Here is a 144,179-nt window from a genome sequence, read left to right as displayed (position 1 = left end):
CGAAAAGCTGATTCACACAGGAGTGTAAGTGGAAATAACAAAACGTCCCCAGTTACAGGTACAGGGAAGTGAGTGCATTGCTGCAGCAGGCCGTGACAGAAGGACTGCGAGGGAGTGACATGGTAACAGAAGGCCAGGCATGTGGGTCTGAGAAAAGAGAGTGCTAAAAAGGTGGGATTCAGAGCAAGTGGTAGGGCTGCAGAAGGGCTGATGCATATACTGGACACCTCTAACCCTCCAAGTAGAGGGTGGAGTCAGTTTCAGGAGAAGGAGACAGAAACGGAGAGTGAGGAAGGAGTAGAGGAGGATAATGTACATCATAGAGTAGTGCGAAGCAGGAGGGCTATGAGGCCCCCCACCAGGTACACTCCAATGCTTCCGTTGATTGTGAAAGAACCACAGACACAGTATGTGCCGTGGGCAGGACAGGATCTGGGGGGCCTGCTTCTCAGACTCCCAGTTTTGGCAGAACGGGTCGGAAAGTAGATAAAAGCATTTGAGGAGGAAACTATGGGACGGCTCCTGGCGATAGGGGACATAAAGGCGGTTCAGGGTCGCGTTCAGGATGTAGATGGAATGTAAAGAGGAACTCCTGTAAATGATGCATGCCAGTTTGATAGTTACCGTGGTAACCTCCAGCACCAGCTGCGACTAATGTTTCCTCCACGGCTGAGTGTGGATGAAATGAAGGTGGAGCCCATAAAGGAGGGGGAGAGCCCAGCTGCCTATCTGCAAGCTCAAGAAAAGCGGTGGCGCACTGAGACAGAGCAGGACCTGCAGAATCCGGCATTCAGAGGTCTGTACCGGAGGGCACTGCAGGACGTGCTCCCTAAGCCAGTGAAAAGCAGGCTAAGGCAAGTTGTGGGACTTATTACTAATAATAATAATAGTACCGTGAGCAGCTGATTCACGCTATTGACTTGTACAGAGAGGAGGAGGACTCTGCTAAAGAGCGTGAGGAAGTAAGCTTATAAAGAAATTGAATCAGATGCAGCTGGAGGAGATGACCGCTAAAAAGAAAAAAGTCCAGGCACCAGTGGTCTCTCCGGACCCCAGCCCCCGGGGGCAGCCTGTGGACAGCCGACAAACTCCTGTCGCCGGGGCCCCCCAGGACAATAATTGGCCTGCGGTCCCTGATTGGAATAGAGAGAATAGATATTTGCATTTACATTTACAGCATTTGGCAGATGCCCTTAGCCAGAGCGACTTACATAAGTGCTTTGAGAAATATATATATATATTACGTTTTACATTTACATTTACAGTATTTGGTAGACGCCCTTAGCCAGAGCGACTTACATAAGTGCTTTAAGACTCTACAATGAATTCTTTGGATACTAGCAATATACAATAAAGACCCAGGCATAGATATGATAGGTGGGGGGTGACCAGAGGGAACCTGATTTCCCACAAATTAGGCGATCCCAGTCTATGGGAAGACTGGGGAACAGGCCACCGCAGCTGATGTGCTGGAACTGTAACCAGCCTGGACACACCTATAGAGTCTGCCCAAATCCACCCTTTCAGGGGGTGAGCCCGACACGCCCTATGGGCCCGGTTAATCCAGGAGGCTCTGTAGGTCCAATGCCAAATAGAGGCAGGGGTGGCAGTCCGCAGTTGCAGAATAACAGACCACGGAGTCCGATCAACCCGTGGGCCCAGGGACGTTTATTCTAGGGGTGCCCAGAGAATCCTAAAGGGGGACCTCAGATGCCAATGTTGAGTAAGGGGTCTGAGGCTGAGCCGATGCTGCAGGTTCAAATAAATGGTTCAAGTAATACCAATGATGATAGACACTGGAGCTACCTACATTTGTGTAGGACTAAAAGATGCCAGTCATATCCCCCGGTCCGTTGAGAAGGTCAGGACCATAGGATTCTTCATGCAAGGGCAGCATATTTCTAAATCTGTTCCAGTGAATATGTCCATACTAATATCAGAGCACACCCCAGTGAATTTGTTAGGCAGAGATGCTTTGTGTCAGCTGCATATAGTATGGGGCGCCGTTTGTAAAGGTACTAAACATTTTTGTACTTGCCACGTTTTCAACATTCAGTGCAGTTCTCTGACATTTAGCTGGAAGTCAATGGTGTTGTGGATAATCAGGTTTTTTTGCTGTGTAAATTATGTTCAAAATTGTTTATCATATGTAAATATAAATGGTATATCTATATATAAATATTAAATGAAAATATAAATGTTAAATATAAATGTTAAATATAAATGCTAAATGTTAAATATAAACGTTAACTGTTAAATATAAATGCTGAATGTTGAATATAAACGTTAAATGTTAAATATAAATATTAAATGTAGACTCTAAATGTTGAGAACGTATGCAAATTAGCCACGCCTATCTGACTAAAACATGGGCGGTACTAACAAGAGTGCGCTAAGTGGTTGCAGGTTAGGGCTGATGCAGGACAACATGGGCGAATTCCGCTCACTTAGAGGCCATGGACCGTGCAGTTCTGGCAGGTTTTCGTGCTGCGTTACATGATATTGCTACACAGCACTCAGAGGTTACTCAAGCCAATGTTGAGTAACCTCTCAGATAACAATGAGTGAAAGTGGAGAGATGTAGGTGGGAGCTATGGGAGTGAGGAGAGTGAGCAAACTGTAGAATATGCTCAGAATGAAGTAGACCTGAATAGGTTAGCATAACATAGGAGTGGAAATTGGTGGTATAGATGAGCTGAATATACCGTTACCTCATTAGGGAAGGAGGATTGTGTGGTGTATTCGAGTCCTGCCCCTCCAGCTCGGGTAGTCCTGTTCCCATACACTAATAACCAGTGTGCAGAATGGGAAATGAAGAGGGTTAGAAGAGTCTGGAAGGGTCTGTGTCAGGATGATTGGACCCCTGATAAAGGATGATTGGACCCCTGAGTGCGCATGCAGTACTGCCCATATCGGGGCCTGAGATACCAGGGAAATCCTACAAAGAAAGAATAGAGAGAATAACCACATTACTGTCATTCAGAACATACACATCAGAATGAAATTTCATTGCATTTGTTCACCATCGGCCCAGCAGAGTGTGTTAATACTAGAAAAACTTAAAATTCAAAAAATATTAAATCTAAATATAATATAGAATATAAGTGGAACTAACACAGAAATATATTAACCGCAGTATTGCAGCAAAAAAACCAGTGTACATCACTGTATCGGTTATAGTGCAAAAAGTTCTTGGAAAAGTAACTTGTGCATGGATGGAGAGAGGCGGAGTGTGGGGAAGGGGTTGGGGAGCGGCTGTCATGGGTTAAGAGTTCAGGAGTCTAATGGCTTGAGGAATGAAACTATTACAGAATCTGACTGTCCTGGTCCTGATGCTGCAAAGCCTCTTCCCAGAGGGCAGCAGGGCGAACAGTCCGTGGTGGGAGTGGGTGGAGTCCCTGATGATGTTACGGACTCTGCTCAGACAGTATTTGAGTGCCATGTCCTGGATGGATGGAAGAGAAGTCCCGATGATCCTCTCTGCAGTCCTCACCACTCTCTGCAGCGAATTTATGACGCTTTCGAGCTGCCAAACCAGGTGGAGATACAGCTGGTCAGCACGCTCTCTATGGTGCCTCGGTAGAAAGTAGTGAGGATGAGAGAGGAAAGGTGTGCTCTCTTCATCCTGCGCAGGAAATGCAACCATTGCTGAGCCCGTTTTAACAGTGAAGTTGTGTTTGGTGACCAGTCCAGATTTTCAGTTATCTGCACACCCAGGAATTTGATGCTGCTGTCAATGATGAGTGGTGAATGACTGGGCTGTTTTCTCATGAAGTCCATGATCATCTTCTTGGTCTTCTCGACATTCAGGATAAGGTTGTTGTCACTGTACCATCCCTCTGGTTGCTTCACTTCCTGTCTATAGGGCAGGTCGTTGTCATTCCTAATGAGACCCACCAGTGTTGTGTCATCCGCGTATTTTACAATGTGATTCGAGGCAGATGCAGCGCAGCAGTCATGAGTAAGCAACGTGAACAACAGAGGACACAGCCCTGAGGAGAACTGATGGAGAGAGAGATGTTGCTGGAGATGTTGTTACCCACTCTCACTGACTGTGGTCTGTCAGTGAGGAAGTCCAGCAGCCAGTTACACATGGGCGTGCTGATACCCAGGGGGCCCAGTATGATCACCAGCTGCTGGGGGATGATTGTATTGAACGCTGAACTAAAACCAACAAACAGCATTCGTACGTGAGTGTTCTTGTCCTCCAAATGCTAGGCTCAGGTGAAGAGCAGAGGAAATGGTGTCCTCTGTGGAGCGGTTTGGCCGGTAAGCACACTGAAATGGGTCAAATATTGGGGACAGTGTAGATGATATAGTATTTCACCAGCCTTCAGTGCAACAGGCCGATAGTCATTAAAACATGTGATGGTGGATTTTTTGGGCACTGGTATGGTAGTAGCAGACTTGAAACATGATGGAACAACAGCCTGCACCAGTGAGGTGTTGAATATGTCCATAAGGACGTGTCTCAGCTGGTTAGCACACTCCCTGAGCACTCGTCCTGGAATGTTGTTGGGGCCTGCTGCCTTCCATGTCTTTACCCTCCTCAGGTTTTTTGGACATCAGCCACGTTAAGGTTCAGTGCTTTTTCATCAGGGTGAGGATTAGCTTGTATTGCAGCGGCGCTGTCAGTTCTTGCAAATATACTGAAAAAACAGTTGTGTTACTATGGTGACAGAAGAAAATCTTCCCAACATGGGCACGCTTTGCTGTTCTTTTAGCACGGTTGAGGTTGGCTCTCGCTGCTCTGAGCCCAGTATCATCACCAGACTTGAAAGCAGTATTCCGCACTTTTAGCTTCTCACGTACCTCTTACCTCACCAGTGGCTTCTCATTGGCCCTGGTGGGGATGTTCTTCATGACGCTGATGTCCTCTGTGCATTTTTGGATGTAGGCAGATACAGAGTCAGCATACTCTTCCACATTAGTGTGCTGATTATCAGTGGCAGCAGCTCTGAACATGTCCCAGTCCGTGAACTCAAAACAATCCTGTAAGGCTTCTATTGCTCCCTCAAGCCAAACCCTCACCTGCCTTACAATGGGTTTTTCTCTGGTCAGCAGGGGCCGGTATGCAGGTATTAGCAAAACAGAGAGATGGTCTAAGGAGCCAAGGTGGGGGGTGGGGGACAGCTCTGAAAGCATTCTTTAAGTTTGTGTAGGCCAAGTCCAGTGCGTTGATTCCCCTAATTGCAAAGTCCACGTAATGCTGGAAATGGGGGAGAACTGTTCTCATGTTAGCCTGATTGAAATCTCCTGCTGCAAACACCCTCTGGGTGCATGCCTTGCAATTCAGTGATGGTCCGATAAAGAATATTCAGGGCCTCCTTTGTATTCACACTGGGGGGGTATGTACACAGTCATGAGGATAATAATGGTGAATTCCCTAGGCAAATAAAACGGTCTGCATTTTACAGTAAGCAGCTCTATGTCTGTGTCGTTGCAGCATCTGTTGTCAATATAAATGCATGACCCGCCTCCATGGGATTTACCGCTAAGAACTTGGTTCCTATCCAGCTGGAATGTTGTTAGCCCTTGCAAGCTAACTGCATCATTGGAAATGCCCGAGTTCAGCCATGTCTCCATCAGGATCATAGCATAGCAGTCTCTCACCTCTCATTCTGTTGTTTAATTTAGCCTTAGATAGTCCAATATGTTTTCCAGGGTGTGTGGGTCCAAGATATGAAAACTGCTTGATGTTCATAGTCCAAGTAGGAGCTGGCGATCGTACACAAGTTTACTGACATTATGCTGCGAGCTAATCACCGAAGTCTCAGTTTTAACTGAGTTTACACCGAAAAGTGGTCCGATATTATTGTGAGCTAATACAGCCGCAACCGAACAGGGCACCACCATCTTGAAATGGCATAACTAAATATACTAAATATGCTACATAACTAACTAAATATGCATACAGGGCCTGGGAAGAGAGACAGCGAGATATCAAAGGGCAGAAATTCAGTCTTTTCAAGGGACTTATGAGTGTTTTAAGAATAATGGGAAAGAGGAGGTAGGCATCTTCTCAGGAAACTTTGGAACTGTTTGGGATATGAAAGGCGACCAAGTGCTGAATGGAGAAGTATCGAGCACTGCGCTGGATGCACTAGAGAACCTGCCTCTGGCAGATACGTGGTGGCTGTGTGGTCAGGAGGGAGGATTGAGGCCTCCTCTCCCCAATAATTGGGGAGGCCTCTGCACTAGGGTGATGTTAGCTAGCCAGGTGGATATTTACTCTGGAAAACAGCGCTCTAGGTCCCGCAGGTCTATTGCAAAAGAGTTGGTAGTTGGTGAGCCATGCCAACCATGGACCCCAAATGGGGGTTGCGCCCTTGGTGGGCTGGAGGTGGAATTTTCCTAAGTTTTAGGGTTTTTGCCCTCCCTCCTAGGCTGGATGGACAGGATTGTGTGTGGGACTCCTTGGAGTCCCAAAGGGGGGAAATATCCATCCATCCATCCATTTTCCAAACCGCTTATCCTACTGGGTCGCGGGGGGATCCGGATCCTATCCTGGAAGCAATGGGCATGAGGCAGGGAACAACCCAGAATGGAGGGCCAGCCCATCGCAGGGCACACTCACACACCATTCACTCACACATGCACACCTATGGGCAATTTAGCAAATCCAATTAGCCTCAGCATGTTTTTTGGACTGTGGGAGGAAACCGGAGTACCCGGAGGAAACCCCACGACGACATGGGGAGAACATGCAAACTCCACACACATGTGACCCAGGCGGAGACTCAAACCCGGGTCCCAGAGGTGTGAGGCAACAGTGCTAACCACTGCACCACCATGCCACCCCGGGGGGAAATATATGGAATATTATTTAGCACTTGACAGCTTAGAACATAATCACACCTTCTGTTAGCCTAAAAGTTTCTGTTAGCTACTTTATGTTAGCATTGAATGTATGAAAATCCACCTTTATTAGTGTTATATCTTATTTCTATGTTGAAGGACAAATAAATTATCAACCCTCTAGTTACACAATGTGCAACAGGCTGAAGCTGCCTAGGTTTACTACGGAAGGGAAGAGATTCGCCTGAGTTCTCCAGAGGTTCATGGCTGAGCATTATTAAAAAACCTAGTAGAGATGGTCGCACCACCATTATGTTCAGCCGAGGCACCAACCAGTAAAAGAGATAACTGACATACTTATTGTCTTGGGGTGTGGATCAAGGGAGAACAAAAATGATGAATAGTTTAAGGAACTATGAAATGGTGTATAATTGAAGAAGTGATGATGCTTAAGTGACAAGATATTGTTAAACAATAAGAACTTGCATAAAATTGGTGTAAAACAGTATTGGACACACTAAGTGTCCGGCCTTGGTTGTAACCTCATTGTTGCAATAAAGAGTGAATCTGGATCTACACAAGCAGCTTCTGACTTCTGATTTGGCGGGGAAGGAAAAACCACCACAACAATTTCATGTTTCACCTGAAAGCACCTGATCTCAAACATGTTTCTAAACAGACGCAGAAATTAATTATCAGTAGATCTGCTCTCTTATACCTTTATACCTAATTGCTACTGTACAAAATCAAATAGAAGGATTATAGCGTGTTTGCAGAAAAACAATGTCAGCAACAGATATTCTTATAAAAGCTAAAATGCCTGTTGTGTGTATAGTTTGCATAATGTATTATTTTGTTTAGAAACTCCAGTGTTTGCCCAGTCTGCTCTTCTCAGTCTGGCCTCAGTCCAAAACCACACCTACTGCAGCCAGAGAAGCATGAAGTGAGAGAAAACAAAACTAAATCATATCAGTTTTTATCGTAAAATGGCAGAAGCCAGTGTTGCAGTGGATCTGAACCAATTCAGCTGTCCAATCTGTCTGGATTTACTAAAGGATCCAGTGGCTATTCCCTGTGGGCATAGTTACTGTATGAGCTGCATAAAGAGCTGCTGGGATCAGGGGGATCGTCTTGGAGTTTACAGCTGCCCCCAGTGCAGACAGACCTTCACACCGAGACCAGTTCTGGGCAGAAACACCATACTGGCTGAAGTACTAGAGAACCTGAAGAAGACTGGACTACAAGCAGCTACTCCTGCTGACCATTTTGCTGGACCTGGAGATGTGGAGTGTGACGTCTGTACTGGGAGAAAATACAAAGCTGTCAAGTCCTGCCTGGTGTGTCTGGTCTCCTACTGTGAATCTCACCTCCAGCCTCACTATGAGTCTCCAGCTTTTAAGAAGCACAAGCTGACTGATGCCACTGGACATCTGCAGGACAAGCTCTGTTCCCACCATGACAAACCCCTGGAGGTCTACTGCCGTACCGACCAGCAGTGTATCTGTTATCTCTGTACGATGGATGAACACAGAGGACATGATACAGTCTCAGCTGCTGCAGGAAGGGCGGAGATACAGGTCAGGCAAGAAATACTCTTATATAAAAGTCAATTTTAAATAAATGGATTTTGTCTTGGGGCGGCATGATGGTGCAGTGGTTAGCACTGTTGCGTCACACCTCTGGGACTGAGGTTCGAGTCTCCACCTGGGTTACATGTGTGTGGAGTTTGCATGTTCTCCCCATGTCGTTGCGGGGTTTCCTCCGAGTACTCCGGTTTCCCCCCATAGTCCAAAAACATGCTGAAGCTAATTGGACTTGCTAAATTGCCCATAGGTAAACATGTGTGAGTGTGCCTTGCGATGGGCTGGCCCCCCGTCCTGGGTTGTTCCCTGCCCCGTGCCCATTGCTTCCGGGATAGGCTCCGGACCCCCTGCGACCCAGTAGGATAAGCGGTTTGGAAAATGGATGGATGGATTTTGTCTTATCATATGTTAGTATAATTGCTATGAAATACTCAGTACGAGTTAGGTTTCCCAAACTGAAAGTGCAATTAAAAAAATTCTGATTGAATTCCTACTGAAACTCTTTCAAACAGTGAATCATGCAGCTCAATATATAGAGCAAGTAAACAGGTTCAAGAATGGCTAAGATGTGTGAGCTATGAGGTTGTGGTGTGATTTTTGGTACTAATGCTGCATTCCATCCGAACTTGTAACTTGGAAATTCCAAGTTCCTAGTTGGAAATTTCAACTGGAACGCCTTCTGAAATCAGAGGAATCTACACAACCCTGACCTCAGAATCCAAGACGGCTGCATCCTTTATCAAAAGAAGTTAAAGCTGTAGTTTTATACTGTTAGCATTATAATTTATTTTTGGCTCATTAAATCAGTCGTACACACAGTACTGTCTAGCCTCTATCTGTAGATGTATTGCTATGGTGGTTTTGTGTGCAAAGTACAATGTAACGTGTTTTTATCAACAGATATTGTTTTACCAGGCTAAAACTAGTGCCCGTTTCAGAAAGCAGGATTTCTTACTTAGACAGCTTGTCAGGTTTAAGGTAGTCCGGGCTAAGCCTGTGTTCCTGTAATCAGAAGGTTGCCAGTCCCAGTCTCAGCACATCTGTGGGTCCTTGAGGAAGACCCCTAACCCCTGGGTGCCCCAATGGGTGGCAACAGTAAGTTGGGGGAGGCATAAAGACAATTTCCCCACAGGGATCAATAAACACATGATCATCAATCAACAAATCATTACTATATAACTGAATGAAGAAAAAAGGCCATTTAAACTAGGGGCACATTAGATGCAAGAAGTTATCTAGCTAAGGAAGAAATCATGCTTTTTGAAATATAATTGTTAGATTGTATTTCTTAATAATGTTGCAATTTTCATTTGACAGTTATTATATAATTTCACATCATGCAGATATGATTACTTAAATAATTATATTTCTTGTGAAACTATATTTCACAATAAAGTTCAACTTCTAACATTATAGACGTGCATTTTTATACTGCATCAACACAGTTTTTTTGCAGGATTGGCGCTCCGGCCACCGGGAAAAAACTCATACTGGTCCATTCAGACTGGTGTGGTGCTGAGGTGTCACCCACTGCATTACGTTTGTTGCGATAAGATAATATTTTGGCTTTTAATATTTTGACATAATAACTAGTCAAGCTCAAAATTTGTGAAAATGTTAACAAAGAGGTTCATTGTTTTGTCTGAAATGCTGAATTATATGTCTGACTTGGAACAAGTGAAGTAAAAGGAGCAAAGTAGTCAGGGCCGCAGTGGGACTGAATATCTAACCGGGAATTCAAGCCCCCAGACAGCCCAATATAAAACTACATAAACAATGACACTGTTATTATATGTTTCTATTCACACATCCATTTTCTAGGCTACTGAACACACATTCTTACCTACACACTTTAATTTTACCTTCATGTCATTTTTACCAGCACATTTCAATAATATTCCTGGTTTTCTTCCCTTAGTTGCCCATAGTGATGGCAAAACAAAGCTTTCTGAAGCAAGTGTGTCAAAAAATTATTCAGTACTCAAAGCTTTTGTAAATGGTGAACATTAGTGACACTAGGTGGGCAGATAAGTAAATAGCAGCTCATTTTGACTGAGTGTCGTGCATCAGATTATATACAAACAGGCAAACATCCAAGTGGTCTGTTGTGCTTTATGAACATGAATGTACTGGTTAAGTTGGGCTATGAAAATTCTTGTGGATTGGGCAACCATTGAATTAACTTAGGAAGGGATGCTTGTGTAACTTGAGGGGGCATTAAACTGCAGATCTTTGTTGAGCAGTATTTGTTGAACAGTGTGTTGGTTGCATTTTTTTATTTACAACTTCTCCTACTTTAGAGAATACCCTCTAATATGGAATGGAGGATGCTGGAGTGTATAAAACTGTATTGCAAGTTTAAATGAGTGTGGAAAGACAGCCATCTGCATATCCCAGAACTGCAAACGGTCTTCAGAACATAGAATATTTGGGTCACTGTGCTAGTGCTGAACCTCCACAGTAGCATCTGCTGTCGAACCCTTGACCCATCTGCTCTCCCCTCATCAGTGTTCAGAAGATCCTACAGACCTGGAACTAAAATGACAAAGCCTGAGTCATTATATACACTATGCATTTTGTACTATGTATTAATAATTATTTATCCTAATTCAGTTTAATTGAACATTATCATTAAAATGTGAAAGGTTGTAGTACCGGTGTGCATCGCAGTAGCAGATGAGGTTCCTGCAGGCTCTGGTTCTGGTGGCTGGATGCATGTTGGTGTGGATGGGTTCTTCTTTCTCTAGCAGTTGTACTGATTCTGAAGTAGGTCACGCAAACTTATGCTGCAGTGTGTGTGTGTTTCATTTTCAGTTTCCAGTCACATGGTTGAGTGCAGAACTAAGCTTCAGGTGACCATGGTTACATGTTTAGGGAGGAACGGAGGAAACTGAAGCTGTGCTTCACAATGTAGTGAATTGTTTTTCTTGGCACATAACTTGGAGCTTCAGTGTCAAGCTTAACATCACTAGCTGCCCCATTCCCTCTGTTAGTCTACGTGTCATTTTCTTAGCTGCTTTTTCCCTTGAGAGTTTTGACCCCTTGTTGTTCCTTTATTGTGTGTCTATCCAGTTTGGTTCAGTTTCCATAAATCCCTTTGTCATTGTCATAACCTGCTCGCACGATCCTCATGTGTGCCACGCCCCCTCATTATCCACGTGTGCTACCCCAATTGTGATCAGCTTTTTCTGTCAGTTTGATTTATCCTCTGTATTTAAGTCCACGTCTGAGTCCGTATACCCAGATCTGTCATTAACACGTGTCCCCTCTGCTGCTCATCTGTCCCAGATAAACCCCGTTCTTTGGATTTCTGTCTGCTCGACTCGTCTTTCTCCCTGTCCTGCCTGCTAGCCGAATAGCGGTTATCAGTCATTGTGCTTTTAAGTGGATTGTCACCTTGTTTCCTTACTGCGCCCCAACAAGCACATGCACAAATGTATGATCTGTGCAAATTCTGAAACATCTTTAATAAATCCCATTTTACACATTTTCTTTTCTGAATTTGCATGGGACATCAGTGATGTACACTATGACATGATTTCCATATGAATGGGTCTCAACAGTCCAAAATTAAACCAACTTCCCAGCAAATTCAGAGTTTTTAGTGTCGCAGGAGAAAAGATGCATTATTGTTGTTCACAGTGCAGTTTACTACACAGTGGCCCATTCTCAACTGACATGCGATCTGACATCAATCAAAGAGGACGTCAGTTGAGTAACCAGTCCTGCAATGCAGCCCAGGACACATTCGCCTTCACATTGCTATAAGAATGTGGTCATATGCGGCCCAAACCACCTTCCAATGTGGTTTCAGTGATCGGATCTCAATGCATCTTCAATGTGTCCTGGGTGTCTTCACACCTGTAATTAGCGCTGTCCACTTCTGATTGGATCACCCAGGATGCATGTTAATACCAGGTGGAAACAGGATCAAAGGGTCTATGTCCAGTTTATCCTACTTACGGTCAATAAATCATTTACGAATATCCCTGCATCCATCCATCTCCTAACCAGTAATCCAGGTCAGGATCATGGGGAGCACCTGGATCCTTTCCCAGGCAGCATAGGGCCCTTGACTGGGATCCACCCTGGGCAGGTTAATTAATGAATCTGATCTCAGCTAATGAAACAAACTTGTTTTGTCATCTTGTTTCCTATCTGTAGAAACAAATGGGTGAAACACAGAGGGAATTTCAGCAGAGAATTCAGAAGAGAGAGAAGGAGCTGAAAGAGGTTGTGGACTCATTGACAGTGAGTATGAACCTGAAGAGAAGATAACAGCTGGCTTGTGATCATATTAAATCTTCTGTCAGATTCAACAGATTGCAGATTTATAGACTTATGGGTATTAATCAAGTTAATGCTGCTGTGGGTTATTCTGGGTCAATGATTCAATGGGGCAAAGTTGCTAGACAACAGAGTTTAAACAAGTGTTGCGGCAGTAGTTCTTTATTTATTTAGAAAAATACCACAAAGGCCCATTTGAGAAAAATGCAGCTTTTCACAACTCAGCATAATGCAAATAAACACTGCAAAAAGTCACCTATTAAACTGAGACCTAATGGTGACAAGCAACCTGCCCCATACAGCCACCAGTCTCTGCCAAATCCCTGCAGCTGACAGTGTATAAGCTTAATGAGTGATCATTTCCGATGAGTGCTGGGTGCGTTTCAGTAACTGTGGCATCCAGCATGGTGACGCTCCAAACCCCAGCCTTATGCTGTTTTTATATCTCCTGTCAGGTCACATCTCTATTGTACAATGAGGCTCTCTGGAGTCTCAAAAGGGGCCAATTGTAATTTACCATCCTCTGTTCTCTGTGTCACCAACAGAGCTTAGCACAGTCAGCAGTGGAGGACAGCGAGAGGATCTTCACTGAGATGATCTGCTCCATTGAGAGAAGACGCTCTGAGGTGACGAAGCTGATCAGAGATCAGGAGAAGACTGTAGTGAGCCAGACTGAAGGAGACATAAAGAGACTGAAGCAGGAGATTGGTGAACTGAAGAGGAGACACTCTGAGCTGGAGCAGCTTTCACACACAGAGGATCACATCCATTTCCTCCAGGTAACAGAACAGCTACTTTGGCAATAAGAAAACCAGAGCATTCAAATGGATGCATGTTCTCATTTGTATTTCAGCTAGTCTGTCATTGGTCAGATGTTAATGGTCCTGTTAATTAGATGCCATACGCATTTGTTTTGATGAAGCTGTTTAATCAGAATGTGTGTCTGTAGAGGTACCAGGGTCTTCCTGTCAGCCCTGAAGCTGGATTTGGACCCAGAATCTCCGTCAGTCCACGCTGCTCTTTTGAGAATATGAGGAAGGTGGTTTCTGAGCTGAAGGATCAACTGGAGAATGTTTGCGAAAAGAAAATGGCAGAGATCCATCATACAGGTTGATAAATAAAAACATTTTTCAGTCTGTTCTTGTTATTATACACCATGCAGAGAGAGTGTGCAGTACAGTCAGCCTCACGTTGGTGTGACCAAGTCAGTTTCTGTTTCCAATAAGACTAAATCTTTATGAAAACCTGTGAGCTCTAAATTCTACAGGCTGCAAAACCCAGATCACAGGAATTATGTTTATTCTACATTACAGAATCCAAAAAAATCTGTATTATGTGTAACTTACGTAAATTTACAGCTTGTTAAAATGCCTGTTATTTTCCCTCATAATGATAATATCCTACTGCTGGTGTCTCCACAGTGAGTGACGTCCGTCTCCCACTAGTAAATTCCTTTTACTCACATCCCTGTTTCTCTCTGTCTCCTTCTAGTTACCAAAGACACCGTCCTACCAGTATTAGTGTCCACGACCAGATCAGAATTCTTACAATGTGAGTATATTCACACACACGCTTCTCTCTCCCTGTATGAGGTGGAGTGTGTTTTATTGTGTTTTATTGTGTTTCATTGTGTTTCATTGTGTTTTATTGTGTTTTATTGCATTTCATTTCCTTCTGCTAGTGGAGCTTCTCTTTCTCTCTCCCGCTGCCTCCTGGTCTTTCACATTTACCTGACCTGTTTTTGTCAGTAACCTTTGAATCCAGTTGCAATGCAAAGCAAGGCAAGTTTATTTAGGGTGTTTTTCCACTGCACCAGGTACGGTACTTTTGATACTTTCCCTTTTCCATTGACTATGGGTCGAATACCAGTACCATAAGTCTTAGTACCCAAAGTACCCTTTCTTTTTTGGCACCTCGGAACTTTGGGGTGGGACTTGCAAATGCATTCGTTGTCGATTTAAACGAATTTTAAAAAACCTAAAAGCCCAAAAAACCCCCCAAAAAAATAGTTAACTAAAAAGGAGTTACATTGCAGAAGCGGTGTTGGGGATTCTACCCCCTGATGCTGGTGTGATATGATCGACCACTGGAGGGCTCCGGTCAGAGAGCACTGAGTTGTTAGGCAGAGTTAAGTACTTCACTACGGAGTGGGTTACAATCGCACATACAAGATGGAGCACTCAAGGGACAGGATCGCGACGTGGACTGAACTGAAGACAGAATTCTCTTTAATAAACATAAACAGAACAAAGAAAATTGAGGCATAAGGCACTATTACAATACATTCAGCACTGAAGCACAAATCACTATAATTAGAACTACTGAGTATCTACACGAACAGTCGATATCCATTAACTTAGGGTAGAGATGGCCTTACGCCGCCATCGGAGTGGGGCGACTTCTCCAAGAGCCGAGTGAGGTCTGCACTGATTTGCAGACATTAGGATAATAACTAGATCGTCCGCCGTTAAATTTCTGGCAGGTAAGTGGCAAGGGCAGCATCATAGAGGCGAAAAAAGGCAAAGGAACGGGCGGAAGAACAGAGCTAGGCAGCCATCGGCAACGAGCGTCACGTGACTCTCAATTGGCAGTTTTGAAAATACATTATAGGTAGATATTAGGAGGTTGTGGGTTGCTGGTTTTGGGCTGCTTTCATAATGTTCTGCAGCAGCGGACTGTACGGGGAAAAAGAAATGTATTATTATAAATGGTGGATCTTCATACTGAGTAATATTTAATCGCTCGGCAAAGGAAAGGAAAGTGAGTCCGTCTAACTGACCTCATTGTGTTTAACTGTGGCTTTAAAATGTTGAATATTTCAGTGTGATAAGGGTGCAAAATACTGGTTTATTTCTTTGAGATACAGTATCCTGGGATTTCAAATATTGGGTTAGTGTCAGCTTCCGTTGGGCGGATTTTAAGACGACATTGGGCTGGACCTTCGGGCACTGTACTGATGCCTCATTTCCACCAACATGGAGCCGATACTGGGCTGGTTCTCACTTCATGCCTTACCAGAATTTGCCTGTGTTTCCACCGGTTTCAAAAATGAACGTAGGCAGAAGTGAGAGTAAAGGATCATATGTATTCCATCATGTTGGATTTATTTTTATTTGTTAGGACAACAAATCCAGATGCCCTATTAATTTATATCGTATTGTTGAGAAAATCCAGAAGATTTTGAACTGTTGTTTACAAATAGATCTATCGGTCAAAGGCAGAATACTGCTCACCAAAGCTGAGGGCATCTCTCCCCTCACATACTGTATGTGGCCCAGTCACTTTCTATAGATGACCCTGTGTGTAGGATAGATTATGCTTTTAAACTTTGCATGGAAGAAGAAAACCCATTACTTAAAGAAATCTGTTATTCTTAATTTTTATTACAAAGAAGGATTTAACTGTTTAAACTTTTACTCTAAACAATACTTTGAAAAATAAGTTGGATTAAGCGATGCTTGGATGATCTAACTTCAATATAGAACCTAATTACTCATCATATCTTCTCAATGATGGTGGTCTTACTTTTTATTGCATTGTAATGTTAAGATTGCCAAACTTCCTATCAGATTATCAGATTTCAAACAACAAACCATTCTTTCATGGAAGTTCATCCATAAACACAATTTCTTGCCATATTGTTCGAATAATGGTTTTGTTTAAGAACAAATAGTTGTTTTATTAAAGGTGGTTCAGAAATGGTATTTTACTTGTAAGACAGTTATTTAATGAGCAAGTCCTACCATATAATTACTCAGAGTTTCTCCCAAATTCCAAACACCCATAAGTCCAAAACAATTTGCAACAGTTTTTCATGCAGTTCCACCTGGACTTTTTGTTAACCAATAAGATAAAAGAAATTTCATTCAAACTTATTAATAAGTACTATCCAGTTAAGTGGTTTCTACTGACAATTTGAAGAGAGTTTGATAACAAATGCTCATTTTGCAGTCAGTACCCAGAAACCATATCACATCTATTCTGGAAATGTAACTTTACAAATAACTTTTGGAAAGACTTAAACACATGCAGAGGGAATACTGTCCTGCCCAATTTTAAGCTTTTTTTTTAGATATATTATTTTAGGTTGCCACTGTTCCAACACTGCAAAGAAAATTTTATTTTTTCATTATTAATTTGATGCTATTTGTCAGCAAATTTTATATACATAAATGTAAACACATTCACACATAACAGTTTTAAAAAGGAATTTGAACTCTATTTTCCCTCTCAGTGTCTTTCCCTGTGCTATTCATTCTTTTCCTTTCCTTCGTTGTCATTCTTTCTTTTCTCATCTTCTCTTTTCTTCCGCTTTCAACTAGTAAAAAACTATATGAACAATTTCATGATGCATTGCCTATATTGTTGTATTTTATCGTGTTTTGACGTACAATATTCAATAAAGTACAATCGCAGCCTCCACAGTGAGTTGCTAATTTTGTAGCCCTGCTGCAGCATCTCTATACAGACACTCCTCACTTAACCACCGAGTTCCAATCCTACGACTAGGTCCTAAAGCTAATCCAGAGTCTTTTTTCATTATTGCTGGAGACTTCAATCAGGCAAATCTGAAGCCAGTTTTCCACAAATTCTTCCAACATGTGAACTTCCCAGCTAGAGGGAGAATCTGTCTGGACAATGTTCACACAAACGTTTGTGAGGCCTACAAGGCCCTTCCCCCCCCCCCCCCCCCCCCACCTCGGCTACTCAGACCATGTCACTGTGTTCATGGTTCCTGCGTATAAATCCCTGCTGAAGCACAACAAACCAGTCAGTAAGAGTGTGGCCAGCTGGTGCCGTCTCAGCTCTCCAAGGCTGCTTTGGATCTACTGACTGGGACATTTTTAAGGAGGCTGCTATAAATGGTGACGCCATCAACCTGGAGGAGTATATAAACTCTGTGATCGATGACCACGACAGCTGACCAAAAGCCCTCGGTGACGAGGGAAGTGCTCACACAGCTAAGAATCAGAAATGCAGCTTTCAGATATAAAGACAAGGCTGCCCTCAGGACGCCCACAGACAACCTGTCCCGAGCTATGAGGATAGCCAATCAGGTACATGTGCAGAGCATCAATGAACACTTTAAATGCACCAAAGACACACGCCGCATATGACAGGACATTCAGCCAATCACGATCTACAAGCCCAACCCACACATCAGTGGCGGTGATGTTTCCCTTCCAGAAGGAGCCGACACCTCCCCCCACTACCCAGGCACTCTGTCTGTCCACAGCTGATGTGAGGAGTCCTCTATCCAGAGTCAACCCACACAAGGCTGCAGGACCTGACAACATACCTGGCTGTGTGCTGAGAGAATGCACTGACCACCTGGCTGGTGTCCTCACAGACATTTTAAACACCTCTTTAAACCACTCGTCTGTCCCAGCATGCTTCATATCAACCACCATCATCCCAGTGCTGTAGAAGCCGTCAGTGACTAGCCTGAATGACTACTGCCCCATAGCACTCAGGTCAATCATCATGAAGGGCTTCGAAAGGCTGGTCATGGCAGTAATACATAAAGACCAATCTTCCTACCTCTCTAGATTTGCATACCAGTTCAATAGGTCTACTGGGGACATCACCTTTCCCTTACACATTTGCATAAGAGAATCACATATGTTAAAATGTTATTCATGGACTTCAATATGTCCCTCAAAGGCTGATTGTGGAACTGAGAGAATACGCTAGGAACACCACTCTCTGCAACTGGATCTTGGATTTCCTGACAGAGAAGCCTCAGTCAGTACGTATGGGCTGCAGCACCTCCTACACCATCACGATGAGCACCGGAGCTCCGCAAGGCTGTGTGCTTAGTCCTCTGCTCCTCACCTTGCTGATCCAGGTCTGCACAGCCACGCACAACACCAACCACATCATCAAGTTTGCGGATGATATGACTGTGGTGGGACTGATAAGCAGAGATGATGAATCAGCATACAGAGAAGAGGTGGAAAGGCTGTCCACAAGTTGCAGAGACAACGATCTATCTCTCAACGTTGAGATGGCAAAGGAGATAATTGTGGGCTTCAGAAGGACACATCCTGCCCACACCCCACTCAGCATCAACGGTACTGCTGTGGAGATTGTAAGGAGAACCAAGTTCCTCGGTGTGGACATATCTGTGGAACTTACATAGACAAAAAACACCACCTCCTTATTCAAGAAAGTCCAGCAAAGACTAAACTTCCTGAGGCGGCTGAAATAAGCAAACCTTCCCCTCCCATCCTCACCATGTTCTATAGAGGCACCATCGGCATTGTTCTGACTAACTGCATCACCATCTGGTGTGGCAGCTGCAACAAATCTGACCACAAGTGCCTGCAGAGAGTAGTGAAGACAGCAGAGAACATTATGGGATGCCTCTCCCTTCCCTACAAGCCGCTTTTTGTAAACGCAGTGTCCGCAAGGCCTGCAGCATTGTGCAGAACCCATCACATCCCTCACATGGTCATTCCACACTCCAGCCACCTGAGAGAAGATACTGCAGCATCAGAGCCGGGTCTGCCAGGCTGCGTGGCAGTTTTTACCCCCAGGCTGTCAGGCTCCTCAACACCATGCTGCCCCCCAGGATCCCTCACTCTGCCTCATCACTGCCTCAACCCCCCCTTACCTTACAACTAAAGGCCACAGACTGACCCTTAAGCGCTGCACTGCACTTAACACTTTGTCACTCTGACATGGGGGCAATAATAAGAATCCCCATTATTCTCTGTCTGCCCCATTATTCTGCTTCTACTCCTGTTTTCAGCTGTTAGAAATTTTAGACAAGTTACTGCTGTTACTACTATTACCATACATTGTTTTACACTGTTTTGAACTCATGCTGTTACAGTGTGCATGATGGTGAATTTCATCTCTCTGTATACTTATATATGGTGCAGATGACAATAAAGTTCACTTTGATTTAGAATTTGATCTCGGGGTCTTGATCACGTTGCAACAATTTGGACGAAGAGGGAACTGAGCTGGAAGGCAAAGCTTTGAATTTACCAGTTAATCTACGTTCCTACCCTCACCTATGGTCATGAGCTCTGGGTAATGACCGAAAAAATGAGACTGTGAATACAAGCAGCAGAATTGAGTTTCCTCAGCAGGGTGTCTGGGCTCAGCCTTAGAGAGGGTGAGGAGCTCAGACATCCGGGATCAAAGTAGAGCCGCTGCTACTCCGCATTGAAAGGAGTCAGCTGATGGTTCGGACATCTATGTAGGATGCCTTCTGGACGGCTCACTGAGGAGGTGTTTCAGGGCATGTCTAACCGGGAGGAGGCCCCGGAGCAGACCCTGAGATTATATATTATATATACCCTGAGAGATTATATATAATATATACTACATTATAGATTATATATATTATTAGATTAGATAGTGTTTGGAATATATTATTAGGCAAACAGGTCGGTATCAGGGCAAACTAGGGGTTTTAATTTGGGAACTGGGAGCAGGGAACATCAGATGCAGAAAGACCACAATGACGGACAAGGGGAACAGGTAAGATCAGGACTTAAATAGGACGTGACTAATCAAAATGTACCCAGCTGTGTCTGCTTAATCGGGGAAGCACACGTGGGTAAGCAGGGGGCGTGGCACACACGAGGAGCGGACGAGCCGGGCATGACAATACTTTTGCTAGGAAAGGTCTGACTATAAACTCCTTATTACAAATAAATTAATAACTACATATGTTTTAATAGAAAGCTAATAACTTGCACCGTAAAATATAAAACACTTTCGTCCACCTCACATTGCTGAATATATAGTTTTTATAGCCGTTAATGCAGAACAGAAAGTGATCAGAATGATAAGTTTAGCTCATATGCACTGTTCAGCACAAATACAGACACCAGAATTACAGTACACATACAGACATCAATATTAGACGGATTTACCAGTTTTGCTCCAGTTTCATTTTTGATTTGGTCACTCGGAGGCCTCTGCTGACAGACAGACAGGTAGCGCAAGTGGCACGTTGAGGGGCTGTCAGCTGTTCGCAGTCAGTGCATGGGACAGTCAATCATTCACAAAAAGCATAATTTTGACCAGGGCATGTAAGTGGAGCTCATCGCTCACGGAGCTGTACACTCCTCCAGCTCCCCCCACTCACTGCCGCTTCACTCATTATGGCCCCCCCCGGGTCAATTTTAATCCCGCTCCAAGGAAATCGCTCACCACTGTCTCCAAAAACGAAAACAATCTGCATCATATTTTAATTTTAGCTTAAACTTTAGCCTGGCATCAAAATAAATGACCAGTCAAATCTACATTCAAGTAGAAATAGTTTATTTCTGGGTCAGTCATGCTTCAGACATTGGGTGTGAGCTGGTCTGATACAGCAGATGGAGCAAGTGATGAGGTAACGCTAATTTTGGATAGTAAGTGGACCCATTTTATGTTAAAACGGCCTCCTATCTACTCGTCAGCAGATATCCACAATACAATAGTAGATATCTGCAATTGCATTGTTCCTAGTCATAATTCTAGCTGTTGATATCTGCTATTGCATTTTTACTAGTCATAAAATGAATTGTGGATATATATAATGACATTTTTACTATTCACAATGCATTTTTGGATATTCAAAATTACATTTTTATATATATATTTGGAAAGTTTTTTTCCCTTTTGGATATCTGAAATTAAAATTATGACTAGTAACAATTGGATTGTAGATATCTGAAATGGGAGTTTCTTCTAGTAAGAATTCAATTGCTGATATCCAGAACGAACATTCTGGATATTTGAAATATAACTCTGGAAATCTGAAATTCAAAACCTAATAGACATGAATAGGAAAAGTGATGTAATCTCTCCTAGGAAGAATGTCATTGTGGATATTTGAAATGCTCTTTTTGACTAGGAAGAATTGAATCTGCAATACATGAAATGTTAAAACGATGAAATGTGAAAACCGCCAGTTATACTTTGTAAATATTTAAAGATAACTGTTCTGCCAGTTTAAATAAACCTGTGATTCTACCCTCCAACAAATGGACTGTGCTGAAAACAACATCACAGTCACGTTTGACATGTAATACATACGTTGCCTATATGTAATAAAAACGTAGGACTCACATAGCTGAACGTAGAGACCATGTGACTACAACGTACAGGGCACATACTGCATACGTATAGCCCCTACATCAAAAGGGGTGTGTATGTTTATGCCAACCAATAGCATAGATGCATTAAAGGTACAGACATCTTAAGAGGTTCAAATTGGCTGCATTAACGTGTAGTTAAGATGTGTTAAGATGTCCTATGCTTAAAAGGTAAATAATGAACAGGTTAAGATGTAATTTGTTTGACGTGTTGATACAAGAACAACACCAAATTTATTTTTGTATAGCGCATTATCACAACATTACATTGTCTCAAAGCGCTTTACAGCATCCTCACCCAAAGCCCCCAGTGAGTAAGCCATAGGCGACAGTGGCAAGGAAAAACTCCCCAGAAGGAAGAAACCTTGGGAGGGACCAGACTCAAAGGGGGAGCCCATCCTCCAGGGGCCGGCAGGGAGAGTCAAATAGAGAGATGGTTAAGTGCCAGAGATGGGGAAGCGCCAAGTCACATTGTCCCAATCATAAGATTTGGGAAATAACTGGAGAGCAAGGAAGATGACAAGCCAATGCCGATTCCGAGTCTTCTTCCAATCGCCAGGCAACCAGAGGTGAGGCAGCGGGTCATACATGGAAGATGACACAGGCAGAACGGCGAGCTGGATGCAGGGACGTCACTGGTGGTGGCGACGTCACATGTAGTAGGGTGTGCTGGACATCTTGATAGATTGAGGTCTCCAGGCATCACCCCCCAGGAGGAGTAGGGGAAATAAAATGTACAATTAGGCATAGTAGAGGAGGCTATTGGCAGTGCTAAAAGCTAGGTGAGTGCAATATGAAGTGCAATCTGCAAGCTCCGGCAGATATGGCTATGGCAGCATCAGTAGGAGAGAGAGGCAAGTGGGAATGCAGGCATGGGGAGTCCCTGAAATGTCAGCACTCCAGTTCCACAAGAGATTGTGAAGCTAGAGTGACAGCACTGACAATCCATTTTATCCAAAGCCAATGGCACCGATCCCCACCCAGCTCTACACCTCACACTACGGGTCTGACTGGGAGTGAGGAGTTAGCTAGGGCTAGAACTAGTGTCCCTATACGCTAAACTAAACAGGTGTGTTTTCAGTCTAGACTTCAATATTGAGAGTGACCCTGAAACCGGCACATCTGGTGGAAGACCATTCCACAGCTGAGGAGCTCTGAAGGAGAAAACTCTGCAGCCTGCCGTAGCTTTTTCTACCTTAGGCACTAACAGGTATCCCATGGCTTGAGAGTGAAGCAAGCGTGGAGGGTTGTATGTGGTCAGCAGATCACTAAGGTATTCTGGTGCATGGCCATTTAGTTCTTTATAAGTTAATAGCAGTATTTTATAGTCAATTCGAGACTTAACTGGCAGCCAATGAAGAGAGGATAAGACCGGTGTAATATGATCAAATTTTTTAGTGCTTGTTAGAACTCTGGCTGCAGCATTCTGTACCATCTGAAGTTTATGCAAGGATCCAGACGGGCAACCCGATAGGAGGGCATTACAGTAATCCAGTCTGGAACTTACAAAGGCATGTATTAGTTTTTCTGCATCATTAAGTAACAGCATCTTATGAAGCTTGGCTATGTTCTGTAGATGATAAAGTAATACTTCTTATGTGAGCATCAAAGCATAGATCTGAATCGACAAGAACGCTAAGATTTCTAACCACCATGTTAGGTTGTGTAGGAAGGCTACCAACGTTGAGGTGGTGAAACTTATTTCTAGCAGCCTTGGGACCAATTACCAGAACTTCTGTTTTTTCTGTGTTTAACATAAGGAAATTTTTTGCCATCCAGCACCGGATATCTAATAGACAGTCTTCTAACCGAGATAGCAGTGATGTATCATCAGGGTTAGCCGATATGTACAACTATGTATCATCTGCATAAAAATGAAACCCAATACCATGATTTCTAATAATGTTACCAAGAGGTAGCATGTATAGGGTAAACAGTAGCGGGCCCAGGTCTGATCCCTGTGGGACACCATATTCAACTTTTGTGGCCCTGGATGATTCATTGTTCACATGGACATACTGATAGCGATCAGACAAATATGAGCGGAACCAAGAAAGTGCTGTCCCTGTAATGCCAACTACACCTTCTAACTGGTCCAAGAGGATATTATGGTCCACAGTATCGAACGCTGCAGTTAAATCTAGCAATACCAACAGAGATACACAGCCACGGTCAGAAGCCACAAGTAAATCATTCATTACTTTGTCTAGAGCAGTTTCTGTGCTATGGTTTGGTCTAAAGCCAGACTGATGTAATTCATTTGTATTATTTTTTGTAGGAAAGAGGACAACTGACGAACTACAACCTTTTCCATGATCTTTGAAATTAAAGGAAGATTTGAGATAGGTCCAGAGGTGGGTAGAGTAGCCAAAAATTGTACTCAAGTAAGAGTATAGTTACTTTAGAATAATATGACAAAAGTAAAAGTACTCATCCAAATAATTACTTGAGTAAGAGTAAGAAAGTACTTAGTGAAAAAACTACTCAAGTATTGAGTAACTTATTGAGTAACTTTTGATTTATTGTTTCAGAGCATGAATGTAGTCAAATAGACAGAAACAAAATAGCAATGCAAATTCTTTAATTAAAACAATAATAAATAACGTTTTCACAAAATGACAAAATATTAACAAACATAAATTAAGGCAAATTCAACCACAGGAAATGCTAATAACATCGTAACAATAACAACAGGCTCAGCAGGCAGAGATTATACGGAGGAACAGGCTGTGCATTGTGTGTGTTGCTGAAAATTCGTGTTCTGCCCCAAAGAATCACTCAGTGAAGTGACTGTTAAGCTTCAACAGCAGTGGGCTCTCAAGGTTCTTCCAGTGAAGCTGTGATCTTTTAGCCGTGAACAGGAGTCCTGCATGACTAAAGAGTCTCTCACAGGCTGCAGATGCTGGAAGACTGGTGTTGACTTTGGTGTTGAGTGAGAGGTTCTTGATTTGAGGAAAGAAATGTAAGATATCCATACCTCCATTCGTTGAACATGAAAGGTACCGCTCCAGTTCTCCTGTTTCTGATTTTCCTGCCCTCATGAATGCAAAAAAGTCATCTTCATCAGACGGGCTGCTATTTGTGTGGGCATCATCATCCAACTCAAAGTCAGTTTCCAGGTGATTTTTGATGTAGTCAAAGCCTGTGGTACAATAAATTGTTTCCAAAAGAATTAGGTGCACAAGAATTAGATTCATATCCACTCACTGGCCACTTCATTAGGGATACCTGTACAGTATAATGCAATACACTACATAGGGTCTGTCATGAATTCTATTTTAACAAAGCTCACAATTTTCCTGTTTTTGTTGACACCGTCAAAAGGTAACAATTTTACTTTATTACTATTATTATTATTATTATTATTGAAGTCTGTCTATAGTGGGTGTTGTTGTTGTACTGGAGTACTGTATGTTGACTGGTGTTTCTAATATTCTGGCCCTCTCAGGTGGCCGAAATATTAGAAACATCTCAAAACAATAGTCCATTTAAACACTACTGCAAATTACTGTACAACCTCAACAATAAACATGGTCATCTGCCAGAATCTATGGCAGAGCTGTTGTAATGGATCAAATTAGATTATACAAGTGGACCTAATGAAGTGGCTGGTAAGTGTATGTCAAGGTCTACGGATTCACATTTAAATTGATACATAAGTATATTTACCAGCTTTTAAGATGCTCTCTTCAGTGGTCCAGGAGGTCCTGAACTTTGGTAGGAGTATAGCTGCAGCAATCAGCTCAGTTTCTTTCAACATCTCCCCAAAACGTTTCTGGATACCATCCTGCAGCATGTCAATGAGTGGTCTACACACTTTGCAAGTTGGCTCCAACTTCTTCAGCTTGTCCTGCAACTGGTGAAGTGTTGGTAGCAGGAAGCCCATATGCACAGATGTTTCCCCTTGGAGGATGTTAAGGGCCATGGCAACAGGCTTCATTACAGCAGCGTACTCAGCCAAAAATCCCATTTCCGCTGGATTGAGCCTATAAAAGATCCATGTTAAATAAAAAAATAAATACAAAATAAAAATAAGTTAAACTATTTCAATCAAATCAACTACAATTATCACACAACCATGTAAAGAACACTAAATCATGTTGCAATATATTAAACTTAAGACAGGAGGATTCACCGACATTAATCAGCAATGCTGACATCCATTTCATTACTCTTTAACAAACAAATGCTATACATACATTGCGGATTGCCTTTTCTCCTTGCTCCTTCTGAATGCGCACAACCCTTTCTACAGCGAGGAACAGGGAGGTCCAACGGGTCTGATTGGGTTTCAGGAACTGCAGTTTGCATTCACGTTGCACTGTTTCAAATGCCGTGGTTGACCTGCTGGTTTTATTCCACAGAGCATTGCATTTTGCAAAAGCAGACCGAGACAGCCTCTTGTATGTTTCGCTTGCAGCTCCTGCAGCAGTGGTGTCAACGGTTGATATGAGATTGAGGAGATGGCATGCACACTTTTGGTGCTTTGGAAGTTGGTACTCCAGGCCAGTGTCATCATCCAAAATAGGGGACACATCCTGATACTCCACCTCTAACTCACTTTCATCTTCTGACACATCATCAACCGTGGAGTCTCGCTCCTCCTGTCCATCAGTAACCTTGTCCTCTTTCTCCTCCACACTATATATTCGAAAGGCCTTCAGGAAGTTTGAGCCACTGTCTGTTGTTGTCCTGGTTACTTTCTCCCTGATGTGGTATTCAGAATGGATTTCTTCTAATGCTGCTGCAAGGACATCAAACGTGTGTGAGCCTTTGACGCGTCTACAAGCCAGTGCAGCGGAGTGCCTCTCTAGAGAGTTGTGGTCTATCCAGTGACAGGTGACACCTAAGTAACTACGTTGTCTGGCAGTCCAGCAGTCCGTTGTGGTAGCAACATGGTTAACAGTGCTGAAATTTTTGATGATTATGTTCTTCATGTCCTTTGCAGATTCCTGTATTCTACAGCATAACGTTTTCCTTGTCATTACTGTACACTGAGGTTGCAAGGTTTCTAACATTGACTTGAAGGATGGTGTCTCAACCACAGAAAATGGTTGGTTAGCTTCACATACAAAACTTAGCACAAGGTTGTCAAGCTTTGCTTGTGTTACCTGCTGTAAAGGGACAGCGAAGGAATTTATGATCTTCACATTCTTTTTAGGAGGTTCGTCAGAAGAGGAGGATTTTCGCTTTCTGTGGGACTCTGTGTACCTCTTCAGTTTGTTGGGGTGAACCCTCTGTTGACAGAAAAAATATCTGGGCTACAGGGAATTTATCCATTCAGACAGACTCATCACCACACCACACCATGACGGTGGGAAATTCAATGAGATATTTGAAAAAAACATGCCCAGTGCCTAACAGAAAAAAGATTTTCTTTATTATAAATTGTTTTATTCACTGAACTTCACTTTAGTTTCTCTCCACCACGGTGACTGTGCTTTGCTATTCACTAGTGTGTGTGTGTGTGTGTGTGTGTGTGTGTATGTGTGTCTGTCTGTGAGGCTGCAGTGTGATAAATTACTCAAAAGCAATGTACATTTGACAGTTATTTATGACGTTATTACGTTATAAAATCCACAGCCAAAACACATATACTACAACATACCGCAACGTGCTTCCTCAAGTTCGAAGTCGAGTTCTTGTAGGCTGAAATGTCGACACGCTTAGACAGACACGTAAGACAGTGCATGACATAGCTGTTCTGTTTTATAATCTGTAATGAAAACATTGATCGAATGTGAGGCCAGGGGTGTTCTGCTTCTTCTGGTGCAAAATCACATGCCGTTGTTTATGCCATTGTTTTCTCCTTTCAGTTACTGCTCTGTGTGGCGCCGCGTAAATTTTGTGTGGTCATGTGACTGTATGGCTCCATTTGATTGGTGAAACTGAGTGACGCATTGTTATTAGCTACATTTGATTGGCGAAAAAGAATCATGTGACAGAACCCTTGGACTAGTATGACAAAAAAATCACCTGTGTAGTGAATAACAGATTATTAAAATGAAAGTAGCGAGTAGCATATGTCTTAGAATAACGGAGTAAAAGTACTGTTTCTTCTTGAAATTTCTTACTCAAGTAAGAGTAAAAGTATCATGCATTAAAACTACTCTTACAAGTACAATTTTTCCAAAAAGTTACTTAAGTAAATGTAACGGAGTAAATGTAACGCGTTACTACCCACCTCTGGATAGGTCTATAGTTTCCTAATACACTGGGTTCAAGATTTGGTTTCTTTAGGACGGGTCTGATAACAGCCATTTTAAAAGGTTTTGGAACATATCCAAGCCTAAGAGAAGAGTTTAACACATTTAACACGGTAGTGCCAATCTGTGGTGCAACTTCCTTGGAGAATTTTGTAGGAATTGGGTCTACAAGGCTAGTAGAGGATTTACAAGAGAAAATTAAGCTAAAAAGTTCTGAGTGTGTAATAGGAGTGAATGATTCAAAGGTCTCATTATTGGTAGGCATAAGACTAGCAGGAGGCTGGCAGCTGTAAGTAGGTAAAGGTGTGCACTGGATAGTCTGTCTAATTGTAGTTATCTTACCATTAAAAAATTGTAAGAAAGTCATCACTCTTAAGAGCTTGCAAGATTTGCAAGTTTAATGAGGAATTCTGTGTTATCCTAGCCACGGAATCAAATAGGAGTTTAGGTTTTGTTCATGTCTATTAATCTGGAGAGATACACAGACCGAGCAGTTACTAGTGCTTGTCTGTATTTAGAGAGGCTCTCTTTCCAGGCAGATTTGAAAACTTCCAGTTTAGTTGAGCGCCATTTTCGCTCTAGCTTGCGTGATGCCTGTTTGAGTTCACGTGTATTATCAGAGTACCAGGGGGCAGGTTTGTTATTGCTATGCTTTATCCTCTTAAGTGGAGCCACAAGATCTGGAGTGCTGCGAAGGGATTTTTCCATGTTTGAAGTTGCCTGTTCAAGTTCATTTGCACATGATGATTCAGATGTAAGGCTGAAGGACTGTGGAAGTTGTTTCATAAATGTTGTAGTTAGTGCGTTAATAGAACGTCTGATTCTATACTTTGGAGTGGTGGTCAACGGGAGGCTATACTGGATTTCAAATGTTAAGTAATGATCTGAGAGCAGAGGACATAATAGACACATGTTCCACCAGGATGCCATGACTAATGATCAAATCAAGGGCATGGTTACAAACATGAGTAGGCCCGACTACATTCTGACATACACCTACCGAGTCAAGAATAGCTGCAAACGCTATTTTTAAAGGATCACTATCCTTCTCCATATGAATGTTAAAATCACCCACAATAACGGCTTTGTCAGTACTGACCACCAGGTTTGTTAAAAAATCAGCAAATTCCTTAAGAAAATCACTGTACGGCCCAGGCGGTCTATACACAATAACCATGGTGATTTGGGGTGACGAACTAGAAAGAGATGAGCCAGCAAGGCTAAGAACAAGAGTTTCAAATGTGCTGAAACTCACACCACATTTCTCAGACACTCCTAAGTTGGACTGAAAAAATGCAGCAACCCCACCACCTTTGCGATTTGGTCGAGGGTTATGCTTATAACTGTATTCCGCTGGAGTAGATTCATTTAGTGCCATGAATTCATCCGGTTTAAGCCAGGTCTCAGTAAGGCACAGGGCACCAAGACTAAAATCAGTAATTATTTCATTTATTAATAGTGCTTTAGGAGCCAGTGATCTTATATTCAGAAGTCCAAGTTTAAGTTTAAATATTGCATCACAGCTGTTTTCTAGTAATGGATTCATTGTGATTTTAATTAAGTTATTATGGTACACGTCAAAGTAGACGTTAAGTCCCAAATGACCTTCCGTATTCCAAAGTGGTTTGAAAAAAGTTCATATTGTGATGTAAAGACAAACTCACTTTTAGTGGTAATTTTTATCATATAATATTATGGTTAACATGCTATTTGTAATTTTATTTACCAGTAATTAAACCTATTAGTTTAACACGCGCATCATTTTGGCGCATCTTCCCGCCGGCGTCGCGCGGCGTCCGACATTTCCTGAGGTATTTCACATACTTGAATTCCTGCTTCGTTTTTATATTTTATGTATCGTACAGAATAATAGCTTTCAGGCTAAAGTGCAGTTGGGTGCCCAGCGAGTCTCTCAGCACGGCGTGTCTCACAGCACAGGGGGCAGCCGGAGCGCCGCAGACTCGGGCGGCTACATGAGTATATTGGGAATAAAATGTGTGTATTGGAGCGAGTTCTGTGTTAGTGAGTGTGTGAGGTGTGACAGTGATAATGATGGAGATGCTGGGCTTCGTCATGGGATTAATCGCTCTTCCTCTTGTCTACAGACTCCTGCCAGTTGATGTTGGACTTCAACACAGTAAACAGAGAACTGTCTCTGTCAGAGGGGAACAGGAAGGTGACACTGGGGGCAAAGCAGCCATATCCTGATCATCCAGACAGATTTGACTTCTGGAGCCAAGTTTTGTGTAGAGAGAGTCTGACTGGTCGCTGTTACTGGGAGGCTGAGTGGAGTGGAGATGTAGCCCTGATAGGAGTGACTTATAAAGGAATCGGGAGGAAAGGACACAGTGCTGACTGTCTGCTTGGAGCCAATGACAAGTCATGGATGCTGAGCTGCTCTCCTGACAGTTACTCTGTCTGGCACAATAATAAACGGACTGTCATACCCATAAAGCCCTCAGACTCCCGCAGAGTAGGAGTGTATCTGAACCAGGCGGCTGGTACTCTGTCCTTCTACAGAGTCTCCTCTGATGGACTGACCCCCCTGTACAGCTTCACCTCCTCATTCACTGAACCCCTCTGTCCAGGGTTTGGGGTTTATCCAAACTCCATCGTGTTGCTGTGCATGCTGGGATAGTTCACTGTGTGCTGGAGGAATCATTTTTTACCTTATCAGAGTGTCACATGTCTTTCGGCAACTGGAGGGTTGCAGGTTCGAGCCTTGGTTCCTTCTGACTCCATCAGAGTGTCCTTGAGCAAGACACTGAACCCCAAATTGCTCCCGGTGAGCAGGTTGGAGCCTTGCATGGCAGCCAACACCACCGGTGTATGAATGTGCGTGTGGATGCGTGAATGTGAGGCATAAAATGTAAAGCGCTTTGAGTACTCGTAGGAGTAGAAAAGCGCTATATAAATGCAGTCCATTTACCATTTAATCAGTATAACCCTTTGTACTCTGTCTGAAGTGTGACGTATGTTGGACAGAAATAAATGTTTTGTTCAGTTTGCCAAACTCATGCAAAATGTTTTTCTCTGACTTTAGTTCTATATTGTCTGTGAATGTTTGCACCAAAACTGCCAAAACAAATTCATCGTATGGCAGTTGTACTATTAAAGTGAATTCTGATTCTGAATAAAATAAAATGTAATGAAATGTAAGCCTGGGGAGGGGGGGTTTCCCCCTCCTCGGCATATGTACGTTTTATATATTTCTGTCTGTATCTTGTATTTCCTACCTGTACACCGACAATAAAGGCTTTCTATTTTATCATATTAATGTCCTGGTTCCTGGGGCGTCAGAAGCATTTTGAATGTGGGTGGGGGGGACACAGTGGCGTAAAACTAATATTTTATGTTAAATGTGGGGGGTCCAGACGAATAATTATGAAATGTGAGGGGCAGTAACGGCCCTAGCCCATGAGGTGCCCTAGGCGAGCATCAACGCCGGCGCCCTCCGTCCCAAGCATAGGGAAACTGGCTGGCAAGTCGGCGTCCCCTAAGAAGTTTAAACATATTTTAATTTAAGCATTTAATTTAAACATAACTGAAATTGCAGCATTATTTAATTTAAATGAAGAATTTAGTAATTAACTATCATGCCCTGCTCGTACAATCCTCGCGTGTGCCACGCCCCCTGATTATCCTCGTGTGCTTCCCCAATCATGCCCAGCTGTGCCTTGTTATGTTGCCCTGTCTTTGTTCTATATCAGTCCACGTCTTGCCCTGTCTGATGTCCGTCATTTATGTTAGTCTCGTTATGTTACCTAATGTTAGATGATGTCCCTTTCTGCCCGTAGCTGTCGTCTCCTTAATAAAAAACCCAGTTTGCCCTGTATTCAACTTGCCTGCCTCGTCCTTCCCTGCCTCCTTCCTGCCAGCCTGCCCGTCCTCACCCGCGTTAACCTGACATTAACATAATTATAATTAAAGGAATATGTTTGAAAGGATCTTTCTAGTATTTTCATAGTGGAACTAATCTTGCGTTTGGGTCGGGGTCTGGTCAGTTTTGTTGGTAACATTTTCGTTTTGCTCAGTTAAGTGCAGCACTTATGCAGCTGAGAAAGTGTTTATGTTATAGTGTCAATATTCATGGAGATTGGAGTTATTGTATGAGCTGCAGTCATAAGTTGTCTAACTCCTCTTGAATTGATTTTGCAATTTAAAAGTTAATGGCGTGAGCGAACTGTACTTGTGTTTGGTTATTTTAAGGAAAATGTCTGTTTTTACTGATTCATTTTATGATTTATGTGCTTTATTTTATCTAGTTCTCACGGCATGCTCGACCAAATGGATATGTGAATAAATGCCGTGATCAGAGGTCAACTCATGTTCGTTATTGAGGGGAGTTAAAAGGGGGCGCCACGGCAGCCTCATAGGAAAGTTACATATCAATATTATTACTACTATTACTTAATAGGCTTTGCTATGCAGGTAAATTCATGTGGGCTTGTTATTTTTTATTAAGACACATACCAACTAGTTTTAAGAATAGAGGGATGTTACGCTTTTTTCTTCCACCATTTGTGGCACCCCCTAGATGGATGGTGGCAACGCCCATGCCTGGTTCAGTGCAGCAGGGGGAGGCAGACATTTTATTAACTCAAACCGAGTAAAGATAAATAATAGAATCAAATTAATCATATGTTAACTAAGTAAACAGGAATAACAAAATCTTTATAAATCACGTTTGTAATACAACAAAAATTTTCCAGTTATCAGAAAAAAAGCATAAATTCTCTTTCACCTCTGAATGTAATTCCATTCTGCTGTACAGGTAAATAAACATTAATCTCTCACTTCTCTTAAAACAGATTGTGATACGGGCCGAATAAAAGGAGTGAATGCGTGCAACCAAAGGGTTTATTGCAGGCGCAGAAGCGAAAGCACAAAAGGGGCAAATCCAGAAGAATGGTCGTGGTCCGAAAGCTGGGGTCCGTAGCTGAGAGGTCTGTCCGACAGATACACACAGGACACGAGAACACGGGGAGAGGGGAACGGGAGAAGCCGGGCTCAGCAGGGTAGGTGGGTTAGGTTCGGGAACGAGTCTGGGGAGAGGGAGAGGAAAAGGTAAGGTTAGCACACCAGGTAAACGGAGCGGGTAGGAAGCAAGAGGTAGACGGAGGACGAGAAATTGCTTGGTAAGGCTCATTAGAATGGCACAATACTTCGCACCGCACGGCTGGTGCTCTGCGCTTAAGACTGTTCCTTAATTAGCTTTATGTGGAGCACCCGGCGGATTCCGCCTGCATGGGCGGGGCTGATGCGGAGCTCTCAGCGGGTTCTGCCTGCATGGGTGTGACACAGATAAAATGTAGATAAAGTGTAACAAGTAAGTATAACAAGGGTCTATTAATCAATAAACATGACCTTAAATTTAGAAATGAGAATTTACAGATAATAAACAAAAAAAACATATAACATTTGTCCCTTTGTATTATCCGTTTCTTATCATGGCAATGCACTTAAGACGTGAATATACTTATAAATGCGTAACAAAGTACACCCACAAACATACCAAAACCCAAATGCTTTGTGTGCGTCTTACTGAGCTTGACCTGAGCAGAGCGCACACACTATACAACAAGCTGGCCTCAGGTCATTCTGTTCCCGCCACTGGGGAAGAAGTTTCAGCTAGCCGCTTAGCCATAGACTGATTAACTATTTACAACTGAGAATACAGCTTCAACACACACTCAACATACAATCGACATGCTAATAAAACACAAATAAAATAGCGCAGCAAACATATTAACAATTCAGGAGCTAATATGCTTATACTGTACCTGAATAAAGGGGAAATGTAAATAAACACCCCCATGTACGATGCTTCCTTCGTGGTAGCATTACCGAGAATGAGGCATCGAGCTGAAAGGTTCCCCTTTCCGGCCTCTGCAGACATAATCAATCAACCTGTCATTCTGTCAGGAATCGCGGATAGCGACGGGAAAGCTGGCAGGTAGGAGGCAGGGAAGGAAGAAGCTGGCAGCCAAAAGATGGGGTAACGAAGAATTTATTACGGCTACGGACTGGATAGAACTACACAACCAAACTAACATCAATGACGGACATTGGACAGGCCGAGACGTAGACTGATATAGAAAAAGACAAGACTAGCGACTTTTGGGACAGGCAATAGCAACTTTCCTTGCTGAGGAGTTGGCAACAGTGGCCTCGGGAACTGCAGTCAAAATGGAGCAAGCGGGAACTACAAGTACTGATGGACTTGGCAGCAGATTTACGTTGATTGTGTTATTTATATTTCTTGTCCTTTACTAGTCAATACGATAACTTATTGCGGCCCGGACTAATAGGTTTTTATGTAATTCACTAGCTGCATTAATTATCACCCAACTTAACCCCAGTTATCACCCAAGTGAACAACTTCAGTGGTAAGCCGCCAGAGGTGGCAGCTGCTCTGTGGCGGTGAAGTCAGGGGCGAGCCATACCGGTTCATGGATAGGGAGGAGTTCCTCCCGATACTTGGCTGAGAGAAAGGTAGCGGAGAGAGAGCAGGTGTCCAGGAGGATCGTCTGGGCTTCAGCTGGCCTCCCCTTCAGTCTCCTCCTCCTCTTTTTCCGGCCTGCAGCAGTGGAGAGAGGCTGCGCCGTGTCCTCCAGGACCGGAGGCGGTACAGCAGCCTACGCAAAACACCAAGCTGCTAACTGGACTCTCTGCTCGGTTATCTGCTGCAGCAGGCACCAGAGATTCCTCCGTACCTCCACTAATAGGTACGCGTCTCCGGCCGGAGACATCCACGCCAGGATGTCGCCGCTCTGCTCAACCACTTCCAGCGCCACCTGGTCCTCCTGGACCTCGGGCTGTTTGAGCCAATAAATTACCTCTTGCAGCAGACTGAGACACTGGCTTTTGATCTGCTGCGGTGTATTGGCTTGTCTGGGGTTAGTCATTCTGTCGGGCTCCGCGGTGGACTGGCAGGCTGGAAGCGGCAAAGGACGAGAAAGGTAGGCAGAATACGGGAAAACAGGTTTATTATGGATGACTGGGGGTACAGCGACGCACATAACATCAATGATTGACCTCAGATAAGGCAAGACGTGGACTGATATACAATAGACAAAATAACAGGGAACAGCTGGACACAATCGGGGAAGCACACATGGATGATGAGGGGGCGTGGCACACATAAGGATTGGACAAGCTGGGCGTGACAGCCGCCACTATCAGCCTTAACAGATAATGGACCCTTGCAGTTTTTTGTCGCTGGTAATGGGGAAGATTACCTATGGTGCGTTTGTTTTTCTCTCGGACCTCAGAAATTCTGAGGTGGGTGACATCATGTCCTACAATCTCCCATTTGAGCTACCACTTCTCGGAACAAACATGGCTGCCTCCATGAACACGCAGCTGTGTGTTATTGCTTTATATTCTAGCAGATTACGGAGGGACGTTATTTTTTTCCGAGAGACAAACAAAGAAGAAACACAAACTAGTCAAACCACATTAAAAGCTTTATAAAGTATTTTAGTACATTGATAGCAATGTTCTTTTTTCGAGAGGCAAACAAACAAAAGATGCTAACAAGTCTGGTAAAAATCAGATATTGCATACTAGGATACTGTTTACGGTCATTATATTGTATTCTCTAAATCGAAGGTGCAATTACATTTATAACTATTAGTACATTTAACAAAATAAATATTTTTAAAGATTTATAAAATAGAATTACTGGTGAGTGTGTAAGCAGCCATGTTGAAATTACGTCACAGGGGAAACTCGGACAAGAAAAGAGGTATGTTTCCGAAGGGAAGTGACGTTTTATGACGTTTTTATCCGAGTTCCAACTCGGAGAGATATAATCCAATGCACCACTAGATATCAACAACATGCTTCTGCATCTCCGGTGCCGAATCACAAGAGCGAACGGGGTAAACATTGTCGTGGCTGTGAAAGTGGCTGTCATAAATTACCCGATCATGTCAATTTTCTCACAAGTGGACGTACTGCTGGGCGACCATCTAGTGAGTCAATCTAGCAATACATACCCTTACAGAGCGATGATAAAGTGCCTGCACCAGAGCATATAGCATTGGCATATAGCACACTCATTATAGTATTGGCACGCTCTCCAGACAGTTTACCTGCGGGTTGTTTTAGAAAGATAGCTCTGGCACTATGGATGAGACAGATCCTGACGGTGATAACAAAGGATTAGAGAAAAGTCCCAAAAGATTTTCAGCAAGAAGCAGAGTTTTTTGAGTTGATGGGCTGATATATTTCTTCAGGAGAGGTTAATGCTAAATGGGGTTGATGTCAAAATTAAAATGGTTCAAAACAAAGATGAGTTTTTCCTCATGAGCAAAGATGCTGAACAGTAAAATAGTTAACACAAAATAGTATCAGCATGCCTCTTTATTATAAAAGTTTCGCTGTCAAACTGGGCCACGCGAGTGCCTTGCTCACAGCAAACACGAAATTTCTGATCGAGAGAGTCTGCATGAAAACATTCAGCGTGTCTGCGCACAGGAATATTTATTTCTATGACAGCTGCATAAAACCGTTGTCATCAGACTTGTAGATACTGCCCTGAGTGATCGTGACAATTATCAATACACATCCGAGGACAGCCTCGGGAGAGCACTGGTTAGCGCTTTACACTGGCAAATTTTTCGATTCATACGGTAACCCTCTGTACCATCCTGGCTTTTCCGAGAAGCATAAAGACTTTTATGACAAAGAACTGCGACCATCTCGTTTACAGGACAAAGCAGGTTCAACACGATCACAGTTTAACGTGTGGAGGCTTTTCTTTTTCTAAAATTCTGTCGTTTTTTAACTATGACTTGAGAAGGAACCACACTGTAGTTTTTCATTTTGTTTCTAAATTTAAATATGTCAATCATGTGAAAAAATTATTTACCAAAGCGCAAACGGCGATGTGTTGTAAGGCTATGAATAACGCATGTAACTGTGTGTGTTAAATAAAAACCACAGACAAAATATCATGGTTTTAGTGTTTTATTAAATAAGTATAAAAACACTTTCAAATTTAAGCCAGTCTGGTTTTAAGAATTTTTGCGGGGAGCTACGGGACAATGGAGACCCGGTAATACCTTTGGGGGGTGCTGTCACATGGCTCCTCGTTGACATTCTTGTTCTAGATCACTCCTATGAGACGGCAGACATCTTGGTTGGGTATGAGAGTACAAGGCATGTTGAGACTTGCCAAGCCCTGTAGAAACTCGCCCAGCCCACAGGTCTTCTTGCCTCAGTCACATTATGCGGGTTTGTAATGTTTTTATGCAAATCGAGCATATATGGGACCCCACGAAAGTTTTACAATTAAAAACAAACTCCCCACGTGGGTTACACACAGTGACGGTAGTTTTCAAGCATTTTGCCTATCATATATTCAACTCTTTTTTTTTTGTTACGTGATACTATATTTTTAATCACGTCAGCCATGTAATCCTCAGCTGGGGCACGTACCACCCCTGTGTAATCCGGTGTTAGATTTTTTTTTTCGCGGAGTATGGATAGGGCATTGTATAGGTGCAGCGCTGATGCAGGCACTACATAAGTTTTGTTTACATTCTTGTTTTCCTTTAACTTTGATTTGATTGGGTACTGTTTTATATCCACCAATCGGGAAAAGGGGAGGGGGGAAACTCTGCCGGGGAAAAAACTATTAAGAAAGGAAGAAGCTTGTGGGAATAGGGGAGAGAAGACTGTCCGTTTTGAGAGGGACTGTCTTCAAGCCATAGAGCGGAGAGAAACGCCGGCACACCCGGCCACATGAGAGACGCTGCAGCGGGGGGCGCTACACCTGCATCATCTACGGGCTCTTTTGGGGGTGGTCAGCAACAGCCTTTATTGATAAAATGTTGCGTATCTCAGAATCCATTTCACTTTTGGCAGTCTGTTTTATCGTAACTTTAGGAGCTGTGGCATTATGCAGTTTTCAAGCTGCGCCTTAGGAACCAGTTACATTTTCCTAGCGTGCTCCATTTACTTATCCCCGCTGAAAAAGACTGATGAGAAACGGTAGCACGACACAGCAGGTAGAATGAAACCCCCACCAGTTTGGTTTATCACCTTTTCTTCCTTATTAATTATGCTCGTTTGTTTGCCAGCAGTTTAAGGTTACTCTTTTGCTTCTTTAGTTTTACAATCTGCGCTTTAGTTAATGGGATGTTACCGTACAGCATGTTCAAAGCTATTTCACAAGGAGTGCTCAGCAAACCCGGCAATACTGTCTTTAAAATTTTCCTTCTTTGTCTGGCGTTGCTTTCAAAGCTTTCAGCGTACTGTAAGCAGCCAGCTACTGCGGCAGAAGCATTCCTGTTCTGAGTCTACAGTTCTCTGGTGTCTGTGCTTTTCAATCCACAAGCAAATCTCCGAAATCCGTAAGGGAGATTTGTTCTGTCATGCCCGGCTCGTCCGCTCCTTCTGTGTGCCACTCCCCCTGCTTACCCACGTGTGTTTCCCGGATCGTACCCAGCTGTGTCCGTTTGCTTTCAGTCAGTCTTGTGTATTTAAGTCCTGGTCTCCCCAGTTTTCCTTGTCTGTCATTGATGTTCGTTGGCGTGATTAGTTGGTCCCCGTATCTGTTTCCTGTCCACGAATAAATCCCCAGTATTTCCCGACTTTGCCTGCTTGCCTGTTCCTGCTCGCCTGCCGACCCGCACGATCGCCGCTTCGCCCGACTGCGGTCGTGACATGTTTCATTTTGAAAAGATTTTAGAAAAAAATTTGAATGCCGCAGGTACATCTGGCACGCCAACACACTCATCTGTAATTTATCTCTGGGGTTTTTAAATAAAACGATGTAATTGGCGTTAAGATTGATGCTACTAGTGCTGAACTTTTCTTACCTTGGAAGAATAAGTTCTTTACCAGATATATAACACCTAGATTTCTATGGTGCGTGTACTTGGTAAACGCTTTTTCCACTTCGTTGCTGTCGCTAGCTTTTTCCATAAAGTCGTCGATGATGATAAGGTTAGATTTGTTTGCAGGTAAAAGTTCATTGTCTCACAGAGGTATTCCTTCTACAAATTTAATGTTCTTTATTTTGTGCAACAATTCATCATACAGAGGTTGCCGGCATGAATAAAACCACACAACAGTTTTCAGGCACTCTGGATAATGTACAATCCACATTTTCCAGCAATCTTTTAATGAAATGCGACTTGCCACAGTCGCTCGGCCCTGATATAATACACGAGAATGGATGCTGAGGTCTATTGTGGAGCCCATCACTAGAATCCATAAGGCAAGGTCGTGTAGTCAGGCTGAAGCTGCTGCTTAGTGTACACAACCTTTAAAAACTTGCTGACTGTCTTATATTTCAAAAAGAAGCCCCTTTTATCCCACACATCTGCCATGTAGATGTCCTGATCTCTCTAAGGAGATCACGTGGGTTACTCAGAAAGTCATGAACGTCTGCGAGGGAGGCGATGTTAACCACTCTTGAATTGGTGTTATGCAGTGTGATTCCCTTCACTTTCATGCTTGTTTTGCCCTTTGCTGTTCTGTACCCATAAGTTTTGGGGCCTCTTGAGACAAATTCCACAATGTGGTCATCTGTATCCAGCTCGCTTGTCAGCTACCCGAGGAAGTCCCCCAAAGGTGGCATCCAGTCACCTGGCTTGCTGACAAAAATGAGAGTCTGTATCATGATACAGTGTGCACTGCCCTAAGCGATCCATGAGGTTGTAAAGCTGAAACCTCACATAGGCCGTAGTGAATGTGGCAATAAAATTATTGATGTGTCGCGGCGTGATAGGGAACCTCTTTATGTTACGCCATTGAACCATTGCCACATTATCATTCAGAAAGGAACAGTGAGACACATCGACCAACTCTGAAAATATGAATATGAGAAACTCATCAGGATCTTTGATGAGCATCATGCTTGTCCAAACTTTCCTCAAAGGCTGTTTAAGAACAATTTGAAAATTAGGCATTTCACTTTGTTCACCCCGATGTTTTCGGGGTTCAAACGGATACCCTCCTTCTCAAAGTCTGAATGTATCTCTCTTTATCCTCAGTACTCTTTGCCCAAGAGGAATAGCCAAACGCCTCCTGTTTTCCCTTTTAATGTGTATTAATATAGTCAACAAAGAGTTTGTTTGTTCTGTTGGGGAAATGCCAGACCTCATAAATCTTGGCAATTTTGTGGCCCTTTTCAACAGCCGTGTTTACTTTGACACTGCACCATGTGCCAATCAGAGCTCTATGCTCATCTGAATGATTGCAGACCCTCTGACTCTCAACTTCACAGCATGTTCTGTAAAGTGGGATCATGAGTTTACCACCGGTCTTGTAAGGCAGAACTGGTAGGTAAAGGCCTCTTGATGAGTAAACCTTGATCACACCAAAATAGTTATCAACACTATCAAAATCAGTGTGCCATTGGTTACACTTGTCACAATACTTGACCGAATCACACAAAATATAAAAACCGCTGTCTGGTCGCTGTTTTTAGATTTTGTGCTACTCGAAGCAATACCACGAGCGACAAAGACCCACTGTCCTTACAATGTTGTATGTCCGCTGTGCGGTGCTTATGGCACTCGGGACTGACACACACGTTGCAGTAATACATGCATCTGTGCTCTGTTTTAACACTGAATGACGCGTAACAATAATCACAGACGTATGATTCCCCAAAAGACGCCGTCAAGCTTTTTATATCGGAATAATGTTGATCTTGAAAGATTGTTCTATCATAAGGCTTGGGGGTTGTCTGAAATCTCTTTAAACTCTGTACGACCAGCACCAGCATTTCATTGCTGAAAACCTCGGCATTACTCTGCGAAAGGTTCTCTACCATCGACAGCAGATCATTTAAATCGATCTCGCCGTGGACATGTACAGTATAGCTACACTATTGGTTATTGAATCACACTGCAGTTCAACCTGTATGATGTGCCCCGCTAAAGCATTCACTCCGTCCACTAAATTTTGGAATATCTGTATCATAGACCTGTAGACGTCTATTATGTCATTATGCTCAATTCCGTCAAAATGAAAATGCTCTTATGTCTGTGTTGTGCCATATGTTCATTTGCGGACCGACCATATACATTTCCTATAGCGTCTCCCATATAATCCTTAACCTGGAACAATTCGTCAGTACAATTCTCATTTAATTCATTTATCATATTAAGCAAGAAGGGATTCACTTCACCATTCAGGGCCGCAATCATTACACAAAATTCGAGCCGACATTCCGCCATCGTCGTAGTCATTTATATGCATCTTTCTAGACTCCACTGCTGAAACAAAATTACACTGCCTCCGTCTTTCAGACATGTCCAGACTTGCTCTTTAGATCCGGTCAGGCAAGTCTGCCAAAAAACTCACACATCTGATCCTGAAAAGGAAAAAAGCTACTTTGAACCCCTTCAGCCGTTCGGCCCAGGAAACAGCCCCAGCCGGGGAACTCGCAACAGGCAACTGCCAATGAGTCAATATCCCAATCTTGTGTCGTCTGCGGGTGTGATCACCCCCTTCCATTTGCCTTGGGAACTGGTCTGTCTCGAGCCAGACGTCAACAGGCACGTATGATGGCTCCTGCTGTTTCACTGACCCTGCAGTGTAGACAACCCCACCTAGTGGTATGTGCTGTGACCGTACTACACCCATACTTCTAAATTTATCCATCCATCCATCCATTTTGCAAACCGCTTATCCTACTGGGTCGCGGGGGTCCGGAGCCTATCCCGGAAGCAATGGGCACGAGGCTGGGAACAACCCAGGATGGGAGGCCAGCCCATCGCAGGGCACACTCACACCAGTCACTTCTAAATTTATGTTAAAAAGTCATTCCCTAAAACTTATTGTCTAGTTTATTCACATACATTGTATTGAATAGTGTATTAAAACAGCACATTTATGTTAATTTCTAGTTTAAAACTTTAGTGGCAAGGCAGTTTTTAACCTCCCCACTTTTCGGGTAATGCCATATGCTCATTTTAACAAGGATTAGCTGTGTTTTTCCTTGATTCTTGTTGTTGAAATGCTTAGGGTGCTTTATTTTAAATAACACATTGACCAAAAAGAGTGTCATTACTTTAAAAACGCTGTAGTTAAAGGGTCTCATTTTGAAATAACAGGGCCGCATGTGTCCCCATTGGTGTCGCCATTTTGATATGTGTGTCTGCGTGTTCTCATTTCACATGCGAGGTTCGAAAGGAGAGGACGCACAGGACCATAGCTCCGTTGTGGAATAATGGGCGTCTTGAAACCTCTTGTGTTTGCATGGTATCGACGGAACCCAAAACCACGATCGCTGGATCTTTGCATTTGGTGAAATACTTTTTTCTATTTTACATTGAAATAAACTGTTAAACTGATAACCTTTTTCTTGTTTTTTAAAACTTCTGTTACAATATTTCTGCTTGTTTAACCTCAGCATCTTCTGACAGAGTTTCATTTGGGGCATTTTGTACTTGTTTAGAAATTCTGCGCGCTCTGGCTTTTCTTTAAAAATTGACTTTTTGTACTTAAAAGATAATGTGTTTTAACTTAAAAAAGAAACATTAAAAGTGCTACACAGCCCTAAACGCCACTATAGCCTAAACTTTAAACCTGAAATATCACATTAAATTTAAAACTTGAAATAACACATTAATAAATGTAACCATTGTTTTAATACAAGCTTTAAAATTACTAATTTAAATTTTAACTAGGGTTGTGGTGGAGGGGGGTCGGAAGGAAGGGGGAAAGGAGGGGCTGGCAGCTGGACCTGTCAATGCCTTTCATTAGTCCGGTCATTAATGTTGTGATGGTGTCAAGTCTTTGGATGATCCTGAGCATATCCTCCCTGATTAAACCCCATGTTCACCCGATTCCTTGAGTCCTGCTCCTGTTTCCCTGGTCCGTGCCCCCCCGCGCATAACAGACCTGGGTTTTTAAACATTGTTCTCACAGGCATTATTGTCTTGAAGCACTATTACGGTGTGTGAGTGGATTAAAACACACATTTGTCTGCGCAAACTAATGAGGATTATGTTTGTTTACTCGTGCTGATTGTCACGGGACGTGGTGCGCGAGCGCGGCGGAGAGCGGCGATCGTGCGGAAGGGCGTGAAAGGAGCAGGCAGGCAAGCGGGATTCGGGGAAAACGGGGGTTTAATAGGGAACAGGGATCTCACGCGAACAAACATCAGACATCAATGACAGACAAAGCAAACTGGGGAGACCAGGACTTAAATACACAAGACTGAATGACAGCAAACGGAAACAGCTGGGTACAATTCGGGAAACACACGTGGGTAAGCAGGGGGCGTGGCACACAGGAGGAGCGGACGAGCCGGGCGTGACAGAACCCCCCCCCAAAGGCGCGCTGCACCGGGCGTGCCCGGGAGGAGGCGAAGGACGGGACGAGACCAGGGAACCAAAACCTGAAAAACAAGAACCAAAACCATCAACGAGGGACAGGGAACAAGACAGACAGGCAAAACCGACACAAAAGGCAGAAGCCAGGACAAGACACGACACAGGACAGGAAAGGCAGACAGACAGACAAGAAACGGGGACACGGAGGGAACAGGCGGGACAAAAGGACCGGGAGTGAACAGAGGGAACCCAGGGAGAGAAGGAGGAACACGAGGAGCAGAGACGGGAGGAACAAAGGAACGAGGAACGGAGAAAGGAGGAAAGATGGGAGGAGGAGCAAACAAAGGAGGGACCAGGGCAGGAGAGAAGGGAGAGAAGGAGGGGGAACGAAGGGGAGCCCGAGGGAGCCCCAGCGGGCGACGGGAGGCAGCCGGAGGGGCCGCAGGCGGCCGGGAGGCCGGAGCCGGAGGGGACCGAGAAGGGGCTGAGGAGACAGGGCGAGGGACCCGCGGAGGGGCCAGGGAGGGAGCAGGAGGGAGCACCGGGGAAGGGGACGAGGGAGCAGGAGGGGCCCACGGCGAAGGCCCGGAGGAGGGGGGAGCCGCAGCAGGCGGCGACGTCCGGTGGAGGGCCGGAGGTAGGGGCCCCGCAGGCAACCGAGGAGCCGCCGTCGGGGAGCCCGCCGGCGACCGACCAGGCACCGGAGGGGGGAGCGAGGCAGGGCGACGAGGCACCGGAGAGGGACCCGCAGGCGACAGCCGACCCGGAGGGCCAGGACCCGCGGGCGCCAACCGAGCCCCAGCGCAGGCGAGGCAGGGCGAGCCAGGGGGCAGGGCGGGCGGGACCCCAGCCCTGCGTCTGTGTCCCCTTCCCCTGCGGGACACAGACAGGCCGACCCTAGGTCGGGGTCGACACTGCCGAGGCGAGGGACCAGGGGTCACAGGAGCGGGGCCAGGGACAGGAGCGGGGCCAGGGACAGGAGCGGGGCCAGGGACAGGAGCGGGGCCAGGGACAGGAGCGCAGTCAGGGACAGGAGCTGCAGCAGGCGGCTGCAGTGGGGGCGCCTGCCCGGGAGCTGCAGCAGGCGGCTGCAGTGGGGGCGCCTGCCCGGGAGCTGCAGCAGGCGGCTGCAGTGGGGGCGCCTTTGCAGGAACTGGAGCGTGGTCAGGAACTGGAGCGCGGTCAGGAACTGGAGCTGGCTGCAGTGGGGGCGCCTGCCCGGGAGCTGCAGCAGGTTGCTGCAGGGGGGGCGCCTGCCCGGGAGCTGCAGCAGGTTGCTGCAGTGGGGGCGCCTGCCCGGGAGCTGCAGCAGGTTGCTGCAGTGGGGGCGCCTGCCCGGGAGCTGCAGCAGGTTGCTGCAGTGGGGGCGCCTGCCCGGGAGCTGCAGCAGGCGAAGGGGGCGCCGGGACAGGAACAGGAGCGCGGTCAGGAACAGGAGCGCGGTCAGGAACAGGAGCTGGCTGCAGTGGGGGCGCCTGCCCGGGAGCTGCAGGTTGCTGCAGTGGGGGCGCCTGCCCGGGAGCTGCAGGTTGCTGCAGTGGGGGCGCCTGCCCGGGAGCTGCAGGTTGCTGCAGTGGGGGCGCCTGCCCGGGAGCTGCAGCAGGCAGCGAAGGCGGCTGCACGGGAGCGGGGTCCGCCGGCAATGGCGGCTGCACGGGAGCGGGGTCCGCCGGCAATGGCGGCTGCACGGGAGCGGGGTCCGCCGGCAATGGCGGCTGCACGGGAGCGGGGTCTGCCGGCAATGGCGGCTACGCACGCTGCACCGGAGCTGGGTCCGCCGGCAATGGCGACCGCACGGGATAGGGATCCGCAGGCAGCGGCGGCCGCACGGGATAGGGATCCGCAGGCAGCGGCGGCTGCGTCGGCGGCAAGAGCAAAGGGAGCTCCTCAGGCTCGGCTATGGCCTCTAGTCGCGGAGGCGGCTTAGCAGCGCTGAGGGCCTCCGTGTCGTCCTCCAGCTCACCAGCTGGGAAGGAGGCGGGGACGAGAGCGCACGCCCCTAGGACGATCGTCCGGGCGACCGTCCGCTTCTTCCTCCTTCTCCGCGTCACCGTCGGGGGGGTAGGCTGCGCACTGTCCGAGAAAGCAGACCGCGGGAGGATGGTCCCCGGTTCTCGTAGCGCAACCCACCGCTCTTTACGGAGCTCGGCCACCCGCTGGAAGTTATCGCGCACCTCCTCCGCGAGGTGCGCGTCCTTTTCCAGGGACAGCCCGTCCAGGATGTCCCAGCTCCGGCTGATGAGATCCCAGGCCGGGAGATCTTCCCGGATGCCGGGCTGGGCGATCCAAAATAGCAGCTGATCGACGTAACCGCGGTAGTCCTCCACAGTCACGGAAGCTGCTTCTCTTTGGTCTGTCATTCTGTCACGGGACGTGGTGCGCGAGCGCGGCGGAGAGCGGCGATCGTGCGGAAGGGCGTGAAAGGAGCAGGCAGGCAAGCGGGATTCGGGGAAAACGGGGGTTTAATAGGGAACAGGGATCTCACGCGAACAAACATCAGACATCAATGACAGACAAAGCAAACTGGGGAGACCAGGACTTAAATACACAAGACTGAATGACAGCAAACGGAAACAGCTGGGTACAATTCGGGAAACACACGTGGGTAAGCAGGGGGCGTGGCACACAGGAGGAGCGGACGAGCCGGGCGTGACACTGATTACTATAGTTTTTAATATAACGTGCCACATTCTTTACCTTCATCTTGTTGCCTAGAAGCAAAATTCATAATTAACAGTCTAATGTGATGTTTTCATATTTCAATAATCGGCTGCTTTGAATTTACACAGATGTCCTGTATTTTTACATATGGACTGTAATAGCAGCACAGCAGGCAGTAATTTTCTGCTGGATCAGTGAAGCCTCCATTCCACCACACTCTGCCTCGACATGCCCGCCACCCCCCACGCAAATTCCTGCACACCTGAGCCGGATGGACCTGTTAGAGCGGTTTGTCTGTATCAGCACTTTGGGTCACCTCGTCTTAACGTTTGGCATTTCTCTGCTATGTAGAGCGGTCATTTTTACTTTTTAAAATTGGTCATTTTAAAGCTTGTATTAAAACAATGGTTACATTTTCAGTTTTCCAGTTCTGCATCACATACCATTTTACCAGTGACTGTACTGGGTCTTTCACTGTCCACATTTTGATTTGCTTTGTCGTCACTGGAGGATTTGATAGTCTATCCAGCAGAAACACAGTGTCAGGTGGTAGTTATGTGTCAGGGCTCTCTGGAAGTGGGAGATGATGAAATCTGTCTGTCTGTCTGTCTGTCTGTCTGTCTGTCTATCCATCTGTCCACTGAACTGTTCCACCCTCCTTTCACTTTCATGTGCTCTGTAACGCCCCGTGACCACAAAAAAGGAAGTTGCAACATCTTTAGAACTACTGATTTCTCTCTACAAAACCAGAATCAGCGCGTTTTGTCTGCCTTCCTGTTTAGTTCAAGGTAAGACAGACAATATTTTACCAAAATGATTTTAGTTACTTATGTAGTAGTTTATGATTTTTAATTTCCTGGCCCAAGTAAAAATATTGTTAAAAATATATATATTTCAAATTAGTATAATTAGCCACATAAGAATGTTGCTTCTCTCTTTGCATGTATGTCTCAGTGTTTCTCTGTAAGCTGTTTTGTGCAGGAATTCTCACTTACACAGTACTTTGTTACATTAGTTTGAGTTTCCCTGACACAACATACTAAAAACCTCAAGTTTCACTTTAATCACTGTAAAAAAAATCCCACAGGCTAAACTTACAAAAATTAGCTACCTGAATTGCTTAAAAATATGACTTGTTTCAAACTGATGTTCTGAGTATGAAGAACTTGAGATAAAAATATAAAGCAGATTTTCTCAAAGAAGAAAAGTGACAACACAGCAATCCCAGGTGCTTCTTTAACAATAAAATTACACACAATTGACTTTAAACATATGTTACGACCTCCAGTCTATGGTTGGAGTGTAACAGTATTAATGGGAAAGAGGAATTAAATAAAGGGACAAACAGGATAAGGGGCACGGGGGAACACCAGTGGATAAAGGGATTTCTTTGTATTTTTTACATTTTATTCACACACAATGCAGACACTGAACAAGTAACCCAGTGCAGAAGACTTCAGGAGTGACCACAACCAAAGTAACAGCCAAAAATCCCCAACTACCAAACCACCCACGGCTAATCGCACCTAAACGCAAAAGAAAAGGAAACCAAAAGACAAACAATCCATCTGACTCTCTAACCAAATAAACGGAATCAAACAGACACTCGCAAAACAAAATGACAGTCACTCTCCACGCACCAATACCATCACACATGCAGAACATGCACACAAGCCAAGGCGAGAGTGACCGAGGGGGCGAGCTAAGATGTAAACAAAAGAAAACCGAGCGGGCGGATCGAAAGTCAAATAGCAAATCAAACACAGAATCTGAATCAGAATCCTTTTTATTCGCCAAATATGTTTCCATACAAGGAATTTGCCTTGGTGGTGCTTTTAGAAGACACTACATTACAAAAAACATAGAACAATTATCAAAGGTATGTACAGCAAGTAATAGATACTAGACTGGCAATTGGGTAATGTGATAATTATATGGTAATTAGTTTTTAAAAGTAGCAGTAATGATTTACAGTCGGATGTGCCATCATCACCCACCTTTACACACGGATTGGGGAGCCCCTATCAGTCCTGGCAGGAGACCAACACGTGAGTTCCAAGAAATGCCGGGCAATGCCTGCTCTATCCCACAGCTGAGCTCCAGGTCTCCCCCTTTCCTTTAAACTAAATTGGGCGCTGCATGCAGGCAGGGGACGCGCTGGCCAGGATCACCCCTCCCCTCAGGCAATGCACTCTTAATTTCCAAATTTTCAGTCAAAAATAATAAGACAAGTGTCCTTCAGCAATGCTTTCCGTCTTTCCTGAAGATGAGATAAGTGTCCTGCGAACCGATCAGTGGCGTGCAAAACATATTGGGCAACACTGTCCATAGGAAAATACCTCAGAAAAACAAGGTAAGCGTCTTTGAACAGGGTAAGCATCCCAGAACAAGGATTTTTTTAGGACAAGATAAGCATCTTGACTCCTTTCATGAGAAACAAGCGATTAGTGAAAAACATGTTTGTGCAGTTCGACTTTGGCACAACAATATTATGGATGACGTATTTGAATCTCAGGATGATCAGTCCATACAGGATCAGAATCAATCCACACCTCAATCACCTCATATGTATGTCTGAAGGTGGAGTTGGAGGTGCTCCACTGATCCGTGAGTAATGGAGCCAATTACTGACAATCACACCTTCCAAAATAAATACAGTAACAGGAGGACAATGATAAATTCTATGCTACGTGGGCGACGTAATCGTCCGCAAGTTAGTCTTAATACATGCCATCATCCCTGTCCCAAAAAAGTCTGACTTAACCTGCCTCAGTGATTACAGGCCAATCGCTCTTACCTCAGCAGTGATGAAGTGCTTTGAGGGGCTGGTTGCACATCATTTCAATGCCAGCTTCCCTCCCTTCTTCTATCCCCATCATCAAATTCCTGAGGATACACATCTCTGAGAAGCTCGCCTGGTCTATCAGCACCTCAACACTCGCTAAGAAGGCACAGCAGCGAGTCCACTTTCTGAGAGTACTCAGGAAAATCAAGCCGAATCAGTAGCTGCTTGTGGCCTTTGATCGCTCTGCCATCAAATGTATCCTGGCATACTGCATTACAGTGTGGTATGCTGGCTTACTGCGTTACAGTGTGGTATGCTGGCTTACTGCATTACAGTGTGGTATGCTGGCATACTGCATTACAGTGTGGTATGCTGGCTTACTGCATTAGTGTGGTATGCTGGCATACTGCGTTACAGTGTGGTATGCTGGCATACTGCGTTACAGTGTGGTATGCTGGCATACTGCGTTACAGTGTGGTATGCTGGTTTACTGCATTACAGTGTGGTATACTGGCTTAATACATTACAATGTGGTATGCTGGCTTAGTGCATTACAGTGTAGTATGCTGGTGTACTGCATTACAGTGTGGTATGCTGGCTTAGTGCATTACAGTGTGGTATGCTGGTGTACTGCATTACAGTGTGGTATGCTGGGTTACTGCATTACAGTGTGGTATGCTGGCGTACTGCGTTACAGTGTGGTATGCTGGCGTACTGCATTACAGTGTGGTATGCTGGGTTACTGCATTACAGTGTGGTATGCTGGCGTACTGCGTTACAGTGTGGTATGACGGCGTACTGCATTACAGTGTGGTATGCCGGGGGCTCATCTGCAGAGAGGACAATCCTCTAGAGGGTTAGAAACTCTGCCCAAAAAACCATCAGCTGCCCTCTGTCATCCCTGGAGGCCATCTCCAGATCCCTCTGCCTCCCCAGAGCCTAAAACGTCCTCAGAGACTGCACGTCCCGCCCACCACTTGTTTGACCTGCTGCCCTCTGGTAGGTGCTACAGGTCCATCAAAACACACACTGCCAGACTCAAGGACAGTGTCTTCCCTTAGGCCATAAGATCACTGAACAACAATAAAAATAATCCGTGTGCAATATTAGTCTTTAGTAATTACAAAAACCAGTTTAATAATACTAATCCTTTTCTATTTATCTTATTCATCCAAAGTATTGATTCTTGCTACTTGCGTCCTTTGGTTGGCTGTTTCTTACATATGCAAACACAGACAAGTATTTATTTGTTTGACTGTGTTTTTCAGAATTTTTATTGCATTGATCAGGAGCAGCATTCTTAGTTTTGTTGCGTATTTTATATACAATGACAATGAAGTTTCTATTCTATTGTTATTCAGTCTCAGGTGCCAGTACTCTCAGCAGATATTGTGCGGAGTTGGTACTCTGAAGAGACAAACAAAGAGGTACTGCATACCTGTGAGTACTCTGTAACCCTTTCTTGCTTTGGATCAATATAAAATAATAATCATGTCGTATTGGACCAATCAGAAGATTTAAGATTCGACTACGGAGCCAGAAAGACCAAACCCACACGAATAACACACCACACTTAAAATAGCAATCAAGAAAAACTAATTTACTGCAATTAATGTGAAGCAAAAGTAATTACAAACTGGCTACCCGGGTAGTAAAAAAAAACATATACATAAATCACCAAATCCTTTGCAATTGTTTGAAAAGTCCACTCAAGTCTCCTGTTGCACTCATGGATAATTTAATGTCCTCACCACCTTTGATAAAGACGTTCGTACCGTACTGTAAAATGGGATGAGGTGTGTACAGTATATGATGAAAACCAAGTGATGTTCCAAGTTTGGGGCTCTCTGCATCCAGTTATTGAGGTTCAGTTCCGTGGGCTTCGACTCGCCATCAATGTATCCGAGTTTTGAGCTCTCGCTGCAGGTCATACAAAAAAATCTGACCGTGCGAAGTTCCACTAAAAACATGAATCCACATGTACTCCGTGGTAATCGCAGTTTGCTGTATAAGAGCTGTATCGTGCTATAATACTGACTCGGATGTTTTGTATAAAAAAAGAAAGCCTAATATTTTAAAATTAGCCGCTTACTCAAACAACTGCTCTGCTCTCTCCTCGGGGCAGAAGAAAGCGAAGCCACACAGGCGCGTACCGCACAGACTAAACGCGCATTGCTCTAATTGGCTGAATTACTCCAATCGTAGTTTATATGCGAAGTCAAATTAAATAAAAATAAAATTAAAGTTGCTCCGTGACCCTCATTTCTTTGTTTGATTTAATATTTAGCCAAAATATAAAAGTATTATCAGAGCGAATTAGATAAGATGAGAATTTTTATGTAATTAAATTAATTTTAATTAATTCCTAACCTGGGTTGCAACTGACCTACTTCAAGCACTGAATACATTGAAAGCAAAGTGTATAGTTTCATTTCCAACGTACCCATTGAATACGAAAGGAACATGTAACGTAATGGCTATACTCCTTTTAGATTCATGCACATGGTGGAATTCGGCTCACCGTTATCAGACCAAATGGTCAGTGGACGTCTCTGCCTGTGACTGCAAACTGCCGGTGAGTAAAAACTGACCAGTTTGCGTTGGTTGTAAGATATTACAGCTGGTAAACTGACTTTTGAATATAAAGTTAACATTACTTTTGGTTTTTATTACAGGGTCAGACTGCGATACACAGGAACTGGTTTCTTTACAGCCATAAACATCAAAGCAATGGCTCACCAAGAGGTTTGACTACAGCATTTTGGCATTTGATGCATTTTGTCCCTAAATACCAGACACTGAAAGGCAGGGAAGCTTAAGTTGAGTAATGAGTAATTATTTTCAGCTGAAGGTTGCTGAAAATAGCAGACAAAAAGCTCCCTCTCCGCAGAGCTCTTCCCCAGGCTACTTCCGTACCGTACCGCCCTGCAGCAAATGTTACAGACGTACTGTAACAGAATAACTTCATCTAAAATATGTATAATTATACTGGATGCTGCCTTAACATGATGTTTGTAGTCTATTTTGATTTTGACCCTATTGTTTTAATGTGCTGTATTTCGTCTTTACTTTAAACTGTTTATATTGGACAGTTCTCTCTTGTAAAAAAGATTTTTTTAAATCAGTGAGACCAACCTGGTTAAGGTTTTACTAATAATGCAGATAATAAACACGTGTGTTTCATATAGTAATGAAAAACAGTTCAGTGCATGTGTGTGAGTGACCGTAAGCAGGTCTGTGAGATCTCATGAACTCATCTCTGACATTCTGCACTCTCAGAACTCGCTTGTCGACCTCCTGCTGGATTATCTGAAGGAGCTTGTTGATGATGAGCTGAAGGAGTTTAAACTGAAACTTAGTTGCTCAAAGTTTAAAGAGTTAAAGCCCTTGGATAGAACAGAGCTCGCCGATATGATGATAAGTTCCTACAAGGCAGATGTTGCTCTTGAAATCACACTTGAAATCCTGAAGAATATGAACCTGAATGACCTTGCTGAGAGACTGAAGGAAGACTTGCAGAAGTGTAATCATATTTTTAACCTTTCCTGTTTTTAATATAAAATATGTTTTTTAAGATCTTAAAATGGATGTATTATATAGCATTAGCATTGTTACAGACTGATGTTGAAGATTAATTAGAATTAATTAATTACAGTTTTTTTCTTACTTCAGGTAACCAAGCAGGAAGTGAGCAGGGTGACATACTGGAGAAAAGTAAGAGTTGTATGTTATTATCTACATGTTACGATCCGTGGCCGGTGAAAGGGTGATTGTTCGGGCAGGTGAGCGAGCAAGGAAGGAGCAGGCAAGCAGGCGAAGTCGGGGAAAACGGGGATTTATTCAGTGGTACAGGCAGGGCAGGACGGAAACTGGCACTGACATTCACAAACATCAATGACGGACCAGGAACTCAGGCAAGACACGGACTGAAATAGACAGGACTGGGCGAAAATAATCGGACACAGCTGGGCAAGATCAGGGAAGCACACGTGGATAATCAGGGGGTGTGGCACACACGAGGATCGTACGAGCTGGGCGTGACAGTACATGTATGTGATGTTTCAGAAAAATGTCCATGATGTGAAATTTAAAGTTTTATTTATCACAGTCAAATAGTGAAAAATGTATCTCTCTTTGTGTCTGTGTGTTTATATTTGTCCTCTCATATTGGTCAGGATCCTGTTGAGAAATTGTCCATTTTCCTCCCATATTTCTTCAGGGGAACTGGACAGAATAAAACGTAACCTGAAGCATAAATTTGAGTATGTATTTGAAGGGAAAGCTAAGCAAGGACAGTCAACACTTCTCAAAGATATTTACACAGAACTCTACATAACTGAAGGGGGAGCTGGAGGAGTCAATGATGAACATGAAGTGAGACAGATTGAAACAGCATCCAAGAAAAGGGGAACAGAAGATACTACAGTCAAGTGCAATGATATATTTAAACCCTTACATGGGCGTGTGACACCTATCAGAACTGTACTCACAAAAGGGGTCGCAGGTATCGGGAAAACAGTCTCTGTGCAGAAATTTATTCTTGACTGGGCAGAAGGAAAAGCAAACCAGGACATTCACTTCATATTTGCTCTTCCTTTCCGGAACCTGAATTTGGTTAAGGATGAATTAAGTCTGATTGAACTGCTTCACCACTTTGATCCAGAACTAAAGTCATTTCAATCGACTGAGCTGTTAAGGTATAAAGTCTTGTTCATATTTGATGGTCTAGATGAGTGTCGCCTTTCTCTAGATTTTCAGAACAATAAGAGCTGGTCTGATGTGAAAAATAAAACAGCACTGGATGTGCTGTTGACTAACCTCATTAACAAAATTTTGCTTCCATCTGCTCTCCTCTGGATAACCTCCCGGCCAGCAGCAGCCAATCAGATACCTCCTGAATGCATCGACCAGTTGACAGAGATACGAGGGTTCAGTGATGCCCAGAAGGAGGAGTATTTAAGGAAGAGATTTACTGATGCGAGCCTGTCTGAAGGGGTTATCAGACATGTGAAATCATCAAGGAACCTCTTCATCATGTGCCACATACCTGTGTTCTGCTGTATTTTAGCCGCTGTCATTGAGAGTCTTTTTCGCAAAACTAAAAGAAGAGAAATTCCAAGGACTCTGACTGAAATGTACACACACTTCCTGATCTTCCAGACAAGATTAATTAAAAACAAGTATAGGCTCTATTCCTCTGCGACCCAGAATAGGACAAGCTGGTACACAAAACTGATCGATGTTTTTCATCCATCCAATGAAACTAATAATATTAAATGCTTCCTTCTAAAACTTGGTAAACTGGCTTTTGACAACCTTGAGAAAGGCAATCTCATATTTTATGAGCAAGATCTGACAGAGAATGGTGTTAATGTCACAGAGGCTTCAGTTTACTCTGGACTGTGCACAGAAGTCTTTAAAGAGGAGTATGGGTTGTACCAGGAGAAGGTGTACTGCTTTGTGCATCTGAGCATCCAGGAGTATCTCACTGCTAAAACTCTGTTACAAAAACTACTGGGAGAGACAAGACCCAGCTCACAGAACATTAAGGAAACAGCCCAGTACATCAAGGGAAAAATAAAGGAGAAATTATCTCCAGAAAGGATCATCAACCTGTTCCACTGTCTGAATGAACTGGGTGACAATTCTCTAGTAGAGGAGGTACAAAAATATCTGAATTCAGGAAGTCTTTCAGCAGAATATCTCTCACCTGCACAGTATTCAGCTCTGGCCTTTGTGTTACTGATGTCAGATGAGGAGTTGGATGTGTTTGATCTGAAGAAATTCTTCAGATCAGATAATGAGCACTGGAGGCTGCTGCCTGTAAGTGATGTAAGGATGTAAAAACATGTCTTGTCTGGCAGTAAAACATTAACATTGTTTGAAATATATGAAATATACAATTTATTCCTCCTAATGGATTAATAACTAGGTTATATTTGTTTCTTGATATTCTGAACCCAGATTTTATAATGAATGAAGGTAGTGATGTAGTAAAAACCACAAAAGTGACATTTCCACTAATATTCACTGTACCTTTCGATAACTGGGACAGCATCCTAACCTGCTATAGAATCACAGAGGGCTCTTTATCTGGAGGGTTTACAAGTGAAATGATCCTTTATTTGAACAAGTACAGGTATATTGGTGTGCTTCTCTTCTCACTCTCCATGAGAGACACAGACACATTTACAGGTGAGAATAGGCTTAGGGGTCATAGCACAGGGTTGGCTGGTGTCCAGCACTCCTGGAACTGGAGGTTTAATGGCCTTTATGGGCCCACAGACATGTGACTATTATGCTGAATCTCAAACCAGAAGGTCTGTTAGGTTAGCTGTTCAAACCCAGGCATAAGGACTCTTCACCCAATCAGTGCTCTAATTGGTAATCAGTGAGTTGCAGTGAAAGCCCACAGACCCAATAGCCCTTTCTGGTTAAAACTGATTAGACCATTGTAAGGCCACCTTATAGGACACTGCATCACATTCTCTCCACTAGAATGGCTCTCATCGATACACTTCACCACATCTTCTTGCTCTATAAGGCACCATCTCCCGTGAAGGGGGCACCCTAGGGCAGCAGCTGCCCCCCCTATTTACCCTCTGAGTCCCCCAGTGGCCTGTGCTGCTCGCTTGTTTTAATGTTGCTGTCAGTACTATTAACACTGTAGGTTATATATGTGTCTGTGTCTTAACATGTTTTCTTTTTCCAGGCTGAACAGCTGTAATCTCACAGAGTCATGCTGTGACACGTTGGCTTTAACTCTCAGATCAAACTCCTCTCCCCTGAGAGAGCTGGACCTGAGTAACAATGACCTGCAGGATTCAGGAGTGAAGCTGCTCTCTGCTGGACTGGGGGATTCACACTGTAAGCTGGAGATACTGAGGTCAGTCAAGTTTGACAGTACAAATACTAAGTTGTACTTTAATATTATAAAGTGTTTGTGTGGCTGCAAGGAAAGTCAGACAAGCGAACCACTGCACTCAGACCATTTAATTCCCACTAAGCTGGTATCAATTTACAATTTTGACTTTTCAGTTCTTTATATTTTCCAGAAAAGAGGACAGGATGCACATGTTTTGCTTTAGTTTTGTCATACTGACTTAATATTGTTTTACTCTATACTAAAAATGCATGGGCTGGATTTTTCAGTTTCATAACAGAGGAACCTAAATCTCATTTGCTGAGGTACATCCATCCATCCATCATCTTCCGCTTATCCGGGGTCGGGTCGCGGGGGCAGCAGTCTCAGCAGGGAAGCCCAGACTTCCCTCTCCCCGGCCACTTCATCTATCTCCTCTGGGGGGATCCCGAGACGTTCCCAGGCCAGCCGGGAGACATAGTCTCTCCAGCGTGTCCTGGGTCTTCCCCGGGGTCTCCTCCCAGTGGGACATACCCGGAACACCTCCCCAGGGAGGCATCCCGGAGGCATCTGAATCAGATGCCTGAGCCACCTCATCTGGCTCCTCTCGATGCGGAGGAGCAGCGACTCTACTCTGAGTCCCTCCCGAATGACTGAACTCCTCACCCTATCTCTAAGGAAGAGCCCAGCCACCCTGCGGAGGAAACTCATTTCGGCCGCTTGCACCCGCGATCTCATTCTTTCGGTCACTACCCATAGCTCATGACCATAGGTGAGGGTAGGAACGTAGATCGACTGGTAAATCGAGAGCTTCGCCTTTTGGCTCAGCTCTCTCTTCACCATGACAGACCGATGCAGCGCCCGCATGACTGCCGACGCCGCACCGATCCGCCTGTCGACCTCCCGCTCCATCGTTCCCCCACTCGTGAACAAGATCCCGAGATACTTAAACTCCTCCACTTGGGGGAAGACTCCAACCCGGAGAGAGCATTCTACCCTTTTCTGGCTGAGAACCATGGTCTCGGATCTGGAGGTGCTGATTCTCATCCCAGCCGCTTCACACTCGGCTGTGAACTGCCCCAGTGAGAGCTGAAGGTCACGGTCCGATGAGGCCAACAGAACCACATCATACACAACAGACCTAATCCTGAGGTCACCGAACCAGACACCCTCAACGCCCTGGCTGCGCCTAGAAATTCTGTCCATTAAAGCTATGAACAGAATCGGTGACAAAGGGCAGCCCTGACGGAGTCCAACCCTCACCGGAAACGAGTCCGACTTATTGCCGCCCATGCGGACCAGGCTCTGGCACCGGTCATACAGGGACCGAACCGCCCTTAAAAGGGGGCCCGGTATCCCATACTCCCGGAGCACTCCCCACAGGACTCCCCGAGGGACACGGTCGAATGCCCTCTCCAAGTCCATAAAACACATGTAGACTGGTTGGGCAAACTCTCATGAACCCTCCAAAACCCTGCTGAGAGTATAGAGCCTGTCCACTGTTCCACGGCCAGGGCGAAAACCACACTGCTCCTCCTGAATCCGAGGTTCGACTATCCGGCGGACCCTTCTCTGCAGGACCCCCGAATAGACTTTACCAGGGAGGCTGAGGAGTGTGATCCCCCGATAGTTGGAGCACACCCTCCGGTCCCCTTTCTTAAAGAGGGGGACCACCACCCCGGTCTGCCAGTCCAGAGGCACTGCCCCCGATGTCCACGCGATGCCGCAGATGCGTGTCAGCCAGGACAGCCCCACAGCATCCAGAGCCTTGAGGAACTCCGGGCGAATCTCATCCACCCCCGGGGCCCGGCCACCGAGGAGTTTTTTGACCACCTCAGTGACCTCCACCCCCGAAATAGGCGAGTTCACCCCCAAGTCCCCATACTCTGTTTCCATATCGGAAGGCGTGTCGGTGGGATTGAGGAGGTCTTCGAAGTATTCCTCCCACCGACCCAAAACGTCCCGAGTTGAGGTCAGCAACGCACCATCCCCACCATAAATAGTGTTGATGCTGCACCGCTTTCCCGCCCGGAGCCGCCGGATGGTGGACCAGAATCTCCTCGAAGCCGTCCGGAAGTCGTTCTCCATGGCCTCGCCAAACTCCTCCCACACCCGAGTTTTTGCCTCAGCAAACGCCAAGGCCGCATCCCGCTTGGCCTGCCGGTAGCTGTTAGCTGCATCTGGACTCCCACAGGCCAAAAAGGCCCGATAGGACTCCTTCTTCAGCTTGACGGCATCCCTCACCACCGGTGTCCACCAGCGGGTTCAGGGATTGCCGCCGCGACAGGCACCGACCACCTTACGGCCGCAGCTCCGGTCAGCCGCCTCCACAATGGAGGCACAGAACATGGCCCATTCGGACTCAATGTCCCCCGCCTCCCCCGGGATATGGGAGAAATTCTGCCGGAGGTAGGAGTTGAAACTCTCCCTGATAGGGGATTCCGCCAGACGTTCCCAGCAGACCCTCACTATACGCTTGGGCCTGCCAGTCCTGGCCGGCTTCCTCCCCCACCAGCGGAGCCAACCCACCACCAGGTAGTGATCAGTTGATAGCTCCGCCCCTCTCTTCACCCAAGTGTCCAAGACATGCGGCCGCAAGTCCGACGACACGACTACAAAGTCGATCATCGTACTGCGGCCTAGGGTGTCCTGGTGCCAAGTGCACATATGGACACTGTTATGCCTGAACATGGTGTTCATTATGGACAATCCGTGACTAGCACAGAAGTCCAACAACAAAACACCGCTCGGGTTCAGATCGGGGGGGGCCGTTCCTCCCAATCACGCCCCTCCAGGTCTCACTGTCGTTGCCCACGTGAGCATTGAAGTCCCCCAGCAAAACAAGAGAGTCCACAGGAGGACCCTTTCCAAGGACTCCAAAAAGGGTGGGTATTCTGAACTGCCGTTTGGCGCATAAGCGCAAACAACAGTCAGAACCCGTCCCCCCACCCGAAGGCGAAGGGAGGCTACCCTCTCGTCCACTGCGGTAAACCCCAATGTACAGGCACCCAGCCTGGGGGCAATAAGTATGCCCACGCCCGCTCGGCGCCTCTCCCCGCGGGCAACTCCAGAGTGGAAAAGGGTCCACCCCCCTCAAGGAGACTGGTTCCAGAGCCCAAGCCGTGTGTCGAGGTGAGTCTGACTATATCTAGCTGGAACTTCACAACCTCGCGCACCAGCTCAGGCTCCTTCCCCATCAGAGAGGTGATATTCCATGTCCCTAGAGCTAGCTTCTGTAGCCGAGGATCGGACCGCCAAGGTCCCTGCCTTTGGCTGCCGCCCAGATCCCATTGCACCCGACCCCTATGGCCCCTCCCATGGGTGCTGAGGTACAATTATACCAAATAAAATACTCTTTTATTTTGTGTAGCTGCTGGATGGGCACCTTCCTGTGTCACATCAGCCGCCTGTCAGCTATGAGAGATGAATCACTCCTGTAATCAGCTCTCACTGTACTGTACAGATCTGTGTGGACCACAGTGTTTAAAATGTTCAGGTGCTAAGGTCTCTCAAACAGAATTCCTGAAAGTACTGTTGCATACTGAATTTTTTTTCAATTACCTTTTAAATTCATAATTTGTACAATTTAAATCTAAAACAAGCCCTGCATCAGCTAGGCTGGAACGAGATCTAACAACCTGCCAGGCCTGCATTAGCTGCTGAGGATGTTCACATCTCCTCCTTTCAGAATTACTAGTTAGTTTGGGGCCACCTGGCAGAAAGACGGTTGGCGGCTGCAATGGAAACAGTTTTATTGGTCTGAATATGTTATGGGAGGAGTCACATAGCATTTTTGCATTGCTAATTAAAATCAAACATCTGCACTTATTTAAATGTTACCTTCTGTTTATGTAAAAGCTGAAATGAAAATACACAATGGGAGCTATTTGTATGGGAAATAAACTACCTTGAAAAGCTTTAGGTCAGTGCACAGATACATTAGCGGTGTGTCAGCTTTTGACATCCACTCTACACATATTCTTCTGCTGCCAGTGTTTTCGCAGCCAGAACATGGGAGGCTCTGTACCGCCCTCTCTCCTTGGGGGGATCGTCAGCGATTCTCCTTGGCAGTCAGATGGGGGTGTTTCCCAGCTCTGTTCTGATCTGGATGTGAAGGTTAATCTTTCCCAGGTTAGTCTCCTGTGTTGGGTAAGGAGGCAGGAGACACAAGGTTACAATGGACACCCCAAAAGTGCAGTGTTTATTTTAGGGGGAAAAGGGGGTACATTTAGAAAGGGCACACGGGGGGCTCCTTGGTCACGGGCTGAGCAGATGGGAGGCAGCAGTCCTTTCCACGTGGTCATCCTCCAGGCAGTCCGTCATCAGAGAGAGAGAGACGACAAGCGGCCTTGGGGACTGGAGGATGACCACACATCAGCCACATCAGCTGCCGGCTGCCTCCTGTTGACTCTCCTCACTTCCTCGCAGGTATTTCTGTGGCCAACTGTGGGGATCTAGTGGTTTCTGTCCAGTGCTGTGGTGCTGATCGTCACCCTTTGGGGTTTAGCCGACTTTCCTGCACTGGTGACATCACACTGTTTGCACTTGGCGTCACCCCAGGGCTTCATCCTCTCTGCCATCAGTGACCTTCTTGTGGCAGGAGTCCTGGGAATACAGTTGTTCTAAGTTTCCTGCAGTTGGTCGCTGTCACTGGATGGTTTAATTTTGAACTGAGCTGATCATTTGTCTGTTATTTCAGTCAGTGTGGCTAAAAGATGAGCTCCAGTGCACTGTGTGTAGTGGCCGCAGGAACCTCTGTTTGTACACAGGCAAACCCCTGAATGGCAGCTTTTTATCAGGAACAGGAAGAACAGGGATGGAGGAAAACAGGGAGGTGCTGATGGGCTGTTTGTCTGGTGGGTCCAGGCCAGTCGCTGGTCGCTTTGGGCACATCAGCACTGGCATTCTGAAAAACCGTTGCCACTTGTATTTTATCCATAGTTTTGTGATTTCCTTTCTATAGGCTGTCAGGCTGCAGAGTCACAGAGGGAGGCTATAGTTCCCTGGCTTCAGCTCTGACGTCAAACCCCTCATATCTGAGAGAGCTGGACCTGAGCTACAATCACCCAGGAGACTCAGGAGTGAAGCTGCTCTCTGCTGTACTGGAGGATCCCAATTGTAAACTGGAGAAGCTGAAGTGAGTAGAGAGTGTGTGTCTGACACGTTGCAGATCAGGGTTCCATAAATGTTAGTTTGTTTGCATGTTTTTATGAATACAGACGCTTCTCTACTTACGAACGGGATACGTTCTGAACGGCCAATCGTAACTTGAAATGTTCATAAGTCACTATTCAACATACTTTTAATGGCCTAAGAAAGTATGATGAACTAGCAGTACGCAGCCAGAAGTTGTACTGCCCAGAATTGGTGCGCAGAAAAAAAAAATTGATGTTTTGGACAGGAAACGGGAGCCCAATGAACACAATTTGCTCTTCATTCGTATATCTGAAAGTTCGTAAGTTGAAACTTCGTAAGAAATGGAGCATCTGCAATACCTTTAATACTGATTTATGATTGTATCCATGCAGCCTTTTAAATGAGTCCAGTTCTTTGCACTGTATGTAGATGGATTTCCATGCTCATGTTTTGGTGAGTTTCTCTGTGTCTCATGTTGGACGACATCCAAAGGGGAGAAACAAAACTGATATTATCAAAAACATTATTAATTCATCAGTTCTTTTTTAACATACTGCTGGGTTTCAGTTTGTACATGACTGGTTTCTTAAGTATAAATGGTATCTGGCTACAAATAAATACTTTACAGCTGATTATGTCATATTTGTGTTTGTGTGAGAATGTAACAGAGTGAAATACATTCCGATACGGCCGTGCGTCTTTAATCCTGCAAAAAAAAGCCATCCCTTTGTTCTTTTTTTCCGTATGCGTTTAGTGTACTTTTTGTAGATTGGTTAGTATTGTCTTAAGACGGCACCCATAGTCTCCCCTAAACTGGCTGTGATGCCAAGCGTCTCCTCAGTCTGTGCTTAGTGCAGCTGGAGGGAGGTGAGTGTCTGGAGGGGTTAGAGGGAATTTTATATTTTGAAGAGAAACTCACTTTAAGTGGTAATCTTTGGTGTACAATGTTATGGTTAATATGTTCAATGAATGTAATTTTATTTAAAATTAAGCCCAATGGCGTAATTAAGCCCAATGGCGTAACTTTGATTTGAATGTGGAAGGGAGGGAAGGGTCAAAACCCCAATCCCCCAGTAATTTACGCCCATAATTAACCCTGATAGTTTATCACGAGCAGCATTTCGGCGCATCTTCCTGAGGTATTTCTCATACTTGAATTCCTGCTTCGTTAGGGGATGCTGTGCTATTTTTATATTTAATGTATTTTATAGAATAGTAGAGTGCAGGCTAAAGTGCAGTTGGGTCCCCAGCGAGTCTCTCAACGCGGCGTGTCTCACAGCGCAGGGGGCAGCCGGAGCGCCGCAGACTCGGGCGGCTACATGAGTATATTGGGAATAAAATGTGTGTATTGGAGCGAGTTCTGTGTTACTGAGTGTGTGAGGTGTGACTGTGATAATGATGGAGATGCTGGGCTTCGTCATGGGATTAATCGCTCTTCCTCTTGCCTACAGACTCCTGCCAGCTGACGCTGGACCCCAACACAGCACACAGACTCCTGTCTCTGTCAGAGGGGAACAGGAAGGTGACATGGGAGGCAAATCAACCATATCCTGATCATCCGGAGAGATTTATGTGGTCCCCCCAAGTCCTGTGCAGAGAGAGTCTGACTGGTCGCTGTTACTGGGAGGCTGAGTGGAGTGGAGATGGAGCCTGGATAGCAGTGACTTATAAAGGAATCGGGAGGAAAGGAGGGAGTGCTGACTGTCAGCTTGGAGCCAATGACAAGTCATGGATGCTGTTCTGTTCTACTGACAGATACTCTGTCTCTCACAATAATAAACAGACTGACATACCCATAAAGCCCTCAGGCTCCCACAGAGTAGGAGTGTATCTGGACCAGGCGGCTGGTACTCTGTCCTTCTACAGAGTCTCCTCTGATGGACTGACCCTCCTGTACAGCTTCACCTCCTCATTCACTGAACCCCTCTATCCAGGGTTTTATATTTATCCTGGCTCCTCTGTGTCTCTGTGCATGCTGGGATAGCTCACTGTGTGCTGGAGGAATCATTTTACCATATCAGAGTGTCACATGTTATTGCAAATCCAAGCAAAAAGGTAAAATCTCTGCTTTTTAACCAGTATAACCTTTGTTACTCTGTCTGAAGTGTGACGTATGTTACGCAAAAATAACCAATAAACATGGAAAATGACTTTTTTGAAAATGAAATTTCTGATTAAAATATAATGTAATCCTAATGGGGGGGTTTCCCCTCCCCTGTATATGTACATTATATATATAAATCCATCCATCTATTTTCCAAACTGCTTATCCTACTGGGTCGCGGGGGGTCCGGAGGCAATGGGCACGAGGCAGGGAACAACCCAGGATGGGGGGCCAGCCCATCACAGGGCACAGTCACACACCAGTCACTCACACAGAATCTCGTGTCCGCCCCCTACTGCCGTCCTGCGGTAACTGCCAGTTTAATGTCAGTCACAGGATGTGAGACGCTGCGTTCCCTCAATAAACGTCCCCACATACACAGTTATTATTTAACGTACAATAAAACATTAACCTGATGAAAATTACTCTAAGATAAAAGTACTGCCTCTTAAATTTGCTGAAGTTAAAAAAATGTAACTTTGCTATACAAGCACATTTAAGAACAATGAGAATGGGCATAGTCTAAATGATCCTCTATCCTGGCTGCAGTCTGTCTGTTTTTTATTTTTTTATCATTTATGTCTGGCTTAAAAGAATAAAGTGAATGGTTTTCTGATTTCACAGCATGTTTTATTATCAGTGATGTACTGTATGTGAAAAAAAAAAACACATATATCCCTTTTCTTGGGGAATCCTGATTTACTTTATATTAGTTTGAATTTATTTTATCCCACACTATTTAAGAATAAGACCAACTATAATGTCTTGCACAATACACTCCCAGTGGCATTGCAGTAATTCAGATATACCCCTGAACACAGAGGAAAGGTGGATTCTTACTCTGACGTCCTTCTCCTTCCTCTGGTGACAAGCTCCACATTCTGTGCTGCTGCCTTTGCTGGCGGCGTGTTTGTTTCTCTCCCCCCTGACTAATTTAGACGTGGTGCACTTGTTCCCCTGGTGGTGGGTGTATAAGGTGGGTCCCCGGCTAAGGGGGGAGGAATCGATCCTGTGGCAGCCACCACGCCGGCTTCGGCTCTGCATCAGTGTTTCATTCTCCTTTTCTGTTCTGTTCTCTCCTGTTCGTGGTCTTTGTTAATAAATCACCCCTGATAATTGTGCCATCTGAGGTCTGAGGCTGATTATGCTGCATCTGGCAGTAGCTGGACCGTAACATGTACAGAATGCATGTGTATGCATGAGATTTATGCACAAACATTTCTGTGACACACTTAGAAACAGTGACATACATGCAAATGTAACGGAGGTCCTCTCTGTCTATCTCTCTCTCTCTCTCACTTTTGGTTACTCTGCATTGTGTTGTGTGAAGGATGGACGCTACAACCGATCTTGAAATTCAGATTTTACTCTGCCCCAGGACAGTCGCAAAAGAGCGCGAGCGCTAGCTGAACATCATACAGTGTACAAATAACATTAATTAAATACGTAAATTACGTCATACCTGAAATAAAAGAAAATAAACAATCAGACACCGGAGCAAGCCAGACACACACAGCTCCGGCCAAACACAGGGAAAACACACATATGTACAGTGTAAGCTCTGCTAGCACATAGAAACCTTCACCAGCTAAGTACCTGCAGCTGGGCTAACTTGGCTGCAGCGTGGATCTGGTGTACGGTGAAATATATATGTATAAATAAAACAAAGCTATACATACGATGCACAGCACACTATGATGGCCATTATATTTCAGATACACGAAAATCTGATTTGCAAATAACATCCACAAAACAAGGACCATGCCTGACACGATACCACCTACCTCTGCCTCAGGACAAAAGAGGCAGAGCAGGGGACAGCAGGCAAGTTAAGAGACCCAGCGTGGGAAATCCACGCCCCCGTATGCAAATAACAGGTGCGTTAATTAAGGTGGCCAAGAAATCCATCATGAGCGGGAAAATTCAGGGAAACACACACAACCCGACTACACTCACCCCCACTGGTCTCACTGAATTTCATCCACAGCCGATACAATATAATATAATGCAAAAAAAAACAAAAAAAACTCCTATTAATATGCATGTAAGTGTCCCCCAAAGCAAAGACATATAGTCTACCAGCTAAGAATGCTGTCCGGTGAAGGACTAGAGAGGTGGAGGAGCTAGATATACAGGGGTTAGTTAGACCCCCAAACCAATCATAGCAGAGGTGCCATATACACCTCAGAATTCAGGGATACACTCTACTATACAGCAACAGTGTAACGTGATAGACTGCAAATGGTGATACTTCTCTCCCACAAAGAGGTACAGAATGGAGAGGAGAGACATAAAAATGCCAATGTACATAAAAGGGAACTTATCATAATACCCGTATGACAACCATAATGAAAAAAAGAATGAATGCACTATAAGGAGCTCCTCTAATACAAACTCCACACCCACTCAGCTGACATGGTCTGGATGAGCCTATTCACTGGCTTAATCAGTCTCCCCCGCGTGCTGCGTGCCCCCGTCAGGCCCGGTGAAACATACGTACTGTAATAGGAGCATCCGTGTATGTAGGGGAACTTGCAGATGGCATGGGCTCAATAGACAGAGCCTCCACAGTACCCATATCAGAGACAGCACACACAGGACTATCACAATACTGGAGACACTGAGATATTTCTCAATTCCACTCCCATCAAGTCTGGAACCATCACACCCCCCTGTCAACAGTTGCCGGCCCAAAATCCCATGTGTCACTGCTGCTTGTACCCGAGCCACCAGTAAACCCGGCAACCCATCTCACAGTCCTATCATCAGTGTCATTGTGTACACTGAACTGTGAGCTGCCAGCCAAACTCATGCTACCCCCAGAAAGTGCCATATGTTCGTCCTCCCCATCTGTCTCAGGAAATGGTAAGAAATCAACTGGCATGATTAGGTTCCTGTGCACTGTCTTCACACCCCCAGATGGACTCCTGATTTGTTATGTGTGAATGGTGTCATTTTTGGAAACTACAGTGTACAGTGTGCCATCCCATTTATCTGCCAACTTCTTCTTACTTCGTTCCCCCTTATTAGCGAGTAGGACCCTGTAACCAACATTAACAGGTAGACCCTTTGATTTCCTGTTATAAAGCTCCGTCTGCCGACACTGCTGCCTCTCAGCATTAGACTGGGTCAGAGCCATGGCTTCCCTTAAATCCCTTCCCAGAGACTCTATATAAGTATCCATGTCCATTGTATCCCCATCCAGCAGGACATTCTGAAACATCAAGTCTACAGGCAGTCTGGGAGTACGACCGTACATCAGAAAGAAAGGGGGGAAACCTGTGGTCTCATGCACAGTACAGTTGTACGCAAAGGTAAGACTGTTAAGCATTTGGGGCCACTTGACCTTTGACCTACGTATGTGGAAGAGCCCTAATCAGGTTCCCCAACGTGCGGTTCATCCTCTCTGCTTGACCATTCCCCAAGGGGGTAATACAGAGTGGTGTGTGACTTCTCCACCCCAGCTAACAAGAGCAGCTCCGCAATTAAAGACCCCTCAAAATTAGCCCCCTGATCTGAATGAATGCAAGCTGGAAACCCATACACACAAAGGAATTTGTTCCAGAGGACCCGAGCTACCAACTTAGCAGACTGATTGGGGCAAGGATATGCACAAGCCAGCTTAGTAAAAAGGTCAGTAACCATTAAGGCGTCAATAGATTTGTTATTAGAATCTTCTGCAGACCAAAAATCAATGCATACTAATTCCAAAGGAGCTGGGATAGCAATGGAAACGAGAGGAGCCCTAGCCTCAGGTTCCGGAGCCTTGCTAACCACACACCTCTTGCACCTGTGTACATAATTCCATACGTCTCTTTCGAGCGTGTCCCAGTAAATCCTCTGTCTAGCCAGCCACAGAGTACGTTGCAGACCCTGGTGACCTGCCTCATCATGAACCCCTTTCACCACAGTGGACCTCAGTGCTTCGGGCACCACATACATTCTTCTACATTCTACAGGCATTCTTTTTGGACACAGGATTCTTAGCCACCCTGTATAGCACCTAACCGTGTTGTCAGTTTACCCCACTGCCTCAAAACCCTATGCGATCCACGGGATTCATGTACCCGCTCGCGCCTGGATGGACGTTGCCCCCTATCAACAAAGAACCTTATCCTGCTGATGCTGGGATCCTGACACTGCCTGTCATACAGTTCTTCATGACTAAAAATAGGTAATGTATGCTGACCAGTCGTGGCCTTGGCCCTCAACTGCTGCGTATGAGAGATAGCCCTAAGCTCAGCACCATACTCCCAGTTTGAGAGGACAGCAGCACAGCAGAGACCTCTTCATGCGAGCCTCTGCCTCCCGCCAACTTCTGAGCGACACATGTAACCCCAACACACACATCATCAGCCACTGGGGCAGCTCGCTGCTGTCTAAATTCAGCAAGCGCAGTTCAACATGTCCTGAACTGAATCCACCTGCAAGTTCTGAGTTTCTTTGAGCAGTTGAACATAGGAAGTCCTGGTCAGGTGATGCATAACTCTGTGCCTCACAAATGGCAGCCTGCGACGCATGGATAAACATCAGCCACTTTGGCATTTTGGCGTAGGGTTAACAACCTTGACTGGAAGCCAAGTATCCAACATACTGGCAGTATTTCAAATCAACTTCAAATCAGCTTTGTCCTGCACTAGCACAGACGTGTAAAATAGACTGTCACTCTGCACAGCTCTCATGGTGTTTTTCATGACTATTTTACTTGATTTCAGCACTGTCTCACACAAATATGAACACGCAGACTCAATGCCATCATCTACATTGGAGGGAAAACTCAGTCGCCTGCCACTGCCCACAGTCCCCACTGTGGCAGAACTAGCAACACGCCTCGCACCCTGAAACCTGCCCTGACACTGTGCACATGTGTGCTCCGGACTGAAGCACGAAAAGCACAACATATGCAACCTGCAGTGAGACTGAGTAGAATGGTCAGCACTCTGACACACATCGCATTTGAAGGTGCGTTTCACACTCTGCTTAGGGTGACTATGCTGAGCAGCCTGGACGTTGCACACTAATGCCTTCTCTATCAAGCCCAATAACCTGTCCGGTGTGGTGCCCTCCGTAGCTGTACTGTCTGACATGCCCACCCCCACTGTAGACTCACCAGACAGCATAACGCCACTCACAGCCTCAGTTACCGGCGTGACAGCAGGAACCGTGTGCTGAGACACATGACCCCTCTGACCCCTGCGGTTTCGTAAATACTCATCCAGACGTGCCTGAACTTCACAGGCCGTCGAATTCCTGGTCATCCCTATTCGTGTACTTTAGACCATAAAACCTGGCCCATTTGGCTGTGTTGCGTGTGGACATTAGGGGGGGAAGTCAGGGGGCTGAGGGTAGACTAGTGGTCGCAAAGGGTAGTGGGCCCAGTCTTTTAGGTGAACTAATATGTAAAATTTCTCCAAGATCTCTCCAAGGTTCTGGCACCCCTATATAAACTGCTGCACAAGGACAGCAGGTGGCGGTGGTGTGCAGAGCAGGAGAAGAGGTAAATGAACTCCTTCAATCAGTTAAGTTGCTCCTGCATTACGATCCAGACAAAGAGATTACACTGTCATGTGATGCCGCCCCCTATGGAGTAGGGACAGTTCTATCACACGTCATGAAGGACGGGTCAGAGAAGCCTATTGGTTTTGCTTCACAGACGCTGACTGTGGTGGAAAAGGGTTATTCGCAGCTGGACAAAGAAGGGCTTGCCATTCTGTTTGCTGTAAACCGTTTTCATCAGTATTTATATGGCCGTGTTTTTTACATTTATACAGATCATAAGGCACTACTGAGCGTGTTCGGTGAGACCCGCTGCATTCCCCCGTTGGCCTCTGCCCGTATCCAGTGTTGGGCATTAACTTTGTCAGCCTATCAGTATACTATGGTGTACAGAGCAGTAAAGGACAATGCCAATGCTGATGCAGTAAGTCGACTGCTGTTGCCAGAGGTGCCTGTTTCTACACATGTGCCTCCAGAGACTGTTTTTTCATTAGAGAAGTTGTCTGTCACAGCAGCTCAGGTCAAGCAGTGGACAGAGAGACCCGGTCCTGTCTAAGGTAAAGACTTACTTGTTACAAGGTTGGCTCAGTAAGGCTCCACGCGAGGAACTGAGGCCTTATGTGCAACATAAGACAGAACTGAGCCTACAAGATGGGTGCGTTTTCGGGGGCAGAAGTCATAGTGCCTCACCAAGGCTGTTTACATATGATAGAGGAGATACATGAGGCGCATCCAGGCGTGTCGAGGATGGAAGGTCTAGCAAGGTCCTACGTCTGGTGGCCGAAAATTGACTTCGAGCTGGAAAATAGGGTGAAGTCATGTTCACAGTGTCAGTCCAACCAGAAAATGTCACCACCTGCTGCTTTGCACCCGTGGGAGTGGCCAGACCGTCCGTGGTCGAGGTTTCATCTGGACTTTGCTGGTCCTTTTATGGGACAGATGTTTCTGATCATTGTCGACGCCCATTCTAAGTGGATAGAGTGTCAAATCAGCAACATAACAGCACGCTCAACAACAGACACACTCAGACAAGTGTTTGCAGTTCATGGGTTGCCCGACTCCCTGCTTACACATAATGGTCTGACTTTTACCAGTGAGCTGTTTCGCGAGTTCTAGGAGCAGAATGGTATTTGCCACATTCTTGCAGCTACTTTCCATCCAGCCTCGAATGGACTGGCGGAACGGGTGGTCCAGACAGTGAAGGAAGGTCTGAAGCACATGACAGGTGGCTCGCTGAGCGCTAGGCTTTCACGTTTCCTGTTTAAATATCGTCTCACTCCAGAGACCACTAGTTAGGAATAAATGCATGTCTTTTACACAACTTCAGCCTCTGTTCATTGCGTGCTCACAATAGTCACTGCTTCTGTGCAATCTGGCTCCTATGCTCTGAAACCTCAAACTCCCGTGAAATATCACGGCACTCTCTCTCATTGGCCGTGAGGGGAGCTTCGCTACCGGTCGTTTACATTACCTGGTGATGCAGCTCGGTGGACGAGCCTTCTATTCTAACCCAGGTTATTGAGCGATACTGGTTATTAGTGAATCCCATTTAAGTCTCACATTAACAGACTCACGAGGATTCACAATTGAGTTTGGAGGAGCCGACCATTCGGCATAACAATTACTTAATAATCATCATTTTTTTTTCATTTCAACACTGGAGATATTAAAATTTACCTGAGGTAAATAATTTCAACACCTGCTGCACGAATCTTTCATCCCGGTGACCACGACACCAACCGCCAGTGATGTCTGTGGAGCCCAGAAATACCAGCCTAGCTGCACTAGTGCCCAGGCAGCACCTTGACAGCGGTGTGTTTGCAGTGTCATGTTTGCCTCACTTGTTCACCACTTTCGGTACAGTATCTGCTAAGTACTAGAACTGTAATCATATGCGAGTGAGTATGTCTGCTTTGAAGGAACAGAGATCACACCTCCTTCCTGTAGGTACAGGGCACAGAAACAGGTAAATCCTGTAAGGTAACATTCTTAAAGTCAGCATAGATTCCAACACAGTTCTGGAATATGAAGTTCATAGTCAGTCATAATTTTGTAGCATTAAAATGTAACTTTTAAATAAATCCTAACAGTATGTGTGATTGTGGGGAGGTGTGGGGTCTCGGGGTGTAACCTCTGTCTCTGGGCTTGTTTCCTGTCCCTCCTGCTGTATGTGTGAAGTCTGCATGTTCTTCCAATGTGGGCTTTCTCCTCCTACTTTGGAGAACATGAAACTGCGATCAGCCGATTGGAATCTCTAAGCTGCCCTTAGTGTGAGTCTGTATGTGTGAGTTTGTGCTCTGCTATAAACTAGTATCCTACCCATCGTGTCCCCTGCCCTGTGCCACCTGGGACAGGCTCCAGGCTCCCCACCCCCCTGTACAGGATAAGCAGTAATGCAGGACGGCTCCACACTGTTCCAAAGAAAGGGCGCTCCAGCTCCCTTCAGGACTTCAGACCAGCTGCTCTCACTTCACGCCTCCAGGCTTGTAGGTGTGGCTCCCACTCCTGGTTCTGCATGTACAGCTTGCATGTTCTCCCCATGTTCCTGTGAGTCTCCTCAGGTCTCTTTCTGCTTTCTCATGCAGCTTGGTGAATTAGTGTCACTCGATTGTAACAGATAACAGAATAACAGATATTCTCATTAAAGCTAAATAAATGTCTGTTGTGTGTATAGTTTGCATAATGTAATATTTTACTTATAAACTTCAACACCAGTGTTTGCTCAGTCTGCTCTTCTCAGTCTGGCCTGAGTCCAAAACCACACCTGCTGCAGCCTGAGAAGCAGGATGTGAGAGAAAACGAAACTGAATCATATCAGTGTTCGTGGTAAAATGGCAGAAACCAGTGTTGCAGTGGATCAGAACCAGTTCAGCTGCCCAATCTGTTTGGATCTACTGAAGGATCCAGTGGCTATTCCCTGTGGACACAGTTACTGTATGAGCTGCATTAAGAACTGCTGGGATGAGGAAGATTGTCTTGGAGTTTACAGCTGCCCCCACTGCAGACAGACCTTCATACCCAGACCTGTTCTGAAAAGAAACACCATACTGGCTGAAGTGGTGGAAAAACTAAAGAAGACTGGAGTACAAGCAGCTACTCCTGCTGCCCATTATGCTGGAGCTGGAGATATGGAGTGTGACATCTGTACTGGGAGAAAATACAAAGCTGTCAAGTCCTGCCTGGTGTGTCTGGCCTCTTACTGTGAAACTCACCTCCAGCCTCACTATGAGTCTCCAGCTTTTAAGAAGCACAAGCTGGCTGATCCTACTAGACATCTGCTGGACAAGGTCTGTTCCCAGCATGACAGACCCCTGGAAGTCTACTGCCGTACCGACCAGCAGTGTATCTGTTTGCTGTGTGTGATGGATGAACACAGAGGCCATGATACAGTCTCAGCTGCTGCAGGAATGATGGAGATACAGGTCAGGCCAGAAGTTTTCTTATATAAATTATAACATTTATTTGAAATAAAAGGGGCTTTTGTCTTTACACATGTGAGTATTATTTCTATGAAAACATCCAGAACAAGTATGGTTTGAAAATGTGAAAGAAAAATTAACTGAAAATACAATTTTAAAAAGCTTTGATTGAATTCGTACTGAAACTCCTTCAAACATCGAATCATGTGGCTGCAGTTGATTACATACAGCCAGCAAACAGGGTGAAGAGGTTCACTTACTATTTAGCTGAGCATCTGAATGGCTAAGATGTGTGAGCTAAGAGGGTTTAAATATGGTGTGATCACACATACAGTGGCTAACAATTAACCAGCTAGAACTGGGGTCCGTTTCAGAAAGCAGGATGTCTTGCTTAGCTGGAAAGCTTGTCGGGTTTAAGGTAGTCTGGGATAGATATAAGTGAATGAAGGAAAAGGCCATTTAAACTGGGACACATTAAATCCAACAAGTTATCTGGCTAAACAAGAAATCTTGCTTTTTGAAACCGGTCCCTGGTTTTGCTAAATTGCTGTCCGACTTGCAGCATTGGAACGTTTTTAACTCGTCTGTGACGTCATTCCCAGCTCCGAGTTCCGACCTCCCAGGTAAATGGAGCTCAGCATAAGAGTAGCGGCTCCATCATCTCAGAAACAGCCACCGTCCTGGGATTTTAATTTCACACACTCCAGTGTGTAGAGTTTACTGAGAACGGTGCAGTGAACATGAAACACCCAGAGCGTGAAGTAAAAGGAGGAAAGTAGTCAGGGCCGCAGTGGGACTGAATATCTAACCGGGAATTCAAGCCCCCAGACAGCCCAATATAAAACTACATAAACAATGACACTGTTATTATATGTTTCTATTCACACATCCATTTTCTAGGCTACTGGACACACATTCTTACCTACACGCTTTAATTTTACCTTCATGTAATTTTTACCGGCACATTTCACTAATATTAATAAAGCGTGGAGCAGCTTTGACATAAATAATAAATCTTCGTCTCAGTGCCTGTCCTTGTGTCTCTTCCCCGTGTGGCCAGCAGCCATCGCTGTCCATCCCCTTTGTCCTCTCATCGTCTTTGGCCCTAGTGTGTTCTTCCTTTTCCCCACATGGCTGCATTTGGCTCATTGGGATGAGTGTGTGACATAGAGGCTGGGATCAGCTGCTCATGGGTTTGAGGCAGATCAGGAACCAACCTCATGTCTTTCATTTAATTATTGCTTTTCTATTCTTCCTAGTGTTTATTAGTTATTTGTTCTCCTTGTGAAGCTTGTCTTGTTTTATTATGTTCCACATGTTTCCGTGTTTTCTAAGTGTTGAATTCCTAGTGTGTGATTAGTGTTTCTTACTTTCAGTGATTGTTGGAGTTTCTCTAGTCTTGTGTTCATTAGTATAAGTTACTGCACATGTTGCCTGTTTTCCCTGCACCGTTGTTACTGGTTAATTGTCTTATGTGTCACATCTGCCTCTTCGTTAGTTCGGTTGTCTGTTGCATTTAAGTGCTTGTCCTCCTTTTTCAGGCTGGTTCATTGTTTGTGTGTTGATAGATAGATAGATAGATAGATAGATAGATAGATAGATAGATAGATAGATAGATAGATAGATAGATAGATAGATAGATAGATAGATAGATAGATAGATAGATAGATAGATAGATAGATAGATAGATAGATAGATAGATAGATAGATAGATAGATAGATAGATAGAAAGAAAGAAAGAAAGAAAGAAAGAACTTTATTGATCCCACAGTGGGGAAATTTGTGTGTTATCACAGCTCCAGACAGATAGCAAGAAGAGTTTCAAGAGTAGAGAATATAAAAAAATACAGAATAAGAGTACAAAGTTAAAATAATATAAAATAAGATAAGACACTAATACAATAGTAGTGCCTATGTACACCAATACACAGTATGAAATATGGATAGTGGGTTGTGGAAAAGTGCAAGTAATAATAAATATTAACTACTATAGCTACAATTTACTATTCAGATAGTGCTGGTTAATTGGCATGTACATATATATACCTCCATGCAATGCACATACATCCATACATTATCATACAGATATACCTCTTCATACACGTAAACTGTAGATGCAGAACCATATACATACACATATACATGCACATGACCATACCTCTATAAGGTGCTTTATGTATGAAGTGGTAAGTAATGGTGACCTTAAGGTAGCATGTAAGTGACTCATGACATCATGATGTGTTACAAAGTCTAACTGCTGTCGGGATGAATGATCTGCGAAAGCGCTCCTTCCTGCAGCGAGGGTGTATCAGTCTCTGACTGAAGGAGCTGCTCAGCGCACTCACAGTCTCATGCAGGGGGTGATGAGGGTTGTTCATGATGGATGTCAGCTTCGCTAACATCCTCCTCTCAACCACCACCTCCACAGTCTCCAAAGGGCATCCCAGCACAGAGCTTGACCTCCGCACCAGTTTGTCAATTCTGCTTCTGTCCCGTTCCGTGCATCCGCTCCCCCAGCAGGCCACTGCACAGAAAAGGGCGGATGCCACCACAGAGTCGTAGAATGTCCTTAACAGGGTCCTGCATACTCCGAAGGACCTCAGTCTCCTCAACAGGTAGAGTCGACTCTGGCCCTTCTTATACAGGACGTCAGTATTTGTAGTCCAGTCCAGTTTATTGTTGAGGTGAACACCCAGGTACTTGTAAGAGTCCACTATCTGAATGACTTTTCCCTGGATGCTCACCGGTGTTGGAGGGGGTGCCTTCCTCCTAAAATCAATGACCATCTCCTTCGTCTTGCTGGCGTTGATTTGGAGAGCATTGGTCTCACACTAGCCGACAAGGTCACTGATGACCCCCCTGTATTCATGATTGGTCCTGTCTGACACGCATCCGATGATGGCCGTATCATCCGAGAACTTTTGTAGGTGGCACTGGTCCGAATTATAACGGAAGTCAGAAGTGTACAGGCTGAACAGGAAGGGTGAGAGAACCGTGCCCTGCGGCGCGCCTGTGCTGCAGATTACCGTCTCGGACACACAGTTGTGGAGCCTCACATACTGCGGTCTGTTGGTTAGGAAGTCGATGGTCCATGCAGTCAGCTGCTTGCCTACACCGGCTCCCTCCAGCTTCCCCCTCAGTAGTGCAGGTTGGATAGTGTTGAAAGCACTGGAGAAGTCAAAAAACATGACTCTCACAGTGCTCCCTGCCTGCTCTAGGTGAGAGAGGGTTCAGTGCAACATGTAGATGACAGCATCGTCCACCCCGATTCCAGACCGGTATGCGAACTGCAGGGGGTCAATTGCTGAGCTCACCAGTGGGCAGAGGTGGTGCAGTATGAGCCTCTCCAAGGTCTTCATCAAATGAGAAGTCAAGGCCACAGATCTAAAATGGTTGGGCTCCTTGGGGATGGTGGTGGAATGTTAGGTCATTGTCTTTAGTTACAGCCTGTTTTTCTACCTGGTTATTTTTCTTGCTTTTCTTCCCTTAGTTGCCCATAGTGATGGCAAAACAAAGCTTTCCGAAGCAAGACTGTCGAAAAATGATTCAGTACTCAAAGCTTTTCTAAATTATGAACATTAGTGCCACTGAGTGGTCAAATAAGGAAATAGCAGCTCATTTTGACTGAGTGTCGTGCATCAGAATATATACAATTAGGCAAACATTCAAGTGGTCTGTAGTGCTTTATGCACGTGAATGTACTGATTAAGTTGGGTGCAATATCTTGTGGTTTGGGCAACCTTTGAATTACCTTGGAAGGGGTGCATGTGTAGCTCGAGGGGGCATTGGACTAAAGATATTTGTAGAGGAACAATATTTGTTGAACATCGTGTTGGTTGCGTTGTTTTATTCACAACTTCTCCCACTTTAGAGAATATCCACTGATATGGAATGGAGGTTGCTGGAGTGCAGAGAAACTATAATGCAATTTCATATAAGTGTGGATAGACAGCCATCTGCATATCACAGAACTGCAAAGGGTCTTCAGAACGCAGTATATTTGGGTCACTGAGGTACTGCTGAACCTGCACATTAGCATCTGCTGCAGAACTCTTGACCTGTCTGCTCTCCCCCACATCACTGTCCAGAAGATCCTTCAAACCTGGAACAAAAATGACAAAGCCTGAGTCATTATCTACACTATGCATTTTGTACTGTGCAATAATAATTATTTATCCCAATTCAGATTAATCGAACATTATCATTAAAATGTGAAAAGTTGCAGTACCGGTGTGCATCGCAGAAACAGATGAGGTTCCTCCAGGCTCTGGTTCTGGTGGCTGGATGCATGTTGGTGTGGATGGGTTCTGCTGGGTCTCCTGTAATCTTATGCTGGACACACACTCTGCTGTAAGGCGTCTCACAGCAGCCTGAGCATTAGATTTGCTACATAAACCTGCAGTTTTATATCTTGTATCCAGCAGTGTGGCCAGTGTCATTATGCTCATGGTCTCACAGACTGACATCCTCTCAGTGAGCAACTTCAAGAGGTTCTTGCACAACTGCTGGGCCTTGACATTCTGTGTCTGGGATGGTTTCAGATTCACAGCATGTCTAAGCATGTGGATGAGAGAAATTACCTTGGATCCTGATACTCTCTTCTCTTCAGAAAGTGTAACAGATGCCTCATTGAAATGTCATAAATGATGTGATATTCCTCTGAGGTCAGGGTAGTGAGCTCTGTCTTCAGAGTGACCAATGCAGCACCAACTGGTTCTCCTTGATCATTTGATCATTGCAGCATTGAATAGGTGCTTTTCCAGCTGGTTTCCAGTTCTTGGACCATTTTGAGTGTGGTTCTGCCCATCAGCAGTTGAATTTGACAAAGCTTTTCTCCAGCAGTTGTACTGGTTCTGAAGTTGATCACACAGAATCTGTCTTGTCTTGGATCTGATATCGTCAGGTACTTGTGTCTGATCAATGTCCTTCTTCACAGCCAAATTCAGTGCATGTACAATGCAGGTTGTGTGTCTGACACAGACAATCACATTTTGTGCAGCGTCAGTGTGAGCCATCGGACTTTATTCTGTATTCCCCACTCCTCCATCAGGCTGCCTCGACTGCAGCCATGTTTTCTGCAGAATGAGACTCTGGGAATTTTCCTGCTCCCAATAATACGGTCGACAGCTCAATCTTATCATTTATAAAATGGCATTTGACTGCTAAATAAGCTTCCATATGTATGAATGTCCACATGTCAGATGTTAGTCTTACTGCTTTGGCCTTTCTCACCTCTTCCTTTGCTTTCTCTTTTTCTATCTTAAATGTTTCTGTCACCAAACCCTTTCATGTTTGCCTGGATGGGAGAATGTAGGTTGGATCCAGGACCCCCACAAACTCCCTAAATCCAGCGTTATCCACTATGGTGAAGGGTTGTGAATCCTTCACAGTCATATTGACCAAAGCCTCATCAATCATCTGCTTCTTGGTCTCTATACTGGGAAAATTATACAGATTATTGGGTAATACCCTCACCCTAATCTGATATTATGTCTTCATGCAACTAACCTGAACCTTGAACACAACAATAACTAATTATTATTATAATTATTATCATATTATATTATTATTAAATCATGAATAATAAATTATTAAATTATTTTTGTTATGAAACCTTATGCTGCAGTGTGTGTGCAGAGAAATATTTGTTCTACAACACGTTCGAAACCAGCAATGAGGTTTGCGCCTCATTTTCAGTTTCCAAAGCAGTCAGATGGTTGAGTGCAGAATGAAGCTTCAGATGACCATGGTCACGTGTTTTGGGAGGAACGGAGGAAACCGAAGCTGTGCTTCAGAACGCAATGTATCATTTTTTTTGGCACATACCTCGGAACTTCAGTGTCAAGCTTAACATCACTAGCTGCCCCATTCCCTCTGTTAGTCTACGTGTCATTTTCTTAGCTACTTTATCCCTGGTGAGTTTTGACCCCTTATTGTTCCTTTATTATGTGTTTCCATAATAAATCCCATTTTACACATTTTCTGTTCTGAATTTGCATGGAACATCAGTGATGTACACTATGACACGGTTTCTATATGAATGGGTCACAACAGTCCAAAATTAAACCAACTTCCCAACGGATTCAGAGTTTTTAGGGTTGCAGGAGAAAAGATGCATTATTGTTGTTCACAGTGCAGTTTATACACAGTGGCCTATTCTCAACTGACATGCGATCTGACATCAATCTAATAGGACGTCAGTTGAGTAGCCGGTCCTGCAGTGCAGCCCAGGACACATTCGCCTTCACATTGCTATAAGAATGTGGCCATATGCAGCCCAGACCACCTCCCAATGTGGTTTGAATGATCGGATCTCAATGTATCTTCAGTGCATCCTGGGTAATTAGCGCTGTCCACTTGTGATTGGATCACCCAGGACACATGTTAATACCAGGTGGAAACAGGACCAAAGGGTCTATGTCCATTGAATCCTACCTACAGTCAATAAATCATTAATGAATATCCATCCATCCATCTCCTAACCAGTAATCCTGGACAGGGTCATGGGGAGCACCTGGATCCTTTCCCAGGCAGCATAGGGCCCAAGGCTGGGGTCCACCCTGGACAGGATGATTAATGAATATGATCCCTGCTAATGAAAGAAACTTTTGTCATCTTGTTTCCTGTCTGTAGAAACAAATGGGTGAAACTCAGAGGGAAATTCAGCAGAGAATTCAGATGAGAGAGAAGGAACTGCAGGAGCTGAGAGAGGCTGTGGGCTCAATCACAGTGAGTATGAACCTGAGGAGAAGATAACAGCTGGCTTGTGATCATAATAAATCGTTTCTCAGATACAACAGATTGCAAATCTACAGACTTGTGGGGATTAATCAAATTAATGCTGCTGTGGGTTATTCTGGGTCAGAGGTTGAATGCGGCAAAGTTGCTAGATAAGAGTTTAACTAAGTGTTGCAGCAGTAGTACCTTATTTATTTAGAAAAGTACCATAAAAGGCTAATTTGAGAAAAATGCAGCTTTTCATAACGCAGCATAATGCAAATAAACACCAAGAAAGTCACCTATTAAACTGAGACCTAATGGCGACAACCAACCTGCCCCATACAGCCACCAGTCTCTGCCAAATCCCTGCAGCTGACAGTGTATGAGTTTAATGAGGGATCATTTCCAATCAGTGCTGGCTGGGTTTCAGTACCTGAGGTATCCAGAATGGTGACGCTCCAAACCCCAGCCCTGTGCTGTTTTTATACCTCCTGTCAGCTCACATCTCTATTGTACAATGAGGCTCTCTGGAGTCTCAAAAGGGGTCAATTGTAATTTACCGTCCTCTGCTCCCTGTGTCACCAACAGAGCTCAGCACAGTCAGCAGTGGAGGACAGCGAGAGGATCTTCACTGCAATGATCCGCTCCATTGAGAGAAGACGCTCTGAGTTGACAAAGCTGATCAGAGATCAGGAGAAGGCTGTAGTGAGTCAGGCTGAAGGAGACATGAAGAGACTGAAGCAGGATATTGATGAACTGAAGAGGAGACACTCTGAGCTGGAGCAGCTTTCACACACAGAGGATCACATCCATGTCCTCCAGGTAACAGAACAGCTACTTTGGCAATAAGAAAACCAGAGTATTCAAATGGATGCATGTTCTCATTTGTATTTCAGCTAGTCTGTCATTGGTCAGATGTTAATGGTCCTGTTAATTAGATGCCATACACATTTGTTTTAATGAAGCTGTTTAATCAGACTGTGTGTCTGTAGAGGTACCAGAGTCTTCCTGTCACCCTTGAAGCTGGATTTGGACCCAGAATCTCCGTCAGTCCACACTGCTCTTTTGAGAACATGAGGAAGGTGGTTTCTGAGCTGAAGGATGAACTGGAGAATGTTTGCGAAAAGAAAATGGCAGAGATCCATCATACAGGTTGATAAATATAAACATTTTTCAGTCTGTTCTGGTTATTATACACCATGCAGAGAGAGTGTGCAGTACAGTCAGCCTCACGTTGGGGTGACCAAATCAGTTTCTGTTTCCAATAAGACTAAATCTTTATGAAAACCTGTGAGCTCTAAATTCTACAGGCTGCAAAACCCAGAACACGATTTGTGTTTTTTCTACATTACAGAATCAAAAAAATCTGTATTATGTGTAAGTTTCCATGATTTGCAGTTTGTTAAAAATGCCTTTTATTGTCCCTCATACTGATAATACACAGTGAGTGACGTCCATCTCCCACAAGTAAATTCCTTTTACTCACATCCCTGTTTTTCTCTCTCTCCTTATAGTTACCAAAGACACCATCCTACCAGTATTAGTGCCCAGGACCAGAGCAGAATTCTTACACTGTGAGTCTGTTCACACACACGCTTCTCTCTCCCTGTATGAGGTGGAGTGTGTTTTATTGTGTTTTATTGTGTTTTATTGTGTTTTATTGTGTTTTATTGTGTTTCATTTTCTTCTGCTACAGGAGCTTCTCTTTCTCTCTCCCGCTACCTCCTGGTCTTTCACATTTACATGAGCTGTTTTTGTCAGTAACCTTTGAATCCAGTTGCAATGCAATGCGAAGCAAGGCAAGTTTATTCAGGGTGTTTTTCCACTGCAACAAGTACAGTACTTTTGGTACTTTCCCTTTTCCATTGACTAAAGGTTGAGTTCCAGTACCAAAAAGTACCAGTACCCAAAGTACCCTTTCTTTTTTGGTACCTCAGAACTTTGGGGTGGAACTTGCAAAAGCATTCACTGTCAATTTAAATAGCACAAAAAGCACATAAATAGTTAACTAAAAAGAAGTTACATTGTAGAGGCAGCGTATGTCAAAACTCTTGCTTAATTTGACTGAAAATTGAAAATCTGTAGCAAACAGTAACATTTTAAGTCCTGATTATAATGAGCTGACAGTGTTAGCAGACCTCAGGTCTTCAGGAAGCTTGTTCCACAGACAGGGAGCATAGAGACTAAAAGCTGCTTCAGCCTGCTTGGTCTTCATTCTGGGACACTGAGTGAATGTTTCCCAGATGCCCTCAGGGGTCTGGATGGTTCATAACGTTCAAGGAAATTAGTGCCATTTAGTGCCTTTTACACAAGTAATATTTAATTATTAATCCTCTGATGCTCAGGAAGCCAGTGCAGTGATTAAGGAGCTGTGTGATATGCTCCACTTCCTTGGTGTTAGTGAGGACTCTGGTGGCAGCATCCTGGATGAGCTGCAGCTGTCTGACTGATTTATAACCAAGATCTGTGAAGACACCATTTCAATAGTCTAACCTTCAGAAAATAAACACATGAACAAGCTTTTCTATATCTGGTTTAGCGAGAAATCCTTTTATTCTTGCTATGTTTTTAATGGTGAGAAGCTGATTTTGTAATTGTCCTTATGTGACTGTTGATATTTAGGTCTGAGTCCAGAACTACACCAATATTTCTGGCTTGATCAGTAGATTTCAGTTTCATGGATTCGTGGTGAGCAATAGCTTTCAGTCTTTCTGAATGAACCAATACAGGGATTTGGGTGTTGGGAACACAGGAGGATGGGCCAGACCCAGGGAAAAGAACATGGATGCGTCAAAGGAAAGAAATTAACAAAACATAACAGCTCTTCCTACCCTGTAAAGATTATAACTAAAACCAAAGATAGAAAATAAAAACCCAGACTACACTAGGCTTACCCACCTGAACATAAATACAGAAGGTGGCACTCGCCCTCTAACCCAGTGTGTTCATACAGAGAGAGGACCTACGTGTTAATGTATGTCTGCACACTTCTTACCTGTTCAGTTTCACAAGGGGGGTGTGTGGGGGGGGGGATTGCAGATGACAGGAGGAGAGTATCAAAGACACCAAATGAGACTAACAACACAACAATATCTGCCCTCCTAGACACATAGACACAGCCAGCTACTGAATGCTAGGCCCCTCCCATCAGGAACAGACCAGTCGGGATTGGTTAGATCTTCCACTGGAACACTGAGAACCAATGATGGGTTGCCCTGTATTTCAGATGGATAGGGCTTAACAGTCAGCAGCAGCAATCCTGTTCTTGGCAGATCTGGGAAAAGGGGGAGAAAGAAAACAGATATCTACACCCCCCCCCCTTTGTATGTGACACTATAGTCACATGGGGACACTGTAATGTAGAGCTGTGTGTTGTTTGCTTAACTGTAATAAACAATTTTGGTAACATTTTACTTAAGGTCGTGTTTTTAGTAATTTATAAACACATTCATAATGCATTATAACAGTTAGTTCCGACCAAGAAATCTGATTGTTCTATGAGGGCCGTTATCAGAGTATAACCCCATTCTGACATCTCACACTTTACAGGTGTATCTATAAACCATCACATATGCAGGCTTGCCAGGTCCATGGTTTTCCCGCTCAATTGGGCATTTTTTGTAATCAAATTTTTATTTAACAATTTTAACATAGAACAAAAATCCCCCCCATACCCTGAGACAGCATGCAAGCGAAAAGGAAAAACACACACACACACACACACACACACACACACACACACACACACACACATATATATATATATATATATCTGCCAGCCCCAGAGAGAGTGCAGCTGGAAGTTGAGGACAAAACAATGATACCAGTAGAAACAGTGAAAATAAAGATGTAACAGAGTCAGATAATATTTTTAAAATTGATGTCTAGATGGGTAAATCCATCCATTTTCCAAACCGCTTATCCTACTGGGTCACGGGGGGTCCGGAGCCTATCCTGGAAGCAATGGGCACGAGGTGGGGAACAATCCAGGACGGGGGGCCAGCCCATCGCAGGGCACACTCACACACCATTCACCCACACATGCACACGTATGGGCAATTTCGCAACTCCAATTAGCCTCAGCATGTTTTTGGACTGTGGGGGGAAACCGGAGTACCCGGAGGAAACCCCACGACGACATGGGGAGAACATGCAAACTCCGCACACATGTAACCCAGGCGAAGACTCGAACCCGGGTCCCCAAGGTGTGCCATGGGATGGCATTACCTAGGAGTGCAGTACAATCTATGGACAAATTTAAATTGTGTTTGCTGATGGTTCGGATTTTTAGAACAGTTTTTAATGTTTTGAAAAATGATACTCCAGGATAACACAGGGGTGGGGGAGAGCTCCATCTGCCAGACGGAAGTGAGAGAAAAAGAGGTTTGTAAGAGGATTTGTGGAGAAGGGAATAGAGACTGGAAACGGGCTTAGAACTGGGGGAGAGAGTCAAAGCAAACGTGCAGAGCGGGTGAGATCAGAGGATGGGGAGGCAGGAGGTGAAGAGAGTAAATCAGAATAAAACTGAAAAAAGGATTAGTTGATTTCGAGAGGGTTAGTGGTGACGACGCCATCCTTAGTTTTAACTGCAGATATCGCTGAGAATGAGTCACACTGCCTAAGCCTAAGAGCCAATAGTTTACTAGGCCTGGCAGCAGAAACATAATAGTGCAACCTGGTGTAATGAACCATAAACTCTGTGTGGTGAGATATAAGAGAATTCAGCTCAGTTCTTACTCTTGAAATAAGGATCTCATGATCCTGATCATCCACTGCAGGACGCGTACTTTCTAACTGAGATAGAGGCTTTTCTAATTCAGAAATATTCTGACGACCATCGCGAGCCAAACCGCTGGCAAAGGCAACCGTAGAGTCATGAAGGAAGCCCTGAACAGCCATCCAGCAGTAGGTTGGGTCATCAGTTCAGCCAGCATTAATGGAAATAAATTCCTCTAGTCTAGGGGTTAAATAAGTTATGAATTCGGGGTTTTGAAGCAGAGAAGAATCAAATTTCCATCACGGGGCCTGAGAAGGTAGAGAAGGCAGCACCAACTGAAGGAAGGCAGACTTGTGGTCAGATAGAGAAGAGGAAATCAGAGAAGCAGAAGAATGAGTCGACTAAATTCAGGTCCTGCACAAATTTACACAAGGAGCGGGTGGAGGGGGGCATCCAGCTACCCACGAGAGAGGGGGATTTGTCCAGGGCAGGATTGTGAATGGCGTTGGGATCAGTACCAATAATAAACTTTAATTAAATTCCTGGAATCTAAGAATATGATTGGACAGATCCAAGAAGAATGAGCGGCCTGGGGGGTGGGAGTATAAGCAGCAACAAAACAGACCGTCCTGCCCCCCAGGTCAGAAATAACGTAACAGAACCTGCTGTCAGCGTCCCTCTCAATTTGAGAATATGGATTTGAAGGGCCCAACTAACCAAAATGAGCAGCCACATCTCCGAGAGGAAGCTGATGAGGAGGAAACAAGCCTGTAGAACCTGGAGGCCGCCAGCATTGCATCTTGCTGCACTAAGTGGGTCTCTATTAAGAAGGCAATATCAACACGTTGTCTTTTCAAAACATCAGATATATATTAGATTAGATAAGTGGCACAAAATGGATGGATGGAACTGTATTGAAAAGTAATGCTACTTATGAAAGTGGGAAAGTAAGAATTTCAAGTTAGAATTTCATTGTAATTTGCACTCGACACTGCATTCTCAGAAACTTATACTGCCATTAATTTTGAAGCCACTGTACACAGACGGGCACAATAATGTTAGGAATATTTTCTTTCTTGCCCCTGAAAATATACAGTTTTACAGGCCACTCATTCTTAAAAAAATCAGATGCTACTTTAATACTATCTGTACCGTATATAAACACAATGTCCAGTGACAAAACGTGACCATACTGCCGCCCCAATTTCTGGTGGTACTGCACCTCGCGCATGCGTCGCGTATCCTCATGTAGGCGCACAGACGCAGCCGGAATCAACACAGAAAACACGTGGCGGCCAGACTGGTACTTTTATGATGCGTTTTACGTCATCGTCCTCCTCCGCGGACGCTGGCGTCCACTTTAAACAACACAGATGCTTTTGACGAGGGCTGGGGTAGTTTGCAAACCCTACAGACAATTTAAGGTAATAAAACTGTTACATACATATAAATGCGTATGCATGTGTGTGCAGACCTGAATTGAAAATCTCACGCCAGCCAGTTTTTATATTTTATGCATCGTACAGAATAATAGAGTGCAGGCTAAAGTGCATTTGGGTCCCCAGCGAGTCTCTCAGCGCGGCGTGTCTCACAGCGCAGGGGGCAGCCGGAGCGCCGCAGACTCGGGCGGCTACATGAGTATATTGGGAATAAAATGTGTGTATTGGAGCAAGTTCTGTGTTAGTGAGTGTGTGAGGTATGACAGTGATAATGATGGAGATGCTGGGCTTCGTCATGGGATTAATCGCTCTTCCTCTTGCCTACAGACTCCTGCCAGCTGACGCTGGACCCCAACACAGCAAACAGATACCTGTCTCTGTCAGAGGGGAACAGGAAGGTGACACGGGGGGCAGAGCAGCCATATCCTGATCATCCAGAGAGATTTGACTGCCGGTCCCAAGTCCTGTGCAGAGAGAGTCTGACTGGTCGCTGTTACTGGGAGGCTGAGTGGAGTGGAAGTGGAGTCTGGATAGCAGTGACTTATAAAGGAATCGGGAGGAAAGGAGGGAGTGCTGACTGTCTGCTTGGATTCAATGACAAGTCATGGATGCTGTTCTGCTCTCCTGACAGTTACTCTGTCTGGCACAATAATAAACGGACTGTCATACCCATAAAGCCCTCAGGCTCCCACAGAGTAGGAGTGTATCTGGACCAGGCGGCTGGTACTCTGTCCTTCTACAGAGCCTCCTCTGATGGACTGACCCTCCTGTACAGCTTCACCTCCTCATTCACTGAACCCCTTTGTCCAGGGTTTGGGGTTTATTATCCAAACTCCCCCATGTCCCTGTGCATGCTGGGATAGCTGACAGTGTGCTGGAGGAATCATTTTTACCGTATCAGAGTGTCACACGTCACTGCTTCTCCACGGCAAAAAGGTAAAATCTCTGCTTTATAACCAGTATGACCCTTTTCACCCTGTCTGAAGTGTGACGTATGTTAGACAGAAATAAATGAATGTTTGTTCAGTTTGCCAAAATGCAAAATGACTTTTGTTCTATATTGTCAATGCTGCAAAACTGCCAGAACAAATTCATAGTAAATGCAGTTGTACCAATAAAGTGAATTCTGATTCTGAATAAAATAAAATGTAATGAAATGTAAGCCTGATGAGTGGGGGGGGGGGGGGGGGGGGGGGCTTTTCCCCTCCCCTGTATATGTGCATTTTATATATTTCTGTCTGTATATTGTATTTGCTGCCTGTACACTGACAATAAAGGCTTCATATTTTATCAAATTAATGTCCTGGTTCTGCTCTGCTCAAAGCGTGAGGTAACTGAGTAACATAAAACATATAATTAAATAAATTCACTTTACTGTAATTGAACATAAATATCAAAATTAGATTAAATCAGCATATATAATAACCATGTAAAAGGAGACGGGAGACATAACAGCGAAAGCAAAAAATATCCGTAGAGTTAAAAAGAAAAGTCATAAATCACATCAGTGACACACGTTAGATTAAAAGATCAAAATACAACAAGCAAGAAAAAAACTTCTTAACTAAACCTGTGAACTGCTATACCTGACAATCGACAAGCTAATTAGCAAACGGCGTCTCTCTGACTCCCATTAAACACGGGAAAAGAGTCATTAAAAGGCGAACTAAGTCCTTACTACCTTAGAGAATAATTGCACAAGTAATTAAAAATAAAGTGTAACACATTTTTATTTCTCCCAAAAAATATGGTTTAACTTCAGACGGCTGAACCTCACGTCCGCCCCCTACTGCCGCCCTGAGGTAACTGCGGGTTTCCCGTCGGTCGCAGCACGTGAGACGCTGCGGTCCCTCAGTTAACGTCTCCATCACAACACGTTAGATATGGTTAACGGGTACAGTCATTATTTAACATTATCTAGATAAATATTCTAAAATAAAATTCTTAATATTTTGTGAAGTCTAAAAAAACATGCATATTTAGCAACAGCGAGAATGGACAGTTGATTTGTTATTCAAACTGCAGCGTTTCAATTTTTTATTTAAACCAATGTGGACAGCATTCTGATTTCACTACATACCTGATCATCTATGATACACTGTATATGATTCCAAAAGACCAAAAAAGAACAAAATCTCTTTTTTAGGAATCCTGATTTGCTTTATATTTTAGTCTAAGTATCTTCTTTTTAATCCACACAATTTAGGAATAAGATTATCAGATGCAATGTGTCCCACAGAACACTCCCAGTGGCATTGCAGTAATACAGATATACCCCTGAACACAGAGGAAAGGTGGATTCTTACTCTGACGTCCTTCTCCTTCCTCTGGTGACAAGCTCCACATTCTGTGCTGCTGCCTCTGCTGGCGGCATGTTTGTTTCTCTCCCCCCCCCGTCTAATTTAGACGTGGTGCACTTGTTCCCCTGGGGGTGGGTGTATGAGGTGGGTCCCCGGCTAAGGGGGGAGGAATCGATCCTGTGGCAGCCACCACGCCGGCTTCGGCTCTGCATCAGTGTTTCATTCTCCTTTTCTGTTCTGTTCTCTCCTGTTTGTGCTCTTTGTTAATAAATCACCCCTGATAATCCAGCATTCCGGCCCCCAGAGTCCGTTCATGCTGCACCTGACAGCAGCCGCAAAGTAACACTTACACTTACTGAGCTGCCCCTACAATGCATGAACATGAGGGTTTACAGCCTATATGCACAAGCATTTCTCACATCTGTGATACACTTACAGACAGCGACACACATGCAAACAGCGATGTTTAGCCCTCTGGTGACACAAACACAGACATTTGTGTCTTCAAAACCATACAACTTATCATTTGAATGAATGAACTAGCTAATGAATGAACAGATGAATGAATGAACAGATGAATAGATGTGCTGTACAAAATAGTGCAAATTACAACTAGGACTGTGCAATGGGTTTGACCGCAAACAACTTTCAATGGAACAACAGCAGTAGTGAGAGTCCTGTACAGTAGAACAGCGTGTGTGTGTGTGTGTGTGTACGGGAGTGCATTTGCATGTTTGTCTCTGCTGCTTTCAAAAAATTTCCCCCCCGAGACCATTTCAATTAATCTAATTCTTAATGAATGTAATTCATAAGCAAAACATCGACTGAATGTTTTCATGTATTAGAAGCGTATTGGTCAATTACAAAAATTTCTGATTCAGTCAAAGTAATTAAAAATCTGGGCCCGAGTGCCTGAAAGACTACAAGTCCTGCTACAGGTTATTGTGTTTGTGTCTGTAGTCAAGTCTCCAGCAAATCCAAGTAACTCTGGTTTAATGACATAAACCACAGGCATCACCCTAACGGTAAGAAGTGTGATCCGCTTACGACTGACAGGCAGTAGAAACAGGATCCCATCCAACACGGGACCCACTATAGGCTCACACAGAAATAAAGGAGAAAAACACCAGCTGCCTTTTCCAAGCTGTTTACATTCCTGCGCTTCCTCATGGTGACAGTAACAGCCCGTGTCACATGACCACTGTCATGTCCTACCCATCACACCTGCCTGACCCTCCTGTCTCCTCACTAGCGTGACCCTGATGATTCATGCCTATTGCTTGTTGCCCCTCGTTAGTCTTTGCGTTTAAGTATCTATTTGTCTCGTCAGCCCCAGTCTGGTCATTGATGTTAAACCTTCCTGTTGCCTGTGACCTTCCCGGTTGCCAGTCCTCCCATTTGTGATCCCTCACGATCCTCTTTGTTTCCAGTCTCAGCCCATCTAGTTCAGCAAACCCCCTTTTTGTTTCCCTGCCAAGGAGGCAGAGATGAGAGTCTTTTACCAAGCGTACAGTGTCCAGAGTGGATGAGCATGACCAGAGTGAGAAGAGGATCTGATGGATGGAGGACCTAAGTACCGTAATCTTAGTAACGCATGAGCAGAATTGGACCGTAAGAGGAACTGGCAGGCTCCATCTCACAAATGGTACGTGGGTGTAGAAGTTACTCAAAACCATATGGCTGAAATCCTCCACATGTGCATTTTGAATGTACTGGGCATCATGTCCTGTTTTAACCATGAGAATCCAGTGAGGGGCGGCTCAGTGGGTAACAGGGCTGCCTTGCAGCTGCAGTGTTGAATGTTTCCATCCTTCTCCTATGCTGTCTGTGTGGCATTTGTTTGCTCGCTTTATCCCACATGGGTTTCTTCCTGCAGCTACTCTGACAGGCATCTGTAAATTGTCCAGAGTCTATGACTGTGAGTGTGCCTTGTGATTAAATGGCATTCTATCCATGGTGGACCCCAGCTTTGTTCCCTGTGTTTACTTTAATTGGCTCTGGAATACCCTTGTGATAAGTGTTTGGACGATGGATGCATCTCATCTTAGTTCTTGTAACGATCTGTCCCAACTCCTCCCAATTGGACCAGCAGAGGTCACTGCTGGCCCTCAGTAACCCTCCCCAGGCTCAACATCATTGTTGATGTTCCCCACCCTGATGCGTTAGCCTTTTACACCTGTCTGTCATCGGTGGTTATTATGTATAACTTTTCCACTGCACCAAGTACGGTACTTTCAGTACTTTCGCTTTTCCATTGACTTCTGGTCGAGTACCAGTACTAAGTGTCAGCTTCTATAGTACTATGGCTACACATTTTTTTAAAGGCAGATAACTATGAAAGACGGTATCACGCTTTTCCAACTTGGATCTCGATCTCTGGCAAAGCTACTAAAATATTTCTTTAGCCATCCTAAAATTATCACCTGGTCGTCTGTAAAACCGGGATCGACGGGAGTCCACCATTCATTCGCTCATACTGAAGGTCGGCTGTGACAGCATCACATTTAAGGTCTGGTCGGTGAGCAGGATCTGAAATAAAACAAAAAAATATATATTCCGTAGCTTTAGCTAATGTATTCTTTTCACACAGCTTTAAATTTCACTTGTAACTAGCTGGAGAAGGAACAGTCCAGCTGTAAATTTCACCTGTACTTACCACTCACCTTCGCTTTTCCTTGTCCAATATTGATGGCTTGGAGTTTGCTGTAAAACGCTGGTTGACCGAGCTTCTAATTGTAAGAATCAACAGCAGCAGTCTCAGCTCGTCTTCAATGTTTGAATTCGAACGGAAAGAAGCAGAGCGCCCTGTGTAGTGATGATGTCACTAAGGGGTGGTCACTGATGATGTCAGTTTTTATGCTTGTGGAAAACCAACACAAAAGGTATATAATAGACACAAAATGGCATAACACACAGGAAAGTTCTATAAAGCAAAATTTCCAAAAGTTAAGTAATATTTAACAAATTGTATTATTATATAACATGTAGTAAATATACTGGAATGTTCTTTGTGCAAATAAAAGGAGACAGTTACAGTATATTTTCCACTCTCCTATTGGTCCTTTATCGCAAACAATAGGACAATTGTAAGAGTTAGAGAATGTAGTACCTTTAGGTGAAGCTATTAACCTAAACCCAAATTAATCGTATGTGACACTAGGCTTTTCTCCTGGGGGGCACAAGATCAGAGAGACCAATTGTGTCATTCATCCAAAAAAATAAATTTGTAAAAGAAATAGTGAATATATTCCCAATAAAGTACGGTTACACATTAATGATTTAATCAGAAGCCACATTTTCAAATGGAATATATCCAAACAGCATTTTAATCTGAGCAGTTGGGCATACCTGACCACCTGTAGAATCATCTTTGCATTTACCAGATTCCTTTACCCAAAGTGACTTACAGCAGGGGGGAGGCTTATGTTTCATGCATACTTTCGGGGGATTTGAACCCATAACCAATGCAACATAAATGCAATACTCTACTTGTTCAGCTAGAGAATCTCTATGAAAAATGTCCTAATGACTTAAATAAGTAAATAACACCTGATGCCAGGTAGCTGAAAACACAATGAAGTTCTTTCTCAATGTGATGCTGTCCAACCCAGCTGACGGGAATCTGATGAATCAGACATGCCTGCCAGTGTTCAGTTTAATGTTTGGGGTCCGTAGGCTTGGTGGCCAATCAGAGATCATGATGGCAGACAGATTTTGTGGCCTCCCTGTTAGAAAGTCCAAAACCCAGTTACGGAGAGAGGTTTTGAGTCCCAAGTGGCTGAGTTTTTGTATTAGCTGCTGGGGAATGATTGTATTGAACGCTGAACTGAAATCTAAGAACAGCATTCGCACATAGGAGTTCTTTGGGTCCAGCTGGGTGAGGGCTGGATGGAGAGCAGTGGATTTGGTGTCCTCTATGGACCTGTTTGTCCTGTATGCAAACTGAAACAGATCATGGGAGGGGGGAAGGAGGGACTTAATGTTCTGCATGACCAGCCTCTCAAAGCACTTTGTGATTTGTGTCTGCTATGGGCGATAGTCATTATGGCTGGACGGGAGGGGCTTCTTAGGGACAGGAATTATAGTTGTGACTTTAAAGCATGTGGGAACTACAGCGTGGTCCAGGGAGATGTTAAAGATGTCAGCGAGGACATCCTTGAGCACAACCAGGTATGTTGTCTGGTCCAGCTGCCTTACACGATCACACAGACATTGATTCTGTCCTTTTTGGAAGGAAAAATATTTACTAATTCATTTAACAACTTTGAAATAATTTTTCAAAATATACGGATATATCCAAAGTATACTGTAATGTGCCAGGCTTGCAGTTTTTCAGTGGTGATGTGCTGCCACCTTCTGGTTAATTGATGAACTGATTTTCAGATTAAGACCAGAAAACCATACATGTTATCAGGTGGAAACTGCTCCTGCTGCACACCTGTGCTTATAGGTTAGGGTTAAGTTTGGGTCTAGGGCCAGGGCTGAGGCTAAGGCTCCAAGGGCTCAGGGTACTTCCAGGCTTGGAGGCCAAGGATAAGGTGTCTCTTTCCGCACGTAAGGATTTAATGAAGATCCAGCACCAAGTCCCATGGAGCACCAGGGGTGGGGTAAAAGTCACCAGGGGTTGGGAGCCTCTTTCCCCAGGTAAAGGATGAATGATGTCCATCAAGCCCAGGGACGCCGGCGAACCTCTCCTTACGTTGGGAGCCTCTTTCCCCAGTTAAGGGTTTAAGAATCTCCTGGTACTTTCATCAAGACCTGGGGTTCTGGAGAAAAGTCCCAGGACCATCCATACTTTACCCTAAACCTAACCTAACCCTAGCCCTAACCCTAAACTAACCCTAACCCTAACCCTAACCCTAACCCTAACCCTAAACTAACCCTAACCCTAGCCCTAACCCTAAACTAACCCTAACCCTAGCCCTAACCCTAAACTAACCCTAACCCTAGCCCTAGCTCCAAACGTCACGTCCAGCCTCCTCCCTGACGTGGCTCTAACAGGCCATGTTTGCTGCACGTTGGTCTCACCTCTTGTTCCATCCCTCGTGTTAAACACTCCCAGTTGCCTCCAGTCTGTTCCCTCGTTATTCCTGTAAGTGTTTCCCAGTCCTGTGTTCCCCAGTTTCATCATCTATGTGGTGCCCTCCATTTTGCTCGTTCCCTAGCCTCCCATCTTGATCCCAGTAAATTCCAGTTTATTGTCTGACAACACCTGCTCCCAGAGTCGTTCATCCTGGCACCCGACAGAATGATGTAACTCCACAAGCCCCAGTGGATTCCCCAGGTCCCTACAGCCGATCACTGCTGCTTGTGTCAAGCATGCCTAATGTCGCTGGTTCAGGCCGCAGTACGTCTTTCCCCAGAGAGAATGGCCCATCTCTGACAGAGGCCATAGCTGCCCTATCCCCGGACTCCCAGGTGGAGGGTGTGACAGCTATAGCGGAGATCTTCAGGGCCCTCTGGAATGGAGTGAGTGTGCTGAACCCCGCAGAGGTGGGGTGCTCTGGAGAAAAGGAGCCCGCCGTCTCCACGTCGCTCGCCGTGGGGCGACCTGCCTCCTCATTGTCACTTGAAGTCTGATACATGATGCATCTCCGGGATTTACTGTGGTCCTCCTGCTCGTTGCGGATGTGACTGCTGGCTCCCCAAAGCTCTCCGACACAGAAGAACAGGCTTCACTCCAAGTTCTATAGTTGTCAGAGTGCTGGATCACAGTAGAGGTCGGACTTTACTTCAACATGGTTTTATTGGAAGTCTGCACACAACACAGACGTGTTTCAGACTGTCCTTCATTCCAACTAAATGTAATGATCCATTCAACATAAAGGTTCAGTTGTTTAGGTTTATTAGACTTAAAGCTTTTTATTCAAAGGTGACTATGGATTCTGCTGGTTTATCTCAAGCTATTCTATTGCTCAAAAAGTTCCTTTTAGACCTAAAAGTATGTTTCTCCCTCCTGTTCAAAATTACTCTGTGGAAATGTTTTGCCGGCTGGTTGAACAAGACACTACTGTCTGTTCTAACAGTACATATCAAACAATAAGATGTAGTCCTTTGTCTATGGAAAATAAAGCATTGTTTGAGTTCATGTCTGCTGTTGACATTGTCACTAAGCCTGCCGATAAGGGGGGGCTCTATAGTTATTTAGGATAAGGCATCTTACCTTAATGAAACAGAAAGGCAGTTCATGGACAGTTCTGCATATAAGCACCTACCTTTGCATTCCACTTTTAAATTTAGTGAGGAGATCGATATTTAAAAAAAGCACAACCTGATAAGCTCATTGACAACAATGACTTGAACTCTTTATTGCAGAAGTAAACACCCCCATAGGAACAAACTGTTTAAGGTAAGAGGGAGAATCACATGTTTATCCACATTTGCTGTACATTTACTGTCATACCCATGTGGGGTATAGTACTTTATGACGGAAGGACTAAATGTCACATAAAAACCAGAATACATGAGCACAAATGTGCCAGTAGCAATGAGAATGGAATGTTTCGGGTGGTCCAACATTTTAGTACAGCCGGTCATGACTGTAACATCCTACAGTTTATGAGTCTGGAGACAATAAACCAGACCCCTAGAGGGGGTGATCGAGAAAACCACCTTCTTAGAAGTGAAGGCTGGTATATATCTGCTTTAAATGCATTATTACCAAATGACATAAATGACGGCTTCTCTTTAACCTGTTTGTATGATATTTCATTTGTTTTTCCTACTACCATTGCTTTGTTATAACTTCTATTGTTTTACCTAAACATCATCTACTGTTCCAGCATGTTTTTGGGGCCTGACCATGGTGATGTTCATTACACCTGTTGTGTTACTATTGGTTGTATTGCAGGGAAGTGTCTGTTTAAATGGGAACCATACTGTACATGGTCTGTAACACACTGAGGAAGACGACACGCCGAAATGTTGTGTGTCGACTTCCAATAAAACCGCGTTGAAGTAAAATGTGACCTCTTTTTGTTTACTTCCCTGAATCTCTCTGTCAGCTTCCTCCACCAGAAATGCAGCCTTATGGCATGGCCTGGCCCCACGCCCGAACCTGACTCTGAGCCTGTCCATGTCATGGCTACAGCCTGTGACTCAGAAAGCACTGCCCTGTTCGTGCTCCAGGCTCCTAGCACGGCGAGAGCAGTTAGCTGCCAATCCTCCCACTGGCTCTCCCCAGCTTATTACTGATCCACCTGCTGGCTCTCTGCAACTGGGTGCTGATCTGACCACTAGCTCTCCACAGCTAGCCGTCAACCTGCCCACTGGCTCCTTGCAGCTAACCGTGAGCTCCCCCAAGGCTCCCAGCAGTTGACTGCCTCTGACACTGCATATACAGCATCTGGCCCAGAAGAGCCAGCCCTGGCAGTCATTGCATCCGCATTTAAGGCTCCCCGCCCAGAGAGAGTCCAACACAGGTGAGGCCTTGCTTGCCTCCAGGATTCTCACTGAATCTGGCACAGCTCCCTGATATCTAGCCGTCACCTGCCACACTGCTCCCTGATGTCTGGCCAGCACCCGCCTCGCTGTCCCCTGATGCCTGGCCAGCACACGCCTCGCTGTCCCCTGATGCCTGGCCAGCACCCGCCTCTGTCCCCTGATGCCTGGCCAGCACATGCCTCGCTGTCCCCTGATGCCTGGCCAGAACCCGCCTCTGTCCCCTGATGCCTGGCCAACACACGCCTCGCTGTCCCCTGGTGCCTGGCCAGCACACGCCTCGCTGTCCCCTGATGCCTGGCCAGCACCCGCCTCACTGTCACCTGATGCCTGGCCAGCACCCGCCTCGCTGTCCCCTGATGCCTGGCCAGCACCCGCCTCGCTATCCCCTGATGTCTGGCCAGCACCCGCCTCGCTGTCCCCTGATGCCTGGCCAGCACCCGCCTCGATATCCCCTGATGTCTGGCCAGCACCCGCCTCGCTGTCCCCTGATGCCTGGCCAGCACCCGCCTCGCTATCCCCTGATGTCTGGCCAGCACCTGCCTCGCTGTCCCCTGATACCTGGCCAGCACCCACCTCGCTGTCCCCTGATGCCTGGCCAGCACCCGCCTCGCTATCCCCTGATGTCTGGCCAGCACCTGCCTCGCTGTCCCCTGATACCTGACCAGCACCCGCCTTGCTGTTCCCTGATGCCTGGCCAGCACTCACCTCGCTGTCCCCTGATGCCTGGCCAGCACCCGCCTCGCTGTCCCCTGATGCCTGGCCAGCACCCGCCTCGCTATCCCCTGATGTCTGGCCAGCACCTGCCTCGCTGTCCCCTGATACCTGGCCAGCACCCACCTCGCTGTCCCCTGATGCCTGGCCAGCACCCGCCTCGCTATCCCCTGATGTCTGGCCAGCACCTGCCTCGCTGTCCCCTGATACCTGACCAGCACCCGCCTTGCTGTTCCCTGATGCCTGGCCAGCACTCACCTCGCTGTCCCCTGATGCCTGGCCAGCACTCACCTCGCTGTCCCCTGATGCCTGGCCAGCACCCGCCTCTGTCCCCTGATGCCTGGCCAGCACACGCCTCGCTGTCCCCTGGTGCATGGCCAGCACACGCCTCGCTGTCCCCTGATGCCTGGCCAGCACCCGCCTCGCTGTCCCCTGATGCCTGGCCAGCACCCGCCTCGCTGTCCCCTGATGTCTGGCCAGCACCCGCCTCGCTGTCCCCTGATGCCTGGCCAGCACCCGCCTCGCTGTCCCCTGATGTCTGGCCAGCACCCGCCTCGCTGTCCCCTGATGTCTGGCCAGCACCCGCCTCGCTGTCCCTTGATGCCTGGCCAGCACCCGCCTCGCTATCCCCTGATGTCTGGCCAGCACCCGCCTCGCTGTCCCCTGATGCCTGGCCAGCACCCGCCTTGCTATCCCCTGATGTCTGGCCAGCACCTGCCTCGCTGTCCCCTGATACCTGACCAGCACCCGCCTTGCTGTTCCCTGATGCCTGGCCAGCACTCACCTCGCTGTCCCCTGATGCCTGGCCAGCACCCGCCTCGCTGTCCCCTGATGCCTGACCAGCACCCGCCTTGCTGTTCCCTGATGCCTGGCCAGCACTCACCTCGCTGTCCCCTGATGCCTGGCCAGCACTCACCTCGCTGTCCCCTGATGCCTGGCCAGCACCCACCTCTGTCCCCTGATGCCTGGCCAGCACCCGCCTCGCTGTCCCCTGATGTCTGGCCAGCACCCGCCTCGCTGTCCCTTGATGCCTGGCCAGCACCCGCCTCGCTATCCCCTGATGTCTGGCCAGCACCCGCCTCGCTGTCCCCTGATGCCTGGCCAGCACCCGCCTCGCTATCCCCTGATGTCTGGCCAGCACCTGCCTCGCTGTCCCCTGATACCTGACCAGCACCCGCCTTGCTGTTCCCTGATGCCTGGCCAGCACTCACCTCGCTGTCCCCTGATGCCTGGCCAGCACCCGCCTCGCTGTCCCCTGATGCCTGACCAGCACCCGCCTTGCTGTTCCCTGATGCCTGGCCAGCACTCACCTCGCTGTCCCCTGATGCCTGGCCAGCACCCACCTCTGTCCCCTGATGCCTGGCCAGCACCCGCCTCACTGTCTCCAGATGTCCAGCTGACACCCACTTCGCCTCCTGAAAGCCTGCTGGTGCCTGCTTTGTATCCTGATGTCCCACTAGCACCTGCCTACAGGCTGCTGCCAGCCCTGTGCCCAACTTCCAGGCTACCACCAGCCCTGAGAGGATGGACCCAGAGGATGTCCTGCTGGAGGACTTAGAGTGGGACACTCTGGACTTGCCCTGGGTCCAGCTACGTGGGCCCCTGCCTCGATCCCAAACTCGGGCTTCTCTGGTCCTGGTTTCTGGGGTGGTCACTGGTATCAGTAGGGGTCCAAGAGAAGGACAGGCTGAATGTCTGTCTCCCAGAGAGGGGGTGCCAGTCTCTGCTCTTGCCCTGTATGTCCCTTGCCATCTTCCTGTTCCTGTCCTGTTGTCTCCTTGCTGCTCTACTGCTCTGCGGTTCTCTCATCGCCCCCTAACCCCTCACGTCCTCCAGCCCTGCTGGCCCTCCCAGACCCTCTGGTCCTGTGATTCGGCGGAGTTCAGCCTCACCTGGAAAGGGGCCTAGGAGGGTCCCCAGCCCCGAGTCTTCGCCTAGCTTCCCTGGATGCCCCATGTTATTCCTTTTTGTGACTCAGTGTTTGTCTTGTTGCTCTGTCCCGCCTGTATCTCTCCTTGTCTTGTGCATCCTGTGTCCCTGTTCTTGTTGACCCTCCACCTATCCGTCCTGTTTTGGGGTCTGACAGGACTGCTGTACCTGTGGTTCCTAGCTTTTCCTTTATCCGCTCCATGTCCTTAGTGATGTCTTGCAACTGCTCTTGTGTCTGGTGTTGCTCTCTGTCTAGTGTTCTGTCTAGTCTTGTCTGGTCCTGTCCTGTCCAGCATCTCTTCTGTCGTCCCCTGTCTAGTTCAGTGTCCAGTCTGGTTCCAGCCCTATTGTCTGATCCCCGTGGACTTCATGGCTGGAAGGCGTGCTTTTGGTGGGGTGGGGGGGTTGGCGGGGGAGTACTGTCATTTCAACTATTATAATTAAGATCAAACCAACTACTTGTCCACTAGACCCAATCCCCACTAAGCTTGAAATGGTGGTGAGCGGTTGGTTTCGTGTCCGGGCTGCGCCGTAAGGCTGGGTTCGGGGCGACGAGTGTGTCCGGGTTTATGCTGACGCTCAGGAGATGGTCACTGCTGTTTTGCCTGTTTTGATTTTGTTTGGTTTGTAAGATTATGTGCGTTGTACTGGCATAGTTGTGAATAAGGGGGGGTGTGGTTACCGGGGCTAACTGGGTGCTGGCTGGTATAGTAGGAGGTCTGGAGGGTAATTTATTCTCTTCCCCATTTACGGCATAGAGCCAGTGAATGTGGTGCTGGGGTTTGGGGGTTGGAGGCTGTGTTCTTGCACTGCATGGAGTGAATGTGGGGTGAATGAGAGATATTAACTCCAGAATGTGGTTTGCTGTGATTTTGATGTTAACTCCCACTTGGATATGTGTGCTGTGATGGCTCCAGCAACACAGTAAGACCTGGGGTCAGTATTTGTATGTGTTTTTGCATTATAGCATATATTTTGCATAAGACCTATGAATTATTGTATTGTCTTTGGGATTAGGTGTAGTGTATGTGGGTATATATTCTGATATTGTAGGGTTGTGTGTGTGTGTGTAGTGATTGTTTAATATTTTGGTTTGTAATTACTTTGCTTGTGGGGGATGGTCTTATTCAGTATAAAGGTGTGGCTTAAAGGACAACCCCTGGAATTGGCGCGAACCATGTGCTGCCATGGCAAGAGGGGGAATTGGGGTTTAGTTCTGTTTTGCTTTGGTTAGGCATATGTAGTGCTTATTTGGTTTATCCCTTTTGTGTGTGAATTGGTTTGGCCAAACCGGTATATATGTTCCCTCATGTTTCCTTATTAAGAAGGTCAGTTTGCTTCAGTTGCTGTTTTGCTTTGTAATGTTATGTTTCGTTGACCTCTTTTATGGGCCCAATATTAAGGTTTTGAGTTTGTGATTGTTTGTATTTTGGGGGTCAATAAAGCCCTATTTCTTTAAGTTCCTGTGTTTGTCGCCTTACTGCTTGGTCCCTTACAGTGCCCTCGGGGTGTATGTGTGTGGTGTCTCCCCTTACTTTTTCTTTCTCCAGGTAAGCACCTTCCCTGGCTGACTAAGGCGTTAAGGCGTGATTATAGTATTGGACCACCAGCACCTGGGTTTTGCTCTCAACCCCATTTGTCTGTTTTAGTGGTGTCATATGCTGGTAATTGTTTACTGGCTGGGAAGGTTCTTTTTAAGTATTGTGATAATAAATTGTTTTAATTCTGGGATATGCGTCTCTGTGTGTTCATGCAAATGTAACTACAAGTGGAAGTCGTGGGGTTAATTTGAAGTTCTGGGGGGCAGGGCCTCGGGTGGCGTAGTCGGGGCTACGTAACCTTGCAGCCCAAGGTTACATTCATTTATAGATGGAGAGACACAACATACTGGATTGTTTCCAGTCAGGCTTCTGCCTGGGACACAGCAATGAAACTGCCTTAACTAAAGTCATAGATGGGAGGGATAAATGAGATTTAGTTTGGAAGGTGCCGGCAGATGCACAGAATATTTCCAAGTAAATAGATTCGAGGCATAAATAGAATGGAAGAGATTGTCAGTCACTATATATATACACACACACACAATAAGTTGCTGGTAAGTAAGTTCGCAGAGGTAAAGTTTTCAAGTGGACTAAATGCACACAAATGACCAAATAAGGCCCATCCTACACAGGCCAGTGTAGAGAACAGACTCATTCATGGACTTTGTCTTGATCCTTAATCACACCTTATACTTAACTGTTAGCAAGCAAGTCCACTCTTTTCTGTTTTCAGTAATATTATTATGCCCAGGGGGGGTGGGCAGCCAGTTGACCATGGACCCCCAGAGGAATTTTTTTACTTGCTTGGAAGTTTCTGGTTCATCTCCTCCTCTGCTATCTGACTTTATTTAATTTCTCTCCTTCCTTTTTCCCGTTGTGTATTACTCTTTTTAGTGATGTAATGTATCACAACACATCCGTGTGAAGTGCTTTGGGACGACTTTGTTGTGAAAGGCGCTATATAAAAATAAATTGAGTTGAACTGAATGTCCTGCCACCTCCCTGATATGACTCTCACAGGCCATGTTTGGTGCTTGTTGGTCTCACGTCTCATTCCAGCCCTCGTGTTAAACACTCCCAGCTGCCTCCAGTCTCTTCCATCATTAGTCCTGTATTTAAGTACTTCCTGGTCCTGTGTTCCCCAGTTCGATCACTGATGTTGTGCCTTATGTGTTGCCTGTTCCATAGCCTCCCATCCTGATCCCAATAAGTCCCTGTTTGTTGCATGACAAATACCTGCTGCATGAGTCTTTCGTCCCGGTGACCACGACACCAACCGCCAGTGATGTCTGTGGAGCCCAGAAATACCAGCCTAGCTGCACTAGTGCCCAGTCAGCACCTTGACAGCGGCATGTTTGCAGTGTCATGTTTGCCTCACTTGTTCACCACTTTCGGTAACAGTATCTGCTAAGTACTAGAAATGTAATCGTATGTGAGTGAGTATGTCTGCTTTGAAGGAACAGAGATCACACCTTACTGTAGGTACAGGGCACAGAAACAGGTAAATCCTGTAAGGTAACATTCTTAAAGTCAGCATAAATTCCAACACAGTTCTGGAATATGAAGTTCATAGTCAGTCATAATTTTGTAGCATTAAAATGTAACTTTTAAATAAATCCTAACAGTATGTGTGATTGTGGGGGGGTGTGGGGTCTCGGGGTGTAACCTCTGTCTCTTGGCTTGTTTCCTGTCCCTCCTGCTGTATGTGTGAAGTTTGCATGTTCTTCCAATGTGGGCTTTCTCCTCCTACTTTGGAGAACATGAAACTGCGATCAGCCGATTGGGATCTCTAAGCTGCTCTTAGTGTGAGTCTGTATGTGTGAGTTTGTGCTCTGCTATGAACTAGTATCCTATCCATCGTGTCCCCCGCCCTGTGCCACCTGGGACAGGCTCCAGGCTCCCCACCCCCCTGTACAGGATAAGCAGTAATGGAGGACGGCTCCACACTGTTCCAAAGAAAGGGCGTTTCAGCTCCCTTCAGGACTTCAGACCAGCTGCTCTCACTTCACGCCTCAAGGCTTGTGGGTGTGGCTCCCACTCCTGGTTCTGCATGTACTGCTTGCATGTTCTCCCCGTGTTCCTGTGGGTTTCCTCAGGTTTCCTTCTGCTGTCCAAGATCATGCAGTTTGGTGAATTAGTGGTTCAGAGCTTGTCAAAGCTTGTTCTGTCTAATCCTGACACAGTCTGTCTATAATTGCACATCCCTGCATGTTTCACCTGAAACCACATGATCCCAAACATATTTCTAAACAGACACAGAAATTCATTCTCAGTAGATCTGCTCTCTTATACCTTTGTACATAATTTCTATCTACTGTACAAAATTAAATAATAGGATTATAGCTTGTTTGTGGAAAAACAATGTCAGTAACAGATATTCTCATTAAAGCTAAATATATATCTGTGGTGTGTATAGTTTGCATAATGTACTGTTTTAGTTATAAACTATAACTCCAGTATTTGCCCAGTCTGCTCTTCTCAGTCTGGCCTCAGTCCAAAACCACACCTACTGCAGCCTGAGAAGCAGGAAGTGAGAGAAAACGAAACTGAATTATATCAGTGTTCGTGGTAAAATGGCAGAAGCCAGTGTTGCAGTGGATCAGAACCAGTTCAGCTGTCCAATCTGTCTGGATCTACTGAAGGATCCAGTGACTATCAACTGTGGACACAGTTACTGTCTGAGCTGCATTAAGAGCTGCTGGGATGAGGAAGATCGTTTTGGAGTTTACAGCTGCCCCCACTGCAGACAGACCTTCATACCCAGACCTGTTCTGGGCAGAAACACCATACTGGCTGAAGTGGTGGAGAAACTGAAGAAGACTGGACTACAAGCAGCTACTCCTGCTGACCATTACGCTGGACCTGGAGATGTGGAGTGTGACGTCTGTACTGGGAGAAAACACAAAGCTGTCAAGTCCTGCCTGGTCTGTCTGGCCTCTTACTGTGAAACTCACCTCCAGCCTCACTATGAGTCTCCAGCTTTTAAGAAGCACAAGCAGACTGATCCTACTGGCCATCTGCAGGACAAGGTCTGTTCCCACCATGACAAACCCCTGGAGGTCTACTGCCGTACCGACCAGCAGTGTATCTGTTATCTCTGTATGCTGGATGAACACAGAGGCCATGATACAGTCTCAGCTGCTGCAGGAAGGGCGGAGATACAGGTCAGGCCAGAAACACTCTTAAATAAAGTTAATTTGAAATAAAAATGTTTTTTGTCTTAACATGTTAGTATAATTACTACAAAACACTCAGAACAAGTCTGGTTTGGTAAATTGAAAGAAAAATTTACTGAAAATGCAAGTTTAAGAAGTTCTGATTGAATTCCTACTGAATCTCCTTTACTGTAAGTAGCAGAGGGGGTTGTTAATCAGCTTCAGCTGCTTTGGTGTTAATGAAATTAATAACAGGGGCAACAATGAGACGACCCCCAAAACAGGAATGAACAGCTGGAGGCCACTGACATGTTTCCCTCCTCACCTTTTCTGACTATTTTTTTTTGCTAGTTTTGCATTTGGCTTCAGTCAGTGTCACTACTGGTAACATGAGGTGATACCTGGACCATACAGAGGTTGTGCAGATAGTCCAACTCCTCCCGGATGGCGTATCAATATGTGCCATTGCCAGAAGGTTAGCTGTGTCTTCCAGCACAGTCTCAAGGGCATGGAGGAGATTCGAGGAGACAGGCAGATACTCAAGGAGAGATGGACAGGGCCACAGAAGGTCCTTAACCCATCTGCAGGACCCGTATCTGCTCCTTTGTGCAAGGAGGAACAGGATAAGCACTGCCAGAGCCCTACATAATGACCCCCAGCAAGCCGTTGGTGTGAATATCTCTGACCATACAATCAGAAACAGAAATGAGGGAGGCCTGAGGGCCCGACGCCCTCTAGTGGCCCCGGTGCTCACTGCCCGGCACCATGGAGCTCGATTGGAATTTGCCATAGAATATCAGAACTGTGCTTTTCACAGATGAGAGCCTGAGCACATGTGACAGACGTGGAAGGGTCTGGAAAAGCTGTGGAGAGCATTATGCTGTAATATTGTTCAGCATGACTGGTTCGGTGGTGGGTCAGTGATGGTCTGGGGAGGCATATCCATGGAGGGACGCACAGACCTCTACAGGCCAGACAACAACACCTTGACTGCCATTAGGTATCAGGATGGAATCCTTGGACCCATTGTCAGACCCTACACACTATATCCAACAAGCTATCCGGCTAAACAAGAAATCTAGCTTTTTGAAACAGGTCACTGGTTTTGTAAAAGATTTCTGACTTGTTTACGTCTTTTAAATTCATCTGTGACGTCATTCCCAGCTCTGAGGTAAATTGAGCGCAGCATAAGAGTAGCGGCTCCATCACCTCAGAAACAGTCACCGTCCAGGGATTTTAATTTCACACACTCCAGTGTGTAGAGTTTACTGAGAATTGTCAGTTCAAGCCTGGCCTTTGTACATCTGGGGGTCCCTGAGCAAGGCCCTTAACCCCCAGCTCTCTGGGTGCTGCTATGGGTGGCTGCCCTTTGCAGTCAGCTTACCCTCACCTACAGAGAGCGGGGGGGGGGGGGGGGATGTTAAGAGGAATTCCCCACAGGGATCAGTATCAATTGTTGTTATTTTTAAAACACCTTGTTAATGTCAGGATTGGGGATTGGATGGGCAAGCAGGAAGCGGGGAAGGATGAGGCAGGTAGGCAGGATTACGGGAAAACGAGGGTTTAATAAGGGAACGGGAAGACAGGGCAGACGGCAACACACTAAGAGTAACTAACATTAATGACAAGTCTGGGGAAGACGGACTCAGACGGGGACTAAATACAAAAGGCAAGCTGAAAATAACAGGAAACAGCTGGGCATGATCGGGGAAGCACACGTGGATGATCAGAGGGCGTGGCACACATGAGGATCGGACAAGCCGGGTGTGACAGTTAATTAGAGAGGTCAGATGAGAATGGCCAACCCTGTTTAAGCTGACAGGAAACCCACAAATGCAAAACTATGAGCTCAGTGCAACAGTGGTGAGTCAAAGGCTCTGGTCACACCTGGTATTAACATGCGTCTCCACATGCATCTCGACTGACCGTCTGTAATTGTATCTCACTTTCCGCAGTAATTCAAATATGCACGTAAATAACTTCCATATGCAGAATCTGCCGAACATTAAAAGAAGGACAAGAAGGAATCGGAAGTTATTGGCACATTTTAGGGTAAACAAACTGCCTAAAATGTTTGTACAGAACGTCGTGATACTAAAATAAAATAAATCAACATATCTAAAGGTTAATAAACCAATTTATAAATATTTCAATAACATGTCCTTATATTTTTAAATATTTCCATAAAAGATATTATATTTCATAACACTTTTCTATGTGTAATTTTTTAATTGTATTTTGTAATAATGTTGCAATTTTCATTAAACAGTCATTAGTATATTATTTGACATAACTGATCAAGTTGGACGATGCAATTTGTATGAAAACTATAATGCATTTTCAGTGATCGGATCTCAGTGCATCTTCAATGTGTCCTGGGTGCCTTCACATCTGTAATTATTGCTGTCCACTTCTGACTGGATCACCCAAGACGCATGTTAATACCAGGTGGAAACAGGATCAAAGGGTCTATGTCCAGTTTATCCTACCTACAGTCAATAAATCATTTATGAATATCCATCCATCCATCCATCCATCCATCCATCTCCTAACTGTTTATCTAGGTCAGGATCAAGGGGAGCACCTGGATCCTTTCCCAGGCAGCATAGGGCCCAAGGCTGGGATCCACCCTGGACAGGATGATTAATAATACGATCTCAGCTAATGAAAGAAACTTGTTTTGTCATCTTGTTTCCTATTTGTAGAAACAAATGGTTGAAACACAGAGGGAATTTCAGCAGAGAATTCAGATGAGAGAGAAGGAGCTGCAGGAGCTGAGAGAGGCTGTGGCCTCATTCACAGTGAGTATGAACCTGAGGAGAAGATAACAGATGGCTTATGATCATAATAAATCGTTTCTCAGATACGACAGATTGCAAATCTACAGACTTGTGGGGATTAATCAAATTATTGCTTCTGTGGGTTATTCTGGATCAGTGATTTTATGCAGCAAAGTTGCTAGATAACAGAGTTTAACCAAGTGTTGCAGCAGTAGTACCATATTTATTTAGAAAAATACCATAAAAGGCCCATTTGGTAAAAAATGCAGCTTTTCACAACCCAGCATAATGCAAATAAACACCAAGAAAGTAACCTATCAACCTGCCCCATACAGCCACCAGTCTCTGCCAAATCCCTGCAGCTGACAGTGTATGAGCTTAATGAGTGATCATTTCCAATCAGTGCTGGCTGGGTTTCAGTACCAGAGGCATCCAGCATGGTGACGCTCCAAACCCCAGCCCTGTGCTGTTTCTATACCTCCTGTCAGCTCACATCTCTATTGTACAATGAGGCTCTCTGGAGTCTCAAAAGGGGCCAATTGTAATTTACCATCCTCTGCTCCCTGTGTCACCAACAGAGCTCAGCAAAGTCAGCCGTGGAGGACAGCGAGAGGATCTTCACTGCAATGATCCGCTTTATTGAGAGAAGACGCTCTGAGGTGACAAAGCTGATTAGAGATCAGGAGAAGGCTGTAGTGAGCCAGACTGAAGGAGACATGAAGAGACTGAAGCAGGATATTGATGAACTGAAGAGGAGACACTCTGTGTTGGAGCAGCTTTCACACACAGAGGATCACATCCATTTCCTCCAGGTAACAGAACAGCTACTTTGGCAATAAGAAAACCAGAGTATTCAAATGGATGCATGTTCTCATTTGTATTTCAGCTAGTCTGTCATTGGTCAGATGTTAATGGTCCTGTTCATTAGATCCCCATACACATTTGTTTTGATGAAGCTGTTTAATCAGACTGTGTGTCTGTAGAGGTACCAGGGTCTTCCTGTCACCCCTGAAGCTGGATTTGGACCCAGAATCTCCGTCAGTCCACGCTGCTCTTTTGAGAATATGAGGAAGGTGGTTTCTGAGCTGAAGGATCAACTGGAGAATGTTTGCGAAAAGAAAATGGCAGAGACCCATCATACAGGTTGATAAATAAAAGCATTTTTCAGTCTGTTCTGGTTATTATACACCATGCAGAGAGAGTGTGCAGTACAGTCAGCCTCACGTTGGGGTGACCAAGTCAGTTTCTGTTTCCAATACGACTAAATCTTTATGAAACCCTGTGAGCTCTAAATTCTACAGGCTGCAAAACAAAGATCACATGATTCATGTTTCTTCTCCATTACAGAATCCAAAAATCTGTATTGTGTGTAACTTACCAAGATTTGCAGTTTGTTAAAAATGCCTGTTATTGTCCCTCATAATGATAATAATCTACTGCTGATGTCTCCACAGTGAGTGACGTCCATCTCCCACAAATAAATTCCTTTTACTCACATACCTGTTTCTCTCTGTCTCCTTCTAGTTACCAAAGACACCATCCTACCAGTATTAGTGCCCACGACCAGATCGGAATTCTTACAATGTGAGTCTGTTCACACACTCGCTTCTCTCTCCCTGTATGAGGTGGAGTGTGTTTTATTGTGTTTTATTGTGTTTTATTGTGTTTCGTTTCCTTCTGCTAGTGGAGCTTCTCTTTCTCTCACCCGCTGCCTCCTGGTCTTTCACATTTACATGAGCTGTTTTTGTCAGTAACCTTTGAATCCAGTTGCAATGCAATGCGAAGCAAAGCAAGTTTATTCAGGGTGTTTTTCCACTGTACCAGGTATGGTACTTTTGGTACTTTCTAGTTTTTTCAATTTACTTCCAGTTAAATACCAGTACCAAAAAGTTCCAGTACCCAAAGTACCCTTTCTTTTTTTGTACCTGGGAACTTTGGGGTTGTGATGTCCAGTGATAGATGAACCGGTAACATATAGACGACCTGGCAACATATCCGGCTGTGTGTTGAGAGAATGCACTGACCACCTGGCTGGTGTCCTCACAAACATTTTCAACACCTCTTTAAGCCAGTGGTCTGTGCCAGCATGCTTCACATCAACCACAATCAACCCAGTGTTGTAGAAGCTGTCAGTGACTAGCCTGAATGACTACTGCCCCATATCACTCAGGTCAATCATCATAAAGTGCTTTGAAAGGCTGGTCATGGCAGTAATACATAAAGACCAATCTTCCTACCTCTCTAGACCCTCTCCAATTTGCATACCTGTCCAATAGGTCTATTGGGGACACCATAGCCTCTGTCCATCACCTTTCCCTGATATATTTGGATAAGAGACACATTTGGATAAGAGAGTCACATATGTCAGACTGTTATTCATAGACTTCAGCTCTGCCTTCAGTACATCCCTCAAAAGCTGATTGTGGAACTGAGAGGATAAGCTTGAACACCACTCTCTGCAACTAGATCTTGGATTTCCTGACAGAGAGACCCCAGTCAGTATGTATGGGCTGCAACACCTCCTACACCATCACGATGAGCACCGGAGCTCCGCAAGGCTGTGTGCTTAGTCCTCTGCTCCTCACCTTGTTGATCCAGGTCTTCACAGCCACGCACAACACCAACCACATCATCAGATGATACGACAGTGGTGGGCCTGATAAACAGAGAAGATGAATCAGTATACAGAGAAGAGTTGGAAAGGCTGTCCACAAGGTGCAGAGACAACGATCTCAATGTTGACATGGCAAAGGAGATAATTGTGGACTTCAGAAGGACACATCCTGCCCACAGCTTACTCAGCTTCAATGGTGCTGCTGTGGAGAGTGTAAGGACAAACCAAGTTCCTCGGTGTGGACATAACTGAGGAACTTACATGGACAAAAAACACCAGCTCCTTATTCAAGAAAGTCCAGCAAAGACTAAACTTCCTGAGGCGGCTGAAATAAGCAAACCTTCCCCTCCCATCCTCACCATGTTCTATAGAGGCACCATCGGCAGTGTTCTGACTAACTGCATCACCATCTGGTGTGGCAGCTGCAACAAATCTGACCACAAGTGCCTGCAGAGAGCAGTGAAGACAGCAGAGAACATTATGGGATGCCTCTCCCTTCCCTAAAAGCCGCTTTTTGCAAACGCAGTGTCCGCAAGGCCTGCAGCATTGTGCAGGACCCATCACATCCCTCACATGGTCATTTCACACTCCAGCCACCTGAGAGAAGATACTGCAGCATCAGAGCCGGGTCTGCCAGGCTGCGTGGCAGTTTTTACCCCCAGGCTGTCAGGCTCCTCAACACCATGCTGCCCCCCAGGATCCCTCACTCTGCCTCATCACTGCCTCAACCCCCCCTTACCTTACAACTAAAGGCCACAGACTGACCCTTAAGCGCTGCACTGCACTTAACACTTTGTCACTCTGACATGGGGACAATAAGAAGAATCCCCATTATTCTCTGTCTGCTCCATTATTCTGCTTCTATTCCTATTTTCGGCTTTTAGAAATGTTAGACGTGTTACTGTTATTACAACTATTATCATACACTGTTTTACACTGTGAACTCATGCTGTTACAATGTACATGATGGTGAATTCAGGTCTAACTGATTGCATAAAAAATTTATAAATTTAATACAGTTCTAACAATATTGCACATTACCCAATATTGCACAATGTATACCCCTTACTAGCTGGCTGTTCGGCCTGTGTCATCTTTCACATCTTATGATTTGGACAGTGTGACTTGGCACTTAGCCGTCTCTCCTATTTGACTCCCCCTGCCGGCCCCTGGAGGATGGGCTCCCCCTTTGAGTCTGGTCCCTCCCAAGGTTTCTTCCTTCTTGGGAGTTTTTCCTTGCCACTGTTGCCTTTGGCTTGCTCACTGGGGGCTTTGGGTGAGGATGCTGTAAAGCGCTTTGAGACGATGTTATGTCGTGATACTGCGCTATACAAAAATAAATTTGTTTGTTTGTTTGTTTGTTGTACTAAAGTGCACTATCCTGTAAGTCCTTTGCACATTGTATTTTCTTGTTTGTTATATTGTGAGTTTATGTTTACACTGTGGGCCCTGAGCTTCGCCATTCCATCTCTCTGTATACTTATATATGGTGCAGATGGCAATGAAGTTCACTTTGACTTAGACTTTGTTCTCAGGGTTTTGTTCACAGTGCAGCAATTTGGAAAAAGAGGGAACTGAGCTGGAAGGCAAAGCTTTCGATTTACCAGTTGATCTACGTTCCTACCCTCACCTATGGTCATGAGCTCTGGGTAATGACCGAAAAAATGAGACTGTGAATACAAGCAGCAGAAATGAGTTTCCTCAGCAGGGTGTCTGGGCTCAGCCTTAGAGAGGGTGAGGAGCTCAGACATCCGGGATCAAAGTAGAGCCGCTGTTCCTCCGCATTGAAAGGAGTCAGTTGATGGTTCGGACATCTGTCTAGGATGCCATCTGGACGGCTCAATGGGGAGGTGTTTCAGGGCATGTCCAACCAGGAGGAGGCCCCGGAGCAGACCCTGACATTATATATTATATATACCCTGAGAGATTATACATAATATATACTACATTATATCTTATATACTATCTGTACCGTATATAAATACAATGTCCAGTGACAAAACGTGACCATACTGCCACCCCAATTTCTGTTGGTACTGCACCTCGCGCATGTGTCGCGTATCCTCATGTAGGCGCACAGACGCAGCCGGAATCAACACAGAAAACACGTTGGTGGTCAGACTGGTACTTTTATGATGCGTTTTACGTCATCGTCCTCCTCCGCGGACGCTGGCGTCCACTTTAAACAACACAGATGCTTTTCACGAGGGTTGGGGTAGTTTGCAAACCCTGCAAGCAATTTAAGGTAAAACTGTTACATACATATACAGTAAATGCGTATTCATGTGTTTGCAGACTTTAATAACAATTAACATTTATATTTAACATTTACATTTAATATTTATATATAGACATACCATTTATATTTACATATGATGAACAATTTTGAACATAATTTACACAGCAAAAAAACCCGATGATCCACAACACCATTGACTTCTAGCTAAATGTCAGAAAATTGCACTAAATATTGAAAAAGTGGCAAGTACAAAAATGTTTGCTACCTTTACAAACGGCGCCCCATAGTTGGGAGAGTCGCGTTGGCGCGCTGCTGGAGGGAGGTGTGTGTCCAATGTGGTTTAAAAAAAGTTCATATTGTGATGTAAAGACAAACTGGTGGTAATCTTTGTCATATAAGTTTATGATTAACATGTCTGATGAATGCTGTTTGTAATTTTATTCACCTGTAATTAAGGCTATTAATTTAGCACGCGCAGCTTCTTCCCGCCGGCGTCGCGCGGCGTCCGACATTTCCTGAGGTATTTCACATACTTGAATTCCTGCTTGGGGTGGCATGGTGGTGCAGTGGTTAGCACTGCTGCCTCACACCTCTGGGACCCGGGTTCGAGTCTCCGCCTGGGTCACATGTGTGTGGAGTTTGCATGTTCTCCCCATGTCGTCGTGGGGTTTCCTCCGGGTACTCCGGTTTCCCCCCACAGTCCAAAAACATGCTGAGGCTATTTGGCGTCGCTGAATTGCCCATAGGAGTGCATGTGTGAGTGACTGGTGTGTGAGTGTGCCCTGCGATGGGCTGGCCCCCCATCCTGGGTTGTTCCCTGCCTCGTGCCCATTACTTCCGGGATAGGTTCCGGACCCCCCGCGACCCAATAGGATAAGCGGTTTGGAAAATGGATGGATGGATGGAATTCCTGCTTCTTTTTTATATTTTCTGTATCGTACAGAATAATTGAGTGCAGGCTAAAGTGCAGTTGGGTCCCCAGCGTGTCTCTCAGCGCGGCGTGTCTCACAGCTTAGGGGGCAGCCGGACCGCCGCAGACTCGGGTAGCTACATGAGTATATTGGGAATAAAATGTGTGTATTGGAGCGAGTTCTGTGTTAGTGAGTGTGTGAGGTGTGTGTGACAGTGATAATGATGGAGATGCTGGGCTTTGTCATGGGATTAATCGCTCTTCCTCTTGCCTACAGACTCCTGCCAGCTGACGCTGGACCCCAACAAAGCACACAGAAACCTGTCTCTGTCAGAGGGGAACAGGAAGGTGACATGGGGGGCAGAGCAGCCATATCCTGATCATCCAGAGAGATTTGACTGCTGGGAGCAAGTTCTGTGCAGAGAGAGTCTGACTGGTCGCTGTTACTGGGAGGCTGAGTGGAGTGGAGATGATGCCTGGATAGGAGTGACTTATAAAGGAATCGGGAGGAAAGGAGACAGTGATGACTGTGTGCTTGGATTCAATGACAAGTCATGGATGCTGTGCTGCTCTCCTGACAGTTACTCTGTCTGTCACAATAATAAACCGGCTGTTACATCCATAAAGATCTCAGGCTCCCGCAGAGTAGGAGTGTATCTGGACTGGGCGGCTGGTACTCTGTCCTTCTACAGAGTCTCCTCTGATAAACTGACCCTCCTGTACAGCTTCACCTCCTCATTCACTGAACCCCTTTATCCAGGGTTTTATGTTTATCCAAACTCCCCTGTGTCGCTATGCATGCTGGGATAGCTCACTGTGTGCTGGAGGAATCATTTTAACCTTATCAGAGTGTCACACGTCACTGCTTCTCTATGGGGAAAAGGTAAAATCTCTGTTTTATAACCAGTATATCCCTTTTCACTCTGTCTGAAGTGTGACGTATGTTAGACAGAACTCAATGAATGTTTGTTCAGTTTGCTAAACCCATGCAAAATGACTTTTGTTCTATGTTGTCTGTTAATGTGTAATGTGCAGCCATTTTATTCTCCTGGCACAAACAGCAGAAAGTTGGGATTCCGCGGGGTAGCACAGCTCGAGATATATCAGCAATGCGCTGGCTTAATCTCCAAAACTGAGAGAGCCAAGCAGTTCTACCTGATACCACTAGAGGTCAGTGTATGCAAAAAGCTTAGGTTCACACAGGAGTGCAAGTGGAAATAACAAAATGCCCACTGTTACATTCTCCCCTTCTTAATTCCACTTGCACAAAAAAGGCATTCACCCACACTCCCGCATCAGACATCCCAGTAACGAGTAAACATTCACGGCAGAAAAATGTTCAGGTACAAAAACAACTGTTACACAATATATTATGTGTATTATGATACAATATACACATTACAAATGGTCTTGAATTGAAACAGGCATATCCACGTATCACATGATATACCTCCGTCAACCAGAAGATTGTTCATCTAAGAGCTCATGAGGGTGATACAAACCCTACAAAGATGACCTATCAAGTGCCAATTACACTTCACACATTCAACTCAGTATCAGAATGTACAAAAAAAAATACCACATGAAACACCACTAAACCATCAGGCCACTGACAAAAAAGAAAAAAGAAACCAGGAAAATAGAAAAGATCGAGTATACTTTAACCAACTGTTCTTACACCAAAAACTGAACTTGCCCACTTCCTGAGTCTATTTGCTGGTGCCAGCAGCCAGAGTTTTCTGGGCAGACATATTATAAATTAGTCTATTTATGGGTTGAATAATTCTACCCACTCTAGACCTATGTGTATGAGTGTCATGGGCCTCTGTAGAGACAGGGGAATGCAGGGTCTCTGTGTGTGTGTGCGGTACAGAGGAGCCCAGACAAGTATAGGCAACTCCATTGTCACTCGTGTCGGAAGCACAAATCTCCTGACCAGGCACTGCACTGACAACTTCAGCACTGTTGATCACAGAAGTATTGTCAGCAGTTAGTTCAGCCATTTCTGGAGTCTTTGAATGGAGGACACTGTCAGGGCTCTCAACGCTAGGCTCTTCAACAGGAATCTGAGAAATCCATGCATTTGTGCGGGCAACCCTGTCTACGCACTCTGTGTGCTGGTTGAAGGAAAAATTGGTGTCATCACACTCAACACCGCAGGAGGAATCCAAAGAGAAACTTTCACTTCCTGCGTCAACCACGACAGGGAGAAAATTACAGAAACCTGTCTCTGTCAGAGGGAAACATCATGTCACGAGCATGTTACAATGAACTACTTTAGTCTGTCCAGTAACTGGATTGAGAATTTTGTAGATGTGTGTCTTCGGATCAGTGTCAGTCACAGTGTAAACACTGTTTTCCCACCGGTCTGCTAACTTCTTTCGGCCCCTCTCTCCCTTGTTAGCAAGCAGCACTCGCTCACCACATACAATCTGGCCACCCTTTACCTGCCGGTTGTAGACTTGAGCTTGATGTTTCTGCTCTCTACTTGTATTCTTTTCAACAAGAAGCATCGCCTCCTGGAGGTCTTTCAGGAGGGAATCCACAACCTTAGGCTATGCAACCTCACCATCCTCCCTCAGTACAGACGTAAACAAGACATCCACTGGGAAGCGTGGGACACGACCAAACATCAGATAGAATGGGGGGAAGCCGGTTGTTTCATGGACAGTGCAGTTATACATAAAAGCCAGGGTATGCAACATCTGCGACCAAGACTGTTTCTCTCTATGGGGGAGTGCCCTGATCATGTTACCAAGAGTGCGGTTAAACCGCTCAGCAAGGCCATTGCCCATAGGGTGATAGGCAGTCGTGTGTGATTTCTTCACCCCTGAGATGTGGAATAGGGCAGCGATCAATTCATTCTCAAAGTTCCCCAGGTCCAAGTGAATGCGCTCGGGAAAGCCGTAGAAACAGAAAAAATTGTCCCACAGCTTCCGAGCCACCTGTTTCTCTGATCTGAGCAGCAGAATGCATGGGACAGTTTTGTGTAGTGATCAGTCACCACCAAGACATCAACAGTTCTGTTCTTTGCATCCTCTGCTGTCCAGAAATCAATGCAGACTAACTGAAGGGGCGCAGTTGCTTTAACGCTCTCAAGAGGAGCACGGCCCTCTGGCTCTGGTGTTTTGCTCACCACACATCTGGTGCAACACTTCACATGGTCTCCAACGTCCCTCTCCATGCTGGCCCAGTAAAACCTCTGCTTGACCAGGTGCAGTGTTCGAAGCTGACCCTCGTGTCCAGCATCCTCGTGGCAGCCTCGAAGGACATCAGACCTAAGGGACTGAGGTACGACGTACTGAAATTTCTTCTTCCCAGTAGCCGGATCTTTAGCTACTCTGTATAAGATCTCATCCATTAAAGACAACTTCTGCCATTGTTTTAGAAGTATTAGTGTGGTCCAGGTCTCCTGTGCACGTTCACGGCTGGACGTTCGTTGTTTTCGCCCAACATAAAAAATAACACGGGTAAGGTGTAGGATCACACATGCACATATCACAAAGCTTAAATTCCAGGTGGCCTGAGACAAGGCCTACCCTGGTACGAGAAGGCACACATCGACCTAGGCCCCAAAGGGGGGTTTGTGACCCCACACACATAGATAACCAGGGAGGCCAGCACTCCAACTTTTATTGCCCAAAGCTTTAACGACCTACAGATAGCAGAGTGGATCCCCAGGGACAGGGGCCCCTCGACTTGGCACACAACCCCATCCCCCGACGTCCTGCCTTACATACCACTCACCGAACAGACCAACACCCCAAAGAAAGTTTCTTTTAAGTTTGGCTTTTGTATATCTGTATATGTATTTACTCTTGACTACTAGTCTTAATATACAGATATGTACAGGTTATGTTCGAATGTGTCTTAACTTTTGGAGATTCTTTTTCTTTGTTTGACAAACCTTCTCCCCCCCCTTTTCTTTGCCACATTCCTCGGCAACCCTTATCTGATCTTTGTATTCTACCATGCCTATCTAAGGGTAAGATGTGCTTATGACATGAGAATATGTCATATAATGTCTGTATAAAGGGTAATATCTGTTGAGGTACAACCTAAACCACCTGTACCATATACTGGTGTGAGTAATAGAACATAACATAATAGCATAATATAAGTAATCATTAAATAATCATCACAGATGGTATTTGGTGTGAACTGCTAGGCTGGTACGGCATGTTTGGTATCAAACCGAAGGAAAATCACTCCAGTTTCCAAATCTGGTCAATGGTTACCACAAAAGTGGACATATCAAAAGTTACACCAGCCTAATGAAAATCACCATTACCAGAGAAGTCAGTCTGGTCATAAATCCCAAAAGGACTGATACCGACCCCCTTCCGAAGCCCGCCAAATGGATGGTCAGCCATTGGTCCAGGACTCGAATTCCTGGTCACTCCTAATCACGAACCTTATGCTATAAAACCTGGCACCTCAGAAAAAGCAGCGGAGAAAAATCAGAGGAGAGAAAAGAAGAAACAGGGAAGAAAAGGAGAAACAAGCAGCGTTCTTAAAAAGCCCGTCGGTGAAGACCCAAAGAACTGCAACTCAGCCCAAGCTTCACCAGAAGAAAGAACCGGAGGGACTCCACTCCAACAACCGCTGCAAACACCGCGCCTCCATGAGAGCCATCACCCATCAGCTCATCAGCCACTGCAACCAACTGCAAAGACCTCCCTCTTTCCTGCATCCAAGTAAACCAACTTCCTTTCCTTTCTAACAACCTAAACTGTCCTATTCTCCTGCTATATTCCTTTAGGTTTATATTCCTACAAACTGCTTGCTTTGCAGAACAGTTTTCCCTTTTTAGGTTAATCATTTTAAATCTGGTCACTGCATTTTCATGATTACATCGTTTGTGTCTTTTCCGTTATTTCATGTTTATTGTTTGTTAGGTGTAATGTCTGTCTTATGTTAGTTGTAGGAATAAATGCATGTCTTTTTACACAACTTCAGCCTCCGTCATTGAGTGCTCACAATAGTCCCTGCCTCTGTGCGATCTGGCTACTACGCTCTGAAACCTCAAACTCGTCTGAAATATCGCGAGACTCTCTCTCATTGGCCGTGAGGGGAGCTTCGCTACCGATCGTTTACATTACCTGGTGACCCAGCTCGCTGGACGAGCCTACTAACCCAGGTTATTAAGCGATACGGGTTATTAATGAATCCCATTTAAGTCTCACATTAACAGACTCACGGGGATTCGCCATTGAGTTTGGAGGAGCCGACCATTCGGCATAACAATTGGTTACTAATCAGCATCAAATAATAATTAATTAAAAGTTAATTAATTTCAAAACATATTGGTGGAGATATTAAAATTTACCTGAGCTAATAATTCCTACAAAGGTCAGCATCACCATGTTCTCTATCTCGGAGCTCAAGTGCTGAGAAGGATGGCAATGAATTATGACCGATGTCAGTGAGACTCTTAATATGGCTGGCCAATGGGACAGCTCTCACTCGGGCAGCAGTTTCCCAGTCTGTGTGACCACTCATAACTGCAGCAACTTCCACAGCAGACACTGAGGCAACAGCAGAGTGGTGATCGTGTGACCTCCTGGACACACCGATGAGTTGAGATGCTTGACAGGCTGAAAACTGACGAAACACATCCTGTAATTCAGGGACAGGCAGATGTTCTGAGATGGACAGGAGGGCAGAGTAAGGCTCATGAATAAGTCTGTGACTCACTTTATTTGTAGCAAAAGGAATCCGGCTCAGCGCATCAGCTACAATGTTCTTACTTCCAGGGACATATTTCACATCAAACTCATAGGCCGCAAGCTTAGCCACCCAGAGTTGCTCGCAAGCGTCCAACCTGGGCTTTGTAAGGATATGGGTCAGCGGATTGTTATCCGTCCATGCCGTGAATTTGTGTCCCTTCAGTCAATGACTGAATTTTTCACAGACTGCCCACTTCAAAGCAAAAAACTTGAGGCGGTGAGTAGGATACTTGCTCTGGGCTTTACTCCAAGTCTTACTTGGCTATAGGGCGGCACAGTCTTCTCCTGGCACAACCTGTGATAAGACAGTGCCCAGGCCATCTGAAGAAGCATTAGTGGCTAAAATAAAAGGTCTGGAGAAGTCAGGGTGTGCCAGTACAATATTAGCAAGAAGAGCATCTTTAAGTTTATGCAAGGCCTGCTCGCAGTCAGGGGTCCAATCAGTTGCGATCAATTGTCTGGACACAGGAACCTTTCTTCTCTTGCCCCCTCTGTGTGCTCTCACCTGTTTACACCCAGCTGTGAGATTAAAAAGTGGCTTGGCTATGGTGGAACAGTTCTCAAAGAAACGCTGATACCACATTACCAGCCCTAAAAACGACTGAATCTTCTTGGCGTCAGGGGTCAGCCCATCAGCTTTCATTAGATCCACCTTGACCACATTCGTGATGGCTTCCATTTCAGACGGGTCAGTAGAAATTCTTTTACTGTCTATGACATGTCCAAGGAACCGTACAGAGTGTCGGAGGAGGAAATATTTCTTCGGCGCGAGTTTCAGATTGTTTGCACGCAGCCTCTGAAAAATCATCTCAAGTCTTTCTAAAGCCTCATCTTCAGTTAGAGCAAATGACATGAGATCATCTAGATAGCACAGTATGCTCATGAACTTCTGATCACCAAAAATCTTCATCATCATTCTCATGAAACTGGCAGGGCTGTTGGATAGACCTTGGGAGAGTCGATTATACTCGTGCAGGCCAACAGGAGAAGCAAAAGCGGTATACTTTTTATCATCTTCATGAAGGGGAATATTATAGAATCCTGAGGTTAAGTCCATCATGCTAAAAAACACATTGCCGCCTAATGCGGGGAGACAATCTTCTTGGTGGGGAAGTGGGTGTGCATCTTTGACTGTACACGCATTCAGCCACCGAAAGTCTGTACACAGTCTCAGATCTCCATTTTTCTTCCACACAAGTATGAGCGGGGATGCAAATTCACCCGAGGACTTGCTAATTATAGAGGAGGATAATGTAGATCATAGAGTAATGAGAAGCAGGAGGGCTGTGAGGCCCCCCACCAGGCACACTTCGATGCTCCCACTGATGGTAAAGGAACCACAGACACAGTATGTGCCGTGGGCAGGACAGCATCTGGAGGGCCAGACTCCCAGTTTTGGCAGAAGGGGCCAGAAAGTGGATAAAAGCATTTGAGGGGAAACTATGGGACGGCTCCTTGTGATAGAGGACATAAAGGCGGTTCAGGGTCACGTTCAGGCTGTTGATGGAATGTAGAGAGGAACTCCTGTAAATGATGCATGCCAGTTTGATAGTTACCATGGTAACCTTCAGCACCAGCTGCAACTAATGTTTCCTCCATGGCTGAGTGTGGATGAAATGAAGGTGGAGCCCATAAAGGAGGGGGAGAGCCCAGCTGCCTATCTGCAAGCTCAAGAAAAGCGGTGGCGCACTGAGACAGAGCAGGACCTGCAGAATCCGGCATTCAGAGGTCTGTACCGGAGGGCACTGCAGGACGTGCTCCCTAAGCCAGTGAGAACCAGGCTAAGGCAAGTTGTGGGACCATGTTATTGACTTGTACAGAGAGGAGGAGGACTCTGCTAAAGAGCGTGAGGAAGAAAGCTTATAAAGAAATTGAATCAGATGCAGCTGGAGGAGCTGACTGCTAAAAAGAAAAAAGTCCAGGCATTAGTGGTCTCTCCGGACCCCAGCCCCCGGGGGCAGCCTGTGGACAGTTGACAGTCTGCTGTCGCTGGGCCCCCCCAGGACACACCTCTAGAGTCTGCCCGAATCCACCCTTTCAGGGGGTGAGCCCGAGACGCCCTGCAGGCCCGGTTTAATCCAGGAGGCTGATCTGCGTTTATCTTTAGACACAGGTTTTAATAGCTTTGGATTTTTCGACTGGGACTACTTTGCACCCATAATGCATTGCAGCAGAGAAGCCGGAGTTCACTGTGGTTCACATGCCTTTAAAAAACATTCTGTCATCTGTAATTGTAATTGTAACTGTAATTGTAAACTTATCTTCACAAAGGAATTGGGACGCGTCTTTGTGCTCTCTTACTGAACTGAACTTATCGAACAAAAGTGGAGTTTGGGTTATCTAGGACACAGGGAGCCCTTTAAAAATGCTTTGCTACAGAAGAGAGATATTATTTATAATGTCGCTAAAAAGCCTGCTTACATAAATATATACATACAGTACAGGCCAAAAGTTTGGACACACCTTCTCATTCAATGTGTTTTCTTTATTTTCATGACCACTTACATTGGTAGATTCTCACTGAAGGCATCAAAACTATGAATGAACACATGTGGAGTTATGTACTTAACAAAAAAAGGTGAAATAACTGAAAACATGTTTTATGTTCTAGTTTCTTCAAAATAGCCACCCTTTGCTCTGATGACTGCTTTGCACACTCTTGGCATTCTCTTGATGAGCTTCAAGAGGTAGTCACCTGAAATGGTTTTCCAACAGTTTTGAAGGAGTTCCCAGAGGTGTTTAGCACTTGTTGGCCCCTTTGCCTTCACTCTACAGTCCAGCTCACCCCAAACCATCTTGATTGGGTTCAGGTCCGGTGACTGTGGAGGCCAGGTCATCTGCTGCAGCACTCCATCACTCTCCTTCTTGGTCAAATAGCCCTTACACATCCTGGAGGTGTGTTTGGGGTCATTGTCCTGTTGAAAAATAAATGATCGTCCAAGTAAACGCAAACCGGATGGGATGGCATGTCGCTGCAGGATTCTGTGGTAGCCATGCTGGTTCAGTGTGCCTTCAATTTTGAATAAATCCTCAACAGTGTCACCAGCAAAACACCCCCACACCATCACACCTCCTCCTCCATGCTTCACAGTGGGAACCAGGCATGTGGAATCCATCCATTCACCTTTTCTGCGTCTCACAAAGACACGGCAGTTGGAACCGAAGATCTCAAATTTGGACTCATCAGACCAAAGCACAGATTTCCACTGGTCCAATGTCCATTCCTTGTGTTTCTTGGCCCAAACAAATCTCTTCTGCTTGTTGCCTCTCCTTAGCAGTGGTTTCCTGGCAGCTATTTGACCATGAAGGCCTGATTCGCACAGTCTCCTCTTAACAGTTGTTCTAGAGATGGGTCTGCTGCTAGAACTCTGTGTGGCATTTATCTGGTCTCTGATCTGAGCTGCTGATAACTTGCGATTTCTGAGGTTGGTGACTCGGATGAACTTGTCTTCAGAAGCAGAGGTTACTCTTTCCTGGGTCGGTCCTCATGTGTGCCAGTTTCGTTGTATCGCTTGATGGTTTTTGCGACTCCACTTGGGGACACAATTAAAGTTTTTGCAATTTTATATTATATATACATATATATATATATACACACACACAGACAGAAGTTCAACACACAGAAGTACAAATTATGAACAAATATAGTTTCAAAAAAAGATTTGTCACGATTCATTAATGATGAAGAAACACGAGATCATTATTTCAACTCAATTTATTTTCATATGGTGCCTTTACCAGAGTCGCCCCAAGGCGGTTTACGTGGGTGTGTTGTGACACATTACAACATCATTAAGAGAGAACAATGCAAAACAGGGAAAATGAAAGAGAAATTAAAGAAAGAAATACATATGACAAAAGAGGAGAGGAACCAAAAACCCCCAAGTAGGGAGAAAGCAAAACTGTAGGGGTACGGGGTCAGCTGGCTCCCCAGACCCCCGGGGATGCTAACATATGGAAAAAGAAATAGGCTTGTTTGCTAAATAAGGTGCAAACTGTGGTCAAGGGAAAATCCAAAGTCTATGAATGGCAGGGGACCCTGAGCACCTGCCCATGTTGCCCGAATAATCAAAACTGTCGATCCGCTTTTGTTCTTCTGAGTTTTCAATTACCAGCGATCATACTAAATTGACCGAGGGGATCCCCCGGTCGGCAGAATTTACGGAAGGGGAATCCCGGAAAGTGTTTACACAGATCTGGTCTATAATTTCAGCTTAATTTTTAACAACATGATATGAAATGAACAGGGGTGGCGTGCAAAAATGTAGTCCGTTATTGTTCATTTTTTGTACTTGTTTTACATTTAAATTACTGGCCTCAGCACTGGAAATAAACTTTGGGATATTTAATGGAATGAAGATTTATATCTTAGTTGTTTATGTTTTTACCAGCGTCGTTAATATTCTTTCCGTAAGCCATTTGCCACGTGCAGAATGAACACTCAGTTAACGTGTATAGATTCTACAGTCCCTGACAAAAGTCTTGTCGCTTATCAATTTTGTAGAAACACCTGCTATTAACCTGACTTTTAATTAATCAATTGATGTTACAAATAGCTCATATGAAAAGCTAAAACCCTACCAAATGATGTTTAATGCATTGAAATGAAGTAGTTTCACTGAAAAAAGATTTATCATTTAATCAAGACAGAAAGGTCAAATTTTGGCAAGACAAAAGTTTTGTCGCCTGTACAGAAATTGACCAAATGTACTGAAATACAAAAATATGTCAGCAAATTAAGTAGTGGTGCTGTGAGATCCAAATTTAATATCTTGTATGACTTCCATGAGCTTGAAGGACTGCATCCATGCGGTTTGGCAAGGATTCATACAATTTATTGATGAAGTCATCAGGAATAGCAAAGAAAGCAGTCTTGCATGCCTCCCAGAGTTCATCAATATTCTTAGGTTTCATCCTACCCCACACATGCTCAATGATGTTCATGTCTGGTGACTGGGCTGGCCAATCCTGGAGCATCTTGATCTTCTTCGCCTTGAGAAACTTTGATGTGGAGATGGAAGTATGTGATGGAGCACCATCCTGCTGCAGAATTTGGCCTCTTATGGTTGGGAATATAAAAGGTAGCTAAGATTTCTTGGTATGTCAGACTATTGATGTTGCCTTCCAACCTGCAGATCTCTCGCACACCCCCATACTGGATGTAACCCCAGACCATGATTTTTCCACCACCAAACTTCACTGTTTTCTGGGTGAATCTCGGATCCATGCGGGCTCCAGTAGGTCTCCTGCAATATTTGTGGCGACTGTGGTGTAATTCAACAGAAGATTCATCTGAAAAATCCACCTTCTGCCACTTTTCCAGCGTCCATCCTTTTAGCAGGCTGTGGGCCTTGGCAAATGCCACACGGTTTTTCAATTGTCTTTTGTTTAGTGCTGGTTTCTGGGCACTGATTCGACCATGGAGGCCATTTCGAGACAGAATCCGACAAACTGTTCTGGTTGACACAGGGACTTCAGGTGACCAGGTCTCGTGGAGCTCTGCTGCAGTGGAAAATGGGCTGGCCTTGGATTTTCGAACCAACAAACGGTCCTCTCGAGCAGTTGTCTAGTTTATACACACCTGAGATCTAATTGATCCATTATTAGTCACAGGTGAAGCTCATATGACAAGGCGACAACACTTATGTCTTTGAAAAAATTGACTCAATGGGCTTTACCAAGCTTTGAATATTAGAATACTTTTTGACAGTTTCGTTTTGCACTGAAACATTACTACAAAAGCTGTTGGGAATAAAATGAGCCATTTCTTGCAAAAAAATCTTGATTAGAAATATATTTCAGCGGCACTTGAGGTCAATTTGTACACAAGTGACAAGACTTTTGTCAGGGACTGTATACTCTGAAGTGACTATAATTAAGTTGAAAATGAACATTATGTAATGGATTGAATAACTGAGTTACTGAAAGCTTACAGCCTATTTCTGTAACACACTGGAATCAGTGATAGCACTCTCAACCGTCAAGCGAAAATTTTTCATAAAAGCTATATGAGCTGATAGACTTTTTTTTTAAAGTTAAAATCCGATTACCTTGTATCCCAAAGCGGCCACATTTACCGGTTTTCCCCATGTTAACCACCAGGTGGCAGCATCTTCCACGTAATGGTGATTGTACAAATACATGGGAATTCCATGTTTCACGTATAGCCCATATTTCTGCCTTATGTGAGTCAAGCACAGGGTCAGAGCACAGGGTCAGAGCACAGGGTCAGAGCACAGGGTCTGCCATTTTTCCAGGAGCTCTGGGGCAGTTTTGGGGATAAGGGCCTTGCTCAAGTGTTCAACGATGATATGATCACTCTTCCATATATGGGATTCAAACCAGCAGCCTTCCAGTCCTAACTCACACAACCACACACACCACCCCTTATTTTAAGGTGCTGTGGACTGTTCCTGTTATCTGTTTATTATTAAAAGGCAAGTTGATACCACTATAATTAGGGGTGCCAGAGGTATCAACCCTGCTGCTGCAGACTCTGTTGTCTTTTTGGTTTCATCTGACCTGGAATTCAAATACACACTAATTAAGTGAATATGAAGAACCTAGTCAAAGTGATTAATTGTCATTGTTGACACTCCATAGCACAACAATGAAATGTGTCCTCTGCATGTAACCCATATGTGACATAGCAATGGACAGCTATAGTTTAGTGCCCATGGAACAGGACGTGAAGGCAGTACTTTGCTCAGGGTACCTCAGTGGTACCTTGCTGGTTGGGGAATCAAATCAGCAACCTTCCAATCACAAGTGCACTTTCTTAACCAATAGGCCACCACTGAATAAAAATGATGAAAAAAAATCAGCATCTGCAACATTGAATTATGGGTAATAACCAAAAGAACAAGATGCCAGGATCACAATCGGTGATAGGGTAAGATCCTAAGGGATCATGAATTAGAACCCCTGAGGGGGATCAGTAAAGGTAGTTTAGTCATATAAGGATGCCATCTCATAGGCTTCCAGGGGAGCTGCTCTAGGCATCCTTAGAGGAGTGGAACCTGTATTTGAAGTGGGAAAAAGAGGTGCATTTTATTCAGGAGCTTCAGGTTGTTGTTATTCAGTACCAGGTGCCAGTACTGCCATTGTCATTCAGTACCAGGCGCCAGTACTGCCCTTGTCATTCAGTACCAGCTGCCAGTACTGCCATTGTCATTCAGTACCAGGTGCCAGTACTGCCCTTGCCATTCAGTACCAGGTGCCAATATTCCCCTTGTTATTCAGTACCAGGTGCCAGTACTGCCCTTGTCATTCAGTACCAGCTGTCAGTACTGCCATTGTCATTCAGTACCAGGTGCCAGTACTGCCCTTGTCATTCAGTACCAGGTGCCGATACTGCCCTTGTCATTCAGTACCAGGTGCCAGTACTGCCCTTGCCATTCAGTACCAGGTGCCAATATTCCCCTTGTTATTCAGTACCAGCTGCCAGTACTGCCCTTGTCATTCAGTACCAGCTGCCAGTACTGCCCTTGTCATTCAGTACCAGGTGCCGATACTGCCCTTGTCATTCAGTACCAGGTGCCAGTACTGCCCTTGCCATTCAGTACCAGGTGCCAATATTCCCCTTGTCATTCAATACCAGGTGCCAGTACTGCCCTTGTCATTCAGTCCCAGCTGCCAGTACTGCCATTGTCATTCAGTACCAGCTGCCAGTACTGCCATTGTCATTCAGTACCAGGTGCCAGTACTGCCCTTGTCATTCAGTACCAGCTGCCAGTACTGCCATTGTCATTCAGTACCAGGTGCCAGTACTGCCCTTGCCATTCAGTACCAGGTGCCAATATTCCCCTTGTCATTCAGTACCAGGTGCCAGTACTGCCCTTGTCATTCAGTACCAGGTGCCGATACTGCCCTTGTCATTCAGTACCAGGTGCCGGTGCTCCCCTTGTCATTCATTACCAGGTGCCACTACTGCCCTTGTCATTCATTACCAGGTGCCACTACTGCCCTTGCCATTTAGTACCAGGTGCCGATACTCCCCTTGTTATTCAGTACCAGGTGCCAGTACTGCCCTTGTCATTCAGTACCAGCTGCCAGTACTGCCATTGTCATTCAGTACCAGGTGCCAGTACTGCCCTTGCCATTCAGTACCAGGTGCCAATATTCCCCTTGTCATTCAGTACCAGGTGCCAGTACTGCCCTTGTCATTCAGTACCAGGTGCCGGTACTGCCCTTGTCATTCAGTACCAGGTGCCGGTGCTCCCCTTGTCATTCATTACCAGGTGCCACTACTGCCCTTGTCATTCAGTACCAGGTGCCGGTGCTCCCCTTGTCATTCAGTACCAGGTGCCGGTGCTCCCCTTGTCATTCATTACCAGGTGACACTACTGCCCTTGTCATTCAGTACCAGCTGCCAGTACTGCCCTTGTCATTCAGTACCAGGTGCCAGTACTGCCCTTGCCATTCAGTACCAGGTGCCAATTTTCCCCTTGTTATTCAGTACCAGGTGCCAGTACTGCCCTTGTCATTAAGTACCAGGTGCCGGTACTGCCCTTGTCATTCAGTACCAGGTGCCGGTGCTCCCCTTGTCATTCATTACCAGGTGCCACTACTGCCCTTGTCATTCAGTACCAGGTGCCGGTGCTCCCCTTGTCATTCAGTACCAGGTGCCACTACTGCCCTTGTTATTTGGTTCCAGGTACCAGTACTGCCATTGTCATTCAGTACCAGCAGATATTGAGAGGTGTCGGCATTCTGAAGAGAACAGCAGAGAGGTGCTGGCATTGCGTACCGGTGAGTACAAGCCCACTTCAAGCACTGAGTGGGACTTAAGAATTTTTGGCACTAGCCAACTAGACCAGTTGAGTAAAAATGTAATCCGACATGCAACTTTTTTGCTAGCCATTGGAATAGTATTCAGTAATTATACTCGACTTTCATCTAAATGACTCACCTCAAGTGAGTGGGTGAGCTTCATATGGAGCCCTGCATGTAACACTCTGTAGCTGAGGACTTTATTCAAAGTGACGTACAACTGCGACCTAATGGCAAAATCACCTTATTGGCCAGTGGGTTTCAGCCGGCACTGTTCTAGCTACAATCACAGTGTCCTAACCCGCAGAGCCATGCCTGGGTGCATTGCTGTTTGTTTGTAATTAGTGAATGTTAGTGCAGTAGTCCTCACAATTAGCTCCATTTTTCAGAAACAGACAAAAAAAACACAATGTATGCCATTGTGGAAGAGGTTATGGTTCGATTTAAGTTTTGAGACAATTATAATACTCCAGAGGCGTGATTCTCAGGGTCATGGATCTGGTTCATTTGCAAATGTTCCTGCAAATTAAATTGGCAACTAACTGTAACTGATCACTGTCACATTCCAGTAAGGGAGTTCTCGGACATTGCAAACAGCTCTGGCCCTTTAAGGGGGGGGGGGGGTGGCTCCCAAACACTTGCCACACATCACTTGCACCACGTCCTTTAACTGGTGCAGCCACTGACTAACACGATGTCAACATAAGGCTTCCTCCACACAAAGAAATTGCGGCACTGGTTATTCATGCTGCTACAGGTACGGGTCAGCCCGAGGCATAAGCAACCTGAGTGGCTGCTTAGTACCCAATAGCCACCAGGGGGCACCCCATGTGCTAGGATAGGAAAGGGAGATTTAATGACAATAAAGTTAATCACATTTTACTTAGGCCCCTGAATAAGGTTGGGCCATCACTGACTACAGGGGGTGGAGATTAAAATTCACCCATGCTTTGGTTGTTAAATTACCATTGGCAATGAATGGCTTTCAGCACAGTCTAACTATGCATTAGCTATACCTTAGGTGTACTATAGCAGATAAAAATGCATCCTCAGATTCAAAGTCTCACTTAATAGGGCTGTTCAAATACCTGCTGACCTAGTCACCGGTGATGGGCTTCTAAGTTCCAACTTTCCAACTTCAACTGGCTAGCTACCCCTCCAGGCAGTAATAAACACATAGATTACAGTGGGTGACCTAAAATACCCATCAAAAAATACCCAACAAAAAACTTAGAATAGGTGAACATAAAGTACTTCCGCGCTGAATTCAAATTGCTAATCGGAATTTCGATGTCACACAATGATCTTGAATGACATACAATTGCACATGATGTTATATATGTAAGTGTATGATTTTCTGCTGTATTTGGCCTCAGAAACATCCCACTTAAGGGTCCACCAATAACCGGCAGGGAGCTGGGATTCTGAGAGCAGGATCCCGTCCAGAGTTACAGCCTGTAAACTCTGGCAAAACAGACTTACCCTTCTGGAAATTCTTCACAATTATAAGTAAAACCACTTTTTCTAAATTAATTTTCCCCATATATTCTCAGTAAAGACTTATATAATTGAATTGAATTGGCTATACTGTCAATGTAGCCTAAAATGGGGTGGCGTGTTGGTGCGGTGCTGAGCACTGTTGCCTCACACCCTTGGAACCAGTGTTTGAGTATCTGTGTGTGGAGTCTGAATGTTCTTCCAGTCGTTGTGAGGTTTCCCCCAGATACTCTGGCTTCCCCCCACAGACCCAAAACATGCTGAAGAAAATTGTGTTACCAAGCTGTCTGTAGGTGTGCGTGAGTGTGTCCTGCAGTGGGTTGGCACCCCATCCTGATTATTTTAGGGACCATTTGTTTCTTGTGTGTGTGTCCTGGAGAACTGCTGATCTTATCAATTCTCAGACGCTCAGCCAATGGAATCACTTAAGGAGGAACGTGAGAATTCTTTTGTTCCACCAGGTGATAAGATCCTCCACTTTGGTGGGTTTAGTCTTACTTTCATTATTTCTCTTATGTGAGAACATACTGCGTTAAGGTTGAGAGTATTGTGCCCGTCGTACTGTGACCATTCAAACGAGACCAAACATGGGTGTATGTGTCCCTAACGTTAGTCTGGGGTGATACCTCCTGTGTTAGTGTGAGTTAGTGAGTGTGGGATGTATCTGTGTCTTGAGCCAGTCAGGCCTTGTCGCTGGAATTTGGCTGCAGGGTTCTGGCTGCCCAGTGGGGTGAGGTGTCCCTTTTGATGTAGTGATTGGGTGATTTGGGTCCAGTCTTATCGGAGCTGGTGGACCTTTGCCTTAGGACACTGGGTGGAAAATTGCAGGCTTGCCAGATCTCAGACCGTCGGGGCCTGCAAGGCCTGCAGCCTTACAATATTACATTGAACAACATATAAAACACACCAGTACATTGATAGTACTTATGAAAGCTTCAGTTTTACATCTCATTTAAAGGACACACCCTTTTTACAGCACAGTGTCCCTATCACTGTACTGTGATCCACACAGACCACAGAATCGGCTAATTTGTTGGCCATACTAACATCTCTTCAGCAGCTACCACACTTTCCTAGTTGGTCTCCAATCCAAGTACTGGCCAGACCTTAACCTGCTTAACTTCAGGCGGATTATCTAGTCTAAACTGTGTGTGTGTATAGTTTGTCTTTTGTATTACTTCAGTCATACACTCAAATTCCAGTGTTTGCTCAGTCCTGCCTGGTGTGTCTGGCCTCTTACTGTGAAACTCACCTCCAGCCTCACTATGAGTCTCCAGCTTTTAAGAAGCACAAGCTGACTGATGCCACTGGACATCTGCAGGACAAGGTCTGTTCCCACCATGACAAACCCCTGGAGGTCTACTGCCGTACTGACCAGCAGTGTATCTGTTATCTCTGTATGCTGGATGAACACAGAGGCCATGATACAGTCTCAGCTGCTGCAGGAAGGACGGAGATACAGGTCAGGCCAGAAATACTCTTATATGAATTATAAAATTTATTTTAAATGAAAATAACTTTTGTCTTAACATGTTAGTATAATTGCTACAAATCACTCAAGTCTGCTTTGGTAAAATGAAATAAAAATTAACTGAAAGTGAAAGTTTAAAAAGTTCTTATTGAATTCCTACTGAAACTCCTTCAAACATAGAATCACGTAGAATCACAGTCAGCAATCAAGGTGAAGAGGTTCCCTTACTGATTAGCCGAGCATCTGAATGGCTACTGGTTTTCTATTCTTCCTAGTGTTTATTAGTTATTTGTTCTCCTTGTGAAGCTTGTCTTGTTTTATTATGTTCCACATGTTTCCGTGTTTTCTAAGTGTTGAATTCCTAGTGTGTGATTAGTGTTTCTTACTTTCAGTGTTTGTTGGAGTTTCTCTAGTCTTGTGTTCATTAGCATAAGTTACTGCACCTGTTGCCTGTTTTCCCTGCACCATTGTTACTGGTTAATTGTCTTATGTGTCACATCTGCCTCTTCGTTAGTTCGGTTGTCTTTTGCATTTAAGTGCTTGTCCTCCTTTTTCATGCTGATTCATTGTTTGTCTGTTGGTGGTGGAATGTTAGGTCATTGTCTTTAGTCACAGCCTGTTTTTCTACCTGGTTGCTTTTCGTGGTTTTTCTTCCCTTAGTTGCCCTTAGTGATGGCAAAACAAAACTTTCCGAAGCAAGTTTACGAACAATGGTTCAGTACGCAAAGCTTTTCTAAATGGTGAACATTAGTGACCCTGAGGGGTCAAATAAGTAAATAGTAAATTTTGAGTGTCGTGCATCAGAATATATACAATTAGGTAAACAGTGGTCTGTAGTGCTTTATGCATGTAAATGTACTGATTAACTTGGGTGCAATTTCTTGTGGTTTGGGCAACCTTTGAATTACCTGGGAAGGGGTGCATGTGTAACTCGAGGGGACATTGGACTAAAGATATTTGTAAAGGAACAGTATTTGTTGAACATCGTGTTGGTTGTGTTTTTTTATTCACAACTTCTCCCACTTTAGAGAATATCCACTGATATGGAACGGAGGTTGCTGGAGTGCAGAGAAACTATAATGCAAGTTAATACGAGTGTGGATAGGCAGCCATCTGCATATCCCAGAACTGCAAAGGGTCTTCAGAACGCAATATATTTGGGTCACTGAAGTACTGCTGAACCTGCGCAGTAGCATGTGCTGCAGAATGGTTGCAGTACCGGTGTGCATTGCAGTAGCAGATGAGGTTCCTCCAGGCTCTGGTTCTGGTGGCTGGATGCATGTTGGTGCGGATGGGTTCTGCTGGGCCTCCTGTAATCTTATGCTGGACACACACTCTGCTGTAAGGCGTTTCACAGCAGCCTGAGCATTAGATTTGCTACAGAAACCTGCGGTTTTATATCTTGGATCCAGCAGTGTGGCCAGTGTCATTATGCTCATGGTCTCACAGACTGACATCCTCTCAGTGAGCAACTTCAAGAGGTTCTTGCACAACTGCTGGGCCTTGACATTCTGTGTCTGGGAAGGTTTCAGATTCACAGGATGTCTAAGCATGTGGATGAGAGAAATTACCTTGGATCCTGATACACTTTCTGAAGAGAAGAGAGTAACAGATGCCTCATTGAAATGTCATAAAACACCCAGACACTCATAAATGATGTGATATTCCTCTGAGGTCAGGGTAGTGAGCTCTGTCTTCAGAGTGACCAATGCAGCACCAACTGGTTCTCCTTGATCATGTGATCATTGCAGCATTGTATAGGTGCTTTTCCAGCTGGTTTCCAGTTCTTGGACCATTTTGAGTGTGGTTCTGCCCATCAGCAGTTGAATTTGACAAAGCTTTTCTCTAGCAGTTGTACTGGTTCTGAAGTTGATCACACAGAATCTGTCTTGTCTTGGATCTGATATCGTCAGATACTTGTGTCTGGTTCATGTCCTTCTTCACAACCAAATTCAGTGCATGTACAATGCAGGTTGTGTGTCTGACACAGACAATCACATTTTGTGCAGCGTCAGTGTGAGCCATCGGACTTCATTCTGTATTCCCCACTCCTCAATCAGGCTGCCTCGACTGCAGCCATGTTTTCTGCAGAATGAGACTCTGGGAATTTTCCTGCTCCCAATAATACGGTTGACAGCTCAGTCTTATCATTTATAAAATGGCATTTGACTGCTAAATAAGCTTCCATATGTATGGATGTCCGCATGTCAGATGTTAGTCTTACTGCTTTGGCCTTTCTCACCTCTTCCTTTGCTTTCTCTTTTTCTATCTTAAATGTTTCTGTCACCAAACACTTTCATGTTTGCCTGGATGGGAGAATGTAGGTTGGATCCAGGATACCCAGAAACTCCCTAAATCCAGCATCATCCACTATGGTGAAGGGTTGTGAATCCTTCAGTCATATTGACCAAAGCCTCATCAATCATTTGCTTCTTGGTATCTATACTGGGAAAATTATACAGATTATTGAGTAATACCCTCACCCAAATCTAATATTATGTAGTCATGAAACTAACCTGAACCGTGAACACAACAATAACTAATTATTATTATAATTATTATCATATTATATTATTATTAAATCATGAATAATAAATTATTAAATTATTTTTGTGATGAAACCTTATGCTGCAGTGTGGGTGCGGAGTAATATTTGTTCTACAACACGTTCAAAACCGACAAAGAGGTTTTTGCGTCTCATTTTCAATTTCCAAAGCAGTCACATGGTTGAGTGCAGAATGAAGCTTCGGATGACCATGGTCACGTGTTTAGGGTGGAACGGAGGAAACCTCGTAGCTCAGTCAAGAATGTAGTAAATCGTTTCTTTTTGGCACATACCTCGGAGCTTCAGTGTCAAGCTTAACATCACTAGCTGCCCCATTCCCTCTGTTAGTCTACGTGTCATTTTCTTAGCTACTTTTTCCCTGGTGAGTTTTTACCCCTTATTGTTCCTTTATTGTGTGTCTTTCCAGTTTGGTTCAGTCTCCTTAATTCCTTTTGTGTTGGAGCTTTTAAGTGCATCGTCACCTCGTTTCCCTGCCTGCACCAGGCTGCGCCCCAACATGCACATTAAATATATGATATGTTCAAATTCTGAAGCATCTTTAATAAATCCCATTTTACACATTTTCTGTTCTGAATTGGCGTGGAACATCAGTGATGTACACTGTGACACGGTTTCCATATGAATGAGTCACAACAGTCCAAAATTAAACCAACTTCCCAGAAGATTCAGAGTTTTTAGGGTCGCAGGAGAAAAGATGCATTATTGTTGTTCACAGTGCAGTTTATACACAGTGGCCCATTCTCAACTGACATGCGATCTGACATCAATCTAATAGGACATCAGTTGAGTAGCCGGTCCTGCAGTGCAGCCCAGGACACATTCGCCTTCACATTGCTATAAGAATGTGGCCGTATGCGGCCCAGACCACCTCCCAATGTGGTTTCAGTGATCGGATCTCAATGCATCTTCAATGTGTCCTGGGTGCCTTCACACCTGTAATTAGCGGTGTCCACTTCTGATTGGATCACCCAGGACGCATGTTAATACCAGGTGGAAACAGGACCAAAGGGTCTATGTCCAGTTTATCCTACCCACAGTCAATAAATCATTTACGAATATCCCTGCATCCATCCATCTCCTAACCAGTAATCCCAGTCAGGGTCATGGGGAGCACCTGGATCCTTTCCCAGGCAGTATAGGGCCCAAGGCTGGGATCCACCCTGGACAGGATGATTAATGAATATAATCTCAGCTAATGAAAGGAGCTTTTGTCGTCTTGTTTCTTATCTGTAGAAACAAAATGGGTGAAATACAGAGTGAATTTCAGCAGGGAGTTCAGATGAGAGAGAAGGAGCTGCAGGAGCTGAGAGAGGCTGTGGCCTCAATCACAGTGAGTATGAACCTGAGGAGAAGATAACAGCTGGTTTGTGGTCATATTAAATCGTTTCTCAGATACAACAGATTGCAAATCTACAGACTTGTGGGGATTAATCAAATTAATGCTTCTGTGGGTTATTCTGGGTCAGTGATTTTATGCAGCAAAGTTGCTCGATAAGAGTTTAATTAAGGATTGCAGCAGTAGTACCTTGTTTATTTAGAAAAATACCATAAAAGGCTCATTTGAGAAAAATGCAACTCTTCACAACCCAAAATAATGCAAATAAACACCAAGAAAGTCACCTATTAAACTGAGACCTAATGGTGACAACCAACGTGCCCCATACAGCCACCAGTCTCTGCCAAATCCCTGCAGCTGACAGTGTATGAGTTTAATGAGGGATCATTTCCAATCAGTGCTGGCTGGGTTTCAGTACCTGAGGCATCCAGCATGGTGACGCTCCAAACCCCAGTCCTGTGCTGTTTTTATACCTCCTGTCAGCTCACATCTCTATTGCACAATGAGGATCTCTGGAGTCTCAAAAGGGGCCAATTGTAATTTACCGTCCTCTGCTCCCTGTGTCACCAACAGAGCTCAGCAAAGTCAGCAGTGGAGGACAGCGAGAGGATCTTCACTGCAATGATCCGCTTTATTGAGAGAAGACGCTCTGAGGTGATGAAGCTGATCAGAGATCAGGAGAAGGCTGTAGTGAATCAGACTGAAGGAGACATGAAGAGACTGAAGCAGGATATTGATGAACTGAAGAGGAGACACTCTGAGCTGGAGCAGCTTTCACACACAGAGGATCACATCCATTTCCTCCAGGTAACAGAACAGCTACTTTGGCAATAAGAAAACCAGAGAATTCAAATGGATGCATGTTCTCATTTGTATTTCAGCTAGACTGTCATTGGTCAGATGTTAATGGTCCTGTTCATTAGATCCCCATACACATTTGTTTTGATGAAGCTGGTTAATCAGACTGTGTGTCTGTAGAGGTACCAGGGTCTTCCTGTTACCCCTGAAGCTGGATTTGGACCTAGAATCTCCGTCAGTCCACGCTGCTCTTTTGAGAACGTGAGGAAGATGGTTTCTGAACTGAAGGATCAACTGGAGAATGTTTGCGAAAAGAAAATGGCAGAGATCCATCATACAGGTTGATAAATAAAAACATTTTTCAGTCTGTTCTGGTTATTATACACCATGCAGAGAGAGTGTGCAGTACAGTCAGCCTCACGTTGGTGTGACCAAGTCAGTTTCTGTTTCCAATAAGACTAAATCTTTATGAAAACCTGTGAGCTCTAAATTCTATAGGATGCAAAACCCAGATCACATGATTCATGTTTCTTTTACATTACAGAATCCAAAAATCTGTATTATGTGTAACTTACCATGATTTGCAGTTTGTTAAAAATGCCTGTTATTGTCCCTCATACTGATAATACACAGTGAGTGACGTCCATCTTCCACAAGTAAATTCCTTTTACTCACATCCCTGTTTCTCTCTCTCTCCTTATAGTTACCAAAGACACCATCCTACCAGTATTAGTGCCCAGGACCAGAACAGAATTCTTACACTGTGAGTCTGTTCACACACACGCTTCTCTCTCCCTGTATGAGGTGGAGTGTGTTTTATTGTGTTTTATTGTGTTTCATTTTCTTTTGCTACAGGAGCTTCTCTTTCTCTCTCCCGCAACCTCCTGGTCTTTCACATTTACATGAGCTGTTTTTGTCAGTAACCTTTGAATCCAGTTGCAATGCAATGCGAAGCAAGGCAAGTTTATTCAGGGTGTTTTTCCACTGCAACAAGTACGGTACTTTTGGTACTTTCCCTTTTCCATTGACTAAAGGTTGAGTTCCAGTACCAAAAAGTACCAGTACCCAAAGTACCCTTTCTTTTTTGGTACCTCAGAACTTTGGGGTGGAACTTGCAAAAGCATTCACTGTCAATTTAAATAGCCCAAAAAGCACATAAATAGTTAACTAAAAAGAAGTTACATTGTAGAGGCAGCGTATGTCAAAACTCTTGCTTAATTTGACTGAAAATTGAAAATCTGTAGCAAACAGTAACATTTTAAGTCCTGATTATAATGAGCTGACAGTGTTAGCAGACCTCAGGTATTCAGGAAGCTTGTTCCACAGACAGGGAGCATAGAGACTAAAAGCTGCTTCAGCCTGCTTGGTCTTCATTCTGGGACACTGAGTGAATGTTTCCCAGATGCCCTCAGGGGTCTGGATGCTTCATAACGTTCAAGGAAATTAGTGCCATTTAGTGCCTTTTACACAAGTAATATTTAATTATTAATCCTCTGATGCTCAGGAAGCCAGTGCAGTGATTAAGGACCTGTGTGATATACTCCACTTCCTTGGTGTTAGTGAGGACTCTGGTGGCAGCATCCTGGATGAGCTGCAGCTGTCTGACTGATTTATAACCAAGATCTGTGAAGACACCATTACAATAGTCTAACCTTCAGAAAATAAACACATGAACAAGCTTTTCTATATCTGGTTTAGCGAGAAATCCTTTTATTCTTGCTATGTTTTTAATGGTGGGAAGCTGATTTTGTAATTGTCCATTATGTGACTGTTGATATTTAGGTCTGAGTCCAGAACTACACCAAGATTTCTGGCTTGATCAGTAGATTTCAGTTTCATGGATTCATGGTGAGCAATAGCTTTTAGTTTTTCTGACCAAACCAATACAGGGATTTGGGTGCTGGGAACACAGGAGGATGGGCCAGACCCAGGGAAAAGAACATGGACACGTCAAAGGAAAGAAATTAACAAAACATAACACCTCTTCCCTACCCTGTAAAGATTATAACTAAAACCAAAGATAGAAAATAAAAACCCAGACTACACTAGGCTTACCCACCTGAACATAAATACAGAAGGTGGCACTCGCCCTCTAACCCAGTGTGTTCATACAGAGAGAGGACCTACGTGTTAATGTATGTCTGCACACTTCTTACCTGTTCAGTTTCACAAGGGGGTGAGGGGGGGGATTGCAGAAGACAGGAGGGGAGTATCAAAGACACCAAATGAGACTAACAACACAACCATATCTCTCCTCCTAGACACATAGACACAGCCAGCTACTGAATGCTAGGCCCCTCCCATCAGGAAGAGGCTAGTCGGTTTTGGTTAGATCTTCCACTGGAACACTGAGCACCAATGATGGGTTGCCTTGTATTTCAGATGGATAGGACTTAACAGTCAGGAGCAGCAATCCTGTTCTTGACAGATCTGGGAAAGGGGGGAGAAAGAAAACAGATATCTACACCCCCCCCCTTTGTATGTGACAGTATAGTCACATGGGGACACTGTGATGTAGAGCTGTGTGTTGTTTGCTTAACTGTAATAAACAATTTTGGTAACATTTTACTTAAAGTAGTGTTTTTAGTCATTTATAAACACATTCATAATGCATTATAACAGTTAGTTCCGACCAAGAAATCTGATTGTTCTATGAGTGCTGTTATCAGAGTATAACCCCATTCTGACATCTCACACTTTACAGGTGTATCTATAAACCATCACATATGCAGGGTTGCCAGGTCCATGGTTTTCCCGCTCAATTGGGCATTTTTTGTAATCAAATTTTTATTTAACAATTTTAACATAGAACAAAAATCCCCCCCATACCCTGAGACAGCATGCAAGCGAAAAGGAAAAACACACACACACACACGCACACGCACATGCACACGCACACACACACACACACACACGCACACACACACGCACACACGCACACACACACGCACACACACACGCACACACACACGCACACACACACACACACACACACACGCACACACATATATATATATATATCTGCCAGCCCCAGAGAGAGTGCAGCTGGAAGTTGAGGACAAAACAATGATACCAGTGGAAACAGTGAAAATAAAGACGTAACAGAGTCAGATAATATATTTAAAATTGATGTCTAGATGGGTAAATCCATCCATTTTCCAAACCGCTTATCCTACTGGGTCACGGGGGGTCCGGAGCCTATCCTGGAAGTAATGGGCACGAGGCAGGGAACAAACCAGGATGGGAGGCCAGCCCATCACAGGGCACACTCACACACCATTCACCCACACATGCACACCTATGGGCAATTTCGCAACTCCAATTAGCCTCAGCATGTTTTTGGACTGTGGAGGGAAACCGGAGTACCCGGAGGAAACCCCACGACAACATGGGGAGAACATGCAAACTCCACACACATGTAACCCAGGCAGAGACTCGAACCTGGGTCCCCAAGGTGTGCCATGGGATGGCATTACCTAGGAGTGCGGTACAATCTATGGACAAATTTAAATTATATTTGCTGATGATTCGGTTTTTAGAACAGTTTTTAATGTTTTGAAAAATGACACTCCAGGATAACACAGGGGTGGGGGAGAGCTCCATCTGCCAGGCGGAAGTGACAGAGAGGTTTGTAAGAGGATTTGTGGAGAAGGGAATAGAGACTGGAAACGGGCTTAGAACTGGGGGAGAGAGTCAAAGCAAACGTGCAGAGCGGGTGAGATCAGAGGATGGGGAGGCAGGAGGTGAAGAGAGTAAATCAGAATAAAACTGAAAAAAGGATTTGTTGATTTCGAGAGGGTTAGTGGTGACGACGCCATCCTTAGTTTTAACTGCAGATATCGCTGAGAATGAGTCACACTGCCTAAGCCTAAGAGCCAATAGTTTACTAGGCCCGGCAGCAGCAACATAATAGTGCAACCTGGTGTAATGAACCATAAACTCTGTGCAGTGAGATAGAAGAGAATTCAGCTCAGCTCCTACACTTGTAATAAGGATCTCATGATCCTGATCATCCACTGCAGGACGCGCACTTTCTAACTGAGATAGAGGCTTTTCTAATTCAGAAATATTCTGACGACCATTGCGAGCCAAACCGCTGGCAAAGGCAACCGTGCGTCACGAAGGAAGCCCTGAACAGCCATCCAGCAGTAGGTTGGGTCATCAGTTCAGCCAGCATTAATGGAAATAAATTCTTCGAGTCTAGGGGTTAAATAAGTTATGAATTTGGGGTTTTGAAGCAGAGAAGAATCAAATTTCCATCACGGGGCCCGAGAAGGTAGAGAAGGCAGCACCAACTGAAGGAAGGCAGACTTGTGGTCAGATAGAGAAGAGGAAATCAGAGAAGCAGAAGAATGAGTCGACTAAATTCAGGTCCTGCACAAATTTACACAAGGAGCGGGTGGAGGGGGGCACCCGGCTACCCATGAGAGAGGGGGATTTGTCCAGGGCAGGATTGTGAATGGCGTTGGCATCAGTACCAATAATAAGCTTTAATTAAATTCCTGGAATCTAAGAATATGATTGGACAGATCCAAGAAGAATGAGCGGCCTGGGGGGTGGGAGCATAAGCAGCAACAAAACAGACCTTCCTGCCCCCCAGGTCAGAAATAACGTAACAGAACCTGCTGTCAGCGTCCCTCTCAATTTGAGAATATGGATTTGAAGGGCCCAACTAACCAAAATGAGCAGCCACATCTCCGAGAGGAAGCTGATGAGGAGGAAACAAGCCTGTAGTACCTGGAGGCCGCCAGCATTGCATCTTGCTGCACTAAGTGGGTCTCTATTAAGAAGGCAATATCAACACGCTGCCTTTTCAAAACATCAGATATATATTAGATTAGATAAGTGGCACAAAATGGATGGATGGAACTGTATTGAAAAGTAATGCTACTTATGAAAGTGGGAAAGTAAGAATTTCAAGTTAGAATTTCATTGTAATTTGCACTCGACACTGCATTCTCAGAAACTTATACTGCCATTAATTTTGAAGCCACTGTACACAGACGGGCACAATAATGTTTGGAATATTTTCTTTCTTGCCCCTGAAAATATACAGTTTTTCAGGCCACTCATTCTTAAAAAATCAGATGCTACTTTAATACTATCTGTACCGTATATAAACACAATGTCCAGTGACAAAACGTGACCATACTGCCGCCCCAATTTCTGGTGGTACTGCACCTCGCGCATGCGTCGCGTATCCTCATGTAGGCGCACAGACGCGGCCGGAATCAACACAGAAAACAAGTGGCGGCCAGACTGGTACTTTTATGATGCGTTTTACGTCATCGTCCTCCTCTGCGAACGCTGGCGTCCACTTTAAACGACACAGATGCTTTTGACGAGGGCTGGGGTAGTTTGCAAACCCTACAGACAATTTAAGGTAATAAAACTGTTACATACATATAAATGCGTATGCATGTGTGTGCAGACCCGAATTGAAAATCTCACGCCAGCCAGTTGATCAAAACTGGCGCTTTGAATTTGTAAAACGTAGGGAAACATACACAGACCTCACTGCTGTGGTACGTGTGCAGGGAATATCAGAATAATAATTTACTGAAAATATTACTTAAATAGGACACATTTAAGCCTAGATGCGTCCGCGCGCTGCTGGAAAGAGGTGTGTGTACAAATTGGTTTGAAAAATGTTCATATTGTGACGTAAAGACAAACTGGTGGTAATCTTTGTCTTATAATTTTATTATTAACATGTCTGATGAATGCTGTTTGTAATTTTATTCACCTGTAATTAAGGCTATTAATTTAGCACGCGCAGCATTTCGGCGCGTCTTCCCGCCAGCGTCGCGCGGCGTCCGACATTTCCTGAGGTATTTCACATACTTGAATTCCTGCTTCGTTTTTATATTTTATGCATCGTACAGAATAATAGAGCGCAGGCTAAAGTGCAGTTCGGCCCCAGCGAGTCTCTCAGCGCGGCGTCTCACAGCGCAGGGGGCAGCCGGAGCGCCGCAGACTCGGGCGGCTACATGAGTATATTGGGAATAAAATGTGTGTATTGGAGCGAGTTCTGTGTGAGTGAGTGTGTGAGGTGTGACAGTGATAATGATGGAGATGCTGGGCTTCGTCATGGGATTAATCGCTCTTCCTCTTGCCTACAGACTCCTGCCAGCTGACGCTGGACCCCAACACAGCAAACAGATTCCTGTCTCTGTCAGGGGGGGACAGGAAGGTGACAGGGGGGGCAGAGCAGACATATCCTGATCATCCAGAGAAATTTTGTGTGGTCCCCCCAAGTTCTGTGCAGAGAGAGTCTGACTGGCCGCTGTTACTGGGAGGCTGAGTGGAGTGGAAATGGAGCCTGCATAGGAGTGACTTATAAAGGAATCGGGAGGAAAGGAGACAGTGATGACTGTGTGCTTGGATTCAATGACAAGTCATGGATGCTGTTCTGCTCTCCTGACAGTTACTCTGTCTGTCACAATAATAACCAGACTGACATACCCATAAAGCCCTCAGGCTCCCGCAGAGTAGGAGTGTATCTGGACCGGGCGGCTGGTACTCTGTCCTTCTACAGAGTCTCCTCTGATGGACTGACCCTCCTGTACAGCTTCACCTCCTCATTCACTGAACCCCTCTATCCAGGGTTTTGTGTTTATCCAAACTCCTCCATGTCGCTGTGCATGCTGGGATAGCTCACTGTGTGCTGGAGGAATAATTTTTACCTTATCAGAGTATCACATGTTGCTGCTTCTCCACAGCAAAAAGGTAAAATCTCTGCTTTATAACCAGTATGACCCTTTTTACTCTGTCTGAAGTGTGACGTATGTTAGACAGAAATCAATGAATGTTTGTTCAGTTTGCCAAAATGCAAAATGACTTTTGTTCTATATTGTCAATGCAGCAAAACTGCCAGAACAAATTCATAGTAAATGCAGTTGTACCAATAAAGTGAATTCTGATTCTGAATAAAATAAAATGTAATGAAATGTAAGCCTGATGAGTGGGGGAGCTTTTCCCCTCCCCTGTATATGTGCATTTTATATATTTCTGTCTGTATATTGTATTTGCTGCCTGTACACTGACAATAAAGGCTTCATATTTTATCATATTAATGTCCTCTGCTCAAAGCGTGAGGTAACTGAGTAACATAAAACATATAATTAAATAAATTCACTTTACTGTAATTGAACATAAATATCAAAATTAGACTAAATCAGCATATATAATAACCATGTAAAAGGAGACGGGAGACATAACAGCGAAAGCAAAAAATATCCGTAGAGTTAAAAAGAAAAGTCATAAATTACATCAGTGACACACGTTAGATTAAAAGATCAAAATACAAGCAAGAAAAAAACTTCTTAACTAAACCTATGAACTGCTAAACAAGCTAATCTCAAGCTAATTAGCAAACGGCTTCTCTCTGACTCCCATCAAACACGGGAAAAGAGTCATTAAAAGGCGAACTAGTCCTTACTACCATAGAGAATAATTGCACAAGTAATTAAAAATAAAGCGTAACACATTTTTATTTCTCCCAAAAAATACGGTTTAACTTCAGACGGCTGAACCTCACGTCCGCCCCCTACTGCCGCCCTGAGGTAACTGCGGGTTTCCCGTCGGTCGCAGCACGTGAGACGCTGCGGTCCCTCAGTTAACGTCTCCATCACAACACGTTAGATATGGTTAACGGGTACAGTCATTATTTAACATTATCTAGATAAATATTCTAAAATAAAATTCTTAATATTTTGTGAAGTCTAAAAAAACATGCATATTTAGCAACAGCGAGAATGGACAGTTGATTTGTTATTCAAACTGCAGCGTTTCAATTTTTTATTTAAACCAATGTGGACAGCATTCTGATTTCACTACATACCTGATCATCTATGATGCACTGTATATGATTCCAAAAGATCAAAAAGGAATCCTGATTTGCTTTATATTTTAGTCTAAGTATCTTCTTTTTAATCCACACAATTTAGGAATGAGACTGTCAGATGTAATGTGACCCACAAAACACTCCCAGTGGCATTGCAGTAATACAGATATACCCCTGAACACAGAGGAAAGGTGGATTCTTACTCTGACGTCCTTCTCCTTCCTCTGGTGACGAGCTCCACATTCTGTGCTGCTGCCTCTGCTGGCGGCGTGTTTGTTTCTCTCCCCCCTGTCTAATTTAGACGTGGTGCACTTGTTCCCCTGGGGGTGGGTGTATAAGGTGGGTCCCCGGCTAAGGGGGGAGGAATCGATCCTGTGGCAGCCACCACGCCGGCTTCGGCTCTGCATCAGTGTTTCATTCTCCTTTTCTGTTCTGTTCTCTCCTGTTTGTGCTCTTTGTTAATAAATCACCCCTGATAATCCAGCATTCCGGCCCCCGGAGTCCGTTCATGCTGCACCTGACAGCAGCCGCAAAGTAACACTTACACTTACTGAGCTGCCCCTACAATGCATGAGCATGAGGGTTTACAGCCTATATGCACAAACATTTCTCACATCTGTGATACACTTACAGACAGCGACACACATGCAAACAGGGATATTTATCCCTCTGGTGACACAAACACAGACAATTATGTCTTCAAAACCATACAACTTATCATTTGAATGAATGAACAAACTAATGAATGAATAGATGAATGAATGAACAGATGAATAGATGTGCTGTACAAAATAGTGCAACTTACAACTAGGACTGTGCAATGGGTTTGATCGCAAACAACTTACAATGGAACAACAGCAGTAGTGAGAGTCCTGTACAGCAGAACAGCGTGTGTGTGTGTGTGTGTGTGTGTGTACGGGAGTGCATGTATGTTTGTCTCTGCTGCTTTAAAAAAATTTTCCCCCCGAGATCAATACATTTAATCTAATTCTTAATCAATGCAATTCATAAGCAAAACATCGACTGAATATTTTCATGAATAAGAAGCGTATTGGTCAATTACAAAAATTTCTCATTCAGATATAAACTCAAAGTAATTAAAATTCTGGGGCCGAGTGCCTGAAAGACTACAAGTCCTGCTACAGGTTATTGTGTTTGTGTCACAGTCAAGTCTCCAGCAAATCCAAGTAACTCTGGTTTAATGACATAAACCACAGGCATCACCCTAACGATAAGAAGTGTGATCCGCTTACGACTGACAGGCAGTAGAGACAGGATCCCATCCAACACGGGACCCACTATAGGCTCACACAGAAATAAAGGAGAAAAACACCAGCTGCCTTTTCCAAGCTGTTTACATTCCTGCGCTTCCTCATGGTGACAGTAACAGCCCGTGTCACATGACCACTGTCATGTCCTACCCATCACACCTGCCTGACCCTCCTGTCTCCTCACTAGCGTGACCCTGATGATTCATGCCTGTTGCTTGTTGCCCCTCGTTATTCTTTGCATTTAAGTATCTATTTGTCTCGTCAGCCCCAGTCTGGTCATTGATGTTAAACCTTCCTGTTGCCTGTGACCTTCCCGGTTGCCAGTCCTCCCATTTGTGATCCCTCACGATCCTGTTTGTTTCCAGTCTCAGTGCATCTAGTTCAGCAAACCCCCTTTATGTTTCCCTGCCAAGGAGGCAGAGATGAGAGTCTTTTACCAAGCATACAGTGTCCAGAGTAGATTAGCATGAGCAGAATGAGAAGAGGATCTGATGGATGGAGGACCTAAGTACCATAATCTTAGTAACGCATGAGCAGAATTGGACCATAAGAGGAACTGGCAGGCTCCATCTCACACATGGTACGTGGGTGTAGAAGTTACTCAAAACCATATGGCTGAAATCCTCCACATGTGCATTTTGAATGTATTGGGCATCATGTCCTGTTTTAACCATGAGAATCCGGTGAGGGGCGGCTCAGTGGGTAACAGGGCTGCCTTGCAGCTGCAGTGTTGAATGTTTCCATCCTTCTCCTATGCTGTCTGTGTGGCGTTTGTTTGCTCTCTTTATCCCACATGGGTTTCTTCCTGCAGCTACTCTGACAGGCATCTGTAAACTGTCCAGACTCTATGACTGTGAGTGTGCCTTGTGATTAAATGGCATTCTATCCATGGTGGACCCCAGCTTTGTACCCTGTGTTTCCTGTATCCTAGGATACCCTTGTGATAAGTGTTTGGAAGATGGATGCATCACATCTTAGTACTTGTGACGATCTGTCCCGTCTCCTCCCGATTGGGCCAGCAGAGGTCACTGCTCATGCATATACTGGTTTTAGCACAGCTTCATTGTAAAGCATATCAGATGGCCTCAGAATCCTGCTCCCTGCTTAATACAAAGGGAATAGGGAGTAGGAACTAGGGGACCAAGGAGTAGTGGACTATGGGGTTAGGGGCCACAGGACTAGGAGACTATGGGCCTAAGGGAATAGGGGACCAGGGGAAAAGGGGCTACAGTGTTAGGGACTATGGGACTAAGAAACAAGGAGACTAGGGACTTGTGGATCATGGAAGTTGGGCAAAGGGGAATTGGGCACTATGGACTATGAGACTAGAGCACAGAGGTATCACAAGATTACAGCATTTAAGAATGGAGGACTGTGGGACTGCGGTGCATCTTCTCCGGAAGCCTGTTTACTCCTGCTGGGCAGCTTTCATGTGGCACCCCCTGCTGGACAGTGGAGACATTTCAGAGGCTGTGTATTGTGTTCAGTCACCTTTCATTGTAAATCACACATGGGTTCACGATCATTTGTGTCTTCTCTGAATCCCCATGAGCCGAGGTGAAAACTCCATACACTTTAGCTAATTCAGGGGCCTCTTGCCAAGTTATGTGAGCTTCGTGTTTGATTCTATGGGCTTCAGTATTGGATGCAGTCCATGGTAATTCTAGGAAAGTATGGAGCTTAAACAAAGCCAAACTACATCGTAACATGCTGCCAAGGGGGATTTTTAGATTTGGGAATATTGTGTAGACATACTTCTATTCTTTTTGGAAAGAAGAACATTTATTTATGTATGTAATTATGTAGTTTTTTTTAATACACGTATAGCGCACTATTGTATACGAAGTGACATTCCAGGCTTGCAGTTTTGCAGTGATCATGTGCTGCCACCTTCTGGGTAAACGATGAACTGACCTACAGATTAAGATCCAGAAAACTACACATTTACATTTAACCCCACGTGACACTAGGCTTTTCTCCCAGGGACGTAAGGTTAGAGAGACCTACCAGAGAACTATCAGGATTTGTTTTCATTGTTACTGTTGTGTATACATTTAAATCAGACGTTTTATCAAAACGACATACAAATGAAGAAGCAAATTGATACGGTGCTGGGCGTCGCCCCGGCACCCGAAATGCTTGGAAAGATTAAAGACGGCAAAACATTGAATCAAAGATCGAGTCCAAGCGCAACAATTATTAAATATAATACTTAAGAATATCAGTAACAGAGCTCAGCAGCAGCATGTTTGGGCTCTCAGGAGCTGTGATGACGAGCGGAAAAACAGCCACGCAAATCCCCAAACTGCACAATATTGTGATTTGAGTCAAACCACAATGAGTCTTTAGTTTCATGACAGTGTAATAACATCCAGGAACTCTAGCACTACATGCAATTCCCAAAGCGCACCACTAGATGGCGGCTTCCTGCCGTGAGCTGAAACGGCCGTCGGAGGGCTGATGCGCGGCAAGTTTCCCCAGCCGCCAACTGGCGTGTATCAGGGCTGCGTCTCGGTCAGGCTTTTGCCTGCCGCTTTCCTCCAGCTTATTTTCTCGTGTAACTTGGCGCTGGGCTCCTCGCCACATAATCAAACTCGCAAACATTGAAAAACCTGGATGCTATAAAAGGATCGTCTCCCATACGCCCATATT

The 144,179-nt window shown here is 45.0% G+C and overlaps 4 protein-coding genes and 1 long non-coding RNA gene across 9 annotated transcripts; all 5 read left to right on the top strand.

Annotated features, from left to right (window-relative positions):
- The first annotated feature begins 7,731 nt into the window (after positions 1–7,731).
- On the top strand, positions 7,732–31,248 carry LOC125740333 (tripartite motif-containing protein 16-like). 2 transcript variants are annotated; one of them, XM_049011312.1, is made up of 6 exons: positions 7,732–8,375; positions 12,546–12,632; positions 13,214–13,447; positions 13,618–13,777; positions 14,160–14,219; positions 30,081–31,248. In XM_049011312.1, the coding sequence occupies exons 1-6, from the start codon at positions 7,785–7,787 to the stop codon at positions 30,611–30,613; spliced, it is 1,665 nt and encodes a 554-aa protein (XP_048867269.1). In that variant the 5' UTR covers positions 7,732–7,784; the 3' UTR covers positions 30,614–31,248. The 2 variants fall into 2 exon arrangements, with proteins under 2 accessions (XP_048867269.1, XP_048867270.1); XM_049011313.1 differs by lacking the exon at positions 30,081–31,248 and adding an exon at positions 17,905–19,584.
- A 15,403-nt stretch (positions 31,249–46,651) lies between these two features.
- Positions 46,652–49,205, top strand: LOC125740369 (uncharacterized). The gene is made up of 3 exons (XR_007397593.1): positions 46,652–46,729; positions 47,916–47,989; positions 48,208–49,205. It is a non-coding gene; the product is annotated as an uncharacterized LOC125740369 (long non-coding RNA).
- A 5,367-nt stretch (positions 49,206–54,572) lies between these two features.
- On the top strand, positions 54,573–139,066 carry LOC125739877 (ribonuclease inhibitor-like). Its single transcript, XM_049010408.1, has 4 exons — positions 54,573–55,612; positions 60,552–60,725; positions 138,533–138,555; positions 139,017–139,066. Exons 1-4 carry the CDS (start codon positions 55,404–55,406, stop codon positions 139,064–139,066), a joined length of 456 nt encoding a protein of 151 aa, XP_048866365.1. The 5' UTR covers positions 54,573–55,403.
- LOC125740330 (tripartite motif-containing protein 16-like) lies at positions 71,143–85,912 on the top strand. Its single transcript, XM_049011306.1, has 6 exons — positions 71,143–71,746; positions 78,377–78,472; positions 79,052–79,285; positions 79,456–79,615; positions 79,978–80,037; positions 84,947–85,912. The coding sequence occupies exons 1-6, from the start codon at positions 71,156–71,158 to the stop codon at positions 85,480–85,482; spliced, it is 1,677 nt and encodes a 558-aa protein (XP_048867263.1). The 5' UTR covers positions 71,143–71,155; the 3' UTR covers positions 85,483–85,912.
- LOC125740332 (tripartite motif-containing protein 16-like) lies at positions 101,082–113,473 on the top strand. Of its 4 annotated transcripts, XR_007397562.1 has the most exons (7): positions 101,083–101,707; positions 104,404–104,499; positions 105,057–105,290; positions 105,462–105,621; positions 106,003–106,062; positions 110,519–111,124; positions 113,456–113,473. XR_007397562.1 is itself a non-coding variant. In XM_049011309.1 (6 exons), the coding sequence occupies exons 1-6, from the start codon at positions 101,117–101,119 to the stop codon at positions 107,136–107,138; spliced, it is 1,203 nt and encodes a 400-aa protein (XP_048867266.1). In that variant the 5' UTR covers positions 101,082–101,116; the 3' UTR covers positions 107,139–108,447. The 4 variants fall into 4 exon arrangements, 3 of the variants coding, with proteins under 3 accessions (XP_048867266.1, XP_048867268.1, XP_048867265.1); XM_049011309.1 differs by lacking the exons at positions 110,519–111,124; positions 113,456–113,473 and adding an exon at positions 107,077–108,447 and having other exon boundaries at positions 101,082–101,707; XM_049011311.1 differs by lacking the exons at positions 110,519–111,124; positions 113,456–113,473 and adding an exon at positions 106,964–108,447 and having other exon boundaries at positions 101,082–101,707.
- Positions 139,067–144,179: the final 5,113 nt, after the last annotated feature.

The sequence above is a fragment of the Brienomyrus brachyistius genome, chromosome 4 (assembly GCF_023856365.1).
Source record: "Brienomyrus brachyistius isolate T26 chromosome 4, BBRACH_0.4, whole genome shotgun sequence".
In the NCBI taxonomy this organism is placed as follows: domain Eukaryota; kingdom Metazoa; phylum Chordata; class Actinopteri; order Osteoglossiformes; family Mormyridae; genus Brienomyrus; species Brienomyrus brachyistius.
This window is presented reverse-complemented; position numbering and strand designations above follow the sequence as displayed.

Bases quoted from the DNA above. Each gene is read 5' to 3' on its own strand.
- LOC125740330 (XM_049011306.1), top strand. From the start codon at position 71,156: ATGGCAGAAACCAGTGTTGCAGTGGATCAGAACCAGTTCAGCTGCCCA. The intron at 78,473-79,051 runs GTGAGTATGAAC...TGTCACCAACAG, and splicing joins AGGCTGTGGGCTCAATCACA to AGCTCAGCACAGTCAGCAGT. The intron at 79,616-79,977 runs GTTGATAAATAT...CTCTCCTTATAG, and splicing joins GGCAGAGATCCATCATACAG to TTACCAAAGACACCATCCTA.
- LOC125740333 (XM_049011312.1), top strand. From the start codon at position 7,785: ATGGCAGAAGCCAGTGTTGCAGTGGATCTGAACCAATTCAGCTGTCCA. The intron at 12,633-13,213 runs GTGAGTATGAAC...TGTCACCAACAG, and splicing joins AGGTTGTGGACTCATTGACA to AGCTTAGCACAGTCAGCAGT. The intron at 13,448-13,617 runs GTAACAGAACAG...GTGTGTCTGTAG, and splicing joins ATCACATCCATTTCCTCCAG to AGGTACCAGGGTCTTCCTGT.
- LOC125739877 (XM_049010408.1), top strand. From the start codon at position 55,404: ATGTGTCTGTGTCTTAACATGTTTTCTTTTTCCAGGCTGAACAGCTGT. The intron at 55,613-60,551 runs GTCAGTCAAGTT...TCCTTTCTATAG, and splicing joins TGTAAGCTGGAGATACTGAG to GCTGTCAGGCTGCAGAGTCA. The intron at 60,726-138,532 runs GTGAGTAGAGAG...TCTTGCCTACAG, and splicing joins TGTAAACTGGAGAAGCTGAA to ACTCCTGCCAGCTGACGCTG.
- LOC125740332 (XM_049011308.1), top strand. From the start codon at position 101,117: ATGGCAGAAGCCAGTGTTGCAGTGGATCAGAACCAGTTCAGCTGTCCA. The intron at 105,291-105,461 runs GTAACAGAACAG...GTGTGTCTGTAG, and splicing joins ATCACATCCATTTCCTCCAG to AGGTACCAGGGTCTTCCTGT. The intron at 106,063-110,518 runs GTGAGTCTGTTC...TCTTGCCTACAG, and splicing joins CAGATCGGAATTCTTACAAT to ACTCCTGCCAGCTGACGCTG.